Source organism: Colossoma macropomum, unplaced genomic scaffold (assembly GCF_904425465.1).
Source record: "Colossoma macropomum unplaced genomic scaffold, Colossoma_macropomum, whole genome shotgun sequence".
NCBI classification, from domain to species: domain Eukaryota; kingdom Metazoa; phylum Chordata; class Actinopteri; order Characiformes; family Serrasalmidae; genus Colossoma; species Colossoma macropomum.
This window is the reverse complement of record NW_023495257.1, coordinates 127,501-251,475: the sequence shown is the minus strand read 5'-3', so window position 1 is coordinate 251,475 and position 123,975 is coordinate 127,501. Positions and strand designations below refer to the sequence as shown.

Sequence of the window (123,975 nt, the reverse complement as noted above, 5' to 3'; positions counted from 1 at the left end):
GAGATTGTTAAAGTCCCTTTTTAATTCTTCAGACTCCTGCTTCCTCATGTCATTCTTGGCTACATGAACAATGATCTGCTTCACTGTTTTGTATTCAGCTCCATCTAAATGTTCCACTGGCCCAGCTCTGTGCATCTGCACTGCCTGCTTCTCTGTTAAGCCCTCCACATGCTGTCTGCTGCAAGCACTCCCACACTCTTCTCCTCATTCAGCGCTGGAACAAGATCCAAAAACCCACTTCCAAAATGGTCACTTTTGTATAAGTCTGTAACAAGTCTGAAAAAAAAGGTAAATACCACAAAACAATTTTAATTAAATGCAAAGTTAAAAATATACAGATATTTAGATGCTTCTTAAAAATGTTCACTGAGCCTTTTCTGTCTAATAAAGGGTGAACTGAGCTCCACAGTTTAGAAGCAGAATAACTGAAAGAGTCTCTCCATGTTTTATGTATTTTATGGAAGGTGTTTGCAGAAGGTCAGAATCTGCAGATCTAAGATCACGTTAGAACATAAAGAGACAGACAATTTGTGATGTAAGCAGTGCTTTAAGGTCATTTAGAGCCTTAAAACTAGTAGCAGAACTTTAAAATCTATTCTGAATGATACAGGCAGCCAGAGCAGTTCTTTTAAAACAGGAATGATTTGATTTCTCTGTTTAGTTTTTGTTAGGATGCTGATGCATTTTGTACAAGTTGTGAAGGATGTATTGTTTTCTTAGGAAGTCCAGTAAGAAGATTACAGTAATCAAGTCTGCTTGTGACAAATGCATGAACCTAAAACCTAAAGAACCAAGTTTCTCATAAAGCATTTTTCTCTGAGTTTCTGTACCAACAATCAGTATTTCAGTTTTTTCATGATTTAATTGTAGAAAATTTTGTGACATCCACTGAGAAATATCTGACACACAGCTGGTCAGTCTGTCTACAAAGTCTTTATCATCAGAAGGAATAGAAATGTATAGCTAGGTGTCGTCAGCATAGCTATGAAAATTTATACTATGCTTCCTAATGACATCACCTAGAGGTAGCATGTACAAAGAGAAAAGCAAAGGCCCTAAAACTGAACCTTGAGGGACTCCACAAGAAATGCCAAATCTTTTTGATGAATGATTTCCCATTGAAATCATGAACTGCCTTTTACTTAAATATGATTTAAACCATTCTAAAACTGTGGCCATTCTAAAAGTGAGGCCGACCCAGCATTCAAGATGTTGAATTAGAATCTTGTAGTCAAGCAGATGCATAACCAACGTGGACATATACACTCACAAACTACTGCAGGGACAAATTATTATTGGGTAAAGAAGGCAGATCTAAACACCATGACTACATCACTTTTGAGATGGTAGAGAAGATGATGTGTTCATCAGGTTTAACAGGGTTAATTTGGTCCACAAACATGAAATATTTCTTTTCAATATTTTACTATAAATGCATATCCAATCATTAAAACACAGTAGTTAGTCCTTTTAGTAGATGTATGTTACTATTTGTATGAAACAAAAGTAAAGAACAATTTTGTACATTAATCATGTTTTACAATCTTATTAATTACCTGGTGTGGGGATTTGTAACTTGAAAAATGTTTGTTTATTATGTAGGAGCCATATAAAAAGGTATACCTACATATACACTTATATACACGTAATTTCACACTTATTGTTAGTTCTTTAGACTGAAACAGCCTCTAGGATAATTCAAGATAATAAGTGAATCTCATGTATTACAAATAACATAATTAAGAGATCCTGTAATTCTCAATAAAAATTCTAAACTAAAAAGGAAAGGCACTTTTTTGTTGAATTATACATGTTGTCATGTTTACTCTTTTGCTTTGCTAGACTGTTAGCTGTACTGCATTGATCTGAATCTTCTCTTGATATACAGCAAGTATTGGATGCAACATGATTGTTTTTTTCTCCGGCCTAAGTGCTTCCATGTTTTGTTAAATACAATGAAAACACATCCTGAAAAATAAAGGGAATCATTAATATCAACCAGTGTAAGATAATCTATAGTGAATCAAAGAATTGAGAAGTCAAGTCAAGTCAGGATTTATTGTCATTTCAGCTACATACAAAGACACAGTGAAACAAAACAACATTCCTCCAGGACCAGCACAGGAACACAAGTGCAGGACAATACAATAAACACAGTGCAGACAATACAGCACAGTAAATACATATGAAAGACTTACAATAAATACAAACAGAACACAGGCAGTACACGGTACCGAGAGTATGTGGAGCTGTGCAAAGGAGGATGGAACATACTATGACATATCAGCAGCTTAGCAGAGAGCCTAGCATACATGAGCATGGCATGACAGGTTGATACAGTAATTCTAGCAGCTAACCATGTTAAAGTGAAGTAAAATGTGCAAACATGGAAAGTCAGATATTGTTGTCGAAATAAAATGTGCAAAAATGCGAGTATTCAGATCTACAGTCATATCAAGTGAATAGTTTCAGTGATATGCAGTAACTATATTTAAATACAGTGTTCCAGACATAATTTGAACTGCAAGAAGAGGGGAGTGAGTTAGTCCCATATTGGTATGTATATGTGTGTGTGGGTGTGTGTGGGTGTCCTTCAGTTCAGTTTGTGCGAGTTGAGGAATCTGATGGCTTGTGGAGAGAAACTGATGCACAGCCTGGCTGTGAGGATCTGAAAGCTGCGGTACCTTCTTCCAGATGCAGCATCAGAATTCAGTGTATTATTTCACTAAGATTCTTGCTGAGTCACATTCTTTTTAGAACAAAATAGCAATTGAGGAGCTTGAGGAGACCACATTGTATCCATTAGACACTATAAATAACACTAATCACCTAAATATGAAGTGCTTTTGAGTGGTTAATACAAAATGTGTGCTGCAACAGTAAACTTGTAAAAAGTATTTTTAATTTTAAAAAGGCATATTAAAATTTTGTCAAAAACTGAAAAACAACAAAAATGGAGATACAAGGTTTTGTTCTGACAGCAGCAGAATGACACATTCCATCAAAGAATGATAAAGAGCAGAAATCATTTTAGTTGTCTCATTATTGTATGAATTTATCATTATTTTTATAATTTGGATTCAAATCAAGTTTCAAGTACCTAAATAACACCTGAAACTAAGTACAAAACCCCAATCACATTTTATTCTATTTAGTCTATTTTACTCATGTTTGAGGGGAGTTGTTTTTCTCCTGACAATGGTAGAATCTGGTAACCCTGAGAGGACATTTCAATTTCTTCTCATCTTGCATAGTAGTTACAAAAACCCCAGAGAATCAAAGGTCACAACTGAGCTGTGGAAAAATATTCCTTTAAGTTTGGAAGTGCCATTTATCCACTTTATCCTTTGCTACGTCATGTATTGTTTTCTCCTGGTCTTGTGTAGCTTGTGTGTTCATTCCAGATTCCATCCCAAAGCTTTGTCTCTTCCGGTCTGTGATACGGTTGTCCTCCATCCCATGGTTTTGTGTCCTCCCTTCCACCTTTTAAGGGCGTACCAGCGGCACAGTCAGGAGGAGACCTCCTCACCTTCCCATCTGTTCTGCTAGTTGTGCAGTTTGTTAAAACTTGATCTGTGCCTTGTTTTGCTTGTTATTGATCCTGGCTGTGTTAGAGTCTGATTTATCCTGTCCCCTGTAAACTGAAAACCATTTATATATATATATATATATATATATACTCTAAATAGTCAGTCTGCCTTTTTGTTGGGCACTCTGTCTTTGTTTCGTTTTTTGATTGTGTATAGGGTAGTTAATGTTTGTCCTGGAGCTAGGGCTGGGTTTTGTTTGTTGTGTTGGTCTGGGTCACTCCTGAAGTCTGTTTGCTGGTGTTCTGAGTGAATAGATCAATTCATCTTCTAAACCTGACAGTTGCGATCTGGTGTTTTTACCTTCCACACCCACTTTTGTACTATTTCGCTGTTTATTATACACTTCTCTTTATTTGTTACGGCCTGACCTACACCAGTTTGTAACACCTTTGTTAGCTTAAGTGTTGAGTACTGGATCATAGGTATTTTATTTTACCAAATAAATGTATATATACGTTTATTCCAAACTGAGAACTCATTCTGTGATACTTCTATTTCATGTGGTACTTCGTTAATTTCTCAGCCATGTCAAACAATTCTGAGTGGTATTTCTCTTTTTTTTTTTTCCCTGGTTATGACTTTCTGCTTTGGTTCCTAGTTAATGAGTGTTGGTTTTTGCTTTTGAAGTGTTTGCCTTGATCATCTGCCTGCTTACCCGATTTTGACCTTGTCTGTATCAGATTTTGAGTTTGGATTAATAAACCTGTGCTTGACTCCTGATCACTGTGGTATAAATATCTGGTATAAATGTTTAAAAATGACTGAGGTATATAACATATAATTCACATTTAGGATTTATGTTATTCTATAGTCATTACAATATTCCCTATCTTGATCTCTGGGGATTAATGAAATTCCATGCTGGGGGGTCATGCCCTCTTTAATGATCCAAATAAATGTTGTGAGACACAGAGGGGTAAGCTCATCTCTTTTTTCTTTGAGGACCTTTTTAATACTAACATATGCTTTGTGTTGTTGCACTACAGCCTTTAATCCTGATCAAACAAAAGCACTCTTTCTTCAATTTGTACCTTTTTTGCCATGCCATTCTGAGAACCATCTTGTTGATGTTGTATTGGAGAAGGTTGACAATGATGAGTTTTGGTGGTGATGTGGGGCTTGGTTTCTGTGCTAGAGGTCTATGAGCTCACTGAATCTGTTAATAGGTATCCATGGGCAGTGGGAAGCTCCTCTATGAACTGTTGTACTCACCACCCTTCTGTATCCTCAGGGACACCAAATATTAATAGATTCTTTCTTCGTTCAGCTTATCCACCAGTATCCTCTATTCTTTCAGTGTTTGTTGGAGCCATTATGTACCTTAATACTTCAAGTGTCCAGGCTGTCAATTCGTGTCACTGCTTCGATAAAGTTTTGTTCTTGTATTGCTTGTGCATTAGCCATTAGCTTTTGGTTGATATCCTCTTCAAATTCAGCAAATGTGAACATTTTAAGGCCTGCTTTGAATTCTGTTTTGAGATCACTAATTTGCCTGCTTAAATTTTGAGTCACACGCAAAATACTTTTGTTGCTTTGCTCTCATCAGCGCCAATGCTTTGCTTGCATGTTTTCCTCAGACTCATACATGTTAATATGGTTAAAGTCTTTCTCCTGCTCTCCCCGGTCATACTGTAAACAATTGCAAATATTAGTATGTATTATTTTCATAATTTGTGTGGCAAACTGGCTAACAAATCCTGTTTGTTTTGATACATAAATTTTTATGTACTTATTACATTTTCAGCTAAATTGTTCAGAAAGGTTAGGAGCCCAAAACATTAAAAAATTACATTGTTATTTTGTAACAGAAATGTGTGTAGGCTGTTTGTGTAAACAATAAAAAGTTTTAAAAAATGTTATTTTCCAACAACCAGGATGTGTTAGGTTGTCTCCCACACTCTGTGAGGCACAAGCTGCTTCCTTCCTCTGTTCCCAATCAAAATAAACATCATATTTATGACCTTCAAGATGGAATCTTAAGCAAGCACCTGATCCTGAGAGTGTAAATAATGTTATTCTGTTGGTAAATATTATTTCCCAATGTGTGGGAGATTCTCTTGTGTCTGTTTGAGCAGTATCTGATCTTAGCAACATCTTTTTATGACTCTTAGGCAAAACCATAGAGCTGCTCATACTTCAGTAAATCCAGCAGAATACCTCAATGAAGCTGGCCCCTGTGTGGTCAGAAATGGAATAAAAGCACTATTTGTTTTGGCTGCATCGCATTTGCTTCTTAAGAGATATGTGCATTGACCTCTACAACAAAGGTCACAAAGAACATGAAATAATTATTAATAATGCTTAAGCAATACATTTAAAAAGAATGATTAAAGATTTGTTCTACAGAATATTAACTATTACATTAAAAGTAATGTGGCATCATTTGCTTGAAGAGAACAGAAAAAGCAGGCCTCTACATGAAGACCATGGAGTCTGTCCACAGATCTCAGCCTTTACCAAGAAGTCTTCATTTAGAGGATGGACAAGTAAGTGGACGGTCATTGTCTTATGCCTGTAGTTTCCAGCCCTGGTCCTGGACTCTCCCCTGTCCTGCACACTGTGGATTCTTCCTGCTCCACCATGCCTACCTCAGAATGGACTTATTATTGAGCTCAGCTTTGTTTCCTGAAAACATTTTAGCACATTAATAATGGTTAAATGGTAGAGCGAGCATTACACTGTACGTTCTCTCTACTGGTTAAGATGATCTTAACCCTAAGATTCTTTTGGCAAACTGGACACTGAATAAAACTAATTGTTTACTAAATGTTAACATGTGGCTTTAGTGGATGGCTACGTAATGCTTTAATGCTGCCATAATTTTTTGGTGAAGGATTGAGTAACATTAATTAAAATGTTAATTGACAAAGTTATTATGAATATGATTTGTACATAAATGTTGTTATTCAGTGATTAATTGTTACTGTCCCAATTGTTGTCACATTAATTAACACATTAATATACTACTTAATAATATCTAAATTAATGTTAGTCATCATTAGCATCATTAGTTAAGGGTAAGTAATAATTATAAACTACTTAAAATCTAAAAGCATATGCTATTTATCATTGATAACATTAGTTAATGATTAATTAAGACATTACTGAACCATGTAGGAGTAATTATAAACTGTTAATAAAATCTTAAATTATGTTAAATCTTTTCTATCATTAGTTAATGGTTAATTGTCACATTACTTAACAATTTAGTAAAGCTTATTACTGTCTTAAGTACCATTAATTAATGTACCTTTATTATGAAGTGTTACTGCTTGTTTTTAATGCTTGGAGCTGAAGCTTTGTTGCGGGTAACTTCAATAGCTTCATCTGTGTTACTGCTTCATTAATACATTTCTTCTTCTGCCTGTGCTCTCAGAGCGATGAAACAATTGTAATAATCACATCCTTTACTGAAAAAAGTTTGTGATTATAAACCTGCTAATGCAAGACATGCCACTGTCAGTCACACAATATAAATCTAATAAATAATCCCTTCTGCTTCAAAAAAACATGTGACACTACAAAGCTGATATGATGGACAGAATAAAGAACTCGAAAGAGGAGGGAAGTGAAGCTGTTGGCAGTAGTTTCTAAGCCTGTGGTTTGTTATGTGTATAAGAAAACATTCACATTCTACATTGTTGAGGCCAGAGTTCCACTCTGTATCTCCATAAATAAGCTACACTGTTGATGTGGAACCACACTGAGGTATTTTAAAAAGCTCTCGGATCTGTGGTTGTATATCAGTACAAGCAGACATTAAATCAAAAGATGATTCAGCCAGGAAGCATAAATTTGGCCATGGTTGGGTCTTCCAGCTGGACACCTCAAAATCAACAAAACATGTATCACTGACCACAAAATCAAAATGTTATGCTGTCACAGGTGCCTGAAAACTTTGGGTTAGGATGTTTTTGTAATATGTTTTCTGCTTTATTTCTATGAGACCAACAAAAATATATCTTAAGGAATATTTTTTCCTGCAGGAGAATTCTTGTGAAACATGATTTTGCATATCCTGTCTTAACTGTTTGTTGTTTTTTTTTCATTAGTTGGCTGTAATATCACTGCACATTCTTGTCAAACGCTGGACTCTGCGCTCTGCTCTATAATCAACTCCTCCCTGAAAGAGCTGGACCTCAGTAACAATTGCCTGCATGATTCAGGAGTGGGACTGAATCACTGTATCCCTGTAAACTAGAGATACTGTTATAAAAGTTCTATCATTTTTTTCTAGACTGTGAAAAACAACTTTCATCTACTACTTTTTACTAATTTGTTTTGTTTAAATTGAGTTGATATTGGCACTAGATTTTGAATTTTATGGTATCTCTCACTGTAACCATCACAGTAATATAAAATATGTAAAAAGTCAATTTGTAGTGGGTTATCAAAAATGATGATATTCTTTAGTACAACATTCAGAAATCCTTTGTGCAGTATATTGTAAGATCTGTTGTATTTTACCTGCCATCACTGTCTGTGCAGACTAGCTATCTGTAATTCTAGGGTAAAGGCTTGTAAAAATTTGGCATCAGCTCTACAATCAGCAAACGCCTATCTTTTTTAAGGTGTTGAATAACATAGCTGTCCTACTGTTTTCTCTGTTTTTATATTCCCGCTACCATTCAATTTCATTAATATGACACTTTCAGTAATCATGATTGTCACAAAATATAAATATAAAATTCATTTGTAGTGTGTTGTGTAAAAACCCCCTTCCTTAAAGAGCTGGAAGGGTTAACACTGTAAACTGGAAATACTCAGTTGGGTCTTTTGCAAATTAGGTCTGAAATTATCAAAGCTGGTAAAGCTCTGATATTTAGAAAGATTGATACTACTGATTCACTTTCTACTCCAGGATGTGCAGCAGTCTTTTTAGCAAGGTGTTGAATCATATAGCATTCCTATTGTTTTCTCCACCTTTTAGATTTCTCTGTCACACTACAATTCAATTTCATTCATGACATTTTCAGTAATCAAGATCGTCACAAAATATATATAAAGTTAACTTCTGGTGTGTTGTCTAAAAACATGATATTCGTTATTAGAATATTCAGGAATTGTTTCTGTAGTATATTTTGAGATATTGTCCTTTGCAGACTAGCTAACTGTAATTGTATGGTAAGGGCGAATTAACAGGGTAAAGTGGAGATATTCAGTTGGGTCTCCTGCAAATTAGATCTGAAATTATAAAAGCTGGTAAAGCTCTGGTATTTAGAGAGATGAATGAAAGTTAATTTATAGTGTGTTGTGTAAAAACATAAATATTCCCACTACCATTCAATTTCATTAATAAGACACTTTCAGTAATCATGATTGTCACAAAATATAAATATAAAATTAATTTGTAGTGTGTTGTGTAAAACCCCCTTCCTTAAAGAGTTGGACCTCAGTAACAATGACCTGCTGGATTCAGGAGCGGAGCATGCTGTAGACCTGGAGCAACACTGGAAACTATAAATACTCTGGTGGTTCTTCTGCAAATTAGATCTGAAATTATAACTGGTGCAGCTCTGATTTTTCAGAAAGATTAATACTATGAATCAATATTCACTTATATGCAGTAGCCTTTTTTTGCAAGGTGTTGAATCATATCATATAGCATTCCTGCTGTTTTCTCTGCCTTTAGATTTCTCTGTCTTCACATTTGAATTACAATCAAATTTCATTCATAAGACGCTTTCATTAACCAAGATTGTCACAAAATATATTTTAAATTGTAGTGTTTTGTCTAAAAACATAATTTTTCTTTATTACAACATCCAAAATCCTTTTTTTTTGCAGTATAATTTGAGGTCTGATGTAATTTCCCTGCCTTCTCTGTCTTTGCAGATGAGCTATCTTTAATTTTTGGCATCAGCTCTACAATCAGCAAACTCCTTCCTTAAAGAGCTGGACCTCAGTAACTATGACCTGCTGGATTCAGCAGTAGAGCATCTCTCTACTTTACCGAAGAGTTGACACTGTAAATTGGAAATACTCAGGTGGGTCTTCTGCTAATAAGATCTGAAATTTTCAAAGCTGGTAAAGCTGTGATATTTAGAGAGACTAATACGACTGATCAGTATTCACTTAGCCTCTGCAGGATGTGCAGAAGTCTTTTGAACAAGGTGTTGAATAACATAGCTGTCCTACTGTTTTCTCTGTCTTTATATTCCCACTACAATTCAATTTCACTCATAAGATCCTTTTAGTAATCAAAAACGTGTTATTCTTTATTAGAACATTCAGGAATAGTCTCTGCAGTATATTGTGAGATCTGTTATAATTTCACTGCCTTCTCTGTCTGCTCTGTCTTTGCAGACTAGCAAACTGTAATTTTAATGTAACTGTAATGTAACTGTGAAAATTTGGCTCAGTAACAATGACCTGCTGGTTTCAGGAGTGGACCATCTCTCTGCTTGACCAGAGAGTTAATACTGTAAATTGGAAACACTCAGGTGGGTCTTCTGCAAATTAGATCTCAAATTATAGCTCTGATTATTCTGAAATCACATAGCATTCCGACTGTTTTCTCTGCCTTTAGATTTCTCTGTCTTTATATTGGTACTACAGTCCAACTTCATTCATCAAGATTGTCACAAAATGAAATGAAAATTTAAATGAATTTTTAGTGTGTTGTCTAAAAACACTGATGAATTATAGTGTGTTGTGTAAAAGCCTTTACCCTAAAATGAAATATATAATTTGAGATCTGTTGTAATTTCCCTGCCTTCTCTGTCTTTGCAGACTAGCTCTGTTCAATTTTAGGGTAAAGGCTTGTGGAAATTTGGCATCACCTTTACAATCAGCAAACTCTGAGAGCTGGACCTCAGTAACAATGGCCTGCTGGATTCAGGGGTGGACTCTCTGCTTGACTGAAGAGTTGACACTGTAAACTTGAGACACTCAGGTGGGTCTTCTGCAAATTAGATCTGAAATTATAAAAGTTGGTAAAGCTTTAGATTAATACTACTGGTCAATCTTCATGTAGCCTCCCAAGGAAGTACAGCAGTCTTTTTAGCATGGTGTTGAATCACATAGCTGTCCTACTGTTTTCTGTGTCTTTACATTCCCACTACAATTTAGTTTCATTAGGTAGACACATTCATTAATCAAGATTGCCCTAAATATATATAAACTTAATTTGTGGAGTGGTATCAAAAAATATATATATATTTTCATTCAGGAATTCTTATACAGAAATACAGTATATTGTGAGATTAAGTAAACTTTATTTATGTTTATATAGTTTAACAGTGGCTTTTACAAACTGTATCTTTACCTCCAATCTGAGGCATGTGTAGCTCCTTTTTAGTGGTGCTAAAACATCCCATAAAATAAAAGTATTTTTTTTTTTTATAAACAGGTAGGAGTTTTGCTATCTGCTATTTCTTTATCTAGGTAGCTAATGTCAACCACTTTCCACTGTTGTAACGCTGCACAATGAGTCAGATGCTTGTGGATAAAAGTATACCAGGCTTAACTAGAAGAAGTGTGATCGAAAAACGCAATCAGAAAACATGCTAAGGTCAAAGCCAGAGAAAAGCAATAACAGACCATAAGGGACATCCAGAGAATAATGAAAGCAAAAACACAGCAACCAAATCCAAAAGGGCCCAGGCAGAAACATACTTGAATATACAAACAAAGGTTCAAGCGACACAATATGGAAGGACAGGAAAAAGACTTTGTACTCTGTAAAAAGCGACAATACTTTGCAAAGAGTGATGTGAGCAAACAGTCAATTAATATTTAGGTGAAACTGGTCTCTGAGGCAGTTTGTGGTTGGTGGACAGTGTCACATGATCTCCAGGTGGATTCTGGGAGTGGGAGCCCATAGGATTAGTTTGTTGTACGGCAGGACCGGAGGGTGGCGTGATATCTGTTTGAATTCAAGTGAGATTCTAGCTGTTGTGCTATTACTAGGCCTGTGTATTGATATTAAAGCCAAGGTGCTGGACTAGTACTGTTTGTAATACTTTGTAAACCAGGTGATAGCTTTGTGGCTCACAGGCTCAGCATTAAAAGAAGTTTTCTCAGAATTGTTAGCAGAGTGACATTATACCTCATGCAGGGCTGTCTCTCCTTATTGATCTTTATGTTGTTATTTATTTTTATTTATTGTTTATTCCTCATTATCTTTTACTTTTAATACAATTTTATTTGTAATACTTTGTAAGTAAAGTGATGCCTTAGTGGCTCTTAGGTTCAGCATTAAAGGACATCTTCTCAGATTTGTCAGTGTCTTTCCAGTCACAGTGTTTTCTCTACTCAAAAAAGTCAGATGTTCTTCCTTCACTAGTGTGGGATGTGGGATTGGTAGTCCAAAATGAACATTTATTTTGCTAAAAAAAAACGGCGGTGGGGGGTGGTCTCACCCCTTAAGCTCTGATCCTAGAATAATCACCCCTGCCTCCAGTCTTTTGAAAAACAAATAACTGGTAAAGCAGCACTGAACACACTGTTATAAAAGAAAATGTGAAGACATTGTTCAATTAAGATTAACCAGCCTCATTTTTTGGAAGAATTTATTTTGCTGTAGACTGCAGTAAAATATTCATATAACATTTACTAAAACAAGAAAATGAAAAGAGAGAAACAGGCTATATTGTTCCCACATTATTTGCAGCATAAAAAAATAAGACTCCCTCACCTTTAAAATGCCAATTTATCCCTGCTCACCTGCATGCTGCAAGTAGCCAAGCACCTCGTAAATCATGCAGAGCATTAGTACTGATTATTAAAGTTTCACACCAGAATGTTCAGTATGGTTTAAACAAAGAATTCATGAAACAGGAGTAGGGTGGGGCTTTCTAGTGCTGCTTGTTTATTGCAATGCATGGGCATTACTACACCTGGGCTATAAACGGCAACCATTTCTTAAGAGACCTGGATCTTTTTGAGATGAAAAAATCATATTCAGTACACATAAATGATGTTAAATCACTTAAACCACCAGGTTAGAGCAAAATGAAAGAAAAAATAGAGACCTGCAGTTTGTTAAGGGCTACTAGGCATATTTCCAATACACCGTACATGATGGAGGAACCAAAATATCAGTAGCAGAACACTGAGAAGGTTTTTGTCTGTAGCCCTATCATCTCCCTGAGCTCTAACCTGAATGTTTTTGTGCACAGAAAGAAACTTAAATTAGGTCCTATTACACTAAGAAAGAGATACTGCTTATATAGTGCTTTCAGCGTTAATTACCCCAAGATAATGTGCATGTAATGTACAGATCGGGCAGGGTCATAAAACGTAATGCAGTTGTATCAGAGAGGATAGAGGAAGCCGAGAGCAAATCTTAATCAAAGTATTTCTGGGATCTCTGTCATGTATTTTTGGACTCATTCCCCCAGTAAGCAGACAGCAGAGACTCAAGCACTGTTCACATCAGCAGGAAATTATGCCCATTTCACCAAACTTTAGTGATTATACTCCTCCCTTTTAGGTTACAGTGAAGTTGTGGTCATTTTTGTAAATGTGAGTATTTTGAGCCCAAACACTCATTTTCAGATGAGCTGATTTTAATAAAACTTAGTTTTGTTTGGGGTGTGTTCAGTCTGCTGCCCAGTCTGTCAGCACAGGCTGCTGCTGTTGCTCTGGGGTGGGGATAGCATATGGGAGTGGGGCGAGGATAGGGGGCGGGGTGAAGCAGCTTACGCAGGACTTAAGCAGACAAGACCTGAACCCCTTTGCACAACATTCTCTTGAATTTGCTTGTGCTGTCTTCGTTTCCCTCATATTTGATCTTTGTTTGCACAGATTGGTGCGAATTGGGCAGAAGACACAGATCGGTAAGCAGTCCAGACCCCCTCCTCCTCCGAACTCAGACAGCACTGCTGGAGGAACAGAAACCAGAGCTGAACTGCTGAAGGTAGGAAGCTGTCGGACACTTTAACACCCGCTTTTCTTTATTCACTCTGAGACTAACAGCTGGACTCACATCTGAGTGCTGATAATCAAATCTGATGGGTTTAAACAGATCACACTCAAACCAGAGCTGAGTGATGTGACTGCTGGACGGAATGTTTGGCTGAGAACGTTTTCCTAGTTGGGTTTGACAGAGCAGTTTGTTTCTGAGTTATTTGTGGTTTATGCTGTTATATTTATTTAGAAAACATGTCAATGAATTTATTATGGTACAAATGCTCTTATCTAGTGTATTAAAATGCTGTTTTGTGCTGTCCAGCCAACTTTTGTAACAAGCTTTTGTGCTTCTTGGCTTATCCTATGAGCTTCTGTTACTTTGTGTGCTGATGTTATTAAGTCAACTCCTTCATTTTCAAACAGACTGTAAAGACGAGTCCTTCTTGTGCGTGACTGTCTGCTTTATTGTCAGTTTGAACACATAAATCAGATCTTATCAGTCATTCTCTTATAAAATCATGTGCAGAAAGAGGTCAGGCCATACTGACCGTGCTGACCATATCCAGGATGGGTGTAACTATTTGGACAAATGTGGTGAGAAAACTGCAGTTTGTTCTGGAACAATAAGTGCTTCCTGGGGCTGTGAATGTCTGGGTGGGGGTGCAGGTTAATGGCTGGTAGATTAAGAGCTGGTAAGAGTGTCAATGGTAAGCGTTTGAGGTGGTCTCTTTAAAGGGGGGGGGGTGTAGTGTGGAGCTGTGAATGTCTGGGTGGGGGTGCAGGTCAATGGCTGGTAGATTAGGAACTGTTCAGGATCTTGATGGTCTAGTTCAGATGTTAATTTCCACACACTCTGCATATTTTTGTGCTTTCCCTACTCGGACACTCACAGTCCAGCATTTAATCAGATTTGAATCTGTATCTAATTCTTCTACATGTTATTTAAAATTTGATGTAGTATGATATGTTGGTCTCTTGACACATTTTACCATACAACAAAAACAACTAGTGCATTCTATCCTGGAGGCAGCTGCCCAACTAGTCACTGCCTTCAAATGCACATGTCTCATTACAGGCGATTTAACCACAGATGTTCTCCTTGCACAAACACTGTTGCATGAATTTATTGTGCATGGAGAAGAGACTGCTGTAAAGAATCATGTCTGTCATTTTATACTCAAGTTGCACCTGTATTACACATGAACATAACTACAAGTTTGTAAATCATTTCAGTTCACTTACTGTCCTCGTCCACCTTAAGAAACTAGGGTCTTAATTTTTTTTATCAAAATGAATCCGGGGAAAAATACATTCTGCAAAGTCATCTAAGATCTTTCTTTCTCACCCCCTCTTTCTCAACCAGCTTCTCTTTCTCAGCTCCTTTTTCTTTGCTGCTCTTCCTCAGCCCCTCTTCCTCTACGCTTCTTCCTCAGCAGTTTTTTCTTTACCCCACTTCCTCAGCTCTTTTTTCTTTACCCCACTTCCTCAGCCCCTCTTTCTTATCCAGCTTCTCTTCCTCAGCTTTTTTTCTTTGCTACTCTTCCTCAGCCCCTCTTCCTCTGTAGTTCTTCCTCAGCTCCTTTTTCTTTACACCCCTTCCTCAGTTTCACTTTCTCAACCCCTCTTTCTCAGCCAGCTCCTCTTCCTCAGCTCCTCTTCCTTAGCCCATCAACAGCCCCTCCTCCTTGGATCCTCTTTCTGGCCCTTCTTCCTCAGCCCCTCTTCTTCAGGTCCTCTTCTTCAGCCCACCAACAGCCCCTGTTGCTCAGCTCCTTTTTCTTTCCCCCCTTCCTCAGCCCCTTTTTTTCAGGTCCTCTTCCGCAGCCCCTCTTCTTCAGGTCCTCTTCATCAGTTTCTGTCCTTGAGACCCTCTTCCTCAGCCCCCTTTTTTCAGGTCCTCTTCTGCAGTCCCTCTTCTTAAGACCCTGTTCCTCAGCTGACTTCTCAACCTCTCTTCCTCTGCTCCCTGTCTTCAGCCTCACTTCCTCAGCCCTTCTTTCTCAGCTCCGGTTTCTTCAGCCTCTCCTCCTCAGCCCCTCTCAGCTTCAGGTCTTCAGACCCTCTTCCCCAGCTACCCTTTCTCTGCCCTCCATCCTCAGCCCCTTTACCCCTCTTTTTCAGCTTCTTTTTCTCAGCTGCTCTTCCTAGGCTATTCTTATTTAGTTTCTTTTTCTTTAGCCCCTCTTCCTCAGCCCCACTACCTTAGCTCCCTGTTTTCAGCATCTTCCTTAGCCCCTCTTTCTCAGCTCTGGTTTCTTCAGGCTCTCTTCTTCAGTCCCTATCTCTCAGCTTCTGGTCTTCAGACCCTTTCCTCAGCTCCTTTTTCTTAAGCCTCCTTCCTCAGCCCCTTTTCCACAGCTCCTCTTCCACAGGTTCTTTTCCCTTTTGTCAGTGTCACTTAGTCAGTTTTTCTTCCTGATCTCCTCTTCCTCAGTTCCTTTTCCTTTTCCTGTGAATTAAGCTACGGAGATTTGTGAATATCTGTAGATATGTAGCTGAGTAGGCATATTTTACACTGTCAGGACAAAAAAGTTACATACTCTAATTTTGTCTGATCACTTTTAGCTATTATGACGTGCATTTGGTGTGACATTGTTTCAACAACATTATGCAACATCACATCATTTAGGCTCGTAGAGTTGTATTTTTTTCAATTTTTGGCCATTATTTTGTATTGATGATGGGAGAGTTAAACTACTGCATTAAGTCTTCTCCAGCACATCCTGAAGACTTCCAATGCATTTAACGTCAGGACTCCTCATGCTTCCTGAACCACTCTTGGCTTTGTCATTCTGGAATGTGCCTGTGCCATTAGAGAAGAAAAATCTTCTGAGAGCTAATTCCTTGTCCCCCTACTCTTTCTGAGTAAATGTTAGAAACTCATATCCAACGCCGTTTCAAAATTAGTTGGGACATTCTGTTCTTTTTTTATTTTCATTTTGCATAATGATGTGTAAATCTTTTAAACTCTATATTTTATGTGAAAATAGTACAAAGGCTATGTATAATTTTTTTTTGTCTTGTTTTTGAAAAAAAATGAGATATGTATGAAAAATACATATTTTGAATTTGAAGCCAGCAACACATTCCAAAAAGTTGGGACGGGGCAACGGAAGATCAGAAAATGAAAATCAGAATGCATTAATGTGCAAATCATTTAAACCTTATATTTAATTGGGAATACTACAAAGACATCATATCAAATTTTAAAACTGAATTTTTTTTCTTTCTTTTTTCTTTTTTTTTTTTAAATATATGCTCATTTTGAATTTGATGCCAGCAACACATTTAAAAAAAGTTGGGACGGGGGCATGTTTACCACTGTGTTGCATCACCTTTTTCTTTTAACAGCACTGTAAGTGTTTAGGAACTGAGGGTCACTGCTGTAATTTGAAAGTAAAATGTTTTCTCATTCTTGCTTGATATAGGATTTTTGCTGCTCAACAGTTCGGGGTCTCCTTTGTCATATTTTTTATTACTTAAAGTGCCAAATGTTTTCAGTGGTGACAGGTCTGGACTGCAGACAGGCCAATTCAGCACTTCAGACTAATTAAATTTGATATTGGGATTGATCAAGTTAAAATCAATTCACAAAAGTTGTGAATCAGTACAATCTCAGAGACAGTCTCAAGTCCATTTTGTGACTCAATATAGAAGACAGGCTGGCTGTATTAGAAGCATGATTTTAAGAAATTGGAATATGATGCAAAGTGACCCTCTTTTACATAGTGTTCCCTGACTCTCCATCTTTTTGTTTTAGAATGGCCCCTATCCTTAAAGATAAGTTGGTGCACAACCGGCTTGGAAATACAATGAAGGACACATGGCTGCATAGACCCAAAGGCAGTTTTAGATGTGGTGGGTGCAATCATTGCTCCAATATGATTAGAGATGATTTGTTTGTGGAGTTGTTTTCTGGTAAATTATTCAAACTTAATTAATTGGCTAATTGTAACACTACTTTTGTAGTGTACAGACTTGAATGTGAATGTGGTTGTTTTTATATTCGTCGTACAAAAAGGAGATTTAGAGATGGATTATCTGAACATAAGAATGCTACTGTTACCCAGAACGCTTACTATCCTATGGCCATGCATTATAAGGCAGCTAAACATCTGAGCCCCAGCTCATTGCGAGCAAGGGCAATTGAGGTTGTTCCAAAGTCCATCAAAGGAGGTAATAGAATAAGGCAATAACTTCAGAAAGAGACATTTTGGATTTACACTCTTAAAGCTACAGAGTATCCTGGCTTGAATGAGGATGTTGATTTCTCTCCTTTTCTTAGAATCCCCCCCCATTTTCTTTCTGACCAACAGGTGGCAGAAGTTTGGGTGTGTATATTAATATGGATGTTCTCAGGTGTTTTCTATGGACATGTCATTGTTCTGTGTCCTGATGAAGGCCTGAGAGTCGGCACATTTTTATACTTTGCCATGTTTCAATAAAGGCTTTTTGTACTTTTTCTAAGGTTGGTGTGCCTGGGGTTTCTTTGCTCTGGGATTTATTTTGCACATGCCTTGTGGATTCGGATGGATACTTTTTGGGGTTTTTGCCTCTCCCAGTATGGAACCATTTCTTTTTTAAGTTTTCTGCACCCATGCCCCAGGAGCACCTGTCTTTTTGTTTCATTTTTGTGATGTCTGTAGTGCTTCTTCATTTCTGTAATTTATTTCTACTATAGTATTTGTACTATAGAAATAGTGAATCACAGAGTATTGTTGTATTGCATAATTAAAATCCCAACTTTTCTCAAAATGGGGTTTGTATGTTAGAGAGGAAAAAAACTAAAACAAAATTCTGGGGTGTGCAAAGGTTTGGGACACCTCTAAGCATTTCCAAAATTTCAGACATTGACATTTGTGATGAGATCCTGTGCCAGCCAAATCTTCTTGCAGGTCTTTGGCAGTAAGGTGGGGGTTTTACTTTGCATGGCTGGGCTGTCTGCAAGCAGTTGTTTCAGAGATATATCTTGATCATGCCTTGACTTCAATAGTTGTCATTAACTTTTCATTTCTTAATGCTATTTTAGATAGCGAACGTTTATAAGCAGGAAGTATTGAGAGTTATATTTTATAGTCTTCTCTTGCTCTGTAAGAGTCAATAATCTTTAGATTTAGATCCTCAATCAGCCGATTTAGATGAGCCCATGGCTGTAAGGTGTACGCATACCTTGTAAATCTAATGAAATTCAATGGAAAAATATACATAGGATAAAACATTTTGAGTTTTGGAATCATTTTGTTTACCACAGTATGTGCTGGGGATGGTTTTCAAATAATCCCAGTTATGTTTGCTATGGAAAAATCCAGTTTAGTCCCGTAGTTCCCAATATCGGCTATGGTGACCCAACACACGGCATGGTGACATGACATCAGTGGTCTATGTGTATTTGACGGTTTTCAGTAATTAGTTGATTGTCGTTTCCACATCAGATTGAAGTTTATTCTTTCTTTACGATTTCTGCCAGTTGAAGTAAGTGGAGCATTCATGATTTGGATCAGACTAATTTTGTTGCATTGCACATTTGAGCTCAATTGAGATTTTTCTTTTTTCTTCTTCCAGAAATGAATGATGTCCTGTTTCAAGTCTTCTGCACATTTCTACTCAGCCTAAACGTCCCTCTATAAACACATCAGGACGATTTACCAAGAGGAACGTTAAGCTGCTGAAACAGTTTCAAAATACGAATATGTCACACAGAAAACATTCAAGTACTCATCAAACATCATCTAGTACCCTACACATGAACACATCTCACAGAAAAAGACAGAAACACAACAAGGAGAGAAATCACTACTGCTCGGAGTGTGGGAAGAGTTTTACTGAACAGAGTGCTCTCAAAATACACCAGCGCATTCACACAGGAGAGAAACCTTATTACTGCTCAGAGTGTGGGAAGAGTTTTACTGTACAGAGTAATCTCAAAAGACACCAACGCATTCACACAGGAGAGAAACCGTATCACTGCTTAGAGTGTGGGAAGAGTTTTACTGAACAGAGTGCTCTCAAAATACACCAACGCATTCACACAGGAGAGAAACCGTATCACTGCTCAGAGTGTGGGAAGAGTTTTACTGAACAGAGTGCTCTCAAAATACACCAGCGCATTCACACAGGAGAGAAACCGTATCACTGCTCAGAGTGTGGGAAGAGTTTTACTGAACAGAGTGCTCTCAAAATACACCAGCGCATTCACACAGGAGAGAAACCTTATTACTGCTCAGAGTGTGGGAAGAGTTTTACTCAAAAGAGTCATCTCCAACACCACCAGCGCATTCACACAGGAGAGAAACCGTATTACTGCTCAGAGTGTGGAAAGAGTTTTACTGTACAGAGTCATCTCAAAATACACCAACGCATTCACACAGGAGAGAAACCTTATTACTGCTCAGAGTGTGGGAAGAGTTTTACTCAACAGAGTGCTCTCAAAATACACCAACGCATTCACACAGGAGAGAAACCTTATTATTGCTCACAGTGTGAGAAGAGTTTTACTCAAAAGAGTCATCTCCAACACCACCAGCGCATTCACACAGGAGAGAAACCGTATTACTGCTCAGAGTGTGGGAAGAGTTTTACTGTACAGAGTGCTCTCAAAGCACACCAACGCATTCACACAGGAGAGAAACCGTATCACTGCTCAGAGTGCGGGAAGAGTTTTACTGAACAGAGTGCTCTCAAAATACACCAGCGCATTCACACAGGAGAGAAACCGTATCACTGCTCAGAGTGTGAGAAGAGTTTTACTCAAAAGAGTCATCTCCAACACCACCAGCGCATTCACACAGGAGAGAAACCGTATTACTAATCAGAGTGTGGAAAGAGTTTTACTGTACAGAGTCATCTCAAAATACACCAACGCATTCACACAGGAGAGAAACCGTATCACTGCTCAGAGTGTGGGAAGAGTTTTACTGAACAGAGTGCTCTCAAAATACACCAACGCATTCACACAGGAGAGAAACCTTATTACTGCTCAGAGTGTGGGAAGAGTTTTACCGAACAGAGTGCTCTCAAAATACACCAGCGCATTCACACAGGAGAGAAACCGTATCACTGCTTGGAGTGTGGGAATAGTTTCAGGCATTTTAAGACTAGAACAACCCACAAGTGCACTAAGGGCAGTGCTGAATATGAGCAATAATGACCAATCAACATAACACTCGAAAGTAAAAGTCTATAGGGTTTCTGATGCAGTGATGGATGTTTTGACAAACACTTGACAATGTGCTTGGCTCTTTATCCTTTTGTCTCTCTCTTTTTTTTCTCTCAGCCTGCTGATGTCTGTCCTTAAGCTGTTGTTTAGTTAAGCCTTTAAATGTGTGGCTATGTGTGGTGTTGTGAACATCTTAAGTGTTTAGAGTATTTTTCTACATTTTCTCTGTTTTTATATTATAAATAATATTTCTTTTTATGGTCTTGTAAACCTGAAAAAAAAATCAAATTTCATAAACTATTCTTCTTTTGAAATACACTGTGTAATGAAAGACTGGCCCGTTTTGCTGTCACATTCAAAGCTCATCTTTGTTTACCACCCCTGTCTGCAGAGCTGATTGCCCTAGGTGCTAACAAGTCTGCCCCCAGGCCATCAGAAGATTTAAAGGCATCAACTTTCATGAGTATTTAAGGGGGGGGGCTTTTTCAAATCCCCCCCCTCTTCACACCCTAAACACTCCAGATCGTCATACATCTTGCCATGATATGGTTGAAACCTATAACATAAAATTGCTACCATTTTAAATTAAAATGAACTTAAAATAATCCCTAAATACAAGAACTCTTTCTGAATACCCAGATAGTTCAAGAATCATGGCCATGCTACACTCTAAAGCAAAAAAAGGGGTTTTCTTATACTGTTTCTGTCCTGTGTCCACAGTGCTGTTCAGTGGCTGAAGTCAGTTTTCAAAATGTCAAGCTTTCAGATGACTCATGTTTTGGTTAAATATCAATAATTCTACACAAAGTCTTTTTGTGTCAGTTGTAATGATTGTTACTCCCAATCAGAACTTGCAACTTTTTCTGTTTTTCAAAGATTTATGTCTACAAAAATGATGTCTTTTACCCATCAGGAGGAGGATGTAATTCTGTCCCTTGAGCTCAATTGTTTTTGTAGTGTTCTCGTGCAGTGTGTCGAAACTCTGACTAAACACCAAGCTAAACCATATCCAATGAAGACAAAGTTATAGTAAGGTTGACCATTTATTGTCACTCTTTCTCATTAGCATGCAGGTGAAAACTGTAAATAAACAATACAAAACTTATTCAGCGTCTGTTTTTTTAATTATACATTGTGCATAGTTGTGAACATTGCCATATACATTCCTGTTCTTTTTTTCTCTTTTCTTAACTAACTTAACTTTTTAACATGACCATTGCTGATATATGAACTGCAATACGTTTAATGCTAGAAGAACTTACGACATTGCCTCTTTGATGCTTCACAAGACTAGGAGCCTACTTTCAGAACAAGAACTCATGTCTGCCTCGTCTCGTTTTGCTGCAGAACCCCCCGGAAAAACCCCGGAAGCCAAAACTGGAAGTGATGTCATCGTGCGTAGCGCTCCGAAATTAATTTTACGAATAAGCTTATTAAACTAAAGATTAATTATGAAGGTCCCTTCAGACAAAAAATAAGCAACAACAAATCTTTAAATACAAGAAAGAAAAAGGAAAAATGAAAAGATTAATGAAATGCCTTAAGGGCATCACACTCCCTGTCTGACCTATGTGAGGTCACTAAGAACTTGCAAGAGTCCAAATCAGTCTTTGGGCAAGAACAGTACAATTTCTACAGTTGGCCTAAGAAGGGTTTTTACATTGCCTTGGTCAATTGTCTTTACTTCGACCTTTCTTACATGTCCGTCCTTTCCAGGAAATGTGGCAGTGATTCTGGCCGTGGGCCAGCAGTTCCGGATGGTCTGCTTATACCCTGAGCAGAACTATGTCACCAACTTGAGGATTCCTACGTGTCACTGTCGACTTCTGTCTGTGTTGTAAGGAAGGTAAGTATTCACGACTCCAGCGAGCACAGAACTGGTTTTCCAAGAGCCTGCACTTGTCTCCACTGCTTTGTGTACAGGTCCTTGTCTGTGAAGTCTGTAGGTGGAGGTGGAACTCCAGCCTTCTGCATAAGGAGCATTGATGGTGAGAGCATGAAGGGTTTTTCCGGGTCCACTGGCACAGGTAGTAGTGGACGTGCATTCATGATTGCTGTGACCTCGGCCATTAGTGTGCAAAGCACATCGTGGGTTAGGCGAGTGTTCTGTTGAAGAAACATTGAATCAAGGATTCTTCTGGCAGTGCCGATCATGTGCTCCCTGGAGACTCCCATATGAGAGGCATGTAGCAGGTTGAATTCCCAGGTGCATCCCTGCTCACTGAGGTACCTCAGCACCATTTTGTGCATTCCCAGCTCCTTGCACGCTCCAGTAAAGTTGGTACTGCAATCAGAACGGAGCTGTTTTGCAGGGCCTCTGAGTGCGAAGAAGCACCTGAGAGCATTTATGCAACTGGAAGTGTCCAAAGATTCAATGACCTTAACATGCACCGCGCTTGAACTCATACAGCTGAACATAATGGCCCACCACTTGCTCTCTGCCTGTCCTCCTCTGGTGCATCAAGCTGTGATGGACCAGGGACCAAATACATCAACCCCCACATACGTAAAGGGAGGGCAGGTTATGAGGCGTTCAGGTGGGAGGTTCCTAACCTTGTGAACTCTAAGCACATCTCTTCCAAGTAGCTGAAGTGTTTCTGCTTTTGGATCCAGTTCTGGGATGTGCTTGGCAAGGTGATGGAGATGAGGCTGGTGTAGAACTGCGTTCGGCGTCTGAATTTCAGACCTATTATTCAGGATCTCATGGCACTCAATGAGAGGTGGGAGAGAGATGAGAAAATCCTGCCGTCCAATGACGCGATCACGATTCCTTCTGCTTTTCTGCCAGATGCCTCGACCATGCCAGAGCAAGTTCTGAGGTTGTATAAGAATGGTTTGCTCTCCACATTGAACAGTTCAAAGAACTTTGGCCTGGCTAATGAGCGATTGCTCTGGTCATCCAGAATTACATAGGCTTTAATGACTATATCCTTAGAACCCTTGGGGTATAATCTTGCAAGGCATATCTTTGAAAATGAGTGGTTTCACTGATTTAGACCACAAACTTGTGTGCAGTTTGTCTTAACAACGGCTGTGTTAGGATGTTCTCCCTGCCCGCCGTCCTCTTGTGGTGGTGAGGGAGCCTTGACGGCTTGAGGTGATGGCCCAGGATGCATGGCTGCATTATGACAAATGCTGTCACATTCAGAACACCTCACTGTGGACCCACAGTCTTTGGCTAGGTGGGAGACTGAAGAACAGCATTTAAAACATATTCCTTTCTCCTTGAGGAAGGCCTTTCTGGCATCAACGGGTTTGTTTCTGAAGGTCCTGCATTTTTTGCGAGGATGTGGTTTATTGTGTAATGAACAGTTCTTGTTTGGGTCGTCATTAGTTGTAGAAACATCAGTTTTGTGCACTGAGACTGGTTTGTGTATATTAAAATTCTTCACAATGGGTTTGGCTGGTTTGGTAGGTGTTGTGGTGCTGCCTTCATGCATGAAGCTAGGATCATTATGCTTCTTTGCCTCATAGCACACAAACTTGCAAAAATACTCGAAGGGAAGGAAGCCACCATGGTTAATTTCTTTGTACCCTGATCCAGAGGATGCCCATTTCTCCTGAAGCCAAAATGGAAGCTGTAAGGGTTCAGCCTGCCCCGCCTGCTGCCGGCAGAGGGCGACGGCGGCAGGGTGTCCAGCCTGCGCCACCTGCTGCCAGCAGAGGGCAACGGCAGCAGAGTGTCCAGCCTGCACCGCCAGCTACCAGCAGAGGGCGACGGCGGCACAGGGCCATAACTTCAGGGAACTCCAATTCCCAGAAGTCCGCAGGCTGATTAGGCCCAATGCAACACACCTGCGGTTTGAGCACGCTGCTCTCAGTGTCTCTTTTGTCCACCGTTCGTCGTTTTCCCGCCTAATCTTTTTCCCCTTCCTTGAGGTGTTTTGCCAGTAGTCACCTATGCTCCTCAGTGGTGCAGTGGTAATGTCACGAAGTGCCGATCAGTACATCGCCGGTTTGAACCTGGCTTTGGGTCACCCCATATGCATGTTTCAAACTCACAACCCAGTGCCACAAACTAATGTTTCCATTTCTGCACTTGGGTCCGCCTCCCCGCCGTCCCGTAACAGAAGCTTGTCTACAATCTTAACAATTCCATGTGATGTGTCCAGATATGATAGGCCCGTGAGGTAACCATCTTCTTTGGCGCCTTGTACAAGCAAATCTCCCAATTCATGTAATTTAGAATAATCCTTGGTTGGAATCTTTGTAAAATTGTCCAGCTGCTGAAACAGTGACTTTTCAATGATTTCAGGGGCAGTATAGCACTCATTCCTGGATCGGGGCCTTGTCGTGGCGGAAGGGCTTGTGTGGTCTAGGGATCTTCAGAGCTAAGTCATCGGGAGCAACATGCTCCTGGTAGGGTCTCCCAGGGCGAACAGGTCTGGAGTGAAGACCCAGACTAACTCGATCCAAAAACCTCCATGAAAAATGGACACAGAACATCGTGTACCCTGCCCGGGAGAGGGTCACCGGGACCTACCCCTGGAGCCAGGCCTGGGGGTAGCGTCCCTCGGCGAGCACCTGGTGGCCGGGCAGCCCACGTAACCCAGCTGGGCTCAGCCCGAAGAGGCAACGTGGGGGGACCATGTGGGCCCACCACCCGCAAGGTCCAGCATGGGGGAGTGGTGCAGTGCCGTACAGGCAGTGGGAGATTGCAGGGGGGCCCTTGGTGGCCTAGGCCCCTGCGGCAGAAACTGGCTCTTGGTACGTGGAATGTAACCTCACTGGGGGGGAAGGAGCCGGAGCTTGTGTGGGAGGTTGAGAGGTACCAACTAGATATAGTTGGGCTCACCTCCACCCACAGTATCGGCTCTGGAACCAAACTTCTGGATAAGGGTTGGTCCCTCTCCTACTCCGGGGTTGCACAAGGTGAGAGGTGCCGGGCGGGTGTGGGGATACTCACGAGTCCCCGGCTGGCGGCAGTACAGTTGGAGTTTGTCCCGGTGGACGAGAGGGTCGCCTCAATGCGTATTAAAATCGCAGAGAGGAAAACTCTGACTGTTGTGTGTGCTTATGCACCAAACAACAGGTCAGAGTATTCAGCCTTCTTGGAGCAAGTGGGCGGGGTTCTGGAAAGGGTCCCGACTACAGACTCCATAGTCTTACTGGGAGACTTCAATGCTCATGTTGGCAATGACTGGGAGACCTGGAGAGGTGTGATTGGGAAGAACGGCCTGCCCCATCTAAACCCGAATGGTGAGTTGTTATTGGACTTGTGTGCTAGGCATGGATGGTCCATAACGAACACCAAGTTCCAACCCAAGGATGTTCATAAGTGTACGTGGTACCAGAGCTCCTTGGCTGAAAGGTCAATGATCGACTTTGTTGTCGTTTCATCTACTCGGGACCGTATGTTCTGGACACTCGGGTGAAGAGGGGTGCTGAGCTGTCGACTGATCACCACCTGGTGGTGAGTTGGATCAGATGGCAGGGAAGACTAATGGTCAGACCCGGTAGGCCCAAGCGAATAGCGAGGGTGTGCTGGGAATGACTGCCGGAGGCCCCTGTTCGGAATGATTTAAACTCCCACCTCCGGGAGAGCTCTCTCATGTCCGGCAGGAGGTAGGAGACATGGAGTCTGAATGGACCCTGTTCAAAACCTCCATTGTGGAAGCTGCCAGGCATGGCTGTGGCCAAAAGCTTGTGGGTGCCTGTCAGGGCGGTAACCCAAGAACCACCTGGTGGACACCGGTGGTGAGGGAGGCCGTCAAGCTGAAGAAAGAGGCCTTTAGGGGCTGGATGGCCCGAAGGACTCCCGATTCAGCAGATAGGTACCGACATGCAAAAAAGGTGGCAGAAGCAAAATCCAGGGCGTGGAAGGAGTTTGGTGAGGCCATGGAAAAAGACTTTCGGTCGGCCTCGAGGAGGTTCTGGACGACTGTCCGGCGACTCAGGAGTGGTCAGGGTGACTGCGCCCAGGCTGTATTCAGCAGGGGTGGAGAAACTCTGACTTCAAATGAGGATATTGTCGGTCGGTGGAAAGAGCACTTTGAGGAACTCCTTAATCCAGGTGACATGCCTCCCTCACGGGAGTCAGGGCCAGAGGCCTCTGGCGTGTCAAGCTCCATTTCCCTGGTGGAGGTCACTGAGGTAGTTGGCAAGCTCTTCAGTGGCAAGGCACCCGGGGGTGGATGAGATTCGTCCGGAGATGCTTAAGGCTCTGGATGTTGTGGGGCTGTCGTGGCTGGCACGCCTCTGCAATAGTGCATGGACCTCGGGAACAGTACCCTTGGACTGGTAGACCGGGGTGGTGGTCCCTATTTTCAAGAAAGGGGACCGGAGGGTGTGTGCCAACTATCAGGGTATCACACTGCTCAGCCTCCCTGGGAAAGTCTATGCCAAGGTGCTGGAAAGGAGACTTCGACCGATAGTTGAACCTCAGATTGAGGAGGAACAATGCGGATTCCGTCCTGGCCGTGGAACAATGGACCAGCTTTTCACCCTCTCATGGATTGTTGAGGGGGCATGGGAGTTTGCCAACCCAGTCTACATGTGTTTTGTGGATTTGGAGAAGGCTTACGACCGTGTTCCCCGAGATATCTTGTGGGAGGTCCTCCGGGAGTATGGGGTGCCGGGGTTACTACTCCGGGCCATTCAATCTCTATACGCCCGGAGTGAGAGCTGTGTTCGTATACTCGGCATTAGATTGGACTCTTTCAGTGTTAGCGTTGGACTCCGCCAGGGTTGTGCCCTGTCTCCACTCCTGTTTGTGATATTCATGGACAGGGTGTCAAGGCATAGCCGGGATCAGGAGGGCATTATGTGTGGAGGCCGGAGGGTGGCGTCTCTGCTATTTGCAGATGATGTTGTAGTGGTGAAGAGGAAGCTGAGCCGTAAGGTGAAGCTCTCTGTTTACCGATCGGTCTACATCCCGACCCTCACCTATGGTCATGAGCTGTGGGTAATGACCGAAAGAATGAGATCGCGAATACAAGCGGCAGAAATGAGCTTTCTTCGCAGGGTGGCGGGCTACACTCTATTTGATAGGGTGAGGAGCTCGGCCATCCGGGAGGAGCTCGGAGTAGAGCCGCTACTCCTCCGCATTGAGAGGAGCCAGCTGAGGTGGTTCGGGCGCCCGGGACGCCTCCCGGTGGGGGTGTACCAGGCACGGCCTACCGGAATAAGACCCCGGGGTCGTCCTAGGACCCGCTGGAGGGATTATATCTCCAAGTTGGCCTGGGAGCGGCTTGGGGTCCCTGGGAATGAGCTGGAGGAAGTTGCGGGGGACAGGGTCACCTGGGATTCTCTGCTCTCCCAACTGCTACCGCGACCCTATCTGGACTAAGCGGTTAACGATGATGATGATGATAGCACTCATGCAGTCTCTCTAGTGTTTTACATAAAGCCTGATCAGGTTTGTTGACATACACTGAGCATATGCATTTTACCTGTTCACCAGATTCTTTTCCCAGCCATTTAGTCATGAGGTCTAATTTTTGAGTTGCTGTGAGCTGGACTTTGCTAACTGCATTGGCGAATGAGGAATACCATGCTCGATAATTCTCAAGCTTATCATCAAATTGGTACAGTCCAGAAATGACCGGATCGCGTCGTGCTAAATACTGTGACACAGGCTCTGCCAGGGGTGTTGTGCTGGCTGTAGGAATATACTGGGGAGTGTATAACTGGTTATGCACGTTCATGGTGGGGTTTGTTCCTCTGACTTCAGACTTTGTCTCAATTTTAGTTGAGACAGGTAAGTTTGATGCAGGTAAATGCACACTGTCAGCCTTTTCTACTTTTGGCTTATTGATAATAGGCTGCGATTGTGAAATATCTCTCAGATGGATGCCATCTTACAAAGCTGTCATGTGATTCTGCATGGAATATGGAAGCTGTAGGTAAGAGTGGGTAGGGAGAAGGCTTCTGAAGATTGTTTTGTGATCGAACATATTCACTGATGTGTTCAGCTTTAACCTTTTCTGCTTCCGACTTCCACTCTTCATCTACGTGCACTGCCTCCACCACAGCTACATCAGCTTCTCGTTGCAATGCCAGAACTTCCAACTCTGTGTCTATTCTTACTGTGTCCAACTGATTTTGAGTATCTCTTGTGAATCTTTCTGCTTCTCTGGCTGCTTTTTCCATTTTCAATTTAGCCTCTTGGGTAGCTTATGATGCTCTCACCTTAGCAGCTTCTGCTTTAGCCCTGGCGCGTGCCACACTTGATGATGATGATAAAGTCTTGCTACTCCTAGCACTGGATGCAGATGATTTGCTGCTGATCACCATCTTGGCCACTTGAAAACATCAATGTTGTCTTTTCACTGTAGTGTTCTCGTGCAGTGTGTTGAAACTCTGACTAAACACCAAGCTAAACCATATCCAATGAAGACAGAGTCGTAGTAAAGTTGACCATTTATTGTTACTCTTTCTCATTAGCATGCAGGTGAAAACTGTAAATAAACAATATAAAACTTATTCAGCGTCTATGTTCTTAATTATACATTGTGCATAGTTGTGAGCATTGCCATATACATTCCTGTTCTGAACGGTAGGTAGGAGTTACCATGGCTGCTAACATATCTATTAGCTTATACACAACTGTAAACAGTTTTTTTCTCTTTTCTTAGCTAACTTAACTGTTTAACATCACCATTGCTGATATATGAACTGCAATACGTTTAATGCTAGAAGAACTTACGACATTGCCTCTTTGATGCTTCACGAGACTAGGAGCCTACTTTCAGAACAAGAACTCATGTCTGCCTCATCTTGTTTTGCTGCAGAACGAAATTGAATATTCATCAACCTGATACACTAGAAAGTCTTATATGATCTCCTAACCATGAAATGCATGCAGTTTAATGTTAAATCAGTTACTCAAGTAGTTTTCCAATAAACTACTTATTTTCTCTTGCTTGAGTAATTTATTAATATCTTTCTTGTACTCAAGTAAATTATGACTACAGTTACAGTACTCTTACTTAAGTAAGTACTCTTTTCACCTTTGCTCTTTTATTTTTCTGAATGATGTAGTGTCAGACTCATTAAATTAAACTGAGACCACAAAAACCCATAGCAGATCGCAGGATCAGAGGATGACAGTGCAGTCTTTTAGATGAACAGACAAATACTATGGTATGTCATCTGAGCCAAAATTACAGCCAGGGTTTTATTAACCTCATATTTTTCAACTGGAAAAGAGATAGTTTGTAAAGAGTTACTTAACTGATACTAAATATGATCAATACAATAAATTATTTACATTTTTTTTCTGTTCTATTCTAAATTTATATAGTAGAGTGTAGAAATGAGCTTGAAGTCTCACCACAATGCATTCTATGTGCTTTGTAGTGTATTTTTGTAGTGTATCTACTAGGTCTACCAGGTCTAATAGCCACCTTTTTCTCTGTTTCTCAGCAGTTTTGAGATCAGTTCGAAATTTAGTGTTCTTCAGTTTTAAGCTGGAGTGATGCAGTTTAGTGTTCTAGATTGTACAGTTACAAATTCAGGCTTGGTGAGTCTGCAGTTCATCCAGGGTGAGGGGTCTAATGGTGAACACAATGAAACACTTTACAGCTTGGAGCCGTCTTTCTTTCAGCCGTGATCTTTGCCTCCCCTCACCTGTATCAACTAATGGTGGGCGGGGCCACTTTGCTACATTTTTTCTACAGTCAGACCAAGTGATGATTATGACAGCACTACATTACACACAAATTCTGTTGAGTGACGCTAAAGTCTAGTAAAACATAGGTTATGGGTTGACGCCTACATTATCTAAAGCAACGAGTTAATAGACACTTGCAATAAAACATACACAACAGCTTTGAAGTTTAATAAACAGATGCTATGTTATTCCGAAAGAAGAAAATAGTGTACACAGTGCCTGTTTAGCAAATATAGGTTAGCCAGTTAGCTAAAGGCAGGTTCCTCAGAGTGAAGGTTGCATTGTTTTCTAATTTAATTTCATTTGATTTAAGATGAATAGCACCGAAAGTAAATGTAATTAGTAATTAGTTATTTACCACTTGTGAATACACTCTATAAAATACTTAATAAACAATATTTTTTATTCATATTTGACCTTATCATCCCTTTTCATGAATCATTACAGATTATGAAACATGTACATTTTACATTTAGTCTCACAACATTCACTCAGCCCTGGTATCTGAACACATTCACTCCTCTGAAACATCTGGAAATATACAACAGGAATATTCATCCCAGCGCATTTAGAAGATGTATCTTGCACATCGAAGTGTGGCTCAGCCAGTGACCCCTAGCTAAATTTCCTTCTGGATCAATAAATATCTATCTATCTATCTATCTATCTATCTATCTATCTATCTAGGAACAGAGTGGGTGACAACCAAGAATAGTTTGGTGACTACTGGAGATACAGTTGACAGTACGGAAAGACAGCACCTGGGTATCTTTCGTGAGAAAGGAACCCATCATACTACAAAAAGGCTTTTTGAAACATACCCCCAGGAGATCCCTAGAGGGGGGAGAATGAGATCTCCAAGAGGATTACCGAATCATGCAGCCGACCCGACTATGAGTAAAAGATGCATCTGCCGGAAAGAGTGCAAGAATCAACTCGGCCTAAAAATCCATCAGGCCAGAATGAAATGCTTGGAGCGGGAGAACGATGTGCAGTGCGCAGGCCTTGAACCTGGTGAGACACAGGAGGAGCCCAGCCAGAAGGCATCCCACAGAACCAGTCCCTCCACATACCAGAGTCTCCCAACCCCTGCAGAGTAGTTTGAGAACAATTGATCAAGTGGCCCCCAGCCAGCAACCGGTGAGAATGGCTGCAGTTTGACAAAGTTGTGACTAATATCATTCAGGCTACAGTAACAGTCAACTCCAAACAATGACGGCCATCATTGTCAGTTACGCCTCCAAAAGGTTTGACACTGCTGAGAAAGGCAGCACCAAGCCCACCTCCTATACCAAGAACCGCAGGGCTACAAAAATACATCAACTGTGACAGGAGCTTCGAACCCTCAAAAAACAATATAAGACATCCACAGAAAAAGAGAAGCCAGCACTAGCCGATTTACGAAACTTCCCAAGGAAAAGGCTCATGACCCTACATAGAGCGAAGTGGCATAGAAGACGGGAAAGACAGAGAGCCAGAAAGCGAGTCGCGTTCATTGCCAACCCCTTTGGTTTCACCAAACAACTAGTTGGGGACAAGCGCAGCAGCCATCTCATGTGCTCAACGGAGGAAGTCAATTGCTTCCTCCATGACACCCTGAGCGATCCAACGAGGGAACAAGAGCTTGAACCCATCAAAGCTCTCATTACCCCAGCCCCCCAGCAACAGAGTTCAACCTGAGGGAACCGAGTCAGAAGGAGGTAGAGGAGGTCATCATGAAGGCACGCTCAGCCTCCGCACCAGGCCCCAGCGGCGTGCCTTATACAGTTTACAAGTGCTGCCCTGAGCTCCTCCGACACCTACGGAAGATCTTAAGGGTGATTTGGTGAAGGGGGGGGGTTGCTGACCAGTGGAGGTGCGCTGAGTTTGAATCCCAAAGAGATGTCAAAGAACATTGATAAGTTCCGGGTAATCGCATTGCTGAGTGTCAAAGAGAAGGTGTTTTTCAGCATTCTTTCCCAAAGATTGACTGAGTTTCTCCTCAGTAACAGCTACATCGACTCCTCAGTGCAGAAGGGTGGGATTCCTGGAGTTCCTGGCTGCTTGGAGCACACTGGTGTAGTCACGCAGTTCATCAGAGAAGCCCACCAAAACAGAGGCGACCTAGTCGTTCTGTGGTTGGACTTGGCCAATGCCTATGGGTCCATACCACACAGACTTGTCGAGCTTGCACTACACCGCCACCATGTTCCCAGCAAAATCCAGGACCTAATCCTGGATTACTACAATAGTTTCAGCCTGAGGGTCACCTCTGGGTCAGAGATATCAGACTGCCATCGGCTGGAAAGAGAGATAATAACAGGTTGTACCATCTCTGTTATTCTTTTCGCCCTTGCCAGGAAACATGGTGGTCACATCAGCTGAAGTGGAATGCAGAGGCCCCCTAATGAAGTCTGGTGTACGTCAGCCCCCAATAAAAGCAATCATGGACGACCTTACTGTCACTACAACATCAGTCCCAGGGAGTAGATGGATCCTACAAGGACTCGAGAAACTTATCACCTGGGCAATGATGACTTTCAAGCTGACCAAATCAAGGTCTATCGTGCTTAAGAAGGGGAAGGTGGTTGACAGTTTCCGCTTCTCAGGTCTGCCAGGCAGATTTAAGGCTTGGATCTACCAGCATGCAATTCTGCTCTGAGTCCTGTGGCCTCTGCTGGTTTACGCAGTTCCACTAACAACACTTGAGTCCCTTAAAGGAAAATCAGCAGCTTCCTTCACAAGTGGCTGGGCCTTCCCCGCAGCCTCAACAGCACAGCGCTGTATGGGACTAGTAACACCTTGCAGCTCCCATTCAGCGCCCTCACTGTTCATGGTGGCACAAATGAGAAAAGCCCTACAATACAGGCTCTCAAGAGACCAGAAGGTGTCATTAGCTGGCATTGAGGTGAGAACAGGGAGGAAATGGAGGGCAGAGAAAGCAGTGGAGGTGGCAGAGTCACGCCTAAGACAAAAGGTGCTGGTGGGTACCATGGCGACTGGCAGAGCGGGCTTGGGTTACTTCCCAAAAACACAGGTGGGCATGGCCCAGGGTAAGGACAGGGCACCACCTTATCCAGGACGAGGTCCAAGCAGGCGTGGAGGAAGAGTGCATGAGTAGAACAGTGGGGCTCAGGCAGCAGGGAGCATGGACAAGGTGGGAGAGTATACTGCAACGTTGGGTTACCTTGTAAAAAATTATGCAGGGGGATTGCCATCTCATCCGGTTCCTTGTGCAAGCTGTCTACAATGCCCTACCAAGCCCAGCAAACCTTCATGTCTGGGGCAAGAGCGAGACACCTTCCTGCCCCCTGTGCTCTGGTAGAGGAACCCTAGAACACCTCAGCAGCTGCCCAAAGGCCCTGGGAGAAGGCCGCTATCATTGGAGCCATGACCAGGTGCTTAAGGCGGTTGCTGAGAGTATAGCCACTGCCATCAGTTTTGGCAGACACCACCACGCCCCAAGGAAGTCAATCTCCTTCATCAGAGCTGGAGAGAAACCCCTCCCACAGCCAAAAACAAGGGCAGGCCTCCTCTACACAGCCTCTGACTGGCAGCTGCAAGTCGACCTGGGCAAGCAGCTTAAATTCCCACAACATATTGTAGTAACATCATTTTGGCAAGATATGATCATCACCTCTGAAGTGACAAAACAACTGATGATGCTGGAACTCACAGTGCCCTGGGAAGAGCATATTGAGGAAGCAAACAAGAGTAAACGCACCAAGTACCAGGAGCTGGTGGAAAAGTGCAAAGACAGAGGCTGGAAAACATACTACAAGCCTATAGAGGTGGGCTGCAGAGGCTGTGCAGGACACTCACTCTGCAAAGTCCTTAACCAACTGGGCATTATCAGGGTGTCAAAGAGGAGGGCCATTCGATCCACAAGCGAAGCCGCAGAGAAAGCCACCAGGTGGCTTTGGATCAAGAGGGCTGATCCGTGGGCAGTTGCTGCTGGGACGCAAGTCGGGGCCTGATCAACCCCGGCTGGGTCGCCTGGGCGAGGGTGTCTGATATTGAGAGACCCGAAACACCAGGATCCCAGGACACATCAATGATGATGCGTCCCAGTGCATCTAGAAGATGCATCTTGTACATGTTCAACAGGAATTTGCACCATCTGATTTTCTTGTAGTTTCTGGGAAGAAGAAAAGTATGTTTTCTCATTCTCTTATTCTATATTTTAAGTGAAATGGTGATATTGGTGGTCAAGCAGAGTAATAGGCTTAAAACTTCGCTTATCATCACTCATTTCCCACTCAGTCTAATTTACTGATTTTTCCTTCCTTCTTATCTTTAGTTACACTTTGTAAATTCATCATCATCGTTCACCGCTTAGTCCAGCTAGGGTCGCGGTAGCAGTTGGGAGAGCAGGTGAGGGTTGGGATGTAGACCGACCGGTAAACAGAGAGCTTTGCCTTATGGCTCAGCTCCCTCTTCACCACTACAGTCCAGTACAGCGGCCGCATTACTGCTGCTGCCTGTCCCAGCCTGCGGTCGATCTCACAATCTCTCTTCCCATCACTCGTGAAACAAGACCCCGAGATGCTTAAACTCCTCCACCTGGGGCAAGTCCTTTCCCCTTTCCCGGTTTGGGTATACCATCCTTTTCCGGGCTAAGACCATGGACTCAGACTTGGAGATGCTGATCCGCATACCAACCGCTTCACACTCAGCTGCAAACTGCTCCAGAGTGCGCTGGAGGCATCCATATGATCCAGCCAAAAGAACAACATCATCTGCAAATAGCAGAGACGCTACCCTCCGGCCTACACACATAATGCTCTCCTGACAACGGCTACACCTTGACACCTTGTCCATGAATATCACGAACAGGAGTGGAGACAGGGCACAACCCTGGCGGAGTCCAACGCTAACACTGAAAGAGTCCAATCTAATGCCGAGTATACGAACACAGCTCTCACTCTGGGAGTACAGAGATTGAATGGCCCAGAGTAGCAGCCCCGGCCCCCCATACTCCCGGAGGACCTCCCACAAGATATCTCGGGGAACACGGTGGTAAGCCTTCTCCAAATCCACAAAACACATGTAGACTGGGTTGGCACTCCCCTCAATGCGTGAGAGGGTGAAAAGCTGGTCCATTGTTCCACGGCCAGGACGGAATCCGCATTGTTCCTCCTCAATCCGAGGTTCAACTATCGGTCGAAGTCTCCTTTCTAGCACCTTGGCATAGACTTTCCCAGCGAGGCTGAGCAGTGTGACACCCCGATAGTTGACACACACCCTCCGGTCCCCTTTCTTAAAAATAGGGACCACCACCCCGGTCTACCAGTCCAAGGGTACTGTTCCCGAGGTCTATGCAATATTGCAGAGGCGTGCCAGCCACGACAGCCCCACAATATCCAGAGCCTTAAGCATCTCCGGACGAATCTCATCCACCCCCAGTGCCTTGCCACTGAAGAGCTTGCCAACTACCTCAGTGACCTCCACCAGGGAAATGGGGCTTGACACGCCAGAAGCCTCTGGCCCTGACTCCCGTGAGGGAGGCATGTCTCCCGGATTAAGGAGTTCCTCAAAGTGTTCCTTCCACCGACCAACAATATCCTCATTTGAAGTCAGAGTTTCTCCACCCCTGCCGAATACAGCTTGGGCGCAGCCACCCCGACCGCTCCTGAGTTGCCAGACAGTCGTCCAGAACCTCCTTGAGGCCAACTGTAAGTCTTTTTCCATGGCTTCTCCAAACTCCTCCCACGCCCTGGATTTTGCTTCTGCCACCATTGCGGCTGCCACCTTTTTTTGCCTGTCGGTACCTATCTGCTGAGTCGGGAGTCCTTCGGGCCATCCAGTCCCTAAAGGCCTCTTTCTTCAGCTTGACGGCCTCCCTCACCCCTGGTGTCCACCAGGGGGTTCTTGGGTTACCGCCCTGACAGGCACCAACAAGCTTTTGGCCACAGCTACGCCCGGCAGCTTCCACAATGGAGGTTTTGAACAGGGTCCATTCAGACTCCATGTCCCCTACCTCCTCCAGGACATGAGAAAAGCTATCCTGGAGGTGGGAGTTAAAATCTTTCCGAACAGGGGCCTCTGACAGTCGTTCCCAGCACACCCTCACTATTCGCTTCGGCCTACCGCGTCTGACCATCAGTCTTCCCTGCCATCTGATCCAACTCACCACCAGATGGTGATCAGTTGACAGCTCAGCACCTCTCTTCACCCGAGTGTCCAGAACATATGGTCCTAAATCAGATGAAACGACAACAAAGTCAATCATTGACCTTTGGCCCAAGGAACTCTGGTACTATGTACACTTATGAACATCCTTGTGTTCGAACTTGGTGTTCGTTATGGACAATCCATGCCTGGCACAGAAGTCCAATAACAATTCACCATTCGGGTTTAGATCGGGCAGGCTGTTCTTCCCAATGATGCCTCTCCAGGTCTCCCAGTCATTGCCAACATGAGCATTGAAGTCTCCCAGTAAGACTATGGAGTCTGTAGGCAGGACCCTTTCCAGAACCCCGCCCACTTGCTCCAAGAAGGCTGAATACTCTGAACTGTTGTTTAGTGCATAAGCACACATAACAGTCAGAGTTTTCCTCTCTGCGATTTTAATTCACATTGAGGTGACCCTCTCGTCCACCGGGACAAACTCCAACTGCACGGCCGCCAGCCAGGGACTCGTGAGTATCCCCACACCATGCTGGACCTTGCGGGTGGTGGGCCCACATGGTCTCCCCCCGTTGCCTCTTTGGGCTGAGCCCGGCCGGGTTACGTGGGCTGCCCGGCCACCAGGCGCTTGCCGGGGGACGCTACCCCCAGACCTGGCTTCAGGGGTAGGTCCCAGTGACCCTCTCCTGGGCAGGGCACACGATTGTCCATGTCCATTTTTCATAGAGGATTTTTGGATCAAGTTAGTCTGGGTCTTCACTCCAGACCTGTTCGCCCTGGGAGACCCTACCAGGAGCATATTGCTCCCGATGACTTAGCTCTGAAGATCCCTAGACCACTCAAGTCCTTCCGCCTCGACAAGGCCCCGATCCAGGAAATTTGTTTAGTAAATAATTTTAATCCAGCTCAGTGTCGGCAACATTTTTCTATAAAATCATTTTATTTTAGGCCTAGTCATAATTTTCTTTTCTCTCAGTTGTTTGTAATATTTGTCTATAGGTTTATTTTATAAAATATTAGATTAAATATTAGATTAATTAGATTAAAAACCAGGTACAGCTTGTATGGAGAACAGTAATTTGGGTGGTCCAAGGGTGGACCAGCAGTGGCAAACAGTCAGTGGGGTGCCGACCTTATCAAACCAGCTGACCGATATATGCTCGTTATCTGGGAAGTTTCAAGCCTGCAGACCAAAAAATAATTAATTCGAGTGAATGTTTTGTAGTTTGTACACACGTTTTGTTTTATTTTTCTATAACATTATTGTGATGTAGCTGTTCATCTGTACACTTACAGCAATACGCTGTCATTAAAATACACTAATATCCTGTATTTTTACAACTGTAAAAATTATGCAAATCTGAAAACTGACTTTTAATTTTAGAGGCCCATAATGTTACATAGAGGCCCATAAGGCCCGAAAGGCCCAAAAGTGAACAATGTTTTGTACTTCAGATGCACAGAATGAAAAAATATAAAGTGCTAAAATCTCTGCAGTCATGCGTCATCATAAATGGTCGCTGAGAGTGTGGAGCTACATCACACATCCACTGAGGAGTTCTTACTGTAACCAGGTTTACCCAGTGTAAATCTCTGCTCTCCAGCCCCTTCACCTCCATTCTCTCAGACATTGGGTCAGTGTTCAGTGAAGTTCACTTTAGTGCTCACTGAATCTCTACACGTCTGTGAGCATATAAAACAGGCTAATGAGAGGAAACTTTAGCTTGAGCCACTTACATGGTTGTTATTAAAAACAAAATCTGCATGTGAATTATGTTTTAGAGAAAGACGTCTATTACAGCAGCATCTTCTAAGCTGCTTATCCTTCTGTGTCATGGGGGGGGAGCTGGAGCCCATCCCAGCAGCCTTTGGGTGGAAGGCAGGATACACCCTGGATAGGTCAAAAAAGTAAACATATATAGTAAAATACACTAAAACAACCACAACATAAATATTATACAGGTGACAATGCAGTGGTGCATATCACATCCAGTGAATGAACAAGAGACTAAACACTAAACAATTACATATGTAAATAGTTGTGCAGTATGCCTGTGTGTATAAAAAAGTGGCAGTGCAATATTCAAAATTCACTTTCTGGTGCTTGAAGCTGCACCATTTAAGGTGAAACAGGAAATTGCAAACAAGAAGCTGCCAAATAAGAAGCTAACTTTGGGTTTGTGTAAGAAGGTTCTAACATTAATCTATTATGAATATCTGCACAGATTAAGGAATGTTATAACTTACCTAACTACAAAGCTTTAACCATCACTGTAAATAAATAACTACTACATAAAGTTAACATTCCCTGAATAGACTATTAAATGAAATAAGCTTAATATAAAACCAGAGGAAAAACAATCACATCAACTCTGTGTCTCATTAACCACACGGCCATATTTACACATAAACATCACACAGACAATACGCATCACACAAACATGGGTGTGGCACCGTTGACGTGCCTGGCTGGACCCAACGCGGCATCTAAGTATGTATATCTATGGGTGCAACGAGGAAGCAGGAAGCATTGGCTACAAGGATTACGGGCGTGTACACCATGTGAGTGAAGCAGAGACGCTGCCACATGCATTAAAATGGGCCTGTTTGTAAGAAGAGAGTGAGAGCAGCTGAACATGGTACTGCAAGGGTCTCGTCAAAAGTGTCAGCACGCAATGTCGGCAGCGAGGGCAGTGAGTTTGTCGAAAGAGGACCGAGGACCAGTCTCCTGGTGGCGGTTATGATCGCTACCTGGACAGGTGAGTATACGCAGCTTCCTTTTATTCTCTGCATGTAGTGGTGTGTAGTTGGAGTGAAGACATTGGGCCATTCCTCATTAATCAGGCTGTTGCTATCGAGATGTGAACTATGTTTAGTCCCTGAGATTTTTTTACTTTTTACCTACCACTCTGCAAAGTTAGAGGTTGGAGCTAATTCCAGGGTTAAGGACTTAGTTACTGCAAGCCCTTTCCTTGTCTCCTGGACAGATGTATGCACCCATGCCACATCTGTGAAGGCCAGATCGCAACTGCTCCCCGTGTAATCCAGACTGCTCCTCGAGACTCTCAAGCTGATTGAGTTTTATGGTTGTTTTATTTGCTTTTTTATATTGTCTACTTTTTCTTTTAAATGATTTTTGATGTAAGGGTGGAGCAATAAACCTTTCCTCAGACAGCCTCTGCCTCCTGTCGAGGGCTGGACTAAAACTGTTCAAATCAAACTGATCAAACCTATACTTTTCCCCCTTTTAACACAAGAGCTAAAAGCCTGATCTAACATACTTGATCCAGTAATAAAGGGCTGGAGGAGTGTTTAAATGTCAAAGCTGTCTATGTTGGATTTGACCTGTCCATGGTGGTATATTTCTGGAAATACGACTAGATGAACAGCAGAATTAAAGCTGTATGGCCCTTTGGACTTTCTCAGTAATGCACTCCTTAAAGCTGAGCCTACACTACACGATTTTTTTGCCCGATTGTAACCATGATTTGCCCCATGCAACAAATTTTCACAATTAGAAGCGACTCTCCAGGTCAGGAGCTCGATCGGATGCGACTGTCGGTGCGGATGATCTGTTACGCCAGGCATACACTATTTTAGAAATTATGTTCTTCAGTGACAGCTCACATTGTATGTTTAAATTGCAGCCAAAGCCTGCAATTTATGTGCCCACACTGTACGAAAACACTCGGTCCGACTGACCTGATGCGACCTGGATGCTCACACTGCACGTGAAACACAGCCCCTACAGGCGCTCTGTCTACAATAAAGCGCTTTCAGTCAAAACAACACGCTGCGCCTCCGAGTCCTGATCAAAACACTGGCTGATTCTCAGATGGTTCTCAGCTCCATACATATTGCACCACATATTAAAATTGTTGCTCCTGCACCCATACAGTGCATCACATGTCTTATAAATAGCCATCTGAGATTCAGCCGTGTGTGCACAGTTCCATACTGGACAAACAGGGCACTATTTTGGTGCAGAAGCCAGAATCAGCCATTGACAAACTGCTACAACAACTTTGCTGTTGCACTGTGCACTGAAGCTGAAGAGCAGGTAGTCTAAAGGCAGCTCTACAGACAAAAAACACTGTATTAATTTATACCTCGCAATTCAACTCAGTCAAACGGAGCAAAGTCAGCATACAGTCGGATCTGAGCAAATCGGGCTGAAAAACGGGCTAAAATCGCACAGTGAACACCTGGCTTGAGTGTGAGAGTGAATCTTTAGCTCTCCGATCGAACTCTGGAGTGATCACTGATCAGAGACCCTCCGAAATAATCAAACGTTTGATATTTATGACTCAAAACGATCAGGGGATCCCTGCGTGTAAAACACAGGCAAATAAGAGCCGATGGTATGTTAATAATGTTTATACTGTTTATCATGTTTATATTGCTGGATTCAGACTCTCTACACTTTCAGCTCAGCTGCCAGTCTGTAGTGAAATATTTCTCCAGATATCAGCGCTTCTCACCACAGATTCATCCCCGGTGTGCATGTTTGTTACGCACAAAAGCCCAAACAGTTCCAGTAAGTTCATCTCTGTTTCTGATCTGAGGATTTCTCGGAGTTCGAGTTCTTATTTGTAGCCCAAACTCGTTATGTCCCAATAGAGTCGAACTGCAGTGAGAGGCGTTTCCGTAAAACAAGAACGTCCACATCAGAAATGCCCACTTATTATTCATTGGCCAATATATCTGCAAAAGTGTCTTCTCTCATTGGTGGATATGACTAAATGAGGAAAATACTTCATTATTTGTAAAGACGTAACTAACACTAAATTAATATTGTTTCTACATATTTATGTAATGATCATTCGGCATTTAAAAACAAATATTTGTGAATCTATAGCCTCTGGTGATTTGTAGAGTCCTGCTTCGCGGTTTTGTGATCCCAGACTTGAACTTGCGGTCTGAATACCCATCGTAACAGCAGCAATGAGCAGTGTTTTCAGCAGTGCTACGCAATCTGCTCCATACCAACCATTATTTAAATTAATGTGTGATAATGGATTATAATAATAACGTCCCTAATGAGAAAAAACATAAACCATTAAGGGTTTCTGTTGGTTCTTGAGAGTTTGTGAGGAGTTTTGGCTTTTCTTGATAGGTTGATAATATAAAGGATCCTAATGGTTTACCAGGTGACCTGACTGAATCCAGATACATTTCTAATTCTACTTAGAAACTAGTGGTCTCTAATGGTAACCATTAGGAGGCAAAAGCATTAGATTTCAATCCTATGGTCTTTATTCAGCAGGGGCTACCGTGGTGCGGCCAGCTTGCACAATATAACTCTGGCAAGGTTGAGTATTGTTGACTATCAAGCAACCATGTGCTTATTTTCCACAAGTAAGCTCGTGCTAAAACATTAATGTAACAGTAAACTTACTGACATCATAACCTGTAATCAAAGCGCTCGGTGATCTCGATCTTATTAATCTTTCCTATTTTTTTCGCATTGTTCTGTACAACTGCATTTTAGGGCCACTGTTAATAAAAATAAAAATAGTAGACTTTGAGAATAAAGTCATAATATTTCGATGATAATATTGCAGAATTAGGATATTAAAGTGGGATATTACCAGGAAAGGTCGCAATATTATGGCCAAAGTGTTTGCAAAAGGAAGGTAACAAACCTCCTCCTGTGAAAATGAGACATGTTGAGGAGTGTCTTCATGTCTCTCCTGACACATCAGCACCAGCCTGTTATTAGTATAAGATACGGTTGAGATGGCTGTGCAAGAAATTGTGTTTATTCAGAGTAAAGGGCCAGATGGAAGCTGTCTGTCTGTGTTGTTGAAGGAGAATCTCAGGCAGGGTCGTCTACGTGGCTATCGGGGGCTGCATCTCCCCCCATTCAAAGAGGGCATGAAGTTTCACAGACAGTGAGGATCATGATCAAAATGATCCACAAAGAGACAGGAGTGAGTGGAGCTCCGGCACCAGTACAGCAACCGAGACCCCAACGCGTTATGTCAGCCCCCCTACAGTACAGCAACCGAGACCCCAACACGTTATGTCAGCCCCCGTACAATTAGCCTACTTTATCCTTGAGTTTATTCTCTTAACTTTACATCTTTAATCTCTAAATATTACAACTTGATTATCAAAGTCTACTATTTTTATTTTTTTATTAACCTAAAACGCCGTCATAGTTTTGTTTACTCGGCAACGTTACTATGAACTTTACTCCAAAGCCCACCTTACACTGACGTCACACGGGGCGTTCCTGAGGGCGTGTCTGCATCACAGAAACGCCCTCATATGGTGCTGCAATTAGACCCTCCTCCGTTATGTGTGGCACTCTCTCTCTCTCTCTCTCTCTCTCTCTCTCTCACACACACACACACACACACACACACACGACAAATAACAAGGAACTGGCTTGACGTTCGTGATGCTCTCCGTCGTGAAGCGAATGTTCAGCCTTAACCTGCATGTCTGTAAGAAACACTGCCACTAAAGAGTAGAGCTGCAGAGCCACGCCCATCTGACCCAACACTGCCGAGAAGTGAAACCGAAAGTTACTGACCACCCTTACAGAGACAGAAGATTCGGAGGAGTGGGTTTAACGCGGTAAGTTGATTGTTAATGTGAAGTGTTTTACTGATGAGGAGATTAAAGTTAGAACATGTTTTTTGTTGCTTACATCGTCAGAACTGTCCTTAAAATCTTAAACCTAAATCTACATAAACTCAGCACTGGATTAAACTTCGAGTCCAAGTTAGAAAAACGGCTGACGCACCGAAAAACATCGAGACAAACCCCAGAGTGATTATATTTCAGAGTATATCTGTGTGAACAGGCCTTACAGTAAACTGTGTTTATAATCATAAACAGTTTATAATCAAGTCAGTTCAGGTTTGTCGTATGTATTCAGAACACTGTGAGTATTCACTGTACACAGTTCACCGGTAGCACACAAAAACAGTTAACAAGGTACAGTGGAATACAAAACAGTGAACAGACTAGAAAGGTAGAATATAAAATGATGAGACTAATGCTGGGCTAACGTTACATATAATCTCAATAGTTGGATATTGCAGTTATGTATAAAGAGTTTCATTCCAAAATGCTATATGCTGTGTATATATTCGTAGTAGTGTTGCATATAGCAAGTTTTTAAAAAGAATAACAGCTAATGTATAATGGAAAACGTATTATTTCTCTAACATATGTGGTATTGATCATAATATAGATAATATACAACAGATATTTTTTGCGTATGTAAAGCCCACACCCAACAATTTATATCACACAAAAAATAATTTCTTTAAAGTGTTCATTAGGGCATTTTGGAATGAAACCCTTCATTATATCTCACAAATAAACATGTAGTTTGTCTGAATTCAAACTTAAATCCATTCATGTGCAGTTAATATACCATCATGCGGTATACCATCATGAATACTGTTGATTCTTGGAATCTTTTAATGATATTATGTGCTGTAGAAGATGAAATCCCCAAGTTCTTTGCTATTTTACGTTAAGAAATGTTATTCTTGAATTGTTGCACTATTTGATGGTGCAGTCTTTCACAGAGTGGTGAACCCTTCCCCATCTTTACTTCTGAAAGACTCCGCCTCTCTGAGATGCTCTTTTTGTACTAAATCATGTTACTGACCTGTTTCCAATTGACCACCAGGTGTTTTTTTAGCTTTACATAACTTCACCAGCCTTTTGTTGCCCATGCCCCAGCTTTTTTGGCATCAAATTCAAAATGGGCCTATATTTTTCAAAAACAATAATATTTCTCAGTTTCAACATTTGATATGTTGTCTTGGCACTATTTTCAATAGAATATAGAGTTTAAATTATTTGCACATCATTGCATTTTGTTTTTATTTATATTTTGCACAGTGTCCCAAATGGGGTTGTATTTAAAATAGTGTTGCAGTCACATAAAAGAATTATAAACACAGCTTCAGTGTTCTACACATATCTGTTTACAGATGAACTGTATTGTTTGAAGATTCAATTCTTCATGATGGAGTTTCAGAATTCCAGCAGTGGAGAAGAAACCCCTGGTTTAAAGTGAGTAGAAGCTTTCTGTCAGATCAGATCAACAAAACAGCAGCATCTCCAACACCCAGATTTGTTTCTAATAAAAGATACCAGCCTTTATAACTAGAACGCTCTTAGCACCTCTCATAAAAACAGCTGACTCAACTCTACTTCTTTTGCACTGCAACTATTTTAATTAAAGTGAAAATGTTTTCTCTTTTTGCAGTTAAAAGGTGTTAGGCCAGTGTTGACTAACTGACTGTAACACACAACCCACACATACAATATAAAAACTACCCCACTGTTTAATGCATAATTTAGCATGTTTATAATAATGCCCATAATAAACAACTCTACTAGAACCTATTTAATTCACTAACAGTGGACTTTATTAAAATTCTGTATTTCTACAGTTCACTTACATACTGTATCTACTGTAATACATTGTATTTACAATAGACAGTATCTGTTTTTACTTCTTACTTTATTTCTGTTACTGGGTTTAGAGTCACTTTCACTCTAATATCAGCAGGACTGAAAACCGGAGAGCAGTTTCTCCAGTGTTCAGCTGGGTGTCTATGAAGAGTGACCAGTCCATGGGAGAACCTTGTCATTTCAGCAGTGAGGTAGGAGAACCCAGCTGTGTGTCTACGAAGAGTGACCAGTCCATGGGAGAACCCTGTCATTTCACAGGAGGGGAAGAGGAACCCAGCTGTGTGTCTATGAAGAGTGACCAGTCCATGGGAGAACCTCTTTATTTTAGAAGCGGGGAAGGAGGACCCAGCTGCGTGTCTATGAAGAGTGACCAGTCCATTGGAGAACCTCGGCATTTCAGAAGAGGGGAAGGAGAACCCAGCTGTGTGTCTATGAAGAGTGACCAGTCCATGGGAGAACCTCTTTATTTTAGAAGCGGGGAAGGAGAACCCAGCTGCGTGTCTGTGAAGAGTGACCAGTCCATTGGAGAACCTCGGCATTTCAGAAGAGGGGAAGGAGAACCCAGCTGTGTGTCTATGAAGAGTGACCAGTCCATGGGAGAACCTCTTTATTTTAGAAGAGGGGAAGGAGGACCCAGCTGTGTGTCTATGAAGAGTGACCAGTCCATGGGAGAACCTCTTTATTTTCAGAAGAGGGGAAGGAGAACCCAGCTGTGTGTCTATGAAGAGTGACCAGTCCATGGGAGAACCTCTTTATTTTAGAAGAGGGGAAGGAGAATCCAGCTGTGTGTCTATGAAGAGTGACCAGTCCATGGGAGAACCTCTTTATTTTAGAAGAGGGGAAGGAGAACCCAGCTGTGTGTCTATGAAGAGTGACCAGTCCATTGGAGAACCTCGGCATTTCAGAAGAGGGGAAGGAGAACCCAGCTGTGTGTCTATGAAGAGTGACCAGTCCATTGGAGAACCTCTTTATTTTAGAAGAGGGGAAGGAGGACCCAGCTGTGTGTCTATGAAGAGTGACCAGTCCATGGGAGAACCTCTTTATTTTAGAAGAGGGGAAGGAGAATCCAGCTGTGTGTCTATGAAGAGTGACCAGTCCATGGGAGAGCCTCATGATTTTAGAAGCGGGGAAGGAGGACCCAGCTGTGTGTCTATGAAGAGTGACCAGTCCATTGGAGAACCTCTTTATTTTAGAAGCGGGGAAGGAGAACCCAGCTGTGTGTCTTTGAGGAGTAACCAGACGATATCTCTGGCTCCTGATTTCAGCCGTGGACTTGAGCCGTCTGACCCACAGTGAGTAAAATTAGAGGTCCTGTTAATACAAAATTGCATATTATAATATGTAAAGTGTAATATTTTAATTAATATTATAATTAATGTTCTCCATTATATACAGTTTAGTTCACTGAAGTGATACATGTTGAAAAAGCAAAAACATTTGTTTATAATATGTGGTTACCTTTTTACTTTTAATTTAAAGATGTAGTGCTTAATCACAAACTGTCAGACCTATAAAACACCACTGTGTTAGGTATAGGACACTGAATGCTAAACTATTAGAGCTGAAGGTGTGCTTTACTTACAAAGTTGAAAAGTAGAGTAAATGAAGCTGTTGTTATCAATAGCAATCTTTAGCAGGCTAACTCAAACAGATGTTAACTATTTATTTCAATTTAAATGTATTTATATGGCATTTCATACAACTCCCATGAAGCAGTTTTACAGATATCCAGGTCCAGGGCCTTAGTGAGCAAGCAATACTATTCTTGTAGTAAGCTCTAGCAGCTTAACTGAAGATGCCAGCAATAGTGATTAAGTGACCTTTATTAGTCCCACAACAGGGAAATTTCACCTCTGCATTTAACCCATCTGTGCAGTGAGACACCACATACACAGTAGTGAGCACACACTCACTAGGGGGCAGTGAGCACACTTGCCCGGAGCGGTGCGCAGCCCTATCCACAGCGCCCGGGGAGCAGTTGGGGTTTACGTGCCTTGCTCAAGGGCACATCAGTCACGTACTGTCAGTTCAGGGGATCGAACCGGCAACCTTCCGGTCACAGGGCTGGTTCCCTAACCTCCAGCCCAGTACTGCCTCATAAATAAAATTTATAATGAGCTTTAAAAGACTAACTGAAATTTAAATAGAGTTCAATTTAGACTTCCAGTGGACTGACTTAAACTTAATTGTACCAAGCAAACTGAAGCTAATATTAACTGTACTTAAAGTGAGCTTTAGCAGGCTAACTGAAGACGCCAGCAACAATACTTATAGTGAGCTCTAAAAGTCGAACTGAAACTTAAGTGTAGTTAGATTAAGCTCGAACAAAGTAACTGAAGCTGTAACTACAGTTAACGTTAGCTTCAGTTAGTCTGTTAGAGCTCACTGGAACAGTAGTTAATGTCAGCTTCAGTTAGTCTGTTAGAGCTCACTGTAACTATGGTTAACATCAGCTTCAGTTAGCCTGTTAGAGCTCACTGTAACTATAGTTAACATCAGCATCAGTTAGCCTGTTAGAGCTCACTGTAACTATAGTTAATGTCAGCTTCATTAGTCTGTTAGAGCTCACTGGAACCATAGTTAACGTCAGCTTCAGTCATTCTGTCAGAGCTCACTGTAATTACAGTTAATGTCAGCTTCAGTTAGTCTGTTAGAGCTCACTGTAAGTGTAGATACTGTGAGCTCTAACAGAATAATTGAAGCTGATGTGAATTGTAGTTACAGTGAGCTCTGACAGGCTAACTGAAGCTGACATTAACTGTAGTTACAGTGAGCTCTAACAGACTGACTGAAGCTGACATTAACTATAGTTCCAGTGAGTTCTAACAGACTAACCGAAGCTGACGTTAACTGTAGTTCCAGTGAGCTCTAACAGACTAACTGAAACTGATGTTAACTATAGTTACAATGAGCTCTAACAAAATAACTGAAGCTGACATTAACAATAGTTCCAGTGAGCTCTAACAGACTAATCGAAGCTGACATTAACTCTAGTTCCAGTGAGCTTTACAAACAAACTGAAGCTGACGTTAACTATAGTTACAGTGAGCTCTAACAAACTAACTGAAGGTAACTTTAACTATAGTTCCAGTAAGCTCTAACAAACTAACTGAAGCTGACGTTATCTACGTTAACTATAGTTCCAGTGATCTCTAACAAACTAACTGAAGCGGACCTTAACTATAGTTCCAGTGAGCTCAAACAGACTAACTGAATCTGACGTTAACTATAGTTCCAGTGAGCTCTAACACACTAATTGAAGCTGACGTTAACTGTAGTTACAGTGAGCTCTAACAGACTAACTAAAGCTGACGTTAACTATAGTTCCAGTGAGCTCTAACAGACTAACTGAAGGTGACGTTAACTATAGTTACAGTGAGCTCTAAAAGACTGACAGAACATGACGATAAATGTAGTTCCAGTGAGCTCTATCAGACTGACTGAAGCTGACGGTAAATGTAGTTACAGTGAGCTCTAACAGGATAACTGAAGCTGACGTTAAGTATAGTTCCAGTGAGCTCTAACAGACTAACTGAAGCTGACGTTAACTATAGGTACAGTGAGCTCTAACAGACTGACTGAAGCTGACGTTAACTGTATTTACAGTGAGCTCTAACAGACTAACTGAATCTGATTTTAACTGTAGTTACAGTGAGCTCTAACAGGCTAACTGATGCTGATGTTAAGTATAGTTTCAGTGAGCTCTAACCAATGAATTGAATCTGACGTTAACTATAGTTACAGTGAGCTCTAACAGACTAACTGAATCTGACGTTAACTATAGTTACAGTGAGCTCTAACAGACTAACTGAAGCTGACGTTAACTATAGTTACAGTGAGCTCTAACAGACTAACTGAATCTGACGTTAACTATAGTTACAGTGAGCTCTAACAGACCCCTTGAAGCTGACGTGAACTATAGTTCCAGTGAGCTCTAACAGAATGACTGAAGCTGATGTTAACTATAGTTCCAGTGAGCTCTAACAGACTACATGAAGCTGACGTTAACTGTAGTTACAGTGAGCTCTAACAGACTGACTGAAGCTGACGTTAACTATAGTTCCAGAGAGCTCCAACAGACTAACTGAAGCTGACGTTAACTATAGTTACAGTGAGCTGTAACAGACTAACTAAGGCTGATGTTAACTATAGTTACAGTGAGCTCTAACAGGCTGACTGAAGCTAACGTTAACTATAGTTCCAGTGAGCTCTAACAGGCTAACTGAAATTGAAGCTGACATTAACTTCATTAACTACATTTACAGTGACCTCTAACACACTAACTGAACCTGACGTTAACTGTAGTTACAGTGAGCTCTTACAGACTGACTGAAACTAACTTTAACTGTAGTTACAGTGAGCTCTAACAGACTGACTGAAGCTGATGTTAACTATAGTTCCAGTCCTCTCTAAGAGACTGACTGAACCTGACGTTAACTATAGTTACAGTGAGCTGTAACAGACTAACTGCAGCTGACGTTAACTATAGTTACAGTGAGCTCTAACAGACTAGATGAAGCTACGTAACTAAGTACAGTGAGCTGAACGAACTGCATACTGTAGTTACAGTGAGCTCTAACAGGCTGACTGAAGCTAATGTTAACTATAGTTCCAGTGAGCTCTAACAGGCTAACTGAAATTGAAGCTGACATTAACTTCATTAACTACATTTACAGTGACCTCTAACACACTAACTGAACCTGACGTTAACTGTAGTTACAGTGAGCTCTTACAGACTGACTGAAACTAACTTTAACTGTAGTTACAGTGAGCTCTAACAGACTGACTGAAGCTGATGTTAACTATAGTTCCAGTCCTCTCTAAGAGACTGACTGAACCTGACGTTAACTATAGTTACAGTGAGCTGTAACAGACTAACTGAACCTGACGTTAACTATAGTTACAGTGAGCTCTAACAGACTAACTGAAGTTGAAGCTGACGTTAACTATAGGTACAGTGAGCTCTAACAAATGAACTGAACCTGACATTAGCTGTAGTTCCAGTGAGCTCTAACAGACTGACTGAAGCTGACGTTAACTACATTAACTACATTTACAGTGACATCTAACACACTAACCTAAGCTGACGTTAACTGTAGTTACAGTGAGCTCTAACAGACTAACTGAAGCTGACGTTAACTGTAGTTCCAGTGAGCTCTAACAGACTGACTGAAGTTGCCGTTAACTGTAGTTCCAGAGAGCTCTAACAGACTAACTGAAGCTTATGTTAACTGTAGTTACAGTGAGCTCTAACAGACTAACTGAAGCTGATGTAAACTATAGTTCCAGTGAGCTCTAACAACGTGACTCAAGCTGACGTTAACTATAGTTCCAGTGAGCTCTAACGGACTAACTGAAGCTGACGTTAACTATAGTTACAGTGAGCTCTAAGAGACTACTTGAAGCTGACGTTAACTATAGTTCCAGTGAGCTCTAACGGACTGACTAAAGCTGACGTTAACTATAGTTACAGTGAGCTCTAAGAGACTGACTGAAGCTGACGTTAACTATAGTTCCAGTGAGCTCTAACACACTAACTCAAGCTGACGTTAACTATAGTTACAGTGAGCTCTAACAGGCTAACTGTAGCTGAAGCTGATGTTAACTATAGGTACAGTGAGCTCTAACAAATGAACTTAACCTGACCTTAGCTCTAGTTCCAGTGAGCTCTAACAGACTAACTGAAGCTGACATTAACTATAGTTCCAGTGAGCTCTAACAGACTAACTGAAGCTGACGTTAACTACATTAACTACATTTACAGTGACCTCTAACACACTAGCTAAAGCTGACGTTAACTGTAGTTACAGTGAGCTCTAACAGACTGACTGAAGCTGACGTTAACTGTAGTTACAGTGAGCTCTAACAGACTAACTGAAGCTGATGTTAACTGTAGTTACAGTGAGCTCTAACATACTAACTGAAGCTGACGTAAACTATAGTCACAGTGAGCTCTAACAACATGACTCAAGCTGACGTTAACTATAGTTCCAGTGAGCTCTAACAGACTAACTGAAGCTGACGTTAACTACATTAACTACATTTACAGTGAGCTCCAACAGACTGACTGAAGCTGACGTTAACTGTAGTTACAGTGAGCTCTAACAGACTAACTGAAGCTGACGTTAACTATAGCTCCAGAGAGCTCTAACAGACTAACTAAAGCTGATGTTAACTGCAGTTACAGTGAGCTCTAACAGACGAACTTAAGCTGACGTAAACCATAGTTACAGTGAGCTCTAACAGACTAACTGAAGCTGACGTTAACTACATTAACTACATTTACAGTGAGCTCTAACACACTAACTGAAGCTGACGTTAACTGTAGTTACAGTGAGCTCTAACAGACTGACTGAAGCTGACGTAAACTATAGTTACAGTGAGCTCTAAGAGACTACTTGAAGCTGACGTTAACTATAGTTCCAATGAGCTCTAACAGACTGACTGAAGCTGACGTAAACTATAGTTACAGTGAGCTCCAACAGACTAACTGAAGCTGACGTTAACTATAGTTACAGTGAGCTCTAACAGACTGACTGAAGCTGATGTTAACTATAGTTCCAGTGAGCTCTTACAGGCTGACTGAAGCTGACGTTAACTATAATTACAGTGAGCTCTAACAGGCTAACTGAAATTGAAGCTGACGTTAACTATAGGTACAGTGAGCTCTAACAAATGAACTGAGCCTGACATTAGCTGTAGTTCCAGTGAGCTCTAATAGACTGACTGAAGCTAACGTTAACTATAGTTCCAGTGAGCTCTAACAGACTAACTGAAGTCGATGTTTACTGTAGTTACTGTGAGCTCTAAGAGACTGACTGAAGCTGACGTCTACTGACGTTCCAGTGAGCTCTAACAGACTAACTGAAGTTGACGTTAACTATAGTTACAGTGAGCTCTAACAGACTGACTGAGGCCGACGTTAACTGTAGTTACTGTGAGCTCTAACTGACTAACTGAAGCTGACGTCAACTGAAGTTCCAGTGAGCTCTAACAGACTAACTGAAGTTGACGTTAACTATAGTTACAGTGAGCTCTAACAGACTAACTGAATCTGACGTTAACTATAGTTCCAGTGAGCTCTAACAGACTAACTGAATCTGACGTTAACTATAGTTCCAGTGAGCTCTAACAGACTAACTGAATCTGACGTTAACTATAGTTACAGTGAGCTCTAACAGACCCCTTGAAGCTGACGTGAACTATAGTTACAGTGAGCTCTAACAGAATGACTGAAGCTGATGTTAACTATAGTTACAATGAGCTCTAACAGACTACATGAAGCTGACGTTAACTGTAGTTACAGTGAGCTGTAACAGACTAACTGAACCTGACGTTAACTATAGTTACAGTGAGCTGTAACAGACTAACTGAAGTGAAGCTGACGTTAACTATAGGTACAGTGAGCTCTAACAAATGACTGAACCTGACATTAGCTGTAGTTCCAGTGAGCTCTAACAGACTGACTGAAGCTGACGTTAACTACATTAACTACATTTACAGTGACATCTAACACACTAACTGAAGCTGACGTTAACTGTAGTTACAGTGAGCTCTAACAGACTAACTGAAGCTGACGTTAACTATAGTTACAGTGAGCTCTAACAGACTGACTGAAGCTGACGTTAACTGTAGTTCCAGTGAGCTCTAACAGACTGACTGAAGTTGCCGTTAACTGTAGTTCCAGAGAGCTCTAACAGACTAACTGAAGCTTATGTTAACTGTAGTTACAGTGAGCTCTAACAGACTAACTGAAGCTGACGTTAACTATAGTTACAGTGAGCTCTAACAACGTGACTCAAGCTGACGTTAACTATAGTTCCAGTGAGCTCTAACGGACTAACTGAAGCTGACGTTAACTATAGTTACAGTGAGCTCTAAGAGACTACTTGAAGCTGACGTTAACTATAGTTCCAGTGAGCTCTAACGGACTGACTAAAGCTGACGTTAACTATAGTTACAGTGAGCTCTAAGAGACTGACTGAAGCTGACGTTAACTATAGTTCCAGAGAGCTCTAACACACTAACTCAAGCTGACGTTAACTATAGTTACAGTGAGCTCTAACAGACTAACTGAAGCTGACGTTAACTACATTAACTACATTTACAGTGATCTCTAACACACTAGCTAAAGCTGACGTTGACTGTAGTTACAGTGAGCTCTAACAGACTGAACTGAAGCTGACGTTAGCTGTAGTTCCAGTGAGCTCTAACAGACTAACTGAAGCTGATGTTAACTGTAGTTACAGTGAGCTCTAACATACTAACTGAAGCTGACGTAAACTATAGTCACAGTGAGCTCTAACAACATGACTCAAGCTGACGTTAACTATAGTTCCAGTGAGCTCTAACAGACTAACTGAAGCTGACGTTAACTACATTAACTACATTTACAGTGACCTCTAACACACTAGACTGAAAGCTGACGTTAACTGTAGTTACAGTGAGCTCTAACAGACTGACTGAAGCTGACGTTAACTGTAGTCCAGTGAGCTCTAACAGACTAACTAAAGCTGATGTTAACTGCAGTTACAGTGAGCTCTAACAGACTAACTGAAGCTGACGTAAACTATAGTTACAGTGAGCTCTAACAGACTAACTGAAGCTGACGTTAACTACATTAACTACATTTACAGTGAGCTCTAACACACTAACTGAAGCTGACGTTAACTGTAGTTACAGTGAGCTCTAACAGACTGACTGAAGCTGACGTAAACTATAGTTACAGTGAGCTCCAACAGACTACTGAAGCTGACGTTAACTATAGTTACAGTGAGCTCCAACAGACTGACTGAAGCTGACGTTAACTATAGTTCCAGAGAGCTCCAACAGACTGACTGAAGCTGACGTTAACTATAGTTACAGTGAGCTCTAACAGACTAACTGAAGCTGACGTTAACTATAGTCCAGTGAGCTCTAACAGACTGACTGAAGCTGATGTTAACTATAGTTCCAGTGAGCTCTTACAGGCTGACTGAAGCTGAAGCTGATGTTAACTATAGGTACAGTGAGCTCTAACAAATGAACTGAGCCTGACATCAGCTGTAGTTACAGTGAGCTCTAATAGACTGACTGAAGCTAACGTTAACTATAGTTCAGTGAGCTCTAACAGACTAACTGAAGTCGATGTTTACTGTAGTACTGTGAGCTCTAAGAGACTGACTGAAGCTGACGTCTACTGACGTTCCAGTGAGCTCTAACAGACTAACTGAAGTTGACGTTAACTATAGTTACAGTGAGCTCTAACAGACTGACTGAGGCCGACGTTAACTGTAGTTACTGTGAGCTCTAACTGACTAACTGAAGCTGACGTCAACTGATAGTTACAGTGAGCTCTAACAGACTGACTGAAGCTGACGTTAACTATAGTTCCAGTGAGCTCTAACAGACTAACTGAAGCTGACGTTAACTATAGTTACAGTGAGCTCTAACAGACTGACTGAAGCTGACGTTAACTATAGTTACAGTGAGCTCTAACAGACTGACTGAAGCTGATGTTAACTATAGTTCCAGTGAGCTCCAACAGACTAACTGAAGCTGACGTTAACTGTAGTTACAGTGAGCTCTAACAGACTAACTGAAGCTGACGTTAACTATAGTTCCAGTGAGCTCTAACAGACTAACTGAAGCTGACGTTAACTATAGTTACAGTGAGCTCTAACAGACTGAACTGAAGCTGACGTTAACTGTAGTTCCAGTGAGCTCTAACAGACTGACTGAAGCTGACGTTAACTATAGTTACAGTGAGCTCTAACAGACTAACTGAAGCTGACGTTAACTGTAGTTACAGTGAGCTCTAACAGACTGACTGAAGCTGACGTTAACTATAGTTACAGTGAGCTCTAACAGACTAACTGAAGCTGACGTTAACTATAGTTACAGTGAGCTCTAACAGACTGACTGAAGCTGACGTTAACTATAGTTACAGTGAGCTCTAACAGACTAACTGAAGCTGACGTTAGACTATACTGACAGTTCCAGTGAGCTCTAACAGACTAACTGAAGCTGACGTTAACTATAGTTACAGTGAGCTCTAACAGACTGACTGAAGCTGACGTTAACTATAGTTCCAGTGAGCTCTAACAGACTAACTGAAGCTGACGTTAACTATAGTTCCAGTGAGCTCTAACAGACTAACTGAAGCTGACGTTAACTATAGTTACAGTGAGCTCTAACAGACTACAGAAGCTGACGTTAACTATAGTTACAGTGAGCTCTAACAGACTAACTGAAGCTGACGTTAACTATAGTTACAATGAGCTCTAACAGACTGACTGAAGCTGACGTTAACTGTAGTTACAGTGAGCTCTAACAGACTGACTGAAGCTGACGTTAACTATAGTTCCAGAGAGCTCCAACAGACTAACTGAAGCTGACGTTAACTATAGTTACAGTGAGCTCTAACAGACTGACTGAAGCTGACGTTAACTATAGTTCCAGAGAGCTCCAACAGACTAACTGAAGCTGACGTTAACTATAGTTCCAGAGAGCTCCAACAGACTGACTGAAGCTGACGTTAACTATAGTTCCAGAGAGCTCCAACAGACTAACTGAAGCTGACATTAACTATAGTTCCAGAGAGCTCCAACAGACTGACTGAAGCTGACGTTAACTATAGTTACAGTGAGCTCTAACATATTAACTGAAGGTGACGTAAACTATAGTTCCAGTCAGCTTTAACAGTCTACCTGAAGCTGACGTTAACTAAAGTTACAGTGAGCTTTAACAGTCTAATTGATGCTGATCTTAACTATAGTTATAGGTACTATACTTACACGTCAATGAAGTTTCTGTATGTTTTGTTTTCATTGTGAAATTTTGAATTTGGTTGCAACTACATCTGTAAATCAATACACAGTTGAATCCATTCTGGACAGCAGCCACTGTTGATGAGATGCTCAGTACTGTGTCAAGCTTTAAAAGCAGTGACATTCTGAAGGACTGCTTAACATGTGGTTTAAAAGTCACATGATCAGATGTGATGTAGGCCTCAGAATGAGTCAGTGTGACACTGGAAGCTAGAGCTTCAACCTGTGATTGACACATTGACTGAATCAATCATCTGATCACAGACCCTAGAAATGCTTATGTGCAGATTCCTCCAGCTGGTGAGGTGAGGTCATAAGAAGTAAAAGAACTCGTCTTAGCCCCAGAACATCAGAGAAAATCATTTTCTTGAAAAGTAATGACAAATAAAGATGGACTGTTTCTTTCTGTATTTCCTATCTATATAGCCTAAATATAGCCAACATTTTGATCATTATTAATAATTAGAATATTTGGTATAATACTTGTTACCTTAATAACAATTGAGTACTCCAACTAGACAATACTTCTTTTCATTCATTTAAAGGCCTCGTTTTTCCCATCATTAACAGCTGCATTAAACTTTGGCTATTACTAACATACAACTAACTCAACAATTACACAGGACACACATTTATAGTTTGATGACCAGCACTATTACTTCACAAACAAAAAATTTCAATGGAATACACAAAAAACATTGACCACTGACACAGTCATGTAAATCAAATTAGGTATCTAATAACTAAAAAATCGAACAACAAATATGAGCAATCAGCTCAGCTGTAGCCATTTCTATGATTCAGAATCAAATGATTTTAACCCAATAACAACAGTTTCTATGTGCGGCTCGCTTTGCAGCCTTCTTCAAAAAGAGGAATTATATCAGTCAATGAGGGTGAGTTTTAATGCTATAGCACTGCACGCAGTTAGTGTTATTGATTGGGTTTCCAATTCCACTTTTGGTCTGTTCGTCAGCAGTCTGCTGAGTATCTGCTGAACCCTGAGAAGGAGCATCAAATGTACTTGATATAGAGCTGATGACGTTATTTATATTATGTGTTTCCAGAACAATGAAGTGTCAACATAGTCTGAAAGAAAGAAACAGTAAACAGAGTTTTAGTCTTTATTAGACCTTTATTCACTGATGATTTGTGTTTCTGTTTATGGGCTGAGTTCTTGATGATTAATGGGAAACAGGAATTATTGATGTGGACCTTTAACATTTTGTAGTTTGCCATGTTGAAATTCTCACTATTTCTTGTGTTTGCTGGTTTTATGAACTATTTCTTTCTCTCTGACTCTCCTGTTCATTCTTTCAATTTGTCTCTCTTAGCTTGAGGAGAGATGGTCATCTCCAGGACCCGTCCAGGTGTGGACTGGGAAACCACCTTCTGGCAGATCCAGTCTCTATCAGCTGTAGACACAGTTTCTGCAGGCAGTGCATCAGCAGCTACTGGGACCATTTGGCTCAATCAGAAGACTTTGTCTGTCCTCAGTGCAGAAAGAGATGTATGACACGTCCAGTCCTCTGTTCACACAAAGTGACAATGGAACAGGACTCTTACCAACCTGCACGTGATGCACTGTACAGGGACTTAGAGAGACACAAAACCAGCATGAAGAAAAAGTATGAGTGCTTATTTGAGGGAATCAGAACAGAAGAGAATAAAACTCTCCTGAACAGGATTTACACTCAGCTCTACATCATAGAGGGAGAGAGTGAAGGAGTGAATGAAGAACATGAGGTTTTAAGGATGGAGAAAACATCCAGGAAACACCTACAAGACACTCCAATCAACTACTCAGATATTTTTAAACCACAAGAATGTCTTAAAGGAGAAGAAAAACAAGAGAGTATTACAGCTGAGACAGCTGAAGATCTCACTCACAAAGTGCTGACAGAAAAAACAGAAGATGAAGAATCAAAAGCACCAGAGCTCAGAGCTGTTCTGACTAAAGGCATTGCTGGAATTGGAAAAACTGTCTCTGTGCAGAAGTTCATTCTGGACTGGGCTGAAGGAAAAACCAATCAGGATGTAGAGATCATGTTTGTGCTTCCGTTCCGGGAGCTGAACCTGATTAAAGATGATCAGCACAGTCTTCATGGACTTCTGTGTGCCTTCCATCCTGAGCTCAAAGATCTGGACCCAGAGATTTATGATCAGATCAAAGCTGTGTTTATATTTGATGGTCTGGATGAAAGCAGAATTCCTCTGGACTTTTCACATTGCAGCAAAGTGTCTGATATAACCATGACATCATCAGTGGGTGTGTTGATGACAAACCTCATCAAAGGAGAGCTGCTTCCCTCTGCTCTGATCTGGATAACCTCCCGACCAGCAGCAGCCAATCAGATCCCTCCTAAATACATCAACCGTGTGACAGAGATTCAGGGATTCAGTGACCCACAGAAGGAGGAGTACTTCAGGAAGAGGATCAGTGATGAAGACCAAGCCCAGAGAATCATCTCCCACATTAAGACAGTGAGGAGCCTCCACATCATGTGCCACATTCCAGTCTTCTGCTGGATCTCAGCCACTGTTCTTAAGCAAATCATGAAACAGCGTCATACAGAAATCCCTAAAACTCTGACTGAAATGTACTCACACTTCCTGATCACTCAGACCAAAATGAAGAACGAGAAGTATGAGGAGAAAGATGAGAGAGACCAAAAGAACCTGCTGGAGTCCAACAGAACCATTCTTCTGAAACTGGCTGAACTGGCTTTCAAACAGCTGATGAAGGGCAATGTGATGTTCTATGAAGAGGACCTGAGAGAGAGCAGCATTGATGTCACTGAGGCCTCAGTGTACTCTGGGATTTTCACTGAGATCTTTAGGGAGGAATGTGTGCTTTACCAGAGGAAGGTCTACTGCTTTGTTCATCTGAGCTTTCAGGAGTTCCTGGCTGCTGTTTATGTGTTTCACTGCTATGAGACCAAGAACACGAAGACACTAGAGGTTTTTAATCCACTGAACAGAGAGTGGTCTGAGGATTTTTCACTGCAGCACTTTAAACCCCAGTACTCGGGTCAGCCTGTGAGGGTTCCACTATGGAAATGTGAACCCCATTACACAAGTCAGTCTGAGAAGATTTTTAATCCACTGAACAGAGAAAGGTCTGAGGATGTTCTACTGCAGCCGTTTAAAGCCCAGTTCTCAGGTCAGCCTGTGAAGGCTCCATTGAAGCAATTTAAACCCCATTACACAAGTCAGTCTGGGAAGATTTTTAACCCACTGAACAGAGAGAGGTCTAAGGATTTTCCAAGGCAGCACTTTAAACCCCAGTACTCAGGTCAGCCTGTGAAGGTTCCACTATGGAAATGTGAACCCCATTACACAAGGCAGTCTGAGAAGATTTTTAACCCACTGAACAGAGAAAGGTCTGAGGATGTTCTACTGCAGCCGTTTAAAGCCCAGTTCTTAGATCAGCCTGTGAAGGCTCCACTGCAGCAATTTAAACCCCATTACACAAGTCAGTCTGGGAAGATTTTTAACCCACTAAACAGAGAGAGGTCTGACAGTGTTACACTGGAGGAGCTGCTAAGTGGAGCTGTGGATAAAGCTTTAAAAAGTCAGAATGGACACTTGGATCTTTTCCTCCGTTTCCTACTGGGCATCTCACTGGAGTCCAATCAGAGACTCCTACAGGGTCTACTGACTCAGACGCAGAGCAGCTCTGAGAAAACCAGAGAATACATGAAGAAATTAATCAAAGGAGATAATTATACACACAATGCGATCTCAACTGACAGATCCATCACACTTTTTCTCTGTCTGTCTGAAATGAAAGATCAGTCTCTCTCCAGAGAGATTGATGAATATCTTAAATCAGAGAAATACTCAGAGAAGAAGCTCACTCCTGGACAGTGTTCAGCACTAGCCTGCATGCTTCTGATCTCAGAGGAGGAGCTGGATGAGCTGGACCTGAAGAAATACAACACATCAGAGCAGGGTTATATGAGACTGATCCCAGCCCTGAGTGTCTGCACAAAGGCTCTGTGAGTATTACATCTACATCAATATAACATATATTAACATATGAATATTAATGTTTGAAACAGACCACTTACTTCACATCAGTCACACAGTGTCAAGCCAGGTCCATGAGGTGCTGGCATATGAAAATTAATGCCAAATTTATTTATATGCATATTGATTTATAGATTTTAGCATTTAAAATGACAAAGCAGCAGACAAAACGGAACACACAAACACGTCACAAAATAGCTGGATAACGCATATTATCAGCATCAAGCACATCAACCTAGAAATAAACAGCACAAGACCATCTAAGCCACATCACAACCACACCATTTAAAAACACAACAAATAACACTAAAAAAATATAAAACCTCTGAAAATAAGACAAAGAAAATCTATCAATATGACATGCCCATATATACAGACATTCAGCCACAGTGTAACGTTGGCAAACGTAACCAGACACTTGCAGCAGAGGCTTGAGTTGAAAACTTTAAAACCAAAAGGGGAATCCAAAATCACAATCGAAAAACCAAAGTAGAAATGACCTTAACAAACATTAATAAACACCTCTATAAACTAGAGTAGCAGATATCAGTCCATAAACAATCTTTAAAAGTACTCATATCCATCCTGCTTTTATGCCTCCATTTGTGCCAGAAGATCAGACCATGATTAAGGATGTAGATGTGAGTTGATCAGTTTTATTAAACTTAAGGTATAAACAAACACTGCTCACAAAACATGAAGCATATGAATCCAACAACAAACTGAAATATGACAGCTATTTATACCAAAGAGAAGAACAGAAACCTGGGAAAGGAGAGTGACAAACTATACACAGTCTACAAGGGATTAGACAGGAGGGGTGGAGCCAGGAACAGGACACTGTAACTTCACCTTAGTACTTATGACATTTGTAAGGTATGATCAAGTAATGGTTTAGATGTGTCTCACAACAGTGGAGGACCCCCTGCCCTGCTCCCAACACACCTGATCCAACTAATCTGCTAATTAACAAATCCTTCTTGAGTTGAAGTGGGTGTGTTTTGGCAGGAAAACACAATGTGCAGTGTAGAGGGTGCCCAAGGACCGGAGTCGGGAGTCACTTTCTTAGAAGGTAATGCCATTAGTTAATGATGAATAACTCTAAAGTGTTTAGTTAATAACAGTGTTATTCATTGTAAACAATAAATAACAGCTGCAATTTCCCTTCGGGATCAATAAAGTTCTATCTATCTATCTATCTATCTATCTTAATTTGACTTTATTGATTATCAGAAACACACTGTTTCATGTAAAAGTGAAAATAGATCTCTGTAAAGTGATTTGAATTAATTACAAATATAAAACTCCCATCAGGTCTGTACTTAGTAGGTGCACCTTTGGCAGTAATCACAGCCTTGAGTCTGTGTGGGTAGGTCTCTAACAGCTTTGCATATTTAAACACTGCAGTTTTTCCTTCCTCCACTGCTCAAGCTCTGTCAGGTTGCATGGGGATCTTGATTGAATAGCCTTTTCAAGTCCAGCCATTGAATTGTGGTCTGGACTTTAACCTTATTTCTCCAGGACATTGTTTGTTGTTTTCAAGCCTTTTTTGAGTAGCTTTGGCTGAATGCTCAGGGTCATTGTCGTGCTGGAAGACATATCTCTTGTATCCACCCCTCTTCTTGTATCCACCCTGACTTATGTTTCTTATGATGAAGAGAGAGTCTGGATTATTCTGTTCCAAGTGGATTATTTGGCTGCCAAGAGTTTAAAGTGCCTATCTCATGCAGACTTGAGGTGGATTGTAAACGATGACCATGATGGATGAGGAAAACTTTTGCGGTGAATAGAACGATCTACGGTTGATGAAGAAATCCTGCACAAAGGCTGACATATCGTTATTAAAACACCAACATTTGTTCAACAATCTGCTCACGTAGAAATAAAGTTCACCACGTTTTAGCTTTCCTATTAGCTCAGATTTGTGGTTAGCACAGGAAACCAGGTAGGTGAACTGCACTGTTGGGAATTTGATCAGATAACCAGGTTTCAGTGAAGCACACAGCAGTGGAGTGTAGGAAGTCCTTGTTGGTTCTGATGAGTAGTTGCTGTTTGTCCGAACTGTTGCTAAGAGAGCAGAGATTAGCAAGATGTAGAGCCGGGAGTGGAGTTTGGAGTCTGTGTCTTCAGAGCTTCACCAGTGCACATCTGCCTTTCTGTTGCTTCCTGCATTTCCTATACAGCGTAGCAGACAAGTTCACAAAATTTGTCAGAACACTGATATGTTTCTGTTTGCTAACATTAACTAGTTAGGTAAAGAGTAAGTTAGCAGTGTGTGTGATTTGCAGATAGCTTAACTAAATAATATTGGTTTTGTTTGGTAGGTCACAGCCTAACTAACTGGCCAACTAAATTGTCTGTTTACTTAATTTAGCAACACTAACAGTACCACCATGTTCCTGATATAGTCAGATAAGGAGAGGACAGACAGGCTCCAAAACATCTAAACCACAGAAGTTGGATGAAATTCATGGGATGTCAGCAAGCTATAAAGTTTTTTGTGAGTTAGATAGCTTCTATTAGATAAACATTTAGTGAATAGCAAACTTAGTGGGCCGTTCATAATGACCTGATGACTAGACAATACTGATAGTCAACTATTGTGAGCTAACATTTTGCATAATGCTGTTTTAATATACAAATGAAAGAACAACAGATCTAAATCTGAAATGGAATTTAGTTATTAAGTAAATGAGGAATTGAAAAATAAATGTGTCCGACTAAGTCACCAAAGAGGTTCATTTCTGCCAGAGTGAGATTCCTCCTCTAGAATTCCCTAGTTACAATTCTAGATCTTACTACTGAGTTAACAATCGAACTAGAAAGAGACTAGAGTAAAAACACACTAGACAGATTAACAAACTAGTAAGGCAACAACTAACCTAGTAACTTACAAACATACAAAATTAGTAAGCTGAAAGGTTAACATGCAGATTCCACTGCATAGCTTTTAAACTGGAAGCTCCACCTTTTCTGGCCAAAACTATGATTTTTAAAGGTAAAACGTGCAATGATGATTGGCAGAGAGACACAGTGAGAAAGGAGAGACACATAACAACAACAGACAAAATATCTTGAGAATGTGTTAAAAGGTGAGCTGAGATTCAGGAGCAACAGTATAATAAGAGATCTTAAGTGAGCAGCAAGGAGGAAATCACTAACAAAGCGCAGTCTCAGTACTGTTCAGTGGATGTATGCAGAGTTGGATTTCCCAAGCACCTCAGCTATCAAAATCATTTTTTAGGAAGTGAAGTGACTGGGTAGCATCTGGGAAAACATTTTCCAAAGGGTAATGAAAATTAGAGCAGAGGCAATTCGGTCAAATTTATGCTGGAAGTACAGTACAGACATTGAATAATTTTTCTGAACCAGCAAGCAGTAGGTTGCAGGTACAGGAGGTTGCAGAAGTTTATTAATCATGTCAGAGAGACTGTCTGGAGGTGTTGCCTGCAGATGCTATAGCTAATGGCTGTTAAAAGATAAGTAAAGTGAGCAATATTTAGATATTTAATTTTGTATCTATTATCACAGAGTGGACTGTAAGGACTGCAAAGATTTATTAGTGTGACATTTATTATTAGTGTAAATGTTAATGTCAAACAAGAAGTCAGGCAGAGCAAAGCTTAGGTAATGTCAATGAAACAGTAGTGATGTCTCACAAAGCTCAGAACTACCTCATGCATACTGTATGTGAAGATGACATCCATTTTTAATAAAAGAATGGAAGTTGGTGAGTTACTAATGAAAGTGGTTGTCTCAAATTTCTTTATCATAGTCATGTTTGTACCCATTTTTTCTATTCAGTTTTTTTCCCTTCTCTGCCTCCTCAGGATTTTTTGTTACTTTTATTTGGTACTTTATTGGTACTTAAGATTTAAGATTTTAACTGTGCTGTTAACCTAATGGTAAATATGCCCCCATAGACCATTATGCATCCTCACAGACAATTGTAGACCATGCTGTTGTTGGACATGCCCAAAATATATTTTATTCTCTAGACTAGAGGACTGGGACTCAGGTTCAGACACACTGTAAAGCATATGAAGGCTTTGTGTCTTGTGTGAATGTTGTGTCAGTGCTTTCAAACATTATAACAGTCAATGGTTGTGTTGTATTTTTTCACTTGCCATCTCAATTATACAAAATAGTGAAAGTGTGTTTGAATTTGTGTGGTGAATCACATATCTATAATGAAACTGCATTTATCTGGACAGTAGAAAATCATACAAAAGTGTAAATGATAATTACAGTTTGTGATTAGCTAACTGTGCTACAAAACATGTTTAATGTCTGCACATATTCCCATTCATTTTAAAACTGTAAATAAAACCAAAGTGGATAGTGGTTTATTTATAGGGTCAGAAATATTTTTTCTTATTTTCTTCCATGCATTTAGAAGCACTCTTGTGTGATAAAGTCCTCACCTTGAACATATTACACAAAGATGCAGCGATAGCAATGTAGCAGGTATCTACAACAGACACAAACTACAGAGGTTTCTTCCAGAACTAATATTCACATTCTCCATGCAGAGAAATGTGAAGAGCTGTTGTGTCTCAGAGGTGAGTGGAGAGGGAGAGGGTCAAAAACACCAAAATAAATCCTTGGATGTGTGTGTCTCAGAAATGCTGAGTAAAACTGATGTGGGTCTCCCAAACCCTCACTTCTTTTTTAAAAGTTCTTTTTCTTTTTTATTTAAGCTGTTTTGTTTTCCCCTCAGTGTGACATTCAGCAGACTCTATAATTAAATCAGTATGCAAGTTTCACCATTGGTAAATGACTTCTGTTTATTATGGTATAAATTCTTAGTAACACAAGTTGATTGAAAACCATCATTGTACAATGGCCTTCTCAAATATTGGCAACCCTGGTAAATATTAGCAAAAATGACTGTGACATTCTTTACTGCTGGTCTTTATGGTCTTTAAAACACAAAAATGGAACCTTGATTTATTAAGGGAAAAACCCAAATTCTATCAAGAAAAAAGTATTTTTCTGAAATCTGTGTGCCAGATGTTATTGGGAAGTTCAGTGGGATGGCATTCTATGGTCAGATGAGACCAAAATAGAGCTTTTTGGCAACACCAGAGGTGGGTTTGGTGTAGATGCAAAGATAGTCATGCAGAAAATGACCTCATCCTCACTGTGAAGTATGGTCATGGATCTGTGATGTTGTGGGGCTGTTTTTTTGTCCAAAGGTCCTGGGGATACATGATATCATGGACTCAATCAAGTACCAGCAGACATTAAATCAAAACCTGCTTCAGCCAGGAAGCTTAAACTGGGCCATGGTTGAATCTTCCAGCAGGACAGTGATGCAAAGCACACCTCAAAATCAACAAAAATGTTTCACCGACCACAAAATCAAGGTTTTGCCATCCCAGTCCCTGCTTGCACATGAACACGCTCCACTAAGATCAGTCTTACTTGCATCCAGGAGTAACTTTGTTGCAGGGAGCGTAACGTCCTTTCTGAAAAATGATTTTAGCTGCAACCAACTTAGCAGTTAAAACCATCTTACTTAAGACTTGTTGCAACTGGCCCCTGGGGACCCAATGCAAAACTTTCTATCTGTAGTCCTGTAGGTCAAGACAAGATTTATTTCACATTCATATTAAAGAATTTTTAAAAGTTTTAAAATTTTATCTTAATTTAGCATTATATTTTACAGCCTCTTATCTCTAGTTAGGTGATCCTAAACTACTCAAAGTCGATAATCAGTTGATATGTCAAGTGATGATGCATACACAGCTGAAATATAAACATGCTATTGAAATACCTTAAAAATATAAATTATTTAGCTAAACAGTTACTGGTGTAAAAAATGTTAAAACAAAAGTGTGATGATCTGGAAGTTCAAGGTTCAACCCTGTCTTCTCATTATTTGTATCTATTGCTGCAATATTTTATTTGACATTAACAGATACAGACAATAAGAGGGGATGAGGTGAATGTGTCTGCAGTGGCTTTTTTAACCTCATAATTAAAGAATCACTATCAGGAGTGAAGCTACTATTTTGTAATATAAATAAATGCAAAGTCATTTTACTAGTAGTGAATGTTACAGTAAGCTATCACAGTAAACTTTCAGTTAGGATGTTTTTGTAATGCATCCCCAGCTTTTTGTCTACTGAGTTAAACAAAAAATATATCAAGGAAGATTTTTCCTTCAGGATAATTCTTATGACACTTGATTTCACATACCTTGTTTTAATTGTTTATTATTTTTTGCAGGTTAGCGGGTTGTAATATCACCACAAACTCCTGTCAAGCTCTCTGCTCTGCTCTACAATCAACACACTCCTCTCTGAAAGAGCTGGACCTCAGTAACAATTACCTGTATAATTCAGGAGTGGGGTTGCTCTCTGCTGGACTGCAGAGTTCACACTGTAAAATAGAGATACTCAGGTGAAAGTTCTGTTTTTTTTCTTGACTCTGAAAAAGAACTTTAAATTCAGTATACTAAAGGTACTACTTTGGATTTGTTTTGTTTAGGAATAGATGATTTTGTACTGGATTTTGATTTCTATTTTATCTCTTACTGTAACCATCACATCAATATAAAATACATATAAAGGTCATTTGTAGTGTGTTGTCTAAAACATGATATATTTTATACAACATTCAGAAAACCTTTTTTACAATATATTGTGAGATCTGTTGTAATTTCCTTGCTTTCTCTGTCTATGCAGACTAGCTATCTGTAATTTTACGGAAAAGGCTTGTGAAAATTTGGCATCAGCTCTACAATCAGCAGACTCCTTCCTTAAAGAGCTGGACCTCAGTAACAATGACCTGCTGGATTCAGGAGTGGAGCATTTCTCTGCTGGACTGAAGAATTCACACTGTAAACTGGAGATACTCAGGTGGGTCTTCTGCAAATTTAATCTGAAATTATAAAAGCTTGTAAAGCTCTGATATTTAGAGAGATCAATATTATTGATTGATAATGACTTAGCCTCCCCAGGAAGTGCAGCAGCCTTTTTAACAAGGTGTCAAATCCTGTAGCTATAATAAGGTGTTCAATCACATAGCTGTCCTACTGTTTTCTTTTTCATTATATTTAGCCTGAGTTAGAGAGTATTGCCACTACTATCCAATTAACTACTACACTACTATTTAATTTGTGAAGCAGCCTCATTAATCAAGATTGTCACACGCAGCTTTACAGGGTTGGACTGGAACTGAGTGGAACAAATGTTAAAGTGTTTATTTCTTGTACTTATTATGATGTTTGTGTTTTAAACAAATAAACAGTGCCCAGGTCAATGGCTTTACATATATTTTTTTCACGTCTCAGACACTTGAACAGTACTGTATTGTGAAGGTAAATGAGAAGAATTTGCTGATTTCTTTGTAAACGAAATACTTTCCAATAGGAGCAGCATAGCTAATGAGCACTGCCCAGTCACAGATCTCCCAGTCCATAGCATGGCAGGAAATACTATACCTGCTTTTTCATTAATCAATTAGAAACACTTGCTAAAATAATTTCTTTTGTGAAACCTACTAGCTGCCCTGTTTTTCCTCTACCCACCATTTTTTTTCAAACAAGTATTTAGCTTACTCTTGTTGACTTCTGCTGGCAAGCGTTGGTTTTTTGAAGCAAACAGGAGTGGAGACTTGAGGAAAATGAAGTTTAATGAATGCGCGTCTTCTCAACCAAACAAGTCTAATGAAGCTTACACACTGATGAACTTATAGTCACAAAATGTAAACCACACCCTCAGTTGTCTCTTTGCCTCAACGAACCCCCGGAACCCCCCCACGGAATGGACAACTGCCTCTACCTTTGTAATTAAAATAGAGGTATTGAGGCCCACACTAGGAACCAGGATGGGTCCGAGATATCACCATCAGCAAATGGCATTGCTAGATTGGGGAGCTATAGATAACCAGATGTGAGATAGGCTAACCATTGGAGGTCGTTAAATGACAAAGGACTGCTCTCCACAGCCCCCACACATCACCCAAGAGAGACATACAAAATGCAAACTAGATTAATACAAAAAGGCAAGGGAAAAAACAGGGAAAAGGTTTAAGAGAAGTTACAAAGTTAATAAGGAACAAGTAAAGTAAAATGAAATAAAATAATATTTAACACTCTCAAGGGATATGCTTGGCATTGTTAATCAGTCATTTCAACCAGGAATTAACCCACAAAGTCTTAACTTCAAAGGGTCAGAATCAGCCAATTCACGGTTGCACTTTTAGCTGCAGTTTAGTCTCAGTTTAACACGGGTTTGGTTAAACCAGTAACACACAGCTGCATGTTAAATTTAACCTGATTGCTCTGTCAACACAAGCAAGAGTGTATCTGATCTGACACTAAACGTCCGGTAAACCTGATATACTATCAAATTACATCATCATTAGCCCAACTAAATATATTTTGCTATATAAAAGAATTCAAATTTCTCAATATAGTATCATTATCAATGTAAAATCAATATAATATTCTGTCATTTTAACACAAGTTGTAATTGCACACAAAAATTCTGAATTTTGATCTGTTACAACCTGATCTGACAACCAAAACAACTAATAGACGTGAAACAACTAAAACAACTAATAAACGTGAAATTAATTCAAAACAACAATACAACAAACCTCTCCAGTTGGTTGCTTAAGAACAAGGGAAAGGTAATTTTACAGTTACACAAAGTCTAATAAGCTTTCATGAAATTCACGAAGGGAAACAAAGCAAAGAGAAGTGAAGCAAAGAAGGGTGGAGGAAATAGTGCTAGGCTGGTCTGAACAGAACAGGAGTACTTCCAGGTCATGTCAGAGAGGAATATTTATATATATATATTTATATGTATATATTTTTAGGAAACAATAAATCTGAAGAAGAAATTCAGAAATTGTACATTTAGATTATTTTATGAATTTTATTATTATTTTCTGAAGTTTTCTGTCTTAAAATTTGACCAGCCCTTATAATATACAAGGTATTCTGGATATTAAATTTATTAGAACTTCATTGTTGATGTTATAGAGATGTATCAGTCAATAGTCCACATCTATAGACAAATCTAACACTGACTTTCTTTTTTCAGATTCTCAGTTTCCTACTCATTTAAGACATAGCAGGACTACCATATTAGAATCACGTTATACAATTATCTGCAATTAAATAGGTTTTATTTAATTGAAAACATTGATTCAATGTTTGATCTTCTAAAATAAGGTTGACATTAACAGTGTCTGCCTGCATCTTCAAAAAGCAGCTACAGCTGTTGAATTACACCAGAGGCATTATTATTACACACTTACAAAGGTTACCAAATACTTTGCTGTTAACTGTTAAATTACTAAATAAAAAAAAATAACACTGCACTCTACATTTACAGTTTATTCACAATATTTTGTCCGTAGTCATGTTATAATAAAGGCTTTTTAACTCAAAGAGGAGTGCCATGGATTTTCACTTTTATCTCAAGCAGACTAGTTTTAGTCAATGTCAGTCATGAGACAAAAAGAAGATTTGTAAAAACCTACAGCCCACAGGCAACAGTGTCCCTTCTGAGTCAATAATAGGGTTAGCCTAAAATAGGTCATCTTTGTCTTCCTTGAACAATACATTCTGAAAAAGCCCAATCAAGTCTCCAATAACTAACGCTTCCTCTGGTTGAATATGGTGCCTTAAGGTATGCTTAATTAAGCAGCATAACATTTTATTACCACATGCACTGAATACCACAGGACATTACAGTGAAAAGTATGTAGGCTTAGGTGGGGAATATGAAAATATCTGAGCTGAGGATGCATTTCAATTACATTAGTCTTGCCCTAAACATGAATAAAAACATGTTTTAGCAAGTTTTATACATACTTCAGTTAAACTTGAGATACAACAACATCAGGTGGCGAATTTTAAATGACAGCAATTGTTTAATTTAAAGCATATGTGTACTTTAAACTGCAGCTTTCAGGGACACAGCAGTGGAGTTTAAGAACCAATTTAGTTGAGTTTAAACCACACCTTTAGTATAAAGATAGCATGTTATAATGTAAATAAACCTTATTTGAATATATAAAAATTTCTAAATTTACTTGAATTGAGAAAACAAAGAAACAAATTATCAACAAAAACAACCAAAAACCACTAAGAAAGCTGAGAAGCTCTGTCTTCCAGCTGGCTTTACTCAGTATGTTTACAGAGCTTGTGATGCTCACTATGTCTTCAAAATGAACCAGAGCAGAAAGCTTATTGCAGTGTAATCTTGAATAAGCACGATATTTCAGCCACCGCTCTCAGTTTATCAACAACAAAAGGCTTGTGCTTGGATCATGTATGAAGACAGTGAGGATCACATGACAGTAAATTGCTTTGTTTCAGTTCATCTGCTAGTATAAGAATAACAACAAATTCATTGGCTGTTATGTTTCAGAGAAAGTATTTTCTGCTTCATGTACTGTTGCCTTGCCCTGATGGGCTGAATGACAGGTGGAAGGCTGTAAAAACTTCACTTTGCAGTGATGTCTAGAGGAAAAAGGTTTTTCCTCTCCTAAAGCTCTGAATTAAAATGATATTTTAACATGTTAACTAACATGTTTACTAATATTAGTAGTAGTGTGAAACCATGCCAGTTTTGTTATTGTGGTTTTTGTTCCATCCTGTTTGATATCAGAATGTTAATGTATAGTTCGCTGAATTTAGTGCTTGTTGTTCTTGTACAGTGTTGCAGCTGTTTTTTGCTCCATGTAAATGACATCTGTTCCTCTTTTTCCTTTCTGTAGATTGTCTGGTTGTATGGTTACAGATGAAGGCTGTTCTTCTCTGGCTTCAGCTCTGAAATCAGACTCATCCCAACTCAGAGAACTGGATCTGACCTATAATCACCCAGGAGAGTCTGGAGTGAAGCTGCTCTCTGATCTACTGGAGGATCCACACTGCACACTGGAGAAATTCAGGTGTGTGTGTGTGTGTAATGAAAAAAGGCAAAAGACTAGGCTTCTGCATCATTTAAGGTGGAACGGGAAAATGTGAACAAGAAGCTGGCGAACAGGAAGGCAACTTTAGCTTCGTCTTTCTTACTGTGTTTTGGGGGTTCATTTTATTTTTATGTGTATTAAGATTAGAAGTGATTTACACATTGATGGATTTGTTGATGTGTGTGTTTGTGTTTCTCACGCTGAACACGTGAGACGTCATGTGCAGACTGAATACTTTCCTGCTGGTCTGGACGGCTAATTAGCATGATCAGTTATTAAGGAAATAAAAGCTACCGAGAGAAGATTCGTTCAACCTAGATTAATCTGTGTCTGAGGATTAGAACAAAACAAATTTGTGAAATTTGGTGAAAATTTGCAGATGTATCGCCTCAGATAGAGAACAACAGACAACATGGCATTTAGATATGGGTATCTATGGTGGCGACTACGTGCTTCAGCCTGTTCTGTGTCCTTCTTCTGCAGGGTTAGTGGATAAAGCTTTGTCAACAGACGTGGCTCACACCGCCATTTCCACTGTTTGCCGAAGCTATGTCACATTTATGGGGCTGGACATTCTTTTGATTGCTTTTACCTTAGTGTCAGGTTTCATGCCATCATGGCTAATTATGTGTATGAAATAATGCAACTGTGATTTGTTGAAATGACATTTCACTTGGTTGAGTTTTATTCTAGACTCACTGATTGTTTTCTGAACTTTTGAACTTGCAAGATTCTCACTGTGCTCATTTTGACCTTTGCAATATACAAAGATGTCATCCATGACAATCACAGTACCTTTGTGTCCTTTCAGATGTCTACACGCTTCACATTGAAAGATTTTAGGGGTAGATTTGTTTCCACATGGTAGCCTATTAAAACAGAATTGATCTACGGGCGATATAAATGTGGTCAGCTTTGGTCTAAAGGTATCTGCAAAAAGCCTGACAGACAGAAGCCTGAAGTGCTGCACTCCATTTACTTCAGTCGACATTTCCCCATTTGCATTTTCATAGCTCAGACAGTCAGGCTACCTGAACTACCTTGTTCAAAGTTTATCTTCATTTTTTATCTTTTTGGAGATGTCATGATCAGCTATAGCAAACAGCTCTGCTCCACATTTGCATCTTATCATAAAATAAATATTTTTTCTCAAACTATGTAGGCCACAATTGTTGGCATTGCTAGAAATTCTTATTATTGAAATCTAACTGAAGTATATTCCCATTATTATTATTATTATTATTATTATTATTATTTTATAGTTTACCGGGGTGATTAGGAACACTTAAATAGTCAGCCATAACTTCCTGAATTACAGGGGTATGAATATGAGGGTAAATTCCTTCAGTCATCCATTATTGTGAGAAAGACCAGAGAATACAGCAATGATGTGCAACAAAAGGTTGCTGAGCTGCAAAAATCAGGGAATGGCTACAAGAAACAGCTAAACAGTTGAAAATGCCAATTTCCACTGTCGGGAAGTCAGGAAGAAGTTTAAAACAACCAGAGATGTTAAGAATTTTCCAGGAAGAGGACATATGCTTATACTGACCCCAAATACACTAAGGAGGATGGTTGAATTAGACAAAGAATCATCATGGATCACAGTTGGGGAATTGCAGACATTAATTAGGTCCTGGTGTTAGAATGTCTCCCAAACTACAATCAGATGCCACCTACATAATTACAGGTTTGGGGGGCCTGTCAGAAGAAAGCTTTCCTAGACGATACTGGAACTTTAAGGGGATCATGTTCTATGGTCAGATGAGACCAAAATAGAGCTTTTTGGCAGAGCTGAGTTTGGCATGAACAAAAAGATGCAGAAAAGTACCTCATCCCCACTGTGACGTATGGTGGTGGATTTTTCATGTTATGTGGCTATTTTTTTTCCAAAGGCCCTGTAGAGTTTATTCAGATACATGGTAACATGGAGCAGATGTTAAATCAGAACTTGACTGCCTCAGGCAGGAGGCTTAAACTGGGCTGTGGTTCAATTTTCCAGCAAGATAATGATCCAAAATACACTTCAAAATCAACACAAAAATCTTTCACTAATCAAAAAATCAAGGTTCTGTTATGGCCATCACAGTCCCCTGACCTAAACCCCATAGAAAACCTTTGGAATGATCTGAAGAGGGGAGTCCACAAGCATTTACCTCAGAATCTGAAGGATCTGTATGGAAAAAATGGTCACAGACCCCTTGACATGTGTTCTCCAGTCTTACTAAATATATAGGGGAAGACCCAGAGCTTTGCAAAGAAGGGCTGCACAAAGCATTAAATGAAGGAGGCTGATAATTTAAGTGTTCCTAATCCCTCAGGTGAACTTAAAACATACCATATGAATGGAAAATACTTTTTCTAGGGGTGCCACCAATTGTGGCACATATAGAGTTGAAAAAAATACTTGGATCATGATTAGATTGGACTTGAGGAGCAGGACGTGTTGATACTACTTGAGGGTTTGTTTTTGCTTGTGTATCACAAAGACTGCTATTAATCAGTGTATATTCAATGTCATTACTGCCAACTTTACGAGCTGGTGACTTTCAACTCAGTGTCAACTGTAAAATATATATTTACTGTCATTGTGGCCACTGTTACAAGCATGTGACTTTCCTTGCTATTTTAATGTTGATCTATCACAAGCTTGACATTGAAATTTCAACCAGAATGATGACTTTGATGGAAAATAGAAATGGATCAGTGCCATCCGGCTGTCTGGGTTTGATGAATTACATTTTGCGTCACAATTTCTGTCATAATTACCATAATCATCTACTTCATGTGTATTTCAGACAGGATTTACTGTCACACTGAGGATCGATTTTACTGTAATATTGTTTATTTTTTAGGGTGGATCATGGAGGGAAGAGCAGGATGAAAAGAGGCCTCACAAAATGTAACACACACACACACACACACACACACACACACAGACAAACACACATATATATGTACATATATATATATATATATATATATATATATATATATATATATATATTATATACATAATTTTATTTGATAACGTGATGTTGATGGAACACAAAAGGCGGAACTTTGCAAACTGCAGAAGTGCAGCGCCCGGACAGTCTGTGGCAGCACACTACGATAAAAGCTAGTGCAGGGGTCGCAACCCAAATGTTAAGAAGAGTCATTTTGTCCTTTAGGCAAAAATCTAACTACCTTGGAAGCCACAACACTTTGAGTCCATTTTACCATCTTGGCTGTACGTGTCTCAGTACGTGCTGATGTCCTAGTGTAGAGTAAAAATATAATACAAACAAAAACACAGACTTACTTTGCTCTGCTTTAAGCTTTAGCTCAGCTGTAGCCGCTTTTCTTGCATCACCAGCTGAAAACTTTTCCACAAAAGTAAAACAGTTTCTTGTAAAATGTCTCTCAATGTTCTACTTTTTACGAGGCTGAAGTCGCTTCTTATTCACCAGCTTCTTGTTCGAATTTTCCCGTTCCACCTGAAATAGTGTCTGAGGTGCCAGAATATAACTGCTGCACCATTTAAGGTGGAACAGGAAAATTCAAACAAGAAGCTGGTGAATGAGAAGCGACTTCGCCTTCACTTTTTTTAGTGTTTAAAAGTTTCTCGTTACCGATTAAACATGTCAGGAAACCAGCTGGAGTGATTATACACGTCTATTCATTTTCTAAATTATCGATGTTCATCTCAAATGTTTCTCTTTGCCTTTTTGTTAGCTACTAGCTAGGTGAACTAGCAGTTATAGGCTACATTAATTCAGCGTTTAAGACCATTTATTGTTAAACTGTGTTGAATGATCAGCAGAGCTTTATTTTACTGCAAAGGAGGATTATTTTATTATTACCTACAAATCTAATTCTGCTGTGGCGCGACCGGGCAGTAAAAGAGCCGCAGTGATGTCAGAGCTTCCACCCAACTCGGAAAAAGAACGAAGCGAATTACAAATTCTATCACAGCTTTTATTGGCAAGGATTTGCGTCCGTTCTCATCACTGAGAACCAAGGCTTTCGCGCTATGTTGCACACTTTGGAGCTGAGACACAGCGTCCCGTCTCGAAGATATTTTACTGACACAGCGATTCCCTCTCTACAACAAGACCAAAACCGAAGTTATGGAATCACTGAAGAAAACGGGTAGGACAGCTGTAATCTGCTGCTTGGACACTCATTACCACAGGATCTAATTTAACTGTAACTGCGCATTTTATCGCAGATGAGTGGCAGCAGTGTCTCATGTGTTCCAAACAAGAGCAGTGAATGAGACTTTCATTTAAATATAAATATATTGAAAGATATTGAAAGTAAATTCATTATGGACTATTATAAATACTTTGCTTTAGAAGTACCAAGTCCTTACACAGTGAGAAAAAAGAAATCCTGTATAGAAAAAAAGCTGCATTGAAAATCGTTTTATAATCGCATCGCAGCCTCTGAATCGTAATCGAATCGAATCGTGAGGTGCCTAAAGATTTCCACCCCTAATATACATAGGTTTTTGCTTTTCCTGTAAAGTTACCATTTTGGAGATACAAGATTTTCTTCTGACAACAGCGATATAAATATATATATATAGATATATATATATATATACACACACACACACATATATTCTGTTTGTGTCTCCTCTAATCTGTGTGTGTACAGATGCTGTTGATCTCACTCTGGATCCAGACACAGTGAACAGACGTCTCTGTCCATCTGAGAGGAACAGAAAGGTGGGGCATGTGGGAGAAGATCAGCTGTATCCAGATTATCCAGACAGATTTGATGTCTATCAGCAGGTTCTGAGTGTGGAGAGTCTAACTGGACGCTGTTACTGGGAGGTTGAATGGAGAGGAAGTGGGGCTGTTATATCAGTGTCATACAGAGGAATCAGTAGGAAAGGAGGCACAGAGGACTGTGGGTTTGGATCCAATAACCAGTCCTGGTGTCTGGATTGCTTTAATGAGAGTTACTCCGCCTGGCACAATAATGAAGAAATTGTCATATCTGCACCCCCCTCCTGCTCCAACAAAGTAGCAGTATATCTGGACTGGGAGGCTGGAACTGTGTCCTTCTACAGCCTCCCACCCAACAAACACTCACTGTCACAGGTACACACACGCCACCTCGTATTAAATCAACCTTACATTGAAACACTGGCCCATTTACACACTTTCTACTCCACATTCACTGAGCCTCTGTATGCTGGTTTTAGGGTTTATTCTGGCTCCACAGTGCACATATGTTAGACAGACACTGAGTTATTTGTTCTGAGACCTCCCCCTGACTGTGATTGGTCCCAATCCACACGTCATTTGTTCTGAGACCTCCCCCTGGCTGTGATTGGTCCCAATCCAGACGTCATTTGTTCTGAGACCTCCCCCTGACTGTGATTGGTCCTAATCCACACCTCATTTGTTCTGTGGTGTTGCCCATCACCAGTGACACTGAGATGTTAGTGTAATAACTACCTGTAATACTCACCTGTTGTCAGTTCCCTAGCAGACTGAGCTCAGAGAAAGAGAGACAGGTTAAGGAATGTGCACACTGTTTTTAAAGTACTTCTACTGGTAACATAACTTACTGAGACCTTGTGATGTTGATTGCTTTTAGATTATGTTTGTACCCTTGATGTAACCTACTCTTCTGGGATAGCAACATCCCTGTGGAGTGGAAAGGTTCACCTCAGGTGATACAGGGGCGGGACTTATCTTAAAAGAGGTGTGGTGAGCGTTAGTAGGGAAGGTCTAGCTCGATGGTACTCAGCTCAGGCTGAGAGAGAGCTGCGGGAACATGTGAGTAGAGCTGACTGTGTTGTTCCACGGCCTCGCGGCCTAAAACTAAATATACTTACCTGTACTGCTGTCGAGTCAGGATGGCACTTCTTTTAACTACCATTTACTTTCGTTTGTGCCATTTTTCTTTTGTGTGTTTTCTCACGTGTAAATAAAATCAGTCACGTTTTAACTGAACTACCTGGAGTCGTCATATCTTTCCACCTGCAAACTCTTCTCTTTTACCAATCAGTGACAACCTCCCCCGTGACTCTGTGTCTCCTCTTGGCGTTCGGTGAAGCGTCACCACACTCCCCCTCACTGTGATTGGTCCTATTCCACACCTCATTTGTTCTGAGACCTCCTCCTGACTGTCACTGACCTAGTCACCACATCATTCATTGTAAGACCGTCCTCTGACTGTGATTGGTCCTAATCACTGCATCATTTGTTCTGAGACCTCCTCCTGACTGCCATTGGCCCTAGTCACCACATAATTCATTGTGAGACTCTGACTGTGATTGGTCCTAATCCACACCTCATTTGTTATGAGACCTCCCCCTGACTGTGATTGGTCCTAATCCACACCTCATTTGTTATGAGACCTCCTCCTGACTGTGATTGGTCCTAATCCACACCTCATTTGTTCTGAGACCTCCTCCTGACTGTCACTGACCTAGTCACCACATCATTCATTGTGAGACTCTGACTGTGATTGGTCTTAATCGCAGGCTTATTTGTTCTGAGACCTCCCCTTTATTGTGATTGGTCTTAATCACCTCCTTGTTTGTTCTGAGACCTCCCCTTCACTGTGTTTGGCACACATGTCACATGGTTGCCTACATCACTGCATGGAGTGGGTCCCTAAAGATGCTGATTGATTAAGACACACACCAAGTTTTTTTTTAAATATGCCTTTTAAAGTGTGTTCAGTAGTAGTTTGACTTTGTCTAGTTATTTCGTTGTTTGAAGTTTACTGACAGTTTGAAGTAGAATATGTGAACATTACCATAAATAAACCTAAAAAATGCACAACACAAATGTGTTGATTTTCTAGAACAGCTGAAGTGAAACTGAAATGAAGCTGAAGAGTTTTGTTTTTGCTAACATTCACTAACTGTTGTTAGATTAATGGTTTTAGAGCACACCTGTAAGAATCAGGAGGGCTTTTTCCACTGCTGAGCAGAAGAAACTGCACTAGGTACATATTTCATATTTACTCAGGTTCAACTCTGTAGTCTAAAAACATCCAGCATACGAGACAAGCTCATTTCCACAATATAGTTTCTTTAATTATTTCTGTTTGCTTTAATGCTGTAGTGTTCTCCCTTAATGTATTTGTGTTATGCATACATTTTGTTGTGTTCTCATGTTTTTTCTCCTTCATAAATGCTTTGTAAAGGTGACTCTCTGGGCCACTGTACAATCCAGCCAAATTTTGTCCACTCACCAAAGAAAAAAAACCCACAGAGTCAAAAAAGGGTAGATTACTAAATTATTAATGTCATTTTTAGTGACAGTCTTACTTAACATTAACTTCTTTAGCATTAACTTACATTAACTCACAGGGTTTAACCTCTAGAGACAGTAAACACATTCACAGCCTTCAAACTGTGTAAATTAACTGATAACTGTATGGAACATTTCTACTATTAAATCATTAAAAACAACAGCAGTTTAACCAGCTTTGATTTTCTTTACTCTGATATATGTTTCAGAATCAGACATTTATTTTTACTTTATTTGACAGTTAAATAGCTTCACAGCCTCCGTCACAGTTAAGGCTCATTTATACCCTTTACATATGAAAATAAATATGTCCGTCTCAAACCATGTAACCATCACTGCCCACAGTTTCATGTATCCTCTATATTGGCATGGATGTTAAGCAATACGTCCACTAGAGGGCAGTCCAGAGACCAACTATGAATGAGATGTTGGTCTGTGAGGCCATTAAATACTTCATGACGTGGATGGCAGAGTTACTTTTACTTATGTTACCAATCTGTATCCATCTGTATCTGTAAGTTTTAAGAGAACATGTAAAAAATAAGGATGAAATGAACACAGAGGACAGACAGAAGACTCCATATCTGTGTTTAACGCTGAGCATAAATTAGCTTTAAAGACTCAAACACAAAGGAAGAGAGAGAGAGAAAGAGGGAGAAAGAGAGAGAGAGAGAGAGAGAGAAAGAGAGAGGGAGAGAGAAAGAAAGAGGGATAGAGAGAGAGAAAGAGAGGGAGAGAGACAGAGAAAGAAAGAGGGATAGAGGGAGAGAGAGAGAGGATGTTGGAGAGGCAAGTAGACTGACTTAGCTGGAATGACTACTAAGCCTCACTTCGTTTGCTGATCTAAAGTATGACCATCCAGCGTCCAGCAAGGACGTACAAGCTGACTTCAATGATCACTTTAGAGTATATGTTTCTCTAAGGAGATCATTACAACAATAATATGAAAGAACATCAAACAAATGTTCCGTACAATTACAATAAAAACACTAACTGACCAATAATCTTGTAATACTAATAACACTAATATACACCAATGATTAACAACATAAATAAGTGAGTGTGGCTGACGTTCTTCCTTTATAAATCACATTAGTAGGGGGGAACCCATCCTCCTCTGGTCGACACCGGATAAGAGGACAGACACAAAACAGTATAAGTGGATACAGTTTAACACCACTGTGCAGTGCGCCGGCCGCATCTCAGGTCAGACCCTCTTAGGACAGGCAGCCGCTCAGCTCAGGGAAAGAGAGGAGGAGGGGGAAGGGGGTAGGGGGGAGGGGGGATGAGAGGGACATAGTTAGAAAAACAAATTAACCAAAAGCTCGACTAAACAGGTACGTTTTTAGCCTAGACTTAAAGATGGAGGCTGTGTCTGAGTCCCGAACACAGACTGGTAGGTTATTCCAAAGCTGGGGGGCTTTGTATGAAAAGGCTCCTCCCCCTGACGTAACTTTATTTATTCTGGGTACTAATAATGAGCAGCACCTTGTGATCTAAGTGGGCGTGTCGGTTGATAATAGGAAATAAGGTCACTGAGGTACTGAGGATCAAGGCCATTCAAAGCTTTATACGTCAGTAGAAGAATTTTGTACTCAATGCGGAATTTAACTGGCAACCAATGTAAGGTACACAAAATTGGGCTAATGTGGTCGAATTTCCTGGTTTTGCTGAGAACTCTGGCTGCAGCGTTCTGGACTAACTGAAGCTTGTTAAGGTTTTGGCTGGAACAACCAGGAAGCAGAGCGTTACAGTAATCTAACCTGGACGTGATGAAGGCGTGAACTAACGTTTCTGCATCCTGTAGCGACAGTGCATTTCTTAATTTAGCGATGTTACGCAGGTGGAGGAAAGCTATTCTGGTAATATTGGTAATATGCTCATCGAAGGCCAGACTGGGATCAATCGTGACACCAAGGCTTTTTACAGATGTGCCTGGTGCAATTGAGAAACTATCGAGATTAAGAGTAAACGTAGGCAGATTATCCCTAGCAGCTTTTGGACCCAGAAGAAGGACTTCGGTTTTGTCTGAATTTAGTAAAAGGAAGTTGCTTGACATCCATTCTTTAATGTCTTTTACACAGTCCTCTATCTTATTAAGTTTAATTTTGTCCTCTAACAGTTCATATGGCCACTGTGGTCAACATAAACACATAACATCAAACCATAACATTCATAGTTATGATTAATCTACTCAGATATGATAATTCAACACATCACAACAGATTCATTATAACAAATGGTACCATTTGGAAACCAACCAAGACGCAGGAAAAGATGACCTGGGTTTAACACCAACCGGACAAATACGATCAACATAACATCACCCACTTTTACAACCATGCATATGGGATTTTACAGCCTGGAGCCGAATTACACCCCATATTGTTTATGTAAAGTTTAATAAAGTATATAATAATAATAATACTAACTAAAGTGCATTTCCTGTAGAAAACAGTGAAAAGCTTGCTAAGATGTTGCTCGGCAGTTGCTATAGTATCTTAGATGGTTGCTAGGGGGTTGTTGGCAGTTGGCATGATATCCTACATGAGTGTTTTTAATGGACTTGCATCATTATGATGTAAGTTGGGTGCACAGTCTTTTGCAAAAAATTAGTCATTAAATGATGATTTTACAAAAACCGTACATCCAATAAAAAAGCTGTATACAAGCACAGCATTCCTGATCAGGCTGAACATCCCAGAATTGGATTGATGTTGTTGTCTCAAAAACTGTGGAATGAGTCAGCGACTAAAATCTGATGGAAGATGAATATAAACTGGAGAACATTAGTGTCACAGCGACTAGTAAGTTTAATAAACAGCTGCTGTGTTATTATAAAACACCAAAATAAGGAGGAAATAGTAAAGTACACACTACTTGATTAGCTGGTCAGTCAGGAGCAGCTGCTCCCTCAGGGTGGAGGTTGAGTTGTGAAAGGTGGAGAGATCAGCAGGTTTCAAAGGCAGATTTGCTGAGAATTTTTCTGTTTTCTGAAATTCATTTGAAAACAAATGAAGATGATGATCCAGTCTGGATAAAGGATGTTCATCGTGCTGGTAACGTTCTGCTCTTTCTCCACTCTTCCACTGAACTCTGAGCTCATCAGGGCTGAAGTGTATTCCGGAGCTGGTCTGTTCTGATTGGCTTTCAGAAATGAATCTTTTAAATGTAACCACAAAGGATATTAAAGTAGTAGTGAAGTAAAAGTACTGTATTAGAAATGAACACAAGTATTAAGATTTAATTCTTCTTTGTTACTCTCCATCTCTGAATATGATCATTAAAATAGTTTTAAAATCTCATTTATTATTCATGTGTGAATCCATTTAACACATCATGCTTAAACATCCTTTTTCATGACTCGTCCATTACGGGTTATGAATCATGTACATTTTAGACTCACGGCATTCCCTCAGCCCTGTTACCTAAACACATTCACCCTCTGAAACATCTGGAATATACCTCCAGTCACACGTTCAACAGGACTTTGCACCATCTGAACTTCTGAAGGATCATGGGAAGAAGTGTGATTTCTCATTCTCTGTTCTTGATTGTTATTGATATAGTGATATTGGCTAATGGGGTCACTTTGAAAGAACAACACTTACTCAAGTTATAGACCAAAAGGAAATTATTCGTTAAATAAGTTAATCATCAGAATATCTTTAATGTCATCATACCATTAGCATGGATGCTGTACTACAGCTTGTGTATTTGATAATTCTGTGCTAAAAAACTCGATCCTGTTACTGTCATCACTGTAAATGGTTTAAAGTACTATTGGGATGTGAGTAGTTTTCCATGAGAAGGTGGACAATGCCAGTTTACCACAGCACGTCTGTAATGTTTGTGATTCACAGGAGAAGAGAAATCTCGGTATAAATCACAGAGATGGGACAGGAACTCTGTTTTTCCGCACTGCCAGAAAAGAGTAGAACAATGTTTAAACATTTAATTTAGCTGAACATCTACATATCTTGCTGTCATAAGTGAATGTCATTGCATGTCATAAGTGTCTTATATGTCAGTGCAAGAAATACAGCATGGGCCCTCGCTAGAAGAAATGGTGACAAAGACCACAGGCTCACCTTCAGGCAGCTGAGAAATAAATAAACCTCCTACATCAGAAAAGCTAAAGCAGAATTTTACCTCCAGATATTTACAAACTCAGATACAAACTCCTCCAAATTCTGGAAGACAGTTCATTTGCTCAGTAACAGATCAGTGCCCGTTCCAGATCATACTGTAATTAACGATCAACAGTTTACTGATCAGAGAGAGATTAGCTGAGCATTTAATACTCACTTTGCAGCTGCTGGACATTTATTCCATAATATTAACATGGAAGCACCTCTCAGTGAAATAGATTCACCCTCTGCTGTGAGACTGGGTCTCTTTACAGTTCGCCCTTTCTCTCCTCGCTTAGCACCATCAACACTAAAAAAGTACAGGGGAGGACAGTCTGGACCCCTTTTTCCTAAGGCTTGCGACCCCAATTATTTCTAATATTTTATGAAGCAGGATTCTCAGTATCTGGCACCCATAACTCCACTTCACAAGGGGGTGCTGCTGCTGATCTTAATAACTATAGACCATCTCAAAACTGCCATGCTTAGCTCAGATCTTAGAAACCATAGTAAATGATCACCTCAAGGCATTTCTGCATAGAAACTCAATCTCTTCACAGCTCATGTTACAGAAGGTAAAATGTTCTAATCTCTTTCAGTTAGCAAAATTTGTCTGACTTTGTGGGCCAAATCTTTGGGATTGTTCTGGCCAGATATACAGCTGGGTCCTGGGCCCAGATCTGGCCCACACACTGTAAAGTGAATAGTATTAAGGGATGTGGTCCACATCTGGCCCAACTAGAGGTGTCGGTCCACAGCATTCACGCCAGAGTTGGCCCACGTGTGTTGACACGAGGCAAAACAGTATGGGTTTCACTGGGTTCACTGACACAGGAGGTTGGTTTTTTAAATGGACCCAGTGGCATTAGAAGAGCCCCAACACTGGACACTTTAAATCAGCCTGAAAACTTTCCTGTTAGAGCAGCTTTCAGCTCAGTTTAAACACTGTTAGCATTTCTAGACCCTTTTCCTCTGTAACGGCACTTTTTATTATTTATTATTATTTAATTGTTAAATGATCCAAATTTAATTTCTAATTTGATTTTTAATTCAATGTTTTTCTCTTTTAAATCTATAGTTTTAATCATGTTTTTAATTTCTATTCCCATTTATTTGTATTTTTTAAACTGCTCTGTATTTTCGGACTCTGTATTTCCTCATTTGTAAAGCACTTTGATTGACAGCAGTATGAAAGGTGCTGTATAAATAAACTCGCCTTTGTCAGCAAAGAAACCCTGTGAAACTGTGATGTTTCTGTGATGGGAGACACATTTTCTGATTGGCTGAATGTTTGTCTTCAGTTCAGTTGCTTTATTATCACTCCTCAGTATATTTATCCTGCTGAAGAAACTCTTGTGGGGCAGAACGCCGTTCTCCTCAGATTTATGAGATTTAGAGGAGCTGAACAGCAGCCCAATGGTGGAATCACGCCCCCGCAGTCCTACCGAACCCTGCTGTGTACAGCGCCCCCGCGGGGTTTGGAGCGGAGCCCGCGCTGAGAGTGAGAGAGGGGCGGGGAGTGTTCACAGCCAGGCTGCGCTCTCAGAGTGCGGAGAGAGTGAAGGAGTTCAGGAGGAAATCTGTGAGGAGATCTATCACTCCACTCAGCGCTGCGCCGCAGAGACAGAGGAACCCGAGCAGAAGAGGAAGAGCTGAGAACCTCAGAACAGCAGAACAGAACCAGAACCCTGAGAGAAGATCAGCCTGGAGAACCGAGAGAGAGAAACACGACGCGGAGCGGACAGTCCGGAGTTACAGAGCGGAGGAGGAGAGTCCTTTGTGTAGGTGAGAGAGAGAGAGAGAGAGAGAGAGTACTGAGAGGGAGAGAGAGAGTACTGAGAGAGAGAGTACTGAGAGGGAGAGAGTACTGAAAGACAGAGTTAAGAGAGGGAGAGAGTTAAGAAAGTGAATAAGAGAGAGAGAGAGAGAGAGAGAGAGAGAGAGAGAGAGAGAGAGGTACAGATAGAGTTAGAGACTGAGGAGAGTTAGAGCTGTGTGTGTGTTTGTGTGTGTGTGTGTGTGTGTGTGTGTGTGTGTGTGTGTTTGTGTACTAGTACAGTGTTTAGTGTTATTCTCCCCCCGCTGTTTCGGCGGGTTTACACGCGGGTTGTCATGACAACAGCGCGGCGACGCGGCGCGTGCAGGTCGCCTTGGTTACGGCGCATTAGAACTTCAGATCACGTCGCGCGGAGTTCTTACTGCAGAGTTTTCAACACAAAGTCGCTTTAATGTCGGTAATCGATCAGTCATCGATCAGATTTGTAGATAAACCGGAGGCTGGAGTTCACAGTGCCGGGTGGTTCCGCTAAGGTTCCACTGTTAAAGAGGAAATCACCGGTTTGAGCTGGTTTGGTTTTTAATGCTCCGTAACTGAGTGTGAGGTGTAAACTGGGTGATTCAGAGCGGTTTGGTGCGAAACGGCTGATAAAGACTAAGATCCCTGCTGAAAAAAGACCAGTAGAACCATTAAGATCAAACTTGGTTTTGCTTTCTAATGGGAATTGGCTTAATGGCTTATTAGACACCTGCAGAACACCTTTAGATCCCATCAGGAAACCATCAGATACATCTGTAATCAGTCCTAGAACAGCTGCTAAACCATTAGAATCCTTTACACTGTGAAATCAACCCATCCATTAGAGCCTACTAGACACCACCAGGAACCAACAAAAACTTTTAATAGTTTCTATGTTTTTTTTTCAGCAGGGATGTCTTTACAGTGGTGGTGATAGGAACCAGGCGTTGCCATGACTACTGCTGATGATGGAAAATAGTGGGAAAGTGTTTTTGGGGGCTGTTTAGCCAACTTATTGATTATCGATATTTTGAACACAGCCATAATTGGCAGAGTGGTCAGTGTGGTTAGATTGGTCAGAGCGGTCAGTGTAGTTAGATTGGTCAGCGTGGCCAGAGTGGTCAGAGTGGTCAGTGTGGTTAGATTGGTCTTAGTGGTCAGTATGGTCAGAGTGGTCTGCATGGTCGGCGTGGTAGAGAGGCTGCAGGCTGCAGTGACCGAGGCTGAGGAAGTCAGGCTGTAAGCTGTGTCCTGTACACAGAGCAGGAAAAGGATGCACACGCATGCAGGGCTATGACTGACCACACAATAGACGCAGGAAAGAGAAGGAGCCGCTCTTCAGGGACATTACTGACGGCACGTGAGGACGAGGATTTCCCTTCTCAGCAGGAAGTGAGGCCATCAGATGATGTCATTACTGTTTATTAGGATGCATCATAATTTCAGCCACATTTCAGCCTAAAAATAACACTTTTTTGTTCAAAAGAGAAAAACGCTGCCCAAAAAACCACAATAGAATAAAAAGGGCTATAAAGAAAGTATCAGAATCACAATGATATTAATGGTAATAAAAAGGAGAAACAGTGATTAAAAGCACTGTTTGTTTCTGCGCTGGTCAGTTTGAGCAGCAGATCAACAGTGAAAATGTCAGCCACGTGTAGCTTTTTCTCTGAGGAACATCAGACGTTTATAATCTCTGTTCATGTGGAACTTCAAGACGTCAGAGAACGTCTCCACTGCAGGTCTGAGAGAACCTGAACACGCGACTCGATACACAGAACAGAAGCAGAAAGTCCACCAGCGCTGACCCATCTGTACACGCAGTTCATCACCTGATGAAAACACTCACAGACCTCAGACACAGAGCGCAGAGTCACTGAAGAACAGTGGGGTTAACTGCCTTGGATGACCAGCAGTTCTCTGTTTTTGGGGACGCTGGATTTCATAGCTCATTCTGTAGCGACGTGCTGTGCTCACCAGGTTTATCTTAACTGTTTCGATTTACTGTCAGCTCAGATTTGTACCTGTTGAAGCTGTAAGTATAGTTTATTCATTATGTTGCAGTTTTTATGTTTAGTATGTTAACAAAAAATATATATACATTGGCAAATTAGTGTCGTCAGTTTCATTTTTCGGCTAAGAACCTTAATTTCAGGCCATCAGTTATGTTTGTATGTGTGTTTTAGTGTGTGTGTGTGTGTGTGTGTCTGTGTTGGTGTGTGTGTGTGTGTGTGTGTGTGTGAGGGTGTGTGTATACACAGCTAATATACAGTACTGTCCAAACATTTTAGGCATCTGAGAATTCTATTGAAACATTTCTGTTGAATTATCTGGTCAAGAAAAACACTGAATAAAAATAACGTTAATATGGATGTGCACTGGTACTCGAGTGCTTGGTTAACCGTTCAGTGTGGCAGCTTCGCTAACTTCCCAGATAACAAGCATATATCGGCCTGCTGATAAGGTTGATGACTGTTTGCCGCTGCTGGTCCACCCTCAGACCACCCAGATTATAGGCCCTTTCACATTTCTGCAGGATGCAGTTGTTGCAGGGTGACGCTGCTTCCACTAAAGCAATAACAATAGCAACAATGACTGCATTGCATCAGTGCCGATGTTGAGTTTCGTCTCTGTTGTGTTGACCCTGTGTGTCTCCAACCATACTGGGGAGGTGGTTGTGATTGTGTGTATAAAACAGTCTAAAATCACACAGTAGCTGTGTCCCAATACAGGAGCTGCATCCTCCAAAGGACTCAAATCCTCACCAGCACACAGTGAACCTCGGGATGTCCTGGTTGGTGGAGGATCCACCCGTTGGATCCTTCGTTGCCATGGGAAAGAAGGACACCTTTCTCGGCTGCTTATGGAGGAGCCTTCGAAATGGGACAGCCTAGTTGCGCCGCTGTGACACAGTCGGCCTTCGGACGCAGCCTCTGAAGGACGCAGCCCCTGAACTGGGACACAGGCCCTGAATTGGAACACAGCTTGTGAATTCCTGGCGGGAATCTACCAAGGTGGAACGTTTAAAGTGACCGATGGCTTTGTGTCCGACTGTGATGTCAGTAACTCTTCTCTGTGAGAGCAGATCCTCCTTCTTTTGTTCATTAGCGGCGCAGCGTAAACTCAGCTAATGTAACATGATGTTGGTATCGGTGCATTTTTATGAGTTTGAGTAAATACCAGCAGCAGTTTTGATGCATCTCTAACATTGATTCTAATGTTTTATAGTGTTTTTATTGGTGAAATCACTCTTGATGGGCAGATAAATAGATTTAAACAATTTTCTTGGCTGCCCAAGATGTTTACACAGTGCTGTGTGTGTGTGTTTGAGAGAGAGAGAGAGAGAGAGAGAGAGAGAGAGGGAGTGTTTATATGCCCCTGAGCTCAGAAGAGGGTCAGACAGATAGCAGGATGTTTTTTTCGACTCTTTGGGGTCACTCTGGGTCATTCCTCAGATCCACCCAGCGGTAACACTTACAGCGCTAATAGCTGTGGAGGTGAAAGCTGAATGTGTCTGTTTCAGTCCTGTTTCAAACAGACCCTCGTCAACTTTCCCTCATCAGTTCCCCTCAGAGGAATCCTCGATGCCGCCTTAAAGGGTGGTCCATTACTGCATTAGCTCAAGTTAAGTTTATTAGAGTAGTGAGAGATCAGGGGAGCAGCAAAACCTACCCACAATTCAGCTGGATAAGACAACACCAGAGCCTACAACCGACTCTAAATGTAGGTATTGTGATATAAACTGAGTCTGTTCTACAGTTTCTCATTAGGCTGAATGAATAACCGACTCTAAATGTAGGTATTGTGATATAAACTCAGTCTGTTCTACAGTTTCTCATTAGGCTGCTGGTCCAGCCTCACAGCAGTAGGTCTGAAAGAGCACATTTGTGGGCGGAGCTTGTGGATGCAGTGTTGGATCTTCATGAATAAAGTGTGTGTTGTGATCAGTCCTCAGTTCAGCCGTGTTTGGCTCAGTGGAGTGATTTAAATTCTTACATTATTGCTGGATTATGCTGTATATATTGGAAGATTATGTGCTCATGAGGAGAATTTAAAGCTGCTGCCTTTGATAATGTAGCTGAGCCGTCACGAGAGAAAGCTTATCACAGAGTCAGTGACTGAGCTCTGAGCTCCAGCACAGCGCTGTCTTATAGCTGAACAACACAAGACTGAAATGTCCTCTTTTAAAGTCTTGAATGCATATTTTTATATTTCTAGGAACTTTAGAGACACTTTACTGTAAACTGTAAGTTCTATGAACATCTTTGAAGGTTTCAGACATTCAGCTCATTAAACTGTGCAGCTGTAGTGAGACGGACTTAAAGTGATAGTTTTGAAATTTTCCCAGTTTTTCCCGTTTTTCCCAATAAAGATATTATTTGCGAAAGCCTGAAAAAGCTGTATGTAGATTTAAATGATAAATCCTGATGTTGTCGCTAATGTTGTTAGCTACATTAGCCTCGTAGCTCCAGTGGTAAAACTAAAGAAGCAAACTTCACCACCAAACACGTCTCGGCTGATTTACTGTAGATTTGCTGTAGATACTATTATAAATACTCGTTGTTCACATCCCAGCAGCTAAAAGCGAACAGGATAATCTCATAATTATGTGGTGTTTGAAAGTGTTGGCGATATTCTGTCTTTTGTACCATCAACTACATCTTCAAACAGTGCTGTGATTGCAAAAGTGAGTGATATTAGTCATTATAGAGTAAATTTCGCTGTTGTCGGAAGAAAACCTCATATCTCCATTTTCCATTTTTTGACATAATTTGAAAATGCCTGTTTCTCTTTACAGTGTTTGTAAATTTGATGATGAATGGACCAAAAGAAACAGAACAAAAACTCTGGTTCCAATGACTTACATTAAAAGCAAAGTAGGTTTTTTGCTCCTCCTGTAAAGTTACCGTTTTGGAGATGCCAGGTTTTGTCCTGACAGCAGTGATATGTTTGATGGTTCTATAACCTGAGAACAGCTCAGCCAGTTTGCATTGAGGTCTCTGTAGTTGCTGAATAATAAGCTTTAATATGTAATAAGCCTGGGATTTTAAAGGGTTAATGAGGTGAACTGTGACAGAAACACTAGTACAGTGACCTTTGGCCCAGTTCTCTTTTAGATCATTAGATATTTTGTTTGTAATTAAAAGTTTTCTCTTTTCTGTTTGTAACAAAGTTTCACATATTTATAAACCCTTTTTTAAGATGAATCGCCCAGCGAGGACGAGACTCACAGCCTTTAAAAGCGTTCTGTCTGTCAGACACAGAGGCAGAGGAGTGTGACAGGATTTCAGCTCAGCTAGACAGCAGTGATGATGTGGAAACAGGTTCTCTGAATCTTTTACACTCTTTGTTTCGTGATGTGTTTCCATAGTTATTTGAGCTGCGTTCCTGAACACATTGAGCGTCAATGGGTTGGTGCGTTATTTCAATGTTTGACTTTTTTATTAATGTATAGGGGCTGTTCGCAGTCTTTATGGATCAGTTACACCAGTTAGCCAGCCTATGTTTGCCACTTTCCAGTGAGTCTTAAGCCTATTTCACACCAGACGAAGTGACCGCACACAGTATTAATTAGCCGTAAGGCCTGCATGCAGTACAAAAGTTCTGTGAAGCTCCACCGCATGTTTTTGAAATGCCACTAACTGATCACTGTACAGCTGAACGCGCTCGGAGGAGACGCCAACCGCCAGATCTGTTACAGCAGCTAACAGACGGCAGCGCTGACTAGCATCACACTGAGTGATGGGGGAGACGGGGGGCCATCCTGCCCACCCGGAGAGAGGACACCTGTGCTCTCTCAGACTCCCGGACACAGACGGCTGTAGCATCACCAGGGATTGAACTCACGATCTACTGATAAAAGGGCCAACGCTTAGACTGTTACGCTGCTCAGGAGCCCATTTGGGTCTATTTTTAACAGTTTCTAAGCAGAAACAATAAAGAAATGCAGCGTTTATGGTAGGGGTGGGACTCTTTAGGCACCTCACGATTCGATTCGATTACGATTCAGAGGGCTGCGATGCGATTATAAAACGATTATCGATGCATCTCGATGCATATTTTTCTCTATACAGGATTTCTATCTTCCTACTGTCTGAGGACTTGGTAGTTTTAAAGCAAAGTATTTGTAATGATCCATAATGTAAATGCATTATGGATCATTACAAATACTTTGCTTTAATTATCTAAAATATCTTTTATTAATAAAACAAATGGAAGTGATGTGGCAAGTGAACTAGAAGGCTCTCATTCAGAGACGCTGCTGCCACTCATCTGCGATAAAATGCGCTGTTACCCTGAAATAAGGTCCAGCGGTAATGGGTGTCCACGCAGCACGTTACAGCCGTCCTTCCCAACTGGACGCTGAATCTCGGCTCCAAAGCGTGCAGCATAGCGCGAAAGCCCTGGTTCTCAATGACCGAGAACAGACAGCAGACAGCAGGTCACACAGCCCCGAGGTCTGGCCTCGCCAGTAGCGAACGAAAAAACAGAGATTAAGACGAACATTTGGAGGACCATTCGAATTTATAAGCAGCGCGGTTGGTTTAATCTGCTGAGAGACTGTCTTTCTCTAGAAAGTTGCGAAGATGAACTCGCTTCTCTTTCGAATTTTCCCGTTCCACCTTAAATGGTGCAGCAGTTACATTCGACGCCTAAGGCAGAATTTAAGGTGGAACGGGAAAATTAGAACGAGAAGCTGGCGAATGAGAAGCGACTTCAGCCTCGTAAAACAGCCGCATGCTGAGACATTTTACAAGAAACTCTTCTAGTTTTGAGGAAAGGTTTTCTGGCGGAGATGGGAGGAAAGCGGCTGTAGCTGAAGCTTAAAGCAGAGCGGAGTAAATCTGCGCTCTCGTTTATATTTTTAGCCCGTACTGGGACATTAACACACACTGAGACATACTGGGACATTAAATGTTGTGGCTCCCAAGGTGGTTTGATTTGTGGTGAAAGGTCAAAATGGCTCTTCTGATCATTTGTGTTGTGACTCCTGACCTAACCTGGCTTTAATGCAGAGGGAGCCGGTTGGATTTCTCGCTCCTCCAGTAGTGTTTTTGTTATGTGCCCCACAGACTGTCCGGGCGCTGCACTTACCCACTTCCAGTTCAGCCTTTTGCGTTCCGTCAACATTACGTTATAAATTAAATATTTAGAAAATCGATTTTTGACATTTATGAATCGATTCAGAATCGTTCACGTCCGCATCGCGATGCGTCTAAGAATCGAGTTTTTCCCGCACCCCTAGTTTATGCTATGAGACACAATCTAGGATCACAAAGTCTGCAGATCTAGTTATAAATCTTTGACGATCTTTGATTGGAATCCTTTGTGTAGGTTAAAATCCGTAAAATCCTGATTGTAGTTCTGTACGTCACACGCTGGGAGAACAGTCACAGCAGCAAGTCAGGTTTTACCGATGATCTCTTTACGTCGACTACATAGTTTATTTAATCCATAAATGCACAATAAAGACATTTGTGTTACGTGAAAATGCAACAAAACCAGAACTTGTTTTCGCCTCATGGCGTTTGTGTGTTGTGTCCAGTGAGAAATAACATCTCAAACTCATCAGTTCACACCAGTCTGTCAGCTACACTGACCAAACCAGCGAGTGAGGACACTCGGCTTCCTCACGCTGAGTTTCCTTCACCAATCACAGCTAGAACTGAACTATTAACTCATATTGGGCTATTTGTGTAAACACTGGTTCTTATTTACTACCTAATGTCTCTCAGCTGGAGAGATCTTAGACTAATTATGCAGCCTTTAGCTCCTTAATTAATGCATGATCATAATGATTTATTAGAATGCTCCATATATGTGTGTGTGTGTGTGTGTGTGTGTCTGTGTCTGTCTGCACCTGTAGAGACGCTGTAAGAGCTTTCATCCTAAGGGCACACATATGCACACACACACACACACACACACACAGAGTTTAAGCCTAACCCAGTAAGATCTGTAATTTATGAGTTATTAATGTATAGATCAGTTTAAAGAGTGTCTAACAGACAGACAATGTCTAAACACTAATTATTAATGATTACAGACACATAGATCTGAAAATTATCTAACAATAGTAACAGAACCTTTTTTTATTTTATTTTGACTGTTCATTTCAGGTGATGAGCAGAAATCTCTCTCTCTCTGTCTCTCATGGTGTTTTTCTACCAGGCTGCAGTACAGTTACACACCTGACCCAGAACTGGGGCTGAAATCAGTTTCGTACTGAATTCGCAAATGAAAAGAGTGCAACTTTCAAACTGCAAGAGCTGCAGAATTTAGTTACAGCTCACAGTGTCAACAACGTTGTCTTAACAAGTTTTAGGTGGTGAAGTTACACAGAGCTAATGAACGGACTGTACGCGAGTCAGACCAATCACAGGCAACCAAACTCCCATGAGCTGTGACATCACAAACACAACTGACTGGTGATCTGGCACAGTACATTCAGTGTTCAAGCCTGTCCTGAACTAAAAACAGCCCAGTTTGAATCCAGCGCAGGGTCACCATACAACAGAGCACACTCTGGGGTATGGTCAGCCCCTCAGGCTGGGTCATTAGAGTTACTCTGAATTAAGGTCACTTACGCTGCGTTCAGACTGTCAGCCCAGATCTGATTTCTGTCATATCCAGATTGTATCCAGATTGATTTTTGATGGTCTGGACAGCAAAAAAAAAACATATGAAATCTGATTTTTGCAAATTTAATCCAAACCACATTTGGAGGAGGTTTGAAAGGAGATTTTTACAGATGCGTCTTAGTCTGTGTTTGGTAGCCAGGTTAGCTGTGTAACTTAGCCGGTGGGGTAATGTTAGCCAATATACTACATTTATTATATAGATAATGTTGATCTTTACTTAAAAATGACCTAATATTCTCCTCCAGTAACACAGTGGAAACAAGCGTGTGTAGGTTATTAATGTAGGTTATCATGTAGCCTTATGAATGCTGCCCTGCGTGGTAACCACTCCTAAGTGTTTCCAATCCTCCCAAACATTCCGGCTCAGCACGGCTGGAACCCCAGTGAGACGGATAACTGAGTTAAACTGAATGCACTGTACTGCACTGCACTGTGTGGTGGAAACACAGCAGAGTCAGTATTAATTATTATTCATTAATTCAGTATTAAAGGCTGTATGATAATGAGGTATAAACACTTCAGACTGAGGGTGAAGCCACAGAAGCACAGGTGTGTACATGTGAGTGAGAGAGGGAGAGTAAAAGAGAGAGAGAGAGAGAGAGAGGGAGAGAGAGAGAGCGAGCACTGGGCTGTGGAGCAGTAGAACTTCGTGTTCTGGAGTGATGGAGGATTCTGAACGTTTTGATTATTCTATGCTTTTTTGATCCAGTTTTCATGCTTGTAGATTTGCCCTCCATCCCTACTGACTCTGTGGACTCCACTTCCCACAATCCCCTTTACCAGCATGCCATTATCACATGCTCTCCATCACCCAATCCCAGACAGTTTCTAAGAAGCCCTTCACCTGAGTTCTGATTTCTTTCCTGTGTGTTTGCTTGTCTGTGTGTATATAAACCCCTTTGTTTGTCATGTACGTTGTGTGGTATTGCTGTCGTTTTCACTGTAAACACACTGAGCGTTCTTTTATATGTGCTTTGTTTCGTGTTTGGCCTGTTTTTGGTTTTTCTATTTTTGTTTTTTTGCCTTGCTCTTTTGGTTTTTGACCCCAGCCTTTTTTTTCTTTTCTTCTCTTTTCTTTTGTTCTTGCAATATTAAAGCCTTTATTTTATATCTGCGAGCATCAGGTTTGTCACAGCCGCGTTACACGGTTTAGTAGAACCATGAAACTTTGCAGAATCATAGATCACATACAGGAATGGTGTTCTTGTGCTTTTGGAACCGATCACACAGACGATTGTGTACAGCATTCAATTTTTTCATGTAAGACATAAAACAAAAGGCATCTCACACACTGAGCCTTAGTGATGTTACATTCAGACTCACATACATTCCAGCACATTATATATGCACATATTAGCAACCACCTGGGATACAATAGCAGTGACCTAGCAACGCCCTAGCAACCACCTAGGATAGCTTATCAATGGCCAAACAACACCTTAGTAACCATCTAGGATACCATGGCAATGCCCTTACAACACCTTAGCAATCACCTGGGATGCCATAGCAATGCCCTAGCAACATCTTAGCAACCAGATACACTATAGCAATGCCTTAGCAACACATTAGCATCCACCTGGTTACCATAGCTATGGCCTAATAACACCTTAGCAATCTCCTGGGATGCCATAGCAAAGGCCAAGCAACACCTTAGCAACCACATGGGTTACCATAGCAAACCTTAGCCATACCTTAGCAACCACCTGGGATGCCATAGTAATGCCCTAGCAACACTTTAACAACCACCTGGGTTCCCGTAGCAATGCCCTAACAACACCTTAGCAACCTCCTGGGATGCCATAGCAAAGGCCTAACAACACCTTAGCAACCACCTGGGATGCCATACCAACCGCCTTTTTCCAAAAGACCAAACTAACTCTGCACAACTTGGAATTCCTACTTGGAAAATGTGTCACTCATAATGCTAAGGTTAGCCTGCTTCCATGGAGGAGCTCACTGTTTTCTCCATTTTATAGCTTTAGGTTGAAAATGACATAATTCCGAGCTCTGACTTCCCATTTCCAAGTTCCATATGAACTGTTTCATAAATTCGATGTTAATGATTAGTTTAAAAAGTGAAAATGTAAAAGTGAACCTGCTCTGTGAGTACGGGAGTGTTTAATGGGAGTCCAGTTGAGTGAAATAAGCCGTGCACGGAGAGACGCTGCAGCGCTCACAGATAGAGATTTGAAACGTTCCCGTCTGAATGAGAACCGGAGCTGGAACGCTGTGAACGCTGATCCGTGTTCTGAGTGTCACACTGTTAATGAAGTGTGTTCTACATTAACGACGTCAGGGAATCAGTGTGATCTGTGGAGAACTGAGTTTCTGAATCACTAATCCAGCAGATATCATGGTGGTGGTGCGGTTACCATGGTAACATCTCAGCGCCAGTGTTGAGGGTTCAGACCCGTCTGATTGGAGTGCTGTCACACTGTCAGCTAACACCGCGGGACGCTGCAGGCTGAGGGGCGCGAGTCTTAGACAGCGATGGGAAAAATAGCTCTGCTGAGATTAGACTACACTCTCTCTCTCCCTCTCTCTCTCTCTCTCTCCCTCTCTCTCTGTCTCTCTCTCTCTCCCTCCCTCAAAGCAATTAAAATATCCTAGTAGAATATGAAGATAATGGTGAAGAAGGAAATAATGAATAAAAGAAAGAGTAAAATAATAAAATATTCATATGTACATACACACATATACATACACACACATACACACATATACATACACACACATAAACACATATACATACACACACATACACACATATACATACACACACATAAACACATATACATACACACACATACACACATATACATACACCACACACATACACATTGTAAAATACACACAACATCAAATAAATAAATGATACGTTTACAGGGGATCAGTTTAAGGCGCTGTGTCACTCTGTTCTCTGCGTTTGTGGCAGCTGTAAACATATTTAGCTGATAGTTCAGCACATTCTGGTGTCTTTCCTAAACACACCCCTAACAGATCTTCTGTTTTAGTCATTTCCTCCTTAAATGATGGGATATAAGTTGTAACTGAGCTGAATAATCGTCTCTGAGGTCTTTATATCTGTTACAGGAGGAGAGAAAGTGCTGCTCTGTTTCTGTTTGTCCTGAACTGCACTGATTACAAACTCATTCTTCTCTGGGCCTCCAGTGTTTTTTATGGCGCCCTTTTTCTATTTCTAAATTCTCTCTCTCTCTCTCTCTCTCTCTCTCTCTCTCTCTCTCTCTCTCTCTCTGTCTCTGGGTCTCTCTGTCTCTCTCTCTCTCTCTCTCTCTCTCTCTCTCTCTCTCTGCAGGATGGAGGTGTAGTTGGAGCAGGATGGATGGGCTCATGGAGTAAGTTCAACCATTTCTCATTCCGTCACTGTCTGAGTAAAACTTCTATCTACCTGTTTTGTTTTAGTCAGTTTGAAAACGTCAGCTGCCCTTTACAGTGTGTTAGAGCTTCATGATGAATGGAGCAACAGAAACGCTCCGAAACGACTTTCATTCAAAGTTGAGAAGGTTTTTTGCTTCTCCTGTAAAAGTTACCATTTACGGTTTTGTCACTACAGTGACGATAAACATGCTGTGCACATTTTAGGTGTCCCGTCTCTCCCTCGCTCTGAACAGCTCATTTTGAGTGTTTACACGTGACGCTTATTTCCATCTTCATCTTAAAGAGCTCCTCTGAGAGGTCCAGCTTTCATGGTGTCACATATACGTTCTTTCACTGCTACTGTGTCCTCAGTAACCACTCAGTCAGGTGTTCACACTAACAGCACAGCTCCACATACAAAACATACAGTATATCACATTCGGAATGAATAACTCGCTTTAAATGCAGGTATTATGATATAGTTGTTCTGAAGTTTCTAATAAAGTGGCCACTGAGCGGAAGCACAAGGATGGTGTTTCTAATAAAGTGGCCAGTGAGTGGAAGCAAAGGGTAGTTGTTTCTAATAAACTGGCCAGTTAGTGAAAATACAAAGTAGGTATTTCTAATAAAGTGGCCAGTTGGTGTTTTTAAATAAAGTTTTATTCTCAGACTGATTCATACATGAGTCACTCTATACATACACTCATACCTGTGTGTGTGTGGGTGGGTGGGTGTGTGTCAGGTGATGTGACTCACTGTACATGCACTGTGTGTGTGTGACTCATACAGCACTCATCATTACTGAGTGTGTTATTTTAGTCTTCAGGACCTCAAACCAGCACTGAACTCACTCACATTCTGACAGATGGAGCGAGAGAGAGAGAGAGAGAGAGAGAGAGACAGTGAGAGACACTAGAGGGTGCTGTTGTTTTGTCCCTCAACAGCTCAGATTCAGATCCATAGTGTTTACAGGCTGCAGCTCCTCCACATCTAATCTTTAAAGGAAGACTCCAGTTTTCTCTATCCTGGTCTCTCTGTGCTGCGTCTGTGTTCATCCACAATGATGTTAACATCTGTAAAAAACAATGAAGTTTATTTTTTACAGTTTACAATATACTGAGGGGAACTTTATCCCTCTAAAGGGTCTCAGAGTCGGGGCTAGCCGCTCTGAGGGGAACTTTATCCCTCTAAAGGGTCTCAGAGTCGGGGCTAGCCGCTCTGAGGGAACTTTACTACTCTAAACGGTCTCGGAGTCGGGGCTAGCCGCTCTGAGGGGAACTTTATCCCTCTAAAGGGTCTCGGAGTCGGGGCTAGCCGCTCTGAGGGGAACTTTATCCCTCTAAAGGGTCTCAGAGTCGGGGCTAGCTGCTCTGAGGGGAACTTTATCCCTCTAAAGGGTCTCGGAGTCGGGGCTAGCCGCTCTGAGGGGAACTTTATCCCTCTAAAGGGTCTCGGAGTCGGGGCTAGCCGCTCTGAGGGAACTTTATCCCTCTAAAGGGTCTCGGAGTCGGGGCTAGCCGCTCTGAGGGAACTTTATCCCTCTAAAGGGTCTAGGAGTCGGGGCTAGCCACTCTGAGGGAACTTTATCCCTCTAAAGGGTCTCGGAGTCGGGGCTAGCCGCTCTGAGGGAACTTTATCCCTCTAAAGGGTCTCAGAGTCGGGGCTAGCCGCTCTGAGGGGAACTTTATCCCTCTAAAGGGTCTCGGAGTCGGGGCTAGCCGCTCTGAGGGGAACTTTATCCCTCTAAAGGGTCTCGGAGTCGGGGCTAGCCGCTCTGAGGGGAACTTTATCCCTCTAAAGGGTCTCGGAGTCGGGGCTAGCCACTCTGAGGGAACTTTACTACTCTAAACGGTCTCGGAGTCGGGGCTAGCCGCTCTGTGGGAATTCTATCACTCTAAACGGTCTCAGAGTCGGGGCTAGCCGCTCTGAGGGAACTCTATCACTCTAAACGGTCTCAGAGTCGGGGCTAGCCGCTCTGTGGGAATTCTATCACTCTAAACGGTCTCAGAGTCAGGGCTAGCCGCTCTGTGGGAACTCTATCACTCTAAACGGTCTCAGAGTCGGGGCTAGCCGCTCTGAGGGAACTTTATCCCTCTAAACGGTCTCGGAGTCGGGGCTAGCCGCTCTGAGAGGAACTTTATCACTCTAAACGGTCTCAGAGTCGGGGCTAGCCGCTCTGAGAGGAACTTTATCACTCTAAACGGTCTCGGAGTCGGGGCTAGCCGCTCTGAGGGAACTTTATCCCTCTAAACGGTCTCAGAGTCGGGGCTAGCCGCTCTGAGGGGAACTTTACTACTCTAAACGGTCTCGGAGTCGGGGCTAGCCACTCTGAGGGAACTTCATCACTCTAAACGGTCTCGGAGTCGGGGCTAGCCGCTCTGAGGGAACTTTATCCCTCTAAACGGTCTCGGAGTCGGGGCTAGCCGCTCTGAGGGGAACTTTATCCCTCTAAACGGTCTCGGAGTCGGGGCTAGCCACTCTGTGGGAACTCTATCACTCTAAACGGTCTTGGAGTCGGGGCTAGCCGCTCTGTGGGAATTCTATCACTCTAAACGGTCTCAGAGTCAGGGCTAGCCGCTCTGTGGGAACTCTATCACTCTAAACGGTCTTGGAGTCGGGGCTAGCCGCTCTGTGGGAATTCTATCACTCTAAACGGTCTCAGAGTCGGGGCTAGCCACTCTGAGGGGAACTCTATCACTCTAAACGGTCTTGGAGTCGGGGCTAGCCGCTCTGTGGGAATTCTATCACTCTAAACGGTCTCAGAGTCAGGGCTAGCCGCTCTGTGGGAACTCTATCACTCTAAACGGTCTCAGAGTCGGGGCTAGCCGCTCTGAGGGAACTTTACTACTCTAAACGGTCTCAGAGTCGGGGCTAGCCGCTCTGAGGGAACTTTACTACTCTAAACGGTCTCAGAGTCGGGGCTAGCCGCTCTGAGAGGAACTTTATCACTCTAAACGGTCTCAGAGTCGGGGCTAGCCGCTCTGAGAGGAACTTTATCACTCTAAACGGTCTCAGAGTCGGGGCTAGCCGCTCTGAGAGGAACTTTATCACTCTAAACGGTCTCGGAGTCAGGGCTAGCCGCTCTGAGGGAACTTCATCACTCTAAACGGTCTCTGAGTCGGGGCTAGCCGCTCTGAGGGGAACTTTATTACTCTAAACGGTCTCGGAGTCGGGGCTAGCCACTCTGAGGGAACTTCATCACTCTAAACGGTCTCGGAGTCGGGGCTAGCCGCTCTGAGGGAACTTTATCCCTCTAAACGGTCTCAGAGTCGGGGCTAGCCGCTCTGAGGGGAACTTTATCACTCTAAACGGTCTCGGAGTCGGGGCTAGCCACTCTGAGGGGAACTTTCACCACTCTAAACGGTCTCGGAGTCGGGGCTAGCCGCTCTGAGGGAACTTTATCCCTCTAAACGGTCTCGGAGTCGGGGCTAGCCGCTCTGAGGGGAACTTTATCCCTCTAAACGGTCTCGGAGTCGGGGCTAGCCACTCTGAGGGGAACTCTATCACTCTAAACGGTCTCGGAGTCGGGGCTAGCCGCTCTGTGGGAACTCTATCACTCTAAACGGTCTCGGAGTCGGGGCTAGCCGCTCTGTGGGAACTCTGTCACTCTAAACGGTCTCTGAGTCGGGGCTAGCCGCTCCGAGGGGAACTCTATCACTCTAAACGGTCTCAGAGTCAGGGCTAGCCGCTCTGAGGGGAACTTTATCCCTCTAAACGGTCTCGGAGTCGGGGCTAGCCGCTCCGAGGGGAACTTTATCCCTCTAAACGGTCTCGGAGTCGGGGCTAGCCACTCTGAGGGGAACTCTATCACTCTAAACGGTCTCGGAGTCGGGGCTAGCCGCTCTGTGGGAACTCTATCACTCTAAACGGTCTCGGAGTCGGGGCTAGCCGCTCTGTGGGAACTCTGTCACTCTAAACGGTCTCTGAGTCGGGGCTAGCCGCTCCGAGGGGAACTCTATCACTCTAAACGGTCTCGGAGTCGGGGCTAGCCGCTCTGTGGGAACTTTACTACTCTAAACGGTCTCTGAGTCGGGGCTAGCCGCTCTGAGGTGATACTCAGACACTTTGGCGAGCCTTTCAGTGTGTAAGAGCTCCCATAGATGCCCCGACATTCTGATTTGGTCATTTTAAACGTTTTGTGATGCTGGTGTAGAGTAAGAGGCAGGAAACCTCGTGCTTTATGCGAGTGCTCTTTTGTTGAACGGCAGCAGCAGCAGGAGGGAACCACTGCTCAGCCCTGCTGAAATGGCCAAGATAGCAGACTGGTCACCTTCTAACCACACACTCCATTCATGATGGACACTAACACTGACCCGACTACCCCACAGCCCAGCAAAGAACAGAACCTTAACCTTAACTTTTTACTGATATTTGCCCCCCTTGTGTCGAGGATAACGAGTGCTCTTCAGCAAGCAACACTGCACAGGTTAGCTTTAGCAGTTGCTTTAGCATTGGCTGTAGTTAGCTAGTTATCTCTAGTAGCTTTAGCATTGGCTGTAGGTTTGGCTTTAGTGTCAGCTTCAATCTTAGCTTCAACATATCGTATTGTAGAGGTGTTATGAAGCACTATAGTAATCTTATAATGCATTCAGCACAGGCCTCTTAACGATGGCCATTTGAACCGTTAAGTCAAAGTCTTGTCTTACTCATTTGGCGCAGCGATTAATGACTGTTTGAGCAGTGGGTTTGGACATTAGAGCAGCTGTAGCTGTGTTCCATTATTAATGCTGATATAGAACGGTTCTGTTCAGTTCAAAGCTCTCCAAATCATGACTTATTCATCAGCTCTCTGAATACACACCCACTCTGAATGTCACTGATCGATTAGGACTCACCGGAAGACGCGGGTGTGTGTGTGTGTGTGTGTGTGTGTGTGTGTGTGTGTGTGTGTGTGTGGCAGCTGTTTATGGCTGCAGTTGAAATGAATCTAAATAGTTGTATTAAAATGATAATTCAGTGAAAAATTCCCATTGTGCCCCTCGTGCCCAAGTGCCCCTTCCCACGCCAGCCAGCCAAGACATGTTTGGTGTCTGAAGTTTAGCTTCTTTAGTTTCACATGGAGCTTAACAACTTTATAAATGAACAACCCCACAGGCTCTGAGGGAGTATGTGATGATTTATTCATGAGGTTAGCACTATGTGGAACCCTCAGCACCTTCTAGGTCTTTAGAAAATGCCTTTAATTTATAGGACCTAAAATAAACGTGCCTGGTTTTAGTGTAGTTATTTTTGTTAAATACCATCATGATGCTTGTTGAATTTAAACTCTGTAAATGTTACAGTGTCACTTTTATTGCATTGGTAAGTTTGGTTGGATACAAATGTGTTAAGATCTTGAAAATGCCCAAAAGAAAATGATCCAATCAGAATTGTTCTCTCTGTGGTGTCTAGGTAGATACAGCTGAGCGAGCTCTCTCATTGGTTAGGACTTCAGGAACCGGACTGAAGGCCTTACACATTAGATTAACTACCAACATAATCAGGAAGTGACAGAGTATTGATTTACAATGGGAAAAATTTTACGAGAAAAAAACGTTCTGGAAGTTCTAGATATGTCCCTAACTGTGAATACGGTCCAAAGTCTAAGCAGTGTTTCAGTTAGTTGTTAGGAATGTAAAACAGCTCTGTGGCAGAATTCCTTACTTACATACAAGCTGAGATATATGATAATGTCTGTTAGAATCTTCACATACAACCTATGGAATGACTTTTACACGCTTCTGATGTACAGGTTCAATCTTGAACAACCCAAAATGTTAGTCACTGTTAGCTTAGCACTAACACTAGAACTGCATAGGAGTGCTAGCTGAAATTAGCATTATCATAGAGTCATTTTTGTTTTGTTTTTTGACTGAAATTGACATTTTGGGCCGACAAATGGACATTTTTGGGCCAAACTGAAGGCCCAGCTGTAATAGTTACAGGTCAAACCGGTGTTGGGGTAGTTACTCAAAAAAAGGTACTCCAGTACAGATTACTGATTACATCTCTCAAACGTTTTGTTGTACAAAGACATTTTAAACAAGTCAGCATGTTAACATTTACATCTCGCAGTTCTACTCAGTCAAACAGAGTAAAATTATTGACTTTGAAATGTTGACTTTATCGCCTCTGCCTGAGTGTCTCCACCCATATTGGGGCAGCAGTTGTGATTGTGTATCCTGGTGGGAATCTGCCAGGCCGGAATGTTCAAAGTGAGCGATGGCTTTGTGTCCAACGGCTTTGTGTCTGACCCCCATGTCAGACACAAAGCCTCTGTGAGCAGAGCCTCCTTCGCTGCCAGCTTGAGTCATTTGTTCATGAGCATGGCAGCTACACTCGGCATATGTCACACGGTATCGGCTGGTATTGAAGGTTCGTATTGGTGAATTTATGAGTATGAGTAAATGAGCGCAGTTTCGGCCCGATACCCGATAGTATCGGTATCGATGTGTCCCTCGTACAAACAGTCTAAGACAGCTGAAATGAACTGTGAGTGACGTGTAAATGTCAGAGTGCTGTTGGTGAGTGTAAACAGAGTCTGGTCTGTTCTAGAGAGCTTCTCTTCTTCAGCACTGAGATCTGTCTTCATCACTTTCATATCAGCGTGATTAGATGATTGGACAGGTTGTTTGCTGAGTTTACAGAGCTTCCCACCCTCGCGCTGTGTCGCTCACGCTCACAGAGTCATGCAGTCAGCACACGTACACTCTTATTACATACAAACACACACACGGATAATCTACATAGAGGAAATTTATGATTTAAATGGATCTGGCATAATTGATATTGATTGAATGAGAGACAGATGAGTAACTGTAATTCTTATTAAGCCAGTTCCTGTAATGTGATTGAGTATTTAAACTGCAGTGCGTTACCTCATTACAGGACCTTTACACCACATTACCCTCCACACTGATCCGCCTCAGGCTTAGAGATCAGCTGGAGACTCTGTGTGTTTCCTGCTGTTAGGATTACAGCAGACAGATGATTGACAGGAGAGCTCAGCGTCCGACAGAGATTTGATTGGTCGTGCCTCAATTTAATCATGCATATGATTGGCTACAGTGGGCCATTTATTCACTAAATTACCTGCATAAACACACAGAGTCTCACTGAGTCACAGACTGTTTACTCCGTCTGCACTGAGAGAGATAGAGAGGGGGGGGGAGAAAGAGAGAGAGAGAGAGAGAGAGAATAATGAAGAGACGGCACGCTCTCTCTATCGATCCTTCATCCTTCAGTGCTTGAGGATGAAGGGGATTTTCCACTGAGAGGAGCTGGCAACCCACACACTGCCTCTCATCTTTATTGATGGAACTTACAGGAGCTCTTCCTCTCCCTCTTTCTCTCTCTCTCTCTCTCATATATATATAAAGTAGGCCATAGAGGACACGTGTGTGTGTGTGTGTGTGTGTGTGTGTGTGTGTGTGTGTATAGGTTATATTTATAGCCTTTACACACACACATACATACACAGGCAGAGTAACAGTGAGAGATAAAGGACAGAGAATAGACTGAATCAAACCTACTGAATCAAACCTACTGAATTAGGCTCTATTGAAATTCTACTGAGACAGACTCTACTGAGTCAAACTCTACTAAGTCAAACCCTATTGAGTCAAACTCTTCTGAGACAAACTCTACTGAGCCAAATGCTATTGAGTCAAACTCTACTGAGACAAACGCTACTGATTCAAACACTGTTGAGTCAAACTCTTCTGAGACAAACGCTACTGATTCAAACACTATTGAGTCAAACTCTACTGAGACAAACGCTACTGATTCAAACACTGTTGAGTCAAACGCTATTGAGACAAACGCTACTGATTCAAACACTATTGAGTCAAACTCTTCTGAGACAAACGCTACTGATTCAAACACTGTTGAGTCAAACTCTTCTGAGACAAACGCTACTGATTCAAACACTATTGAGTCAAACGCTATTGAGACAAACGCTACTGAGTCAAACGCTATTGAGTCAAACTCTTCTGAGACAAACTCTACTGAATCAAACGCTATTGAGTCAAACTCTTCTGAGTCAAACTCTACTGATTCAAACACTATTGAGTCAAACTCTACTGATTCAAACGCTATTGAGTCAAACTCTACTGAGACAAACTCTACTGAGTCAAACACTATTGAGTCAAACTCTACTGAGTCAAACGCTACTGAGTCAAACTACTGAGACAAACGCTACTGAGTCAAACTTTACCGAGACAAATTCTACTGAGTCAAATGCTACTCAGACAAATGCTACTTAGACAAATGCTACTGAGGCAAACTCTACAGAGTCAAATGCTGCTGAGACAAATGCCACTGAGTCAAATGCCACTAAGTCAAACACCACTTAGTCAAATGCTGCTGAGTCAGACGCTACTGAGTCAAACACTATTGAGTCAAACTCTACTGATTCAAACGCTATTGAGTCAAACTCTACTGAGACAAACTCTACTGAGTCAAACACTATTGAGTCAAACTCTACTGAGTCAAACGCTACTGAGTCAAACTACTGAGTCAAACTTTACTGAGACAAACTCTACTGAGTCAAATGCTACTCAGACAAATGCTACTCAGACAAACGCTACTTAGACAAACGCTACTCAGACAAACGCTACTGAGTCAGACTCTACTGAGACAAACTACTGAGACAAATGCTACTTAGACAAATGCTATTGAGTCAAACTCTACTGAGTCCAATACTACTGAGTCAAACTCTACTGAGACACTCTACTGAGATAAACGCTACTGAGTCAAACTCTACTGAGACCTGCTACTGAGTCAAATGCTGCTGAGACAAATGCTGCTGAAACAAATGCCACTGAGTCAAATGCCACTAAGTCAAACACCACTTAGTCAAATGCTGCTGAGTCAGACGCTACTGAGTCAAACAGTACTGAGTCAAATTCTATTGAGACAAATGCTACTGAGATATACGCCACTGAGTCAAACGCTACTGAGTCAGACACCACTGAGTCAAACAGTACTGAGACTAACACTACTGACACAAACACCACTTAGCCAAACTCTACTGAGTCAGACGCTACTGAGTCAAACAGTATTGAGTCAAATTCTATTGAGACAAACACTACTGAGACATACGCCACTGAGTCAAACGCTACTGAGTGAAAGGCTACTGAGTCAGATGCTACTGAGACTAATGCTACTGAGTCAAACGGTACTGAGTCAAATGCTACTAATTCAAACGCCACTGAGTCAAACGCCACTGAGATAAACGCTACTGAGATAAACTGTACTGTGTCATGCCACTGAGTCAATCTTACTGAATCAAATGCTAATTAATCGAATGCTACTGAGTCAAACTTTTTTGGATCAAACTCTGCTCAGTCATATTCTACTGAGTTGAACCCTACTGAATCAATACCTTCTGAGTCAAATGCCGCTGAATTAAACTCTGCTTAATCTGAAAATCTACTAAATCACAGTCCAATGAATCACTCTCAACTGAATCAATTTTTTTTTCCTTTCTTTCTTTCTTTTTCTTTCTTTCTTTTTTTCTTTCTTCACATCTTCGCTTTGTCTCTTTTTTCACATCGTCTCTTTCTCCCTGTTTCTTTTGTCACATCTTCCCTTTCTCTCTCTCTCTCTCTCTCTCTCTCTCTCTCTCTCTCTCTGTGAGGGGGGGTGTATTGAGGCAGTTACAAACGTTGCTATTTTCAGCATTATAGTGTGTGTATGTGTGTGTGTGTGTGTGTGTGTGTGTGATGTGTGTGTGTGTGTGTGTGTGTGATGTGTGCGGATGCAGACGACTCCTCTCTGTTTATGCTGCTCTCTGATATAGAGAGAGAGGGAGAGGGAGAGAGAGGGGATGATGATGGTATTCAGGCTGAGTGTGGTGAGCTGAAGGAAGACGCTGTCACACAGAGCCAAACGCATGCTCGCTCGCTCGGTCAGTGGAATGGCCAGTTTTGGGAAACTTACGGATTACTTCAGTCGGCGGCGCTCCAGGGACGAGCTGCTGAGCCGCAGGGACGGACGCCGCAGCGGCAGCTACTGCTGCACACTCACCGAGGCCAGGTACACACACATCGTGTGTTTGACTGAGTGTGTGTGTGTGTGTGTGTGTGTGTGTGTGTGTGTGTGTGTGTTTACTTTTGCTTCATGTGTTTGTGTTTTTCTCCCAGACTGCAGTTTCTGTAACTGTCTGTGTATCAAGGCATTACTTATTACGCTGGGTAGTGTGTGTGTGTGTGTGTGTGTGTGTGTGCATAGCTACACATAGACTACTGTTAATGCCTGTACACTGTAAACAATATAGTGGCAATTCATTTAAATGAAGTCAGCTTTTATAATAGTAACCATTGAGGTCAATATATGGACTATTTATGTCAGTGTATAGACACCTTTCATAACAATATAGTGAACATTCATGTCAAGACAGTGACCGTTCATAACGATATAGTGCCCATTCAAAACACTACATTGGCCATTCATGTCAAGACAGGGACCATTCATAACACCTTAGTGACCATTCATGTCAATGTATTGACCGATTTTATCAGTATAGACACCATTTATATTAATATATTGACCACAGGTGTCAATACTGTCACCAGTAATAACAATATATTGAACATTAATGACAGTATAGTGACCATTTATGTCAGTATAAACACCATTCACAACAATATTAACAATATTAAACTCATGTTAATTCAGTGACCGCTCATGTCAAAATAGCCACCATTTCTAACAATATTAACACCACCTCACAGTGATCACTGATGGTTTAACTACAGGCTGGCAGACTGACTGTGTAGGAAATGTGCTTTAGTAGCAGCTACATTCATTTGTAGAAGAGTGACTTGGAGCTGAAGTGTGGACTGGCATTTGGCACAGACTGACATGCCGTTTAACGTGCCACTGGCCCATTCTTGCTCGAGAGGCAGATGCCAGTACAGAGTGGAACCTGCCGCTGTTATCTGTGACATGCTACTGAGTCACTGCCACTGGCATGAGCTTGTTTTCAGTAAACAGTACTGATTATCACGTAAAATCAATGGATTTGCTGATTTTGATCACAACAGCAGAAGAAGAAAGAGGCTTATCATGGTCAGCCAGATTATTCTGACCAATCTAAGCTTTATTCTGAACATACTTTGCGGTTGAGTACATGAGGGAGAGTCGCTCTCAGCCCCCTATTCTGTCCTCAAATGGCAGTGATTATACAGTTTCACATGAAATGCAAGGATGGTGACCATTTATGTCAATATAGTTACCATTCAGGTCAATATGATGATCATTGTTTGCATGTTCCTTGTTCATCATAGTTACAGTCTTTCTACCATTAACACCATGACACTCGCCATTCATATCAATATGTTGAACATTTATGGCAACACAGTGGCCATTCATATCACTGTACTCACCATTCATGTCAAAATAATCACCATTCATATCACTATAATGACCATTCGTGTCACAATAGTGACCATTCGTGTCAATACATTAACCACTCATAGCAATATAGTGATCATTCATGTCAATATAGTTACCATTCATAACAATATAGCTGCCAGTCATGTCAATATAGTCAACAATTATGACTATGTAGTCACTATTTATAACTATAGACTGACCATTCATGTAAACACAATAACAACTAATAACAAAATAGTGACCATTCATGTCAGTGTAGTCCCCATTTATAAACAAAATAGCCACCATTCATAACAATAGAGTGATGATTCATGTAAGTACAGTAACCATTCATGTCAATATAGTCACTATTCATAATAATATAGTGATCGTTCATGTCAGTATAGTCACCATTCATAACAATGTAGTGAGCATCCAGGTCTACACTGCACATGTTCAGTACCACACTGCTACACAGCACATGTTCAGTACCACACCTCTACACTGGATATGTTCAGTACGACACCTCTACACAATAAATGTTCAGTACCACACTGCTACACAATGCATGTTCAGTACCTCACTGCTACACTGCACATGTTCAGTAGCTCACTGCTACGCAACACATGTTCAGTACCACACCGCTACACTGCAGATGTTCAGTACCACACTGCTACACAGCACATGTTCAGTACCACACCTCTACACTGGATATGTTCGGTATGACACCTCTACACAACACATGTTCAGTTACTCACTGCTACACTGCACATGTTCAGTAGCTCACTGCTACACAACACATGTTCAGTACCACACCGCTACACAGCAGATGTTCAGAACCACACTGCTACACTGCACATGTTCAGTACCACACCTCTACACTGGATATGTTCGGTATGACACCTCTACACAACACATGTTCAGTTACTCACTGCTACACTGCACATGTTCAGTAGCTCACTGCTACACAACACATGTTCAGTACCACACCGCTACACAGCACATGTTCAGAACCACACTGCTACACTGCACATGTTCAGTACCACACCGCTACACTGCACATGTTCAGTACCTCACTGCTACAACGCACATGTTCAGTACCTCACTGCTACACAACACATGTTCAGTACCACACCGCTACACAGCACGCGTACCACACCAACACATATTCAGTACCACACTGCTACACTGCACATGTTCAGTACCACACTGCTACACAACACATGTTCAGTACCACACCGCTACACAACACATGTTCAGTACCACACCGCTACACTGCACACATGTTCAGTACCACAGTGCTACACTGCACATGTTCAGTAGCTCACTGCTACACAACACATGTTCAGTACCACGCTGCTACACAGCACATGTTTAGTACCACACCTCTACACAACACATGTTCAGTACCACACCGCTACACATGTTCAGTACCTCACTGCTACACTGCAGATGTTCAGTACCACACCGCTACACAGCACATGTTCAGTATCACACTGCTACACAGCACATGTTCAGTACCACACCACTACACAACACATGTTCAGTACCTCACTGCTACACTGCAGATGTTCAGTACCTCACTGCTACACTGCACATGTTCAGTAGCTCACCGCTACACAACACATGTTCAGTACCACACCACTACACAGCACCTGTTCAGTACCACACCGCTACACAGCACATGTTCAGTACCACACCGCTACACAACACATGTTCAGTACCACACCTCTACGCAACACATGTTCAGTACCACACCTCTACACAACACATGTTCAGTACCACACCACTACACTGCACATGTTCAGTACCACACCTCTGTGCAACACATGTTCAGTACCACACCGCTACACAACACATGTTCAGTACCACACCTCTACACAACACATGTTCAGTACCTCACCGCTACACAGCACATGTTCAGTACCACACCTCTACACAACACATGTTCAGTACCTCACCGCTACACAACACATGTTCAGTACCACACTGCTACACAACACATGTTTAGTACCACACTGCTACACAACACATGTTCAGTACCACACCGCTACACAACACATGTTTAGTACCACACTGCTACACTGCACATGTTCAGTACCACTTTGCTACACTGCGCATGTTCAGTACCACTCTGCTACACAACACATGTTCAGTACCACACTGCTACACTGCACATGTTCAGTACCACACTGTTACACCGCACATGTTCAGTACCTCACCGCTACACAGCACATGTTCAGTACCACACCTCTACACAGCACATATTCAGTACCGCACACTGCTGCAGTGTTTTAATTGCTTTGAGTGCTGGAGCAGTTTGAGGTTCAGTGCTCAGCGGTTTCCTCTCATGATTGTAGTTTCTGTAACAGGTTCTGTTTCAGTAGAAGGTTTATTCCCTCACTGTCCAATGCAGGATTAAATGAATACCCCTCAAGCTCTCACTGTGAAGAGATAACCTACTGAGAGAACTGCTGTTAACACAGAAGAAAGGTTCAGGATCCCAACTCCAGTGATTCTGAATTCCAGTTCCTGTGGCACTGTTTTTCCAGTTCTACTGGCACTGAATCCCAGTTTTAACAGCACTACATTCTAGTTCTGATCATTCTGGTTTTCAGTTCTATTGTCACTGGATTCCAGTTTTAATGTTTTGGATTTTCAGTTCTTCTGGTTTTGTTTTCCAGTTCCACTTGTTCTGAATTCTGGCTCTAATGCTGCAGAATTTAAACTCCAATCATCCTAAACTCCAGTTGTAACTGTTCTGAATTCCTGCTGCAATGGTGCGGAATTCCTCACACAGTCGTGTTTTGAATTTGGGTTCTGAACTCTGGGCCTGCAGCCTCTTGGCTTACTTCCTTTGCTGCACTTGTTTAACGTATGAAGTTCTCCTTGCACAGAGTCACTGTGTTAAAGCAGTGGAGATGTGGGATTGAGAACAGTGGTACAGGGTGATTGTTACAGAAGGAATGAGTTATAACTGGTTGGAATGTTACCCTGATGGTGGATGTCGGTGCCAGCAACAGATGGCGCTCGCTGGCCCAGAAAGATCTGTTCTCCAGAGAGACTGAGTCAACATTTCTAAAGAGCGTTTTAACCAGCACTTATAAACAACAGCTTCATAACAATGCCATCTACAGATAATGGTATATTTTAGAAACCTGTGAAAGCGGACGCTGTGGGTGTAAAGTCAGGAAAATTACAGCACTCAGCCATGAGCAGCGATGATTCACTAAGTTAGTAATGTTTCTGTTTCACAAAATGAACATTAAGTTCTCTGATTTTACAGCGTCTCTGTCATCACTGCACTAAGAGAATTTAGCTATTAATAATAATGAAATTAATTTAGATAGTGCCTTTTTCAAACTCAACGTTGCTTCAGTACCACTCTGGTAGCTCTCCAGTGTAGTGGTGGACTGTGGCACTGCAGAATAACCAAAGTTTAATATTGTATTTTTAAAGAAGCCTGAATAGAATCCAAGTTCTCTCACTAAAGGGAGAAATAGCAGAATCATTGGATTATGATGATATAATCCCAGAGTTCAGCAGTGGAGGCCTGGACCCAGTGCCGTAAAAGCGAGGCCTGTTAATTAGTCTGGATTCACAGTGGTGTGCTTTGTGTTGTTATAGCAGGCAGTTAAACGAGCGTCAGGCAGTCGTGTGTTACATTAAAAATGCGAGTGGTTGAAGATGACAGTGAGTCAGTGACTTAGTTAGAACTTCCTGTCTTTTGTCCTCGTTTAGATCTGACAGGTCGAGCTATTTTTCACACATTCGTATTGCAGCAAATTTGACTCTCATTTAGGAATATTATCTTATCTTACAGCATCTTATCTCCAGTTGGGAAACCTTAACCTACTCAATCAAAGTCAACAATCAACTGTGATGTCTGTCTCCTAGCAAACGACCATAAACACACAGCTGAAACGTAAACACTTCATCAAAATAATGTTAAAATGTGAGTTAAGCTGCTGTTATTGATGTAAAAAAGGTCAAACAGAACTAAAGTATGCTAAACAGAAAGTAGTGAATACTGTGAGAGCGCCCCCTGCTGTTTATCAGAGCGTCGCCGCTCCCCAGTTTCAGTCTCCATTTCCCAAACGCTTTAGCCGAGCGTGCTAACGTTACTCCTCCTAATAAACAGACACACGTTCAGCTCTGTCTCCTCATTATTCACCACCATCACTGTAATATTTCATCATCAACATTAACACACGAAGGTGATCAGAGGGGCGGTGGAGATCGAGTCTGCAGCGTCTGAGATCTTTAAAACGCAGACTTAGAAAAGAAAATCATCTCACAGTGAAAGCAGCGTTTTACAGTAGAGATAAATGGAGCTCATTATGCTGGTAGTGAACTATGCTGCTGACTCAGCTGCCTAATTCAACAGGTCAGCTATGAGAACTGACTGTTGGCTTCCCATCTAATATATCCCAGATCTTGACATGCACCAATGTTACGAGATAACCAGTGTTATTTGTTTCATCTGTGAGTGGTCACAATGTTTTGGCTCATCATTGTTTTAAATAGATCTAAAAGTGACCAGTATTAACAGCGCTGTGAGTATGAAAATGGGTCAGTGCAGCTATCACTGCTGCAGAATCCATGTGCAGCACAAACATTGGAGTACATTTTCACCTTCAACCTTATTGCATGTATTTTAGGAGCTTCTTAGGAGTGGAGGTGTTTGTGGGAAAGGGGGGTGACTTACCTGCAGGTGGTGGCATAGGAGAGTGAGACTGGGGGTGCGTAAAGTGTAAAGCTTTCACTATAACACATTCTGCATAGATGCTGTGTGGTGTGGGATGGTTCGATGCATCTGGTGTGCAGTCCTTTAGTCTCAGTTTGACTGTTTATGTTGACCATGTCGTGTTTACCCACACGGAAATGAAATACATGCAAAATGAATGTATCAAACGGTCAGAAAGTCTTTTGTGTACTTTAGTTTTTAGAATACATTTTGAAAGTAAACAACATATTTGAATTGTATCTCACTTAAAAAATCAATGCCCATATACATTTTTTTATGGGTGGTCTGACAGCATTGCCGTGTCTGTGGTGGTCAGACCAGCTTTTCCCGGGCATGGCTCTGCTCCGTCTCGCCGCTGATCGTATAAACGGCACTTTCTGACAGACGCTGTGTGGACAGAATTATCTAGAACAGGACGTGTTCAGAGTGACTGAAAGCTGACTGAAAGCTGAAAGGACTCCAGACAGATGTTGGAGAGCTGGCAGCCTTGAATCTGCTGTAAAAGTGACGGGGGGGGGGATCAATGCCAGCTACTCCAACAGAGCTGTGACTGCACTTTCCCAAAATGGCTCTGCTGTCTGAAACCAGGAGGAAAGAAAAGTCGAGCAGCTTTTCATCCTCACGTCTAACCAGCACAGCGTCTGAGGGAAACAACACCGCACAGCTGAGCCGCACACATCAGCTACACTTCTCCAGGAAAAACTTTTAATTGATATGAAACCTTTATATTATGTGGAGTTTATCACACCTCACACCTGGTTTTTCACATCTCATTTACAAAAGCCATGCATAGAAAGGTTTTTAGCGAACCAGAATTGGTTCTTCTGTTGCGTCGCATGAAAGGATCCTTTCTGTCGCCTTTATTTTTAAGTATACCAAAATCTAGGCTACTAGTAAAGCTGTTAGATGTGAGTAGACTCAGTTTCAGCCAGACTGTATCCTGTTCTCCCTGCTCTTAAATAAAGCACGGTTATTTCTGATGTCTACTCTGATATAGCACCATAGCCGGTGTCTAATATTAACCAGCGTGGAATTAGAACTGAACAGTCTGAAATGGATAAAACTGGGTAGAAAATTTAGAAATTCAGAAAGTGAGATTTGTGGCCGTTTGCGTTCACCAAAAACTCTTGACCACAGAAGGCACATGGCACAACTGGGATTCATTCTCAGTCCTGAGATTACCACATTGGGTGGAGTGATTTTGTTTTCTTTGTGCTTTTTTTGTTATTTTGTTTTCTCTTGATCAAACAGCTCTTTATCAGAATATTTCAGAACTGAAACAAACCAAAAACAAACCCCTTTCCCTCCCCATCCTTCCGGTCCATCCACCCCCTCTGTCTGTACATTACAGTACTAACAATATATTAAATATGATTTTGATGAAAGGAATGAGATTAAAAGAAAGACGCTGGCCTGAACAATGTGCATCATATCATTTTCTCTAATTTATTTATCACATCAAAACATCTCCATGTCTCAAGAGTAGATGCTTTAGCTTTATTTATTCTAGCTGCGGCCAGTTCTAACATAACTATGTCATGTAATTGAAATAGCCGATGTTGTACACTGAGATTATGTGGGTGAAGCCGCCTCTGTGCAGTGATTTTCTTAGCCAGTGTTAAACCAGTGAGCCACATCTTCCTTTGTTTTCCTGTTAGGATTAAATTGGAGTCATTGTTTACCAATAATAAGCTGGATCCACAGGAATTTCTTTCCCCACCAGGGCAGACAGACAGTGTGGTAATGATATATCCAGTAATTGATCCAGAAGTCATGAACGTCCCTGCATTCCACACCATGTGCAAAAAAGACCCCGCTTGTTGTTGTGGGCAATTTTTACAGTAAAGATTTACAGCAGCTCTTGTAAGACATCAATTCTGTATGGGTGGAGTGATTTTGTAATGCACCAAACATTCAATTACACTCTTAAAAATAAAGGTGCCAAAAAGGGTTCTCTGGAGCAGAACCACTTTTGATCACCTAAAAAACTCTTAATAGATACTTGATTTTTGTAAATGAGGTGGGCGACTATGAAGAACCTTTTTAAAGTCACATAATGTAAAGGTTCTAGAAAGAACTCCTAGACTGGTATTAAACCTTTACATTACATGAAGGTTCTTTAAACCTTTACCAGATAATTCATACCAACAAATCTCTTTCAAATATGATTATAAGTCACTGGTTCTCAAACTGGTCTTGAGGGAACCCCAGACAGTCCACATTTTTGCTCCAACCCAATTAACAACGTGCAGGGATAGAGGGAAGGTGGACTGTGGGGGACACTGAGGATGAGATTGAGAACCGCTCAATCTTTAGGGAACCAAAGGTATGGCATTGTTCAGAGAACTGTTTGTGGCACTTCTCTAAGAGTGAAGGCAATTCTGAAAGTCCGTTATGAGGAGAAAACAGGAGAGAACGAGCCTTTTAGGCAGACATTAACCTAAACAACTGTTTTAGTCTGGATTTAAAACACTACCGAGCTTACGTTCACAATGTTCACTGGACCAGCTGCTCTTTCTTTTCTAGGTATTTGCAGTAAGCCTGTCTCTGCTGAGTGAAGTGGTCTGGACAGGTTACAGTGCAGCAGCAGATCAGTAAGACAGTTAGATCAGTTAGACAGTAAGATCAGTAAGACAGTTAGATCAGTTAGACAGCAAGATCAGTAAGGCAGTAAGATCAGTTAGACAGTAAGATCAGTAAGGCAGTAAGATCAGTTAGACAGTAAGATCAGTAAGACAGTTAGATCAGTTAGACAGCAAGATCAGTAAGGCAGTAAGATCAGTTAGACAGTAAGATCAGTAAGACAGTTAGATCAGTTAGACAGTAAGATCAGAAAGACAGTAAGATCAGTTAGACAGTAAGATCAGTAAGACAGTTAGATCAGTTAGACAGTAAGATCAGTAAGACAGTTAGATCAGTTAGACAGTAAGATCAGAAAGACAGTAAGATCAGTTAGACAGTAAGATCAGTTAGACAGCAAGATCAGTAAGGCAGTAAGATCAGTTAGACAGTAAGATCAGTAAGACAGTTAGATCAGTTAGACAGCAAGATCAGTAAGGCAGTAAGATCAGTTAGACAGTAAGATCAGTAAGACAGTTAGATCAGTTAGACAGTAAGATCAGTAAGACAGTTAGATCAGTTAGACAGTAAGATCAGAAAGACAGTAAGATCAGTTAGACAGTTAGATCAGTTAGACAGTAAGATCAGTAAGACAGTAAGATCAGTAAGACAGTAAGATCAGTTAGACAGCAAGATCAGTAAGGCAGTAAGATCAGTAAGACAGTAAGATCAGTTAGACAGTAAGATCAGTAAGGCAGTAAGATCAGTAAGGCAGTAAGATCAGTTAGACAGTAAGATCAGTCAGTTAGACAGTAAGATCAGTTAGACAGTAAGATCAGTAAGACAGTAAGATCAGTTAGACAGTAAGGTCAGTAAGACAGTAAGGTCAGTTTGACAGTAAGATCAGTAAGACAGCAAGATCAGTTAGACAGTAAGATCAGTTAGACAGTAAGATCAGTAAGACAGCAAGATCAGTTAGACAGCAAGATCAGTTAGACAGTAAGATCAGTAAGACAGCAAGATCAGTTAGACAGTAAGATCAGTAAGACAGCAAGATCAGTTAGACAGCAAGATCAGTTAGACAGCAAGATCAGTAAGACAGCAAGATCAGTTAGACAGCAAGATCAGTAAGACAGCTAGATCAGTAAGACAGCAAGATCAGTTAGACAGTAAGATCAGTAAGACAGCAAGATCAGTTAGACAGCAAGATCAGTAAGACAGCAAGATCAGTAAGACAGCAAGATCAGTTAGACAGCAAGATCAGTTAGACAGCAAGATCAGTAAGACAGCAAGATCAGTTAGACAGTAAGATCAGTAAGACAGCAAGATCAGTTAGACAGCAAGATCAGTAAGACAGCAAGATCAGTTAGACAGTAAGATCAGTAAGACAGCAAGATCAGTTAGACAGCAAGATCAGTAAGACAGCAAGATCAGTTAGACAGCAAGATCAGTAAGACAGCAAGATCAGTTAGACAGTAAGATCAGTTAGACAGTAAGATCAGTAAGACAGTTAGATCAGTTAGACAGCAAGATCAGTAAGGCAGTAAGATCAGTTAGACAGTAAGATCAGTAAGACAGTTAGATCAGTAAGACAGCAAGATCAGTTAGACAGCAAGATCAGTAAGACAGCAAGATCAGTTAGACAGTAAGATCAGTTAGACAGTAAGATCAGTAAGACAGCAAGATCAGTTAGACAGTAAGATCAGTTAGACAGCAAGATCAGTAAGACAGCAAGATCAGTTAGACAGCAAGATCAGTAAGACAGCAAGATCAGTTAGACAGCAAGATCAGTAAGACAGCTAGATCAGTAAGACAGCAAGATCAGTTAGACAGCAAGATCAGTAAGACAGCAAGATCAGTTAGACAGTAAGATCAGTAAGACAGCTAGATCAGTAAGACAGCAAGATCAGTAAGACAGCAAGATCAGTTAGACAGCAAGATCAGTAAGACAGCAAGATCAGTTAGACAGCAAGATCAGTAAGACAGCAAGATCAGTTAGACAGTAAGATCAGTTAGACAGCAAGATCAGTAAGACAGCAAGATCAGTTAGACAGTAAGATCAGTAAGACAGCAAGATCAGTTAGACAGCAAGATCAGTTAGACAGTAAGATCAGTAAGACAGCAAGATCAGTTAGACAGCAAGATCAGTAAGACAGCAAGATCAGTTAGACAGCAAGATCAGTAAGACAGCTAGATCAGTAAGACAGCAAGATCAGTTAGACAGCAAGATCAGTAAGACAGCAAGATCAGTTAGACAGTAAGATCAGTAAGACAGCTAGATCAGTAAGACAGCAAGATCAGTAAGACAGCAAGATCAGTAAGACAGCAAGATCAGTTAGACAGCAAGATCAGTAAGACAGCAAGATCAGTAAGACAGCAAGATCAGTTAGACAGTAAGATCAGTAAGACAGCAAGATCAGTTAGACAGTAAGATCAGTTAGACAGTAAGATCAGTTAGACAGCAAGATCAGTAAGACAGCAAGATCAGTTAGACAGTAAGATCAGTAAGACAGTAAGATCAGTAAGACAGCAAGATCAGTTAGACAGTAAGATCAGTTAGACAAGTTAGACCAGAGCAATTAAATGCTTTAAATATCATAGTCATGAATTTGTAGTCGATGTAAAACTGAGCAGGAAGCCAGTCTAAGCTGAATAAGGCCGGAGTGATACGCTCCAACACTCTCGTTCTGCCGACCACACAGGCTGCTGTGTTCTGAACTAGTTGGAGTCGGTTTAGAGAGACAGCACAGCAGCTACCCTGTAACACCTTTTTAAGAGTGTAATCTAGTACACTCTTAAAATGGGGTTTTTAAGGGTTCTTTAGTAAAGACATTGGGCCTCATTCACCAGTTTATTTTGCTTAAGTGTGTTCTTGAGAAAGGTCCTAAGAAAAAGTCTACGTCAGATTCATGACGTGTTCTTAAAGCGCAGAACGGTTCTCACTGTGTGTAGACTCTGTTCTTACCTCAGAACAAGCCCCACATAAGAGAACACTGGTGAGTCAGAGTCTTCGTCAACACTGCGTAAGTGGGTTTAAGAAGAAACTTCTTCTTAAGAATGTTTGGAGAATGAGGACCAAAGGTTCTTTATTAAGGACATTGGTTCTTTATAGAACCCTGAACACTCAAATAACCATTTGCATGCGTACAGGTTTCTTTGCAGGGTGAAATGGTTCTACAGATTGGTGGAGAATTTGTTGCTTATGGTTCTATGTAGCACCAAAAAGGGTTCTGCTATTGTTACAATGTCAAGCTTGTAATGATAAAAGAACCAACAGAGAGAGAGAGAGAGAGAGAGAGAGAGAGAGAGAGAGAGAGAGAGAGAGGCTACTAGTTCAGGTTCAAGTTTGCTTTATTGACATGACAAATGTACATTTGTATTGTCAAAGCACAACAAAGACGATCTATATATCAAAAGTTAATAAAAAATCAAATAAAAATAATCAAACAAACTACAAATCAAGACTAATGTATGATAATGTAATTATTAAGAAGAGAAAGTGCTAATTATCAATTAATAATATAAAAGTATATGTACTGTTAAAACAAAACTTATTGAATATGTGTGTAGTTTACAACAGGAAAGAGGAAAAACAAAAGTTAATTAAATATATTTATGTGAGTCAGAAGGAAAAATAAAAAGAATAAAAAGGACGTCTATGTTACAGATATATACATATATAACAGTGAAGGTAAAGAAAAGGCTGTGGTGTGGTGGTCACCCACTGTCCCGGAGTGAATGGCACTCGTATACGTATCTGGCTGCAGTGGACACTGCTGGACCCTCTCCTAATGTAATCACTAATTTATCTTTATCTCCCAATGTCCTGAAGTTATTTATCTGTTTTTGAAATTGATTAAAATATTTATTTCTAATGTATGGATTACAGACAGGTGGATTTGGGAGAAGGAAAGCCAGCAGTTAGTAAAGTACTGCTCAGTCTGTAATAGGCAGCCTGAACATCTGGAGAACACGCTGTTACCTGCATTCTTATTGGAGAATTCTACCAATTCTTCCAAATTCGTTTATAAAAGTAGTGATTCAGAGTGGTTTGGTGTGAAATGGCCCAGATGTCTTTACAGTGGTGGTGATAGGAACCAGGGGTCGCCATGACTACAACACAGATATAGACATTTTATTTACTATCCAGAACCACCAGTGAACCTACACGAGTCTTCTGAGTCTATATGGAATGTTGATGATGGAAAATAGTGGAAAATCTGAAATAATAAGTTTTCTTTGGGGACTATTTTGCCTCACAGCGCCCTGCATGTATCCCTCCACCATGAATGGAGTTTAAGTTCTCTAAACTATCATAAAACAGTGTCTCAGTCATCAGGCAGTGAATTCATAACCATTTCATGTAGGAACTTTCTGTGAGGGGGCTTTTAGAGGTGGACGTCTGGTTCCTATCACCACCACTGTGAACAGTTCTGACTCTGTAAGTTTATCTAGAACCCTGATGACTAAATGAGTTAAAGTTTGGGTTTTGTTTTGATTATTTTATCTCACACTTTAATCCAGATGAAGTGTTTACTATGAGCTACAGAGGTTTTCTCAAAGCTCTACACTAGTATTCCTTCTGCTTTGCTTGAATTTGAGCTGATTTTCAAGTAAGTTATCAGCTGATAATTTGGTAATTTATGGCTCCTATTATACTTCATAATTTTACAGTATACTAGCTTTTAGGCTTTCACAGTTGTATGATATTTTAGCTCTTACAGTTTCATATGTGTATGATATATTACATCTGATATGTCATATATTACATCATTTCATAATTGTATATTACTTTGGATATTTTCATAACTGAATGTAACGTCACAAAAAGAGTCAGGTGTTTGCAGATAAACTTATGCGAGGCTTTACTTTAAGAGGTGTACTTCAAAATGATTATCCAAAAACATGCAAGGGTCAAAGCAAAAGAAACACAATTACAAATTCGAAGGGGCATCAAGAGAATAATGAAGACAAAGACACAACAACCAAAACCAAACTGGGAAAAATGTAGTAGAAAATACAAATAAAAAGGGTCACGATACACGGAAGGCGATCACGGAGGAAAGGCTCAGTACGCTCTGTATACAGTGGCCATACTCCACAAAGACTGGTGTGAGCAAACAGTCTATAGCGGTCTGTGGAATGAGCAACAGGTGGGACAATTAATCTTCAGGTGAAACTGATCTCTGAAGTAGTTTGTGGTTGGTGGAAGGTGTCGCATGATCTCCAGGTGGATTCTGGGAATTGGAGTCCGTAGAATCAGTCTGTAGTACTACAGGACCGGAGGGTGGCGTGACAGTGTATATTACCTCTGATACTTTCATAATTGTATATTACCTTTTATAATTTCAATACTGTTAAATGTATCACCTTTTATAATTGTGTTATATATTAGCTTTTGTAATTTCGTGATTGATATGTTAGCTTTTCAAATATCATAACTGCCTCTGATAATCACTATATAAGTGATATTAGTTCTTAGAATTTCTTAATTGTAATAGTATTAGCTCTTAGAACTGTGCAGCTAAATGTTTTATTTTTATACTTTGTAATTACTTAAATATAATTAAACTATAAGTTTGTTCTTTAATGAATTAAATTTCCATTACGTTTCCGTTCTGGATAATTCGAGTCTGCACCTCTGACTTCTGTATAATTATCTTTACGTCTGCTGATGAAGGTTCATTTTAATGGTTAATGAAGTTAATTCTTCGTGGAAAAGGGCGAGTTTCCTGGAAGCAGACCAGCACAGAGATGTGTGAGAGACGGTCGAGCGGGTATCACCTTGAACACTCTCTCTCCTGTAATGTAGCTGATCCTAGCACTGTAAAGCCTTGGGGAAATCTCTCTGAGTTACTGTATGAATAATGAAGCTTCAGCGGAGGAAGAGGAGCTTCAAGCACTTCTCTGTTCCCTCAAGTACCATAAACCCACATTACTGTTTTTTTCTCTCCCTCCTTCTCTCTCTCACTCGCTCCCTCTCACTTTTAATCTGCTTAATGTTCAGCTATATTGGTTTTGTGGTGGGCAGCGGATGCTGCGAGTGATTAATCCCAACCTACAGATTATTACACACACACACACACAGTGTTTCCTGCTGACTGCTGGAGTTTTCTCCAGTTCTGCTCACTTTGTTGCTGAGGAGCAAAAATCCACTCTTCACCCCATTTTCAAAGTCGCCTAGCAACAGAGCCGGACATGACAAGCCCAAATTCAGCTGTGTGTGTTTGTGTGTGTGTGTCTGTATGTGTGTGTACACGTTTGTTTAATACCATAGCCCCGCCCCTCTTTCGCTCTTTCTTGTCCTCCTTCCTTCTTTCTTCTTTCTCTGAAGTACAATAGCTTTTATATTGCCAGAGATATTTTATAATTTAAGAGTCATAAAACAGTGAGATACTTAGTGTCAGCAGAAGAGTCATGAACATAACTGGGGCTCAGAGACGAGTTCTGCATTTAAATGGAAATTCACACAGAAACATGATATTAGAACAAATATTTAAAAGTTAGAACAACCAAAGCTGCACAAGTCCATCAGGAGAATGTGTCGCACCTGCAGGGGCATTACTTCTCCAGCAGGTACAGTAGGAGCAGTACATCTCCAGCTGGAGGACGGTACTTCTTCAGTAGGCCCAACCGGGGACAGTACTTCTCCAGCAGGTCCAGCAGGAGGCAGTAGTGCTCAAGAAGGGGGCAGTGCTTGTCCAGCATGTCCAGCAGGAGACAGTACTGCTCCAGCAATGGGGCAGAACTTATCCAGCAAGTCCAGCAGGAGGCGGTACTGCTCAAGTAGGGGGCAGTACGTCTTCAGCACTTCCAGCATACGGGGGACAATTGCTTGTTTCCGACGTGGAGGGGACGGATATCCCCCTCTTTAGATAACTCCACTTGTTACTGGCTATAATGTGATTATTGATTCATTTTGTAGGTCACTGGAGCGGCGACTGCAGAGACCCCTGCTGGCCAAGTCTAGAACATTACCCAGCATTCCTCAGTCCCCCACAGTGGGCCGCGTGCATCAGCACTCTCAGATGATTGGTGGAAGTCCGCCGCGGCCCCGCCTACCCTCCAGCCCCAGCCACCTCAATGCACCCACACTGCCCCCTGCAGGTACAGTAGTGCATTACAGCAGTATTTCACTAATAATGCTCAGCTGTTTAAAATCATATTTAATGACTTTAAAAATAGTTTTTAAACTGTGCATGAATCGACTGTTTTGCCACATGATTAAATGTCCATTTTCTTTAGCAGTCTACGGTTTCTATTAGCACAAACTCACAGCTGAGACATTTGGTGGTTGAGCTCAGCTCCGAGATCTTTATCATGCATTATTGATAGTGTGAGATCATTTTGTCGTAGGACAGTTTTCAAATATTCTTCAGGTCACCTTCCACTCAATATTCACACACACACACACACCACACACACACACACACACACACACCACACACACACACACACACACACACACACACACACACACAACACACACACCACACACACACACACACACACACACACCACACACCACACACACACCACACACACACACACACACACACAACACCACACACACACACACCACCACACACACCACACACACACACACCCCACACACACCACACACACACACACACACACACACCCACACACACACACACACACACACACACACAACCACACACACACACACACCACACACCCACACACACACACACCACACACACACACACACACACACACACACACACACACACACCACACACACCACACACACACACACACCCACACACACACACACACACACACACCCACACACACACACACACACACACACACCACACACACACCACACACACCACACACACACACCACACGCACACACACACACCACACACACACCCACCACCCACACACACCACACCACACACACACACACACACACACACACACACACACACACACACCTCACGCACACAGCACCACACACACCACACACCACACCCACACCACACACCACCACACACACACACACCACACACACACACACACACACACACACACACACACACACACACACACACACACACACACACACACCACACACCACACACACACACACACACGTATTCCTGCAGGGAGAATGTGGCTGCTGAAGTGTTTTGTGTCTTATTTTCTTTTTCTTTGCATCATTAGCTTCTGTCACTGCGTGTTCCCAGTGGCCATATACTCTCTCTTTTTCTCTTGCTTTCTCTCTCTCTCTCTTATTCATTTGAAGAATTTCCCTTCATTTCGTTTCTGCCTTTCATTTCCACACTCATATGCCTGTCAGTCTTGCATGCTTCCTCTCTTATTTTGTCTCTCTCTCTCCATCTCTCTCTCTCCCTCTCTCTCTCTCTCTCTCTCCGTCGCTGATGATTGTCACGTCTGTTTTAAGTCTGTCTGAAGATATTTTTTTTGCTCCTAAATAACCCAAAGTCTCCAGTCTTTTCCCCACACTGGTTGCTAAGCAACTGCTGTCACCACCAGTAGAGCGTGTGAGTGAAGCAGCACCCGTTCATCCCTACAATCACACAGACACACAGATTCATGCTTTCTCTGTCTTAAACACAATGCATTAAAATAAGATGATTCCAGTGCTGTTCTGTTGTGATGTGACACATTGGTACCCTGGAGACGGATGAGCAGTGATGGAGTGATTATGAGGTGAGAGCGGAGGGTGTGAACTGTGTAAGTAGACTATGTGAGCTGTCTCTGAGAGGGGGGAGCTGTAAGAGTCACCCCCCCACACAATACAGACCAAATCACAACAGTGAAACTGGGTTGAACACAGAATGGACTGGGTGGAATGAAGTGGACAGAGTGGAGTTGAACTGACAGAATGAAGAAGAGTTGACTAGGATGGACAGAGTGGAGTAGAGTGGAGTAAAGTGGAGAATCAAGTGGGGTGGACAGGGAGGAGTAGATTGGACAGGGTGGAGTAGAGTGGACAGGGATTTGTATGGGGGACAGGGTGAAGTAGAGAAGACAGAAGTAGAGTGGACAGGGATGAGTAGGATGGGCAGGGTGAATTAGAGTGCACAGAAAGGAGTAGAGTGGACAGGGTTCAATAGAGAGGACAGAGGGGAGAAGAATAGACAGGGTGGAGTAGAGTGGACAGTGAGGAATAGAGTAGACAATGAGGAGTAGAGTGGAGAGGGTGGAGTGGAGTGGACAGGGTGGAGTAGAGTGGACAGTGAGGAATAGAGTAGACAATGAGGAGTAGAGTGGAGAGGGTGGAGTGGAGTGGACAGGGTGGAGTAGAGTGGACAGTGAGGAATAGAGTAGACAATGAGGAGTAGAGTGGAGAGGGTGGAGTGGAGTGGACAGGGTGGAGTAGAGTGGACAGTGAGGAGTAGAGTAGACAATGAGGAGTAGAGTGGAGAGGGTGGAGTAGAGTGGACAGGGTGGAGTAGAGTGGACAATGAGGAGTAGAGTGGAGAGGGTGGAGTGGAGTGGACAGGGTGGAGTAGAGTGGACAGTGAGGAGTAGAGTGGACAGAGGAGTAGATTGGACA

At 41.6% G+C, this 123,975-nt stretch overlaps 1 protein-coding gene and 1 pseudogene across 4 annotated transcripts; both read left to right on the top strand.

The window, feature by feature from the left end:
• Positions 1 to 31,426: 31,426 nt before the first annotated feature.
• Positions 31,427 to 34,207, top strand: LOC118801302 (annotated as a pseudogene).
• Positions 34,208 to 42,699: 8,492 nt separating this feature from the next.
• LOC118801298 (NACHT, LRR and PYD domains-containing protein 14-like) lies at positions 42,700 to 76,875 on the top strand. 4 transcript variants are annotated; one of them, XM_036561549.1, is made up of 9 exons: positions 42,700 to 42,907; positions 44,284 to 44,365; positions 44,868 to 46,062; positions 56,913 to 59,579; positions 65,845 to 66,018; positions 66,303 to 66,476; positions 70,354 to 70,527; positions 73,404 to 73,450; positions 75,193 to 76,875. In XM_036561549.1, the coding sequence occupies exons 3-9, from the start codon at positions 45,491 to 45,493 to the stop codon at positions 75,777 to 75,779; spliced, it is 4,395 nt and encodes a 1,464-aa protein (XP_036417442.1). In that variant the 5' UTR covers positions 42,700 to 42,907; positions 44,284 to 44,365; positions 44,868 to 45,490; the 3' UTR covers positions 75,780 to 76,875. The 4 variants fall into 4 exon arrangements, with proteins under 4 accessions (XP_036417442.1, XP_036417443.1, XP_036417441.1 ...); XM_036561550.1 differs by having other exon boundaries at positions 44,865 to 46,062; XM_036561548.1 differs by having other exon boundaries at positions 44,842 to 46,062.
• Positions 76,876 to 123,975: the final 47,100 nt, after the last annotated feature.

What these genes read in the sequence shown, in the direction of transcription:
- LOC118801298 (XM_036561549.1), top strand. Translation starts at nt 45,491, where the DNA reads ATGAAGAGTGACCAGTCCATGGGAGAACCTCTTTATTTTAGAAGAGGG. An exon ending in TGTAAAATAGAGATACTCAG is followed by an intron (nt 66,019 to 66,302) that starts GTGAAAGTTCTG and finishes CTGTCTATGCAG; the next exon opens with ACTAGCTATCTGTAATTTTA. An exon ending in GAAAAGAGGCCTCACAAAAT is followed by an intron (nt 73,451 to 75,192) that starts GTAACACACACA and finishes GTGTGTGTACAG; the next exon opens with ATGCTGTTGATCTCACTCTG.